General features: G+C 50.3%; 35 protein-coding genes across 35 annotated transcripts; 15 read left to right on the forward strand and 20 right to left on the reverse strand.

The window, feature by feature from the left end:
* Positions 1–45,631: 45,631 nt before the first annotated feature.
* Positions 45,632–46,081, forward strand: CLAFUR5_20172 (uncharacterized protein; the record flags this gene model as incomplete). Its single annotated transcript, XM_059463009.1, has 1 exon — positions 45,632–46,081. The coding sequence occupies one exon, from the start codon at positions 45,632–45,634 to the stop codon at positions 46,079–46,081; it is 450 nt and encodes a 149-aa protein (XP_059318952.1).
* Positions 46,082–47,158: 1,077 nt separating this feature from the next.
* On the forward strand, positions 47,159–48,878 carry CLAFUR5_04001 (uncharacterized protein; the record flags this gene model as incomplete). Its single annotated transcript, XM_047903149.1, has 6 exons — positions 47,159–47,791; positions 47,842–47,859; positions 47,917–48,294; positions 48,342–48,598; positions 48,654–48,804; positions 48,855–48,878. The coding sequence occupies 6 exons, from the start codon at positions 47,159–47,161 to the stop codon at positions 48,876–48,878; spliced, it is 1,461 nt and encodes a 486-aa protein (XP_047761069.1).
* A 642-nt stretch (positions 48,879–49,520) lies between these two features.
* On the reverse strand, positions 49,521–50,610 carry CLAFUR5_04002 (uncharacterized protein; the record flags this gene model as incomplete). Its single annotated transcript, XM_047903150.1, has 2 exons — positions 49,521–50,081; positions 50,107–50,610. The coding sequence occupies 2 exons, from the start codon at positions 50,608–50,610 to the stop codon at positions 49,521–49,523; spliced, it is 1,065 nt and encodes a 354-aa protein (XP_047760183.1).
* Positions 50,611–50,673: 63 nt separating this feature from the next.
* On the reverse strand, positions 50,674–51,180 carry CLAFUR5_04003 (uncharacterized protein; the record flags this gene model as incomplete). Its single annotated transcript, XM_047903151.1, has 1 exon — positions 50,674–51,180. One exon carries the CDS (start codon positions 51,178–51,180, stop codon positions 50,674–50,676), a length of 507 nt encoding a protein of 168 aa, XP_047761067.1.
* A 1,535-nt stretch (positions 51,181–52,715) lies between these two features.
* Positions 52,716–53,480, forward strand: CLAFUR5_04004 (uncharacterized protein; the record flags this gene model as incomplete). Its single annotated transcript, XM_047903152.1, has 1 exon — positions 52,716–53,480. The coding sequence occupies one exon, from the start codon at positions 52,716–52,718 to the stop codon at positions 53,478–53,480; it is 765 nt and encodes a 254-aa protein (XP_047761065.1).
* A 479-nt stretch (positions 53,481–53,959) lies between these two features.
* CLAFUR5_04005 (uncharacterized protein) lies at positions 53,960–54,982 on the forward strand (the record flags this gene model as incomplete). The annotated part of the gene is made up of 1 exon (XM_047903153.1): positions 53,960–54,982. One exon carries the CDS (start codon positions 53,960–53,962, stop codon positions 54,980–54,982), a length of 1,023 nt encoding a protein of 340 aa, XP_047761066.1.
* A 528-nt stretch (positions 54,983–55,510) lies between these two features.
* Positions 55,511–55,994, forward strand: CLAFUR5_04006 (uncharacterized protein; the record flags this gene model as incomplete). The annotated part of the gene is made up of 2 exons (XM_047903154.1): positions 55,511–55,766; positions 55,813–55,994. 2 exons carry the CDS (start codon positions 55,511–55,513, stop codon positions 55,992–55,994), a joined length of 438 nt encoding a protein of 145 aa, XP_047761063.1.
* A 277-nt stretch (positions 55,995–56,271) lies between these two features.
* CLAFUR5_04007 (uncharacterized protein) lies at positions 56,272–58,484 on the reverse strand (the record flags this gene model as incomplete). The annotated part of the gene is made up of 2 exons (XM_047903155.1): positions 56,272–58,236; positions 58,293–58,484. 2 exons carry the CDS (start codon positions 58,482–58,484, stop codon positions 56,272–56,274), a joined length of 2,157 nt encoding a protein of 718 aa, XP_047761064.1.
* A 619-nt stretch (positions 58,485–59,103) lies between these two features.
* On the reverse strand, positions 59,104–61,073 carry CLAFUR5_04008 (putative UTP--glucose-1-phosphate uridylyltransferase; the record flags this gene model as incomplete). Its single annotated transcript, XM_047903156.1, has 3 exons — positions 59,104–60,471; positions 60,526–60,621; positions 60,978–61,073. 3 exons carry the CDS (start codon positions 61,071–61,073, stop codon positions 59,104–59,106), a joined length of 1,560 nt encoding a protein of 519 aa, XP_047760184.1.
* Positions 61,074–62,422: 1,349 nt separating this feature from the next.
* On the reverse strand, positions 62,423–64,080 carry CLAFUR5_04009 (Cholinesterase; the record flags this gene model as incomplete). The annotated part of the gene is made up of 4 exons (XM_047903157.1): positions 62,423–62,796; positions 62,832–63,300; positions 63,340–63,620; positions 63,693–64,080. The coding sequence occupies 4 exons, from the start codon at positions 64,078–64,080 to the stop codon at positions 62,423–62,425; spliced, it is 1,512 nt and encodes a 503-aa protein (XP_047760185.1).
* Positions 64,081–64,390: 310 nt separating this feature from the next.
* Positions 64,391–65,386, reverse strand: CLAFUR5_04010 (uncharacterized protein; the record flags this gene model as incomplete). Its single annotated transcript, XM_047903158.1, has 2 exons — positions 64,391–64,699; positions 64,760–65,386. The coding sequence occupies 2 exons, from the start codon at positions 65,384–65,386 to the stop codon at positions 64,391–64,393; spliced, it is 936 nt and encodes a 311-aa protein (XP_047760916.1).
* Positions 65,387–66,912: 1,526 nt separating this feature from the next.
* On the forward strand, positions 66,913–71,524 carry CLAFUR5_04011 (uncharacterized protein; the record flags this gene model as incomplete). The annotated part of the gene is made up of 3 exons (XM_047903159.1): positions 66,913–67,089; positions 67,183–69,877; positions 69,927–71,524. The coding sequence occupies 3 exons, from the start codon at positions 66,913–66,915 to the stop codon at positions 71,522–71,524; spliced, it is 4,470 nt and encodes a 1,489-aa protein (XP_047760915.1).
* Positions 71,525–72,082: 558 nt separating this feature from the next.
* CLAFUR5_04012 (Heat shock protein sti1) lies at positions 72,083–73,943 on the forward strand (the record flags this gene model as incomplete). Its single annotated transcript, XM_047903160.1, has 2 exons — positions 72,083–72,228; positions 72,293–73,943. 2 exons carry the CDS (start codon positions 72,083–72,085, stop codon positions 73,941–73,943), a joined length of 1,797 nt encoding a protein of 598 aa, XP_047760918.1.
* Positions 73,944–74,880: 937 nt separating this feature from the next.
* Positions 74,881–75,843, reverse strand: CLAFUR5_04013 (uncharacterized protein; the record flags this gene model as incomplete). The annotated part of the gene is made up of 2 exons (XM_047903161.1): positions 74,881–75,776; positions 75,807–75,843. 2 exons carry the CDS (start codon positions 75,841–75,843, stop codon positions 74,881–74,883), a joined length of 933 nt encoding a protein of 310 aa, XP_047760917.1.
* A 1,248-nt stretch (positions 75,844–77,091) lies between these two features.
* On the reverse strand, positions 77,092–77,496 carry CLAFUR5_04014 (uncharacterized protein; the record flags this gene model as incomplete). Its single annotated transcript, XM_047903162.1, has 1 exon — positions 77,092–77,496. The coding sequence occupies one exon, from the start codon at positions 77,494–77,496 to the stop codon at positions 77,092–77,094; it is 405 nt and encodes a 134-aa protein (XP_047760913.1).
* A 2,076-nt stretch (positions 77,497–79,572) lies between these two features.
* CLAFUR5_04015 (uncharacterized protein) lies at positions 79,573–79,905 on the forward strand (the record flags this gene model as incomplete). Its single annotated transcript, XM_047903163.1, has 1 exon — positions 79,573–79,905. One exon carries the CDS (start codon positions 79,573–79,575, stop codon positions 79,903–79,905), a length of 333 nt encoding a protein of 110 aa, XP_047760912.1.
* Positions 79,906–80,029: 124 nt separating this feature from the next.
* Positions 80,030–80,761, reverse strand: CLAFUR5_04016 (uncharacterized protein; the record flags this gene model as incomplete). Its single annotated transcript, XM_047903164.1, has 2 exons — positions 80,030–80,607; positions 80,653–80,761. The coding sequence occupies 2 exons, from the start codon at positions 80,759–80,761 to the stop codon at positions 80,030–80,032; spliced, it is 687 nt and encodes a 228-aa protein (XP_047760910.1).
* Positions 80,762–81,434: 673 nt separating this feature from the next.
* Positions 81,435–81,833, forward strand: CLAFUR5_04017 (uncharacterized protein; the record flags this gene model as incomplete). The annotated part of the gene is made up of 1 exon (XM_047903165.1): positions 81,435–81,833. One exon carries the CDS (start codon positions 81,435–81,437, stop codon positions 81,831–81,833), a length of 399 nt encoding a protein of 132 aa, XP_047760914.1.
* Positions 81,834–83,987: 2,154 nt separating this feature from the next.
* Positions 83,988–84,467, forward strand: CLAFUR5_04018 (uncharacterized protein; the record flags this gene model as incomplete). The annotated part of the gene is made up of 1 exon (XM_047903166.1): positions 83,988–84,467. The coding sequence occupies one exon, from the start codon at positions 83,988–83,990 to the stop codon at positions 84,465–84,467; it is 480 nt and encodes a 159-aa protein (XP_047760919.1).
* Positions 84,468–84,941: 474 nt separating this feature from the next.
* On the forward strand, positions 84,942–85,307 carry CLAFUR5_04019 (uncharacterized protein; the record flags this gene model as incomplete). The annotated part of the gene is made up of 1 exon (XM_047903167.1): positions 84,942–85,307. One exon carries the CDS (start codon positions 84,942–84,944, stop codon positions 85,305–85,307), a length of 366 nt encoding a protein of 121 aa, XP_047760372.1.
* A 373-nt stretch (positions 85,308–85,680) lies between these two features.
* CLAFUR5_04020 (Structure-specific endonuclease subunit slx4) lies at positions 85,681–89,061 on the reverse strand (the record flags this gene model as incomplete). The annotated part of the gene is made up of 1 exon (XM_047903168.1): positions 85,681–89,061. One exon carries the CDS (start codon positions 89,059–89,061, stop codon positions 85,681–85,683), a length of 3,381 nt encoding a protein of 1,126 aa, XP_047760245.1.
* Positions 89,062–90,387: 1,326 nt separating this feature from the next.
* CLAFUR5_04021 (uncharacterized protein) lies at positions 90,388–90,926 on the reverse strand (the record flags this gene model as incomplete). The annotated part of the gene is made up of 2 exons (XM_047903169.1): positions 90,388–90,748; positions 90,805–90,926. The coding sequence occupies 2 exons, from the start codon at positions 90,924–90,926 to the stop codon at positions 90,388–90,390; spliced, it is 483 nt and encodes a 160-aa protein (XP_047760246.1).
* Positions 90,927–91,110: 184 nt separating this feature from the next.
* Positions 91,111–91,364, reverse strand: CLAFUR5_04022 (uncharacterized protein; the record flags this gene model as incomplete). Its single annotated transcript, XM_047903170.1, has 2 exons — positions 91,111–91,175; positions 91,226–91,364. The coding sequence occupies 2 exons, from the start codon at positions 91,362–91,364 to the stop codon at positions 91,111–91,113; spliced, it is 204 nt and encodes a 67-aa protein (XP_047760247.1).
* A 3,574-nt stretch (positions 91,365–94,938) lies between these two features.
* Positions 94,939–96,181, reverse strand: CLAFUR5_04023 (putative pectate lyase A; the record flags this gene model as incomplete). Its single annotated transcript, XM_047903171.1, has 3 exons — positions 94,939–95,081; positions 95,145–95,628; positions 95,690–96,181. The coding sequence occupies 3 exons, from the start codon at positions 96,179–96,181 to the stop codon at positions 94,939–94,941; spliced, it is 1,119 nt and encodes a 372-aa protein (XP_047760248.1).
* A 498-nt stretch (positions 96,182–96,679) lies between these two features.
* Positions 96,680–97,230, reverse strand: CLAFUR5_20173 (uncharacterized protein; the record flags this gene model as incomplete). Its single annotated transcript, XM_059463010.1, has 2 exons — positions 96,680–96,715; positions 96,973–97,230. The coding sequence occupies 2 exons, from the start codon at positions 97,228–97,230 to the stop codon at positions 96,680–96,682; spliced, it is 294 nt and encodes a 97-aa protein (XP_059318953.1).
* A 653-nt stretch (positions 97,231–97,883) lies between these two features.
* Positions 97,884–98,852, reverse strand: CLAFUR5_04024 (uncharacterized protein; the record flags this gene model as incomplete). The annotated part of the gene is made up of 1 exon (XM_047903172.1): positions 97,884–98,852. One exon carries the CDS (start codon positions 98,850–98,852, stop codon positions 97,884–97,886), a length of 969 nt encoding a protein of 322 aa, XP_047760241.1.
* Positions 98,853–100,086: 1,234 nt separating this feature from the next.
* On the reverse strand, positions 100,087–100,734 carry CLAFUR5_04025 (uncharacterized protein; the record flags this gene model as incomplete). Its single annotated transcript, XM_047903173.1, has 1 exon — positions 100,087–100,734. The coding sequence occupies one exon, from the start codon at positions 100,732–100,734 to the stop codon at positions 100,087–100,089; it is 648 nt and encodes a 215-aa protein (XP_047760242.1).
* An 875-nt stretch (positions 100,735–101,609) lies between these two features.
* CLAFUR5_04026 (uncharacterized protein) lies at positions 101,610–102,807 on the forward strand (the record flags this gene model as incomplete). The annotated part of the gene is made up of 2 exons (XM_047903174.1): positions 101,610–101,788; positions 101,841–102,807. The coding sequence occupies 2 exons, from the start codon at positions 101,610–101,612 to the stop codon at positions 102,805–102,807; spliced, it is 1,146 nt and encodes a 381-aa protein (XP_047760243.1).
* Positions 102,808–103,273: 466 nt separating this feature from the next.
* On the forward strand, positions 103,274–104,059 carry CLAFUR5_04027 (uncharacterized protein; the record flags this gene model as incomplete). Its single annotated transcript, XM_047903175.1, has 1 exon — positions 103,274–104,059. One exon carries the CDS (start codon positions 103,274–103,276, stop codon positions 104,057–104,059), a length of 786 nt encoding a protein of 261 aa, XP_047760244.1.
* A 343-nt stretch (positions 104,060–104,402) lies between these two features.
* On the reverse strand, positions 104,403–104,744 carry CLAFUR5_04028 (uncharacterized protein; the record flags this gene model as incomplete). Its single annotated transcript, XM_047903176.1, has 1 exon — positions 104,403–104,744. The coding sequence occupies one exon, from the start codon at positions 104,742–104,744 to the stop codon at positions 104,403–104,405; it is 342 nt and encodes a 113-aa protein (XP_047760239.1).
* Positions 104,745–105,182: 438 nt separating this feature from the next.
* On the reverse strand, positions 105,183–106,093 carry CLAFUR5_04029 (Glutathione S-transferase-like protein ustS; the record flags this gene model as incomplete). Its single annotated transcript, XM_047903177.1, has 4 exons — positions 105,183–105,362; positions 105,423–105,819; positions 105,871–105,955; positions 106,018–106,093. The coding sequence occupies 4 exons, from the start codon at positions 106,091–106,093 to the stop codon at positions 105,183–105,185; spliced, it is 738 nt and encodes a 245-aa protein (XP_047760240.1).
* Positions 106,094–106,487: 394 nt separating this feature from the next.
* On the reverse strand, positions 106,488–108,638 carry CLAFUR5_04030 (mRNA-capping enzyme; the record flags this gene model as incomplete). Its single annotated transcript, XM_047903178.1, has 2 exons — positions 106,488–108,397; positions 108,452–108,638. 2 exons carry the CDS (start codon positions 108,636–108,638, stop codon positions 106,488–106,490), a joined length of 2,097 nt encoding a protein of 698 aa, XP_047760969.1.
* A 443-nt stretch (positions 108,639–109,081) lies between these two features.
* Positions 109,082–109,732, forward strand: CLAFUR5_04031 (40S ribosomal protein S19; the record flags this gene model as incomplete). The annotated part of the gene is made up of 3 exons (XM_047903179.1): positions 109,082–109,175; positions 109,319–109,379; positions 109,435–109,732. The coding sequence occupies 3 exons, from the start codon at positions 109,082–109,084 to the stop codon at positions 109,730–109,732; spliced, it is 453 nt and encodes a 150-aa protein (XP_047760968.1).
* Positions 109,733–110,146: 414 nt separating this feature from the next.
* CLAFUR5_04032 (uncharacterized protein) lies at positions 110,147–110,671 on the forward strand (the record flags this gene model as incomplete). The annotated part of the gene is made up of 1 exon (XM_047903180.1): positions 110,147–110,671. One exon carries the CDS (start codon positions 110,147–110,149, stop codon positions 110,669–110,671), a length of 525 nt encoding a protein of 174 aa, XP_047760967.1.
* Positions 110,672–111,576: 905 nt separating this feature from the next.
* Positions 111,577–111,849, reverse strand: CLAFUR5_04033 (uncharacterized protein; the record flags this gene model as incomplete). Its single annotated transcript, XM_047903181.1, has 1 exon — positions 111,577–111,849. One exon carries the CDS (start codon positions 111,847–111,849, stop codon positions 111,577–111,579), a length of 273 nt encoding a protein of 90 aa, XP_047761211.1.
* Between the last annotated feature and the right edge of the window lie 25,256 nt (positions 111,850–137,105).

Here is a 137,105-nt window from a genome sequence, read left to right on the forward strand (position 1 = left end):
CTAGCGAAAAACAAGGCAATCATAAACAGAACCGTCGCCCTAAGATTCTACGGCGACCGTGAGGCTAGCCCACACCGGAACCAACTAGCGGCGGTCGGGCATAAGCGCCCTAGGGCCGAGAACGATATAAAGGATGCGCAGCCTAGGGCGTACGGGAGGCCACGTGCTCTGCTAGCTGCGGCGAGGGAATCTAACCAGGCCCGGCTCCCCTTTAGTACACAGCCGATAGGCGTAGACCAGGACGCATAGGGCAGTAGGACACAGGACGATACAGAGGAAATGATTGTCGATGCCGATGACTAGCCTCGACACGCTTAACATCATCTAGTATAACGTCAACTATAGCAAGGATATAGTCCAGAACCATTTCCTACACGAGGCGGACCCGCGCGTCCACCACGTCCTTACAATCCAGGAGCCATAGATTAACCCGCACTATAAGAGACCAACGACCTGCAAGTCACTAGGCTACACGACATGCCTACGAGGCGACGGCAGACCCCGCACGTGCTTCTATGTCAGCAAGGACATACTAGAATCCGACTGGGAGGTAGTGTACTACGTAGACGAAGAAGGCGGGGGCGATATTACCTCCCTCCACGTGGGTAGCACCTGGATACACAACCTATACATACAACCGCTAGCCTCGAGGTCTAGCCGCGACCTAGGGGTCTGCAGACACCTAGACAGTGCGCTCAAGAGACAAGGGTGCCACATCGTAGTAGGAGACTTCAACATACACCACCCTTCCTAGGAAAGCCTTATGCAGCCGCACCCTATAGCCGACGAAATACTCGACTTGATGGCGAGCAACGCAATTGCCCTCAATACCCCGAAGGACCTGGGCACCTGGAAGAGAGGGGGACTCCAAGGCACGATCGACCTCTCCTGGATCTCAGATAGCCACTACCACACGGTAACCTACTGTGGGATCGAACATGAACTCGAGGCGTCGTCAGACCACATGCCAGTCAGGACCTCTATTACGACACAGATACAACGCACACTAGCGAGAACCCCTAAGCCAAACTGGGGAAAGGCCCACTGGGCCAACATCTAGGCGTACCTCGATGACTCCAAGAGGCTAGTCCAGATCGCGCAGCAGCAATACAACAGTAAAGACGAGATAGACGAAGCAGTCCAGGGGTTGACAGACGAAATAAGAAAAGCGACCTCACTTCACGTTCCGCTTGCCTAACCAACGACATGGTCCAAACCATACTGGACGCCGGAGTGCACTGCGGTAGTAAGAGAAGCAAGGAGAGCCCGCCGGGTGTGGACGAGCAGCCATAGCGAGGAGGCCTGGAACGTATACAGGGAGGCATGCCAACAGAAGAAAGCTATAATACGGAGGGAGAAAGCAGTCGGCTGGAGGGCCACAGTGGAAGAAATCGCCGGCAAGCCAGAGAGGATGTGGAAGCTAGCGAAATGGGCCCGACAGGACCCTACACAGGGCCCCTCCTTCTCTATCCCAGCGCTACAATCGCCTAGTGGCCCGGTTAGCGACCCCGAGGCCAAGGCGCGTCTACTGGCTAGCAAGTTCTTCCCACCCCCAGTCGAGGCTGATCTAAGCGACATAAACAGCTCTACTCCCCTAGCCCCTAGCATCGCGGTCCAATAGGAGGTGTCCGAGGGAGAAGTTACCGCTGTGCTGAGGAAGTTACCGGCGAAGAAAGCCCCGGGGCCGGATGGGATCCCAAACGAGCTACTAAAGAAGTGTAGAGATCAACTAGCCCCAGCAGTTGTAGCGATCTTTAACGCCTGCCTACAGACCGGATACCACCCGATAGCTTTTAAACAATCGACGACAGTGGTCCTACGCAAGCCGTAGAAGGAAGACTATACGCAGGTGAAGTCGTACCGCCCAATTGCGCTCCTTAACACTCTTGGGAAGGCGCTTGAGAAGCTGGTTGCAACGAGACTCTCCGAGGCGGCAGAGGAACACTCCCTACTCCCGGACACCCAGATGGGTGCGCGCCCACAGCGATCGACGCTATCCGCGATGGAACTTATCACCTCTCAGGTAAAGGCCATCTGGTATAAGAATAGGGACAAGGTGGCTTCCTTACTTAGCCTAGACATATCGGGAGCCTTCGACTACGTGTCATACCCGCGGCTTCTCTACATCCTAAGGTCGAAAGGACTCCCTGAGTGGCTTGTCAACTTCGTACGGTCCTACCTCCAAAACCGCAGTACGTCGATCCTGGTCGGCCAGTACAGAAGCCCATTTCAAGCAGTCTACACTAGAATCCCGCAAGGCTTAACGCTAGCACCTATTCTGTTCCTCTTCTTTATGGCGACGCTGCTCCCAGCCCTAGAATCCCAGAACACCGCTACGAGCGGCTTCGTAGACGACACAAACATCCTAGCGTGGTCTTCCTCGACTAAGGAGAACTGTAGGCTACTAGAAGAGAAGCACAAGATCTGCGAGGACTGGGCTAGGAGGCACGGGGCTCGGTTTGCCCTAGAAAAGTACAATCTGATACACTTTACGCGCCGGCCACGGTTCCACAATATGCAAGCTTCTATCCAGATACAGGGGCATACGACTAACCCGGCAAATCAGCTCAGGATCCTCGGACTATAGGTGGACCCGGCGCTACGGTAGAGGAAGCACGTACAGGCAATATTACGGAAAGCTGAACAGAATATAGCATCATGCCAGAGGCTCACTGCGTCCACATGGGGGGCGGACTTCCGGCAGTCACGACTTCTATATACGGCTATTGTACGGCCAGTCCTTACCTATGGCAGCCAAGTGTGGTCCTTAGGCGAGAGGGCCTGCCTATCGAAGGGACTCGTCGCGCCGCTAGCGAAGATCCAAAACCAATGCCTAAGGAAGGTCACCGGGGCATATAAGTCGACACCAACGAGGATGCTTGAGCACGAGACCGCTATACCGCCGATCGACCTATACATCTAGGGACTACGGACCTCCTACTTAGGCAAGTCGGCACAGTACCCAGTACAGAAGGTCATCGCCAGTGCAGTCGCAAGGGCCCGCGAATCAGTACCAGCGCATAAGGGCATTCGACCCGGAAACGAGCCGAACTACCGGGCAAGGGACGAACAGCTAGCAACACAATGGGAAGGTGAGAAATCGTTTGTAGAGCAACTATAGAAAGAGAGGTGGAACAACCAGGTTGTAGGGCATAGTGGACGCCCTTAGCCAGCGGGACAACCTAAGGAATGGTCAGCTACAAAATCCGCGGTCAAGCACCCCCCGAAGCTCATCCACTACCGCCTTACGAGGGCACAGAGTAGCATAGCAACCCAACTGCGAAGCGAACACATCGGCCTCCAGGGGTACCTATCATGGAGGAAGGTCCCAGGATACACGAATACTAGCTGCCCCTGCGGCTATCGCTCCCAGAACGTACGGCACGCACTCCTCGTCTGTCCGAGGTGGTCGCTAGGAAGGGGGGAGTGGATGGCAAAGGCGAGGAACCGGACGATTGGGGCACTTCTTAACAACGCTGAAGACCTACGGCGCATTACGAACTGGATACTAGAGAAGGGCTGGCTAGAACAGTACCGCCTAGTAGGAGCAGTGCAGGAAGAGAGGACACGACGCAGCGCGACGAGACCGGCTAGGAGCGGGGGCTAACGGGGTAGTGACATGGACTACGTACGTTCAGAGGGAAAGCTAATCTAGACAAGGAGTAGTCGGGGGCGGGAAGGGTTTTCACCTATTCGGGTTTCCCTTTGTACATAACAATAGATATATACCTGCATAGGCCGGATAGGGTCCTAGAACAGGGGAATGACAAATCTATCTATTACTAAACCTTCGTAATGTCCTTAAGGTAATAACGGACCTTATAAAGTAGATAAAGGAGAGCCGTAAGCCAAAGGCCTCCTCTAGTAAGCCTATAAGGGCCTATACGACCTAGGAAGACGTATTAGACTCTAAGATACTATTAGAAGATGATAATGTTGATAAGGTTACCTATTCTACTATAGAAGCTAAAGGTAAGTACCCCTTATCCGAGTAGTTGCTTAACTCTTATACATCATTATATATAACTGACCAAGATTCACTATTTAGGACACTAAAGCCTCTTTAAAAGAGGAAGTAGATCAAGGTTAGGGGTGGCTATCTACAAGCTATATATATAGGAAGTGTAGTAATAGGTAGTCCTTCTAGAAAGCAAATTGTCTTAGAAAATGTCCTATTTGTTCCTAGCCTTAGAGTTAGTCTTGTTTCGTAGAATTAGTTTAGCTAATAGTTTGCTATCTAACTACCTAGTTTCACCCTAAAATCCTTGTCTAGTAAACCCGTTGTCTAGACCAAACTTCGAGGAGGAGTACCGTTTATCTACTCGATCTCGGAAATTCTTAAGCTATAGCATACTAGTATACTCTCTTAAGAACGTGACGGTACCGCTATAGCTAATACTAAGTCCGAAGATTAGTAGGAGCTATAGTATAGAAGATGTATACACCTTAGTAAGGGACTACTAAGAAACCTATATAGAGTTACTAATAAGAAAGATCCTATTCCTATCTCTTCTAAACACCAGAATTATAAGGTCTGCTCCCTTATAAATATAAGGAAGTTCAAAGGACCTACTATAGAGAGAAAAGGGGAGAGGCTGGCCCTTATCTCTATTGATATCTATAGGCCTTTTCAGGGCGTAGTCTCTAGGCTAGGATACAAATATTAGCTTAAGATTATAGACAACTTCTCTAGGAAGAAGTAGATAATCCCTTTAAAGGCTAGGAGCGACGCTCCTATAGCCCTACGGGATTAGAAGGTCTAGGCAGAACGGTAGTCAAGGTGCTTTCTATCTACGATCCGTAGTAATAGATAGATAGATAGATTTGTCATTCCCCTGTTCTAGGACCCTATCCGGCCTATATAGGTATATATCTATTGTTATATATAAAGGGAAACCCGAATAGGTGAAAACCCTTCCCGCCCCCGACTACTCCTTATCTAGTTTAGCTTTCCCTCTAAACGTACGTAGTCTATGTTACTACCCCGTTAGCCCCCGCTCCTAGCCGGTCTCGTCGCGCTACGTCGTATCCTCTCTTCCTATACTGCTCCTACTAGGCGGTACTGTTCTAGCTAGCCCTTCTCTAGTATCTAGTTCGTAATACGCCGTAGGTCCTTAGCGTTGTTAAGAAGTGCCCTAATCGTCCGGTTCCTCGCCTTTACTATCTACTCCCCCCTTCCTAGCGACCACCTCGGATAGACGAGGAGTACGTACCGTACGTTCTAGGAGCGATAGCCGTAGGGGCAGCTAGTATTCGTGTATCCTAGAACCTTCCTCTATAATAGGTACCCCTAGAGGCCGATGTGTTCGCTTCGTAGTTAGGTTGCTATACTACTCTATACCCTCGTAAGGCGGTAGTAGATAAGCTTTGGGGGGTGCTTAACCGCGGATTTTGTAGCTAACTATTCCTTAGGTTGTCCCGCTAGCTAAGGGCGTCTACTATGCCCTACAACCTAGTTGTTCCACCTCTCTTTCTATAGTTGCTCTACAAACGATTTCTTACCTTCCTATTATATTACTAGCTATTCGTCCCTTGCCCGGTAGTTCGGCTCGTTTCCGGGTCGAATGCCCCTATACGCTAGTACTAATTCGCGGGCCCTTACGACTATACTAGCGATGACCTTCTGTACTAGGTACTATACCGACTTGCCTAAGTAGGAGGTCCGTAGTCCCTAGATATATAGGTCGATCGGCGGTATAGCGGTCTCGTGCCTAAGTATCCTCGTTAGTATCGACTTATATACCCCGGTGACCTTCCTTAGGCATTAGTTTTGGATCTTCGCTAGCGGCGCGACGAGTCCCTTCGATAGGTAGGCCCTCTCGCCTAAGGACTACACTTGGCTACTATAGGTAAGGACCGGCCGTACAATAGCCGTATATAGAAGTCGTAACTACCGGAAGTCCGCCCCCTATATAGACGTAGTAAGCCTCTAGTATGATGCTATATTCTGTTTAGCTTTCCGTAATATTACCTATACGTACTTCCTCTACCGTAGCGCCGGGTCTACCTATAGTCCGAGGATCCTAAGCTAATTTGCCGGGTTAGTCGTATGCCCCTATATCTAGATAGAAGCTTGTATATTATAGAACCGTGGCCGGCGCGTAAAGTGTATCAGATTGTACTTTTCTAGGGCAAACCGAGCCCCGTACCTCCTAGCCTAGTCCTCGCAGATCTTTTGCTTCTCTTCTAGTAGCCTATAGTTCTCCTTAGTCGAGGAAGACTACGCTAGGATGTTTGTGTCGTCTACGAAGCCGCTCGTAGCGGTGTTCTAGGATTCTAGGGCTAGGAGTAGCGTCGCTATAAAGAAGAGGAACAGAATAGGTACTAGCGTTAAGCCTTACGGGATTCTAGTATAGACTACTTAAAATAGGCTTCTGTACTAGCCGACTAGGATCGACGTACTACGGTTTTAGAGGTAGGACCGTACGAAGTTAATAAGCTACTTAGGGAGTCCTTTCGACCTTAGGATATAGAGTAGCCGCGGGTATAACACGTAGTCGAAGGCTCCCGATATGTCTAGGCTAAGTAAGGAAGCTACCTTGTCCCTATTCTTATACTAGATAGCCTTTACCTGAGAGGTGATAAGTTCTGTCGCGGATAGCGTCGATCGCTATAGGCGCGTACCTATCTAGGTGTCCGGGAGTAGGGAGTGTTCCTCTACCGCCTCGGAGAGTCTCGTTATAACTAGCTTCTTAAGCGCCTTCCTAAGAGTGTTAAGGAGCGTAATTAGGCGTTACGACTTTACCTACGTATAGTCTTCCTTCTACGGCTTACGTAGGACCACTGTCGTCGATTGTTTAAAAGCTATCGGGTAGTATCCGGTCTATAGGCAGGCGTTAAAGATCGCTATAACTACTAGGGCTAGTTGATCTCTACACTTCTTTAGTAGCTCGTTTAGGATCCTATCCGGCCCCGGGGCTTTCTTCGCTAGCAACTTCCTTAGTATAGCGGCAACTTCTCCCTCGGACACCTCCTATTAGACCGCGATACTAGGGGCTAGGGGAGTAGAGCTATTTATGTCGCTTAGATCAGCCTCGACTAGGGGCGGGAAGAACTTACTAGCTAGTAGACGCGCCTTGGCCTCGGGGTCGCTAACCGGGCTACTAGGCGATTATAGCGCTAGGATAGAGAAGGAGGGGCCCTATATAGGGTCCTGTCGGGCCTATTTCACTAGCTTCTACATCCTCTCTAGCTTGCCGGCGATTTCTTCTACTATAGCCCTCTAGCCGACTACTTTCTCCCTTCGTATTATAGCTTTCTTCTGTTAGTATACCTCCCTATATACGTTCTAGGCCTCCTCGCTATAGCTGCTCGTCTATACCCGGCGGGCTCTCCTTGCTTCTCTTACTACCGTAGTGCACTCCGGCGTCTAGTATAGTTTAGACTATATCGTTAGTTAGGTAAGCGGAACGTAAAGTAAGGTCGCTTTTCTTATTTCGTCTATTAACCCCTAGACTACTTCGTCTATCTCGTCTTTACTGTTGTATTACTACTACGCGATCTAGACTAGCCTCTTAGAGTCATCGAGGTACGCCTAGATGTTGGCCTAGTAGGCCTTTCCCTAGTTTGGCTTAGGGGTTCTCGCTAGTATACGTTATATCTATATCGTAATAGAGGTCCTAACTAGTATATAGTCTAACGACGCCTCGAGTTTATGTTCGATCCTATAGTAGGTTACCGTATAGTAGTAGCTATCTAAGATCTAGGAGAGGTCGATCGTGCCTTAGAGTCCCCCTCTCTTCTAGGTGCCTAGGTCCTTCAGGGTATTAAGGGCAATTACGTTACTCGCTATCAAGTCGAGTACTTCGTCGGCTATAGGGTACGGCTATATAAGGCTTTCCTAGGAAGGGTAGTGTATGTTGAAGTCTCCTACTACGATGTGGCACCCTTGTCTCTTAAGCGTACTGTCTAGGTGTCTATAGACCTCTAGGTCGCGGCTAGACCTCGAGGCTAGCGGTTGTATATATAGGTTATATATCTAGGTGCTACCTACGTAGAGGGAGGTAATATCGCCCCCGCCTTCTTCGTCTACGTAGTACACTACCTCCTAGTCGGATTCTAGTATGTCCTTACTAACATAGAAGCACGTACGGGGTCTACCGTCGCCTCGTAGGCATGTCGTATAGCCTAGTGACTTGTAGGTCGTTAGTCTCTTATAGTACGGGTTAATCTATAGCTCCTAGATTATAAGGACGTAGTGGACGCGCGGGTCCGCCTCGTATAGGAAATAGTTCTAGACTATATCCTTGCTATAGTTAACGTTATACTAGATAATACTAAGCGTGTCGAGGCTAGTTATCGGTATCGACAATTATTTCCTCTATATCGTCCTATGTCCTACTACCCTATACGTCCTAGTCTACGCCTATCGGCTATGTACTAAAGGGGAGCCGGGCCTAGTTAGATTCCCTCGCCGTAGCTAGTAGAGCACGTGGCCTCCCGTACGCCCTAGGTTACGTATCCTTTATATCGTTCTCGGCCCTAGGGCGCTTATACCCGACCGCCGCTAGTTAGTTCCGGTATAGGCTAGCCTCACGGTCGCCGTAGAATCTTAGGGCGACGGTTCTATTTGTAATTGCCTTGTTTTTCGCTAGTTTCCGCTATAGGCATTCCGTACTATACGATAGGTAGTGCCCCGGACAGTTCGCGTACCGTCTCGTAGTCGATATATAGTCCCTAGATATATAGTCTCCTATATAGTTAGAGTAGGCCTACTTGTTTATACACGTGTAGGTTTGGTGTCTATACTGTTGTCAGGGCGAGAGCCTAGCCTATAAGATGTAAGGGTGAAAGCGAGAATGCAGGTGCGAAGTGCAGATGCAAAAGGGCATGGTATGATTGCTACACAAAACAAAAGACGAAGAAAGCAAGAGAGGCCTGGGGAAGGCCAGATATTTATACGCGACCCTCGCGAGTGCGTGTCCCCGCATCAACAGGGCTAACCCGTGCGAAGCCGCGCTCAGTAGCTTTGCTCAAAACCTTATTCCAACCTGCCCTACGATCCGAGTCTTCCACGTGCTTCAAGGTTTGGTAGAGGGGTGAATCTGGAGGGCTGGGTCCCGTAGTGAATGTTGCGGGGCATGTGATTCTTGGCGCTCACACACCAAGCTGGACTGTCACTTCTTGACGACTTCTGAGCGCTCTGAGACTCTTCTGTCCCCACCTTCTGTACACTCTGTGGGGAGACCATGACAGTAGCCCCCCCGAACAAAGCTGAGTTCCTACGAAGCCGTAGTAGTTCCACATATCGAGGATGTCCAGCTTCAGTACCAGGCCTAGGCCTGATGTCATGGTCGATACACCATTGGTAAGCCCCGTCGAAAAGCTCAGATTCGAAGAGCCTGCCGATGTTGACTTCTGGGCCGTCTGCGCGGGCGTGGTATTCTTCGATTGCTTGACGATTGAAGATGATATGTTGGATAGGTTCCCATGAGGTATCCCACTCAGGGCAACCTTGCCATTCGACTTCATACTTGATCGGCGGTAGTCCTTCAACGTCGTTGGGCTCTACGCGGATTCCCCGGATCTTGCGGACGGCATAGTCGTCAGAAGGTAGGTTAACAGGCTCGTCGACTTCTACTTCATCGGGAGGACCTGGCATGTCTTGGTTTTGGTTCGGGAATGGGTCCTCAGCCGACGGCCGAAGGCGTACGGGATGGAAGACGTCGTGGATCTTTATGTTCGCAGGAAGAGCTAGACGGTAGGCGTGTGAACTGATACGCTCGGTGATCTCAAAAGGACCTAGGTTCTTCCAGTTCAGCTTCTTGGAGGGGCGGTCTGTCTTGATGTTCTTGGAGTTGAGGTAGACCATATCGCCTACTTGGTAGTCGGGAGCTGGCTGGCGACGACGATTGGCTTGATCCTCGTAGATTGCTTGTGCGTACACCATCTCGTCGTGAACTTCTTCATGGATCTGTGAGAGCATAGTAGCGAACTCGTCTGCTGCTTGCTCGTTTGCGTCTTCGGTAGGCGGGAGAGGTTCTTCTGGTTCCATGCCTGTACGAGGGTGGTAACCTCTCGTAGTATAGAAGGGAGAGTAGCCAGTAGTCTCCGAGTCCCAGTTACGAGTAGCGAACTCCACCGCAGGGATATGCTGAGGCCAATCCTTCTGGTGGTAGTCGACGAAGCAACGAAGGACCTGCTCGAGGATAGCGTTCGTAATTTCGGTCTGGCCGTCGGTCTGTGGCTGAAAACTGGTCGAGAGGTTATGCTTGATGCCTAGGATAGCACACAGACGCTTCCAGAAGTGCGAGATGAACTGGGTGCCTCTGTCAGAGGTGATGCTATCCGGGAGGCCTTGAAAGCGCCAGACGAATTCGTAGAACAAGCGAGCAGTCTCCTTTGCGGTCATGCTCCAGCACGGGATCATGTACCGGTCCTTGGAGTGACGGTCCACGATCACTAGAAGGGCCTTTGCTTTCACGCCGCTGAAGGTCTTGCCGTGAGGAAGATCGGTGATAAAGTCCATAGTGATGTGCTTCCACGGACGATCAGGAGCCGGGAGAGGGTGCAAGAGACCGTGGGGACGGTGGCGGTTAGCTTTGGCTCTTCGGCAAGCAGCGCAGTTCAGCACGTAGCGGCGGACGTCCTTCCAGGAATGCGGCCACCAGTAATACCTAGCGAGGAGCTTGTGGGTCTTGGCTACGCCTGGGTGACCCCCAGAGGCGGAGTCGTGGATGATTTGAAGAATCTCAGCTCGGATATTAGAGCCTTCGGGCTGCGGTACGTAAAGCTTCTTACGGAAGTAGACGACACCTCCCTGGAGCTCGCACTCGGACAGCGAGAAGCCCGGGAATGTCCTCGCGCCAGATTCAAGGGCCTGAACTAACTCTTGGGCGTCTATGTCGGCATCGTACGCTGTTCGTACTCGTGCCATGATGCCTTCGGGCTGCTCCTCATTATCAAACCCCTCAAAGTCTGATTCGGATGAGCCGTCGGTCGTTACTGAGCCCTCTTCATCGTCGTTCAAGTCCTCAGCGTCCGAGGCGTATTCTTCAGGCTCGGATTCATCGTCACTCTCGTCAAGGTAGGCAGGAGCGAGCACGAGAGTAGCAAAGGAAGCGGCGAGCGTAGGCTGGCCGTTCGATAGGTACTCTCGAAGCTCGGAAGAGAGGTTGTGCTCTTTGATGACTTGTTGCCCTGCGATTTGCCGGCCCCCTCTTCGATCAACTGGAGAGTCACCAGGGCGGCGGGTAAGGGCGTCGGCCATCGAGTTGGCCTTGCCGGGCGTGTACGAGATCACGAAGTTGAACCGGGAGAGGAACTCGCTCCAGCGGGCCTGGCGACGATTGAGCAGCTTGCTCTTCATAAAGTAGACGAGGTTCTTATGGTCGGAGCTTACTTGGACGGGCATAGCAGAGCCTTCGAGCTCGGGGCGCCACTCTTCGAAAGCTTTGACGATGGCGAGAAGCTCCTTGTCGTAGATCTCGTAGTTACACTCCGTGGCGGTCATCTTCTTGGAGAGGAAGGCGACAGGTAACCAGGGGGATTCAGGCGAGCGGCGTTGTAGCAGGACACCGCCCACCACGCCGTCGGATGCGTCGGTCTCTACACGGGTCTCCAGTTCGAAATCGAAGTGCCGTAGAAGCGGGTTCTCAACAAAATTCGCTTTGAGCAAGTCAAAAGCCTCCTGGCATTCGTCGGTCCAGGCGAACTTCTCACCCTTGCGCGTGAGCTTCGTCAAAGGGCGTACCACGCCCGAAAATGCGTGGATGAAGCGGCGGTAGAAGTTGGCAAAGCCTAGGAAACCCTGGACCTCTTTGACGTTCGTAGGAGCATCCCATTCGACGATAGCGTCGATCTTCTCTTGGTCCATCTTGATGCCGTCTGCGGTAATGATTAAACCAAGGAACTTGACTTCGGTCTTCTCAAACTCGCACTTGTCGATGTCGAGCTGCAAGCCGGCGTCTGCGAGCTTCTGAAGGACCTTACAGACGTGCTCGCGGTGCTCCTCCTTGGTCTCGCTGTAGACTAGGATGTCGTCGATGTAGGCAGTGCAGAACTGATCGAGGAACTCCTGAAGGATGTCGTTAATGAAGTTCTGGAAGGTACTAGGCCCGTTACAAACGCCGAAGGGCATAACGAGCGACTCGAACAGCCCGTAGCGAGTACGGAAGGCTGTGAGATACTCGTGTCCTTCTGCCATTCGTAACTTGTTGAACGCAGCGATGACATCGAGCTTGGTGAAGTACTTGGCCTTAGAGAGGCGCTCGAGCGTCTCCTGAATCAACGGTATTGGGTAGCGGTTCTTCTTTGTAACAGCGTTCAAGCCTCGGTAGTCTACGCAGAAGCGTAGACCACCGCCGGGCTTCTTGACGAACATGACGGGACTGCCAGCGCTGGAACGGCTCGCTCGAATGAACCCCTTCTTTAGGTTCTCTTCGAGGTATCTCTTGAGGACGATAAGCTCTTCTCGGGACATGGAATATAACGGTCCGAACGGTGTCTCTGCACCTTCTTCTAGCTCAATCTTGTGGTCGTGAGGGCGATGAGGAGGCAGCTCGTCTGCGGCTTTAGCATCGAATACGTGGAGGATGTGGTGTGCCCAAGGAGGGACCTTCGTAGCAGGGTCGGTAGGTGTACGCTTCTTGTCGAGCTTCTCGAGGGCGATGTCGATATCGCGGAGAGAGGCGGCGAAGACTTGAGCTTTGGGCTGCTTAGCAGCAGTGGTGAAGGCAGCGGCGTTCACCTGGAAGATCTTGGTATACTCAGGACCGCGCTGAGGCGGCGGAGAAGGCGGAGGTGCCGGAGGAACTTCTGGAGGGAAGCTGACAGTAAGGGAAGTCCAGTCGATGATAGGTCGGTGTCGTCTGAACCAGGGGAGGCCGAGGATAAACTTCTGATGCGGTAGGGACGTAAGGAAGCTGGTGATCGACATACGCTTGCCTCCGAGGGTGATTGACGTGTGTACAACATGAGTAATCTTACCAGTGGTAGTCTCCGTGCCGTCAAAGAGTTCAAGGGTGCGAGGGTACTTCAGTTCCTGGGGTTCGAGGTTGAGAGAGGTCGCGAGTTTATAGTCCATAAAAGACTCGCCTAGTGCGCCAGTGTCCATGAGAGTGAGATTGGTAGAAGAGAGTTTCTTTGAGCCGATATTTACATTCGTGACGAACGGTTTGCAAGCGTGGTCCTTGCCCGTCTCGTCGTACAGGTCTAGCTGTGCTGTATTGATCCTCAACTTCTTTCCTCTCTTCACTTTCGGTAAACGTTGTTCTTGGTCTTCATCGCGTCGATGAGGAAGACCTAGGCTTTTTCCTGCTCAGCGGGAGCAGCAGGAGCAGGCTCGATAGCGCCGACAGCGCCGCGAACCGGGTTGCGGGCGTTACGGGCAGCGAGCTGCGGACAGTTGGCTGCGATGTGGCCTGGACCGCCGCAGTAGGTGCAGAGTCCGGCCTGGCGACGGCGAAGCTTCTCTTCGGGAGTGAGCTTACCGTTGACGAGGCCCTGGACTCGAGGGACGGCGGCACCAGCGCTGAGATCCATAGCGTCACCTACAGAGACGGGAGGGAGAGCCGTAGGAGCGGCGGCGCCTAGTGGAGCAGCGAAGTGGCTTCCGGGACCCCGAGGCTGACGACCTTGAGAACGGGAAGCGAGGAGAGAGGCGGTGTGTTTCATGTTGGAGTCGAGGCGCTGGCAGGTCTCGACGAGCTCACGGAAGCTCATAGCACCGACGTCCTTGTCCTCGAGGGCTCGAAGAAGCTCTGCTGACAAACCACGGCGGAGAGTGCTCTTCTTGGTCTCTTCGTTGTAGCCGGTGAACCCGATGACGCGGTTGAAGGCCGCGAGGTACTCGGCGAAGCTCTTGTTCTTCTGGAGGAGGTTGTGGATGGCGTTCTGGGCGGTGGCTCTACGGTCTGGATCACCAAAGGCAGCACGGAGGTCCTGCATCAAGGTGAGGACGTCCGGGCAGCCGATAGTCTGCGTGGCGTTGTCGATGTAGTGTTGTACCTGAGCCGCGGCGTCTCCCCGAAGGAGGGAGAAGACGTACGTGACTTTGTCCTTCTCTTGCGGAAAGTGGTCGGCATTAGCCAACAGCTTGATGGTGAGCTGTGTCTCAAATGCCTCAAACTTGCTCTTGTTGCCGTCGAACTCGTCTGGGTCGTTGACCTTCTTGGAGAAGTGCTGGCGGCGGTTGTCGTCGGCGTGCGGGGCGAGGTTCTGGAAGGTGTTCACAATACCTTGAAGGTATGTTGCTTGGTTGTTTGCTTGCTCGACCTGCTGGGCGGTCTCGCGGAAAGAGGAGACGGTGCGGTTGATGAGAGCGTAGGCGGTGTCGGGGTTGGCGTTTGCCCAGGCACCGAAGGCAGCGGCGTTCGAGAAGGGGATGTCAGTCCACTCACTGAAGTGGAATGGAGTGTCTTGGTTGTCGAGGTTGACACCTCCATCGGTGGCGTGGTCACCCATGAGGATGACTCGAGTGGTTGACGGTTTGTTGGTCTTTTGTGATGTCAGGGCGAGAGCCTGGCCTGTGAGATGCAAGGGTGAAAGCGAGAATGCAGGTGCGAAGTGCAGATGCAAAAGGGTATGGTATGATTGCTACACAAAACAAAAGACGAAGGAAGCAAGAGAGGCCTGGGGAAGGCCAGATATTTATACGCGACCCTCGCGAGTGCGTGTCCCCGCATCAACAGGGCTAACCCGTGCGAAGCCGCGCTCAGCAGCTTTGCTCAAAACCTTATTCCAACCTGCCCTACGTTCCGAGTCTTCCACGTGCTTCAAGGTTTGGTAGAGGGGTGAATCTGGAGGGCTGGGTCCCGTAGTGAATGTTGCGGGGCATGTGATTCTTGGCGTTCACACACCAAGCTGGACTGTCACTTCTTGACGACTTCTGAGCGCTCTGAGACTCTTCTGTCCCCACCTTCTGTACACTCTGTGGGGAGACCATGACAACTGTTAGCATTTGAAGCATTAGAGGACACGAAAGGATGAGGAGTGCTTTTCTACTATCTTAAGGCTATATTACTAGACTAGGCCTTGTTCTATCGCTAGATCCGCCGCTTTCGCGTCTTATAGCTATACTATTAGCGCCGAGGCCTTCTTGCCTTCTGGCCATTTCCTATAGAGCCAAGTCGCCTTCTAGATTAGAGAGTTAAGAGTGACCGGGTTGTCCTCTTAGAGAGCGCGTAGGTGACCCTAGTTAGTTAGGTCAAACTCCTTAGGTATATCGTAGACTAGGATCGTGAATTGTTTCGTTAAGACCTTCGCTAATACCGTAACCTTAGATGCCTACTATAGCTATACCTCTAGGTGCCTCCTAGTAGTAGTAGAGCTAGTATAGATCTATAGAGTGCCGTTAGACTGTTAGTTCACTACGACCACCCCTAGTTAGTTGATTCTTTAGGCGAGCTCCTTATTCGATAGCTTCGTAACTTCGGCCTAGTCTTCCTTTACTACAATGCGGATCGTAACTATATCGTACGTTAGGCGGGGGCCTAGTATCGATGCCGCGACCGATGCCTAGCTATAGGGGTGTTAATTACGGGTGGCCTTACTAATCGCCTAGGACGTCGTCCTTATTTCTTATTGCCCTCGGTAATACGACAGTATAAGCGCCGTGCGTAGCTAAGTGATCATTACCTATAGAGACCGGTAAGGGAGCTAATCGTTAGTTTCTATACTTTTTACGTCCTCTATAAGTTGCTACTAGTTGTCTTAGGGGGGCTTCGCCTATAGGGCCGTAGGCGCCGTTAGTGCCGTAGCCTAGGCTACTATTGCCTAGGAGTTGCCTAATGTAGCTAGGCACCTCCGCGGCGTTTGGAGCTAAAGAAACAGGGTGAGGAGAGCTTTAAGCTATCCAGATTGAATAAGGTAGAACTCCCTTAGTCCTAGGGGCAGTGGCCTACTTTATATATCGTTAGAATAGCCTAAATAAGAGCTTTCGAATGTGTCTTGTTTTAGCGTAGAGATCGATAGCTAGATCCGTAATCTAGGTCCTTATATTATAATAGTAAAGAAGTTCTAGGTCTTTAATATAAAAAGAGTAATTAGTGGAGCTATTAAGAAGTTCAAGGCAATACTAGTTATAAGAGGGTTTTTATAGAAATATAGGGTTGACTTCGAAGAGATCTTTACACCTACTATTAGACATAATACTCTCCGAGTATTTATGGCAGTAGTGTATAAGAGAGATCTCGAGATGCACCTAGTAGATATGAATAATGCTTTTACCTAAAGTAGCCTTCTTAAAGACATCTATATAATCCTACCCCTAGGAGTTGAAGCACCTCTAAACATAGTGTTTAAGGCCCTACGAAGCCTTTATAGGCTTAAGCAAGTAGCTAGAGACTAGAACAAGCTCTATGTTACGAAGCTAGAGAAGATTAGATTTACCTAGTCCTAGGTAGATCTATACCTACTTATCTATACGGATAGAGACCTTATAGTCCTTACCTATATAGATGACATACCTATTATAGCTCCGAAGCTATTAGATGTTCAGTAGTTTAAGGCTAAGCTTAGAAAAGTGTTTAAGATTAAAGATCTTAGTAAACCTACGAAGATCCTTAGAATAAGGATTATAAGAGATAGGTCCTAAGGCACTTTAAAGCTTAATCAAGGACACTATGTCTACGCTAACTTAGCTAAGATGAATATAGCTAGAGAGAAGGCTACGCTAACCTACTTACCTATAGAGAGCTACGAGCATTTAGTACCTACGGTACCTATAGATAAGAGGTGTAACAAACAAGATTACTAGAGCTATAATAGTACCTAGATGTGGCTAATAATAATGACAAGGCCAGACTTACCATCCCCCTTAGAAGAATTAGCTTATTTGTTACTGATCCCTCGTAGTAGTATATAAAGGCTTTAAAGAAGCTCTCCCGATACCTACGGTCCTACCTAGACCTAGGTCTTATATATAGAAAGGGAGGGGGCAATCTCTAGGGATACTCGGACTCTGACTACGCTATAGACAAAGTGGATAGAGTCTCAATTCTAGGATACGTGTAGTTCCTTTATAGATCACCTATGTCCTAGATAAGTAGGAAGCAGAAGTCTATTATAATATTAACAATAGAAGCTAAGTTTATAGCTATAAACGTAGCCGTAAAGCAGTCACAATTTCTTGCTACTGTCCTTAGGGAAATGGGGTGCCTAGAACTAGTAGGAAAGAGCTCTTTCTAGCCGAGTATAAGGGCAAGCAAGGGCACTGTTAATGAGCTAAGGCTAGTCAAGCTTATAGGTAACAACTAAGCCGCTTTAACACTTGTTAAAGATGCCTATATATAAAAAAGGTCAAAGTATATTAATGTAGTATATAACTATGTCAGACATCTCTAGTAGTAGAAGAAGATTATAGTAGACTACTACTATATAAAGAACATAGCTACTAATAGGTTAATAAAGCCCCTTAATAGCTAGTAGTTCCAAAACTTTATAAGGCAGCTCTAGCTTACGTAAAGGGATTGTAGAAGACTATATAGCCTAAGTAGGAGTGTTAAGAACATATAGGCCGTAGGACAAGTATATAGGTATAGGTATGTTATATAACTAGATCACGTAACTAGGGTTTACTAGCCTATAGGCTAGTAAATATCCGGATACCTAGCATCTACCTACACTAACACCGGCGATACTATATATAGATATACGCTATCCTATTAGGCCCTTCTTTGTCTTTTGTGTAATCCGCCGTCTTCTACTACTACGTAACTCGTACCTATTTAATAGGTACTATATAACGGTTTATAGTCGTATTAATATAAAGTAGCTAGGTACGTAGGAAAGAGGAGCGCGAGGTACGCCGAGACTATATATAAGCCGAGGTGCTACGTCAGTACGCGCGGTCACGTGACCTACGTACTAGCTAGACATTTGCTAGGCCTAGGGCCGTGACACTACCCCCCCTTCAAAATCGCGCTCAGTCCCTTAAGCTCGTTATATAGCCGCTATAAACGCGGCGTCATCCTCTATATTATCCTCTATACCGTATTAACGTATATCCGGTACTTATCTACTAACGGTTATCCTTCTTAAAGTAGCCGCCTATAGGCTATTATAAGTACTAGTATTAGGTTCGTAATACGTAACTACCGGAAGAGCTATAGGCACCTACGCAAATAACTTACGTAGCCTACCTATAGTTACTAGGTTAGACGTAACTATTAACGAAGCGTTTACGGCTAAAGCGTTTATTACTTCGCCGATTATAACGTCTTCGGGTATATCCTTATTAGGAATCTACCCTAGTAGCGGCGTGAAGCTAGCTAGCCTGTCCTTCGTAGGATAGTTATAGTAGAAGTCCGCGATAGAGGCGGTAGTAGTATCTATTAACTCCTTAGCGGGCTCCTAGGTAGGCTTACTATAACCGACCTATTATATAAGGTATTTGTTAAACAGGTACGGGTAGATAGTAGCGGAGTAGAGTAAGAGATCAATCTTTAACTGACTAATAGCACGAGCATGTAGCAATATATCAGGAACCAATATGTTGATTGTGTTGGATGTCTATCTAAGCTAAAGGGGAGAGAAGGTATCTCCCTACAAGCTGAGTCATCGTGGATGCCTCAGGCTGCCAGATCACTTCCTGATTGTTGACTCCCTTTAAGATGCTACATCTTAACACTCCCACTCATCTCGTATAGGAGGTTACAGTCTGCTCACTTCCTGTCAATAGTACTTGGACCTTTTTATGACAGGTTCAGCTGGCTTACAAACCTCTGGAAGTGTGGACCAGTCTTTAGTTTTGTAAACCCGTCTGCAACCATCTCAGAGGTTGGGGTGTACTCAACAGCAATAAGCCTCCTCTACCAAAGTTTCCTAACAGCGTTATAGGCAATGTCAATGTGCTTCGACTTGTCATGAACATGTGCATCTTTCACTAGGGTGAGGGCAGCTTGATTGTCACCTCTTAATTGGACTGGTCTCAAATTTGATACAGTCTCCTGGTTTCTAGTGATTCTTGGTTGATGGGAACAGTCTCCCACTAACTCTGGACAATCCATTTCCCTTAGCAGTGAAGCTAGGAATTGGGACTGCTTCGCACATGCATTCATAGCCATGTATTCAGCCTCCATTGTGGATGTTGCTACAGACTTTTGCTTCTTGCTTATCCAAGAAACTGGTGCCCCACAGAGGAAGAAGACATACCCAAGGATTGAGACTCTGTCTGCTTTGTCCATTGCATAATCAGAATCACAGTATCCAATAAGGTGTCCTTTTCCAGACTTTGAGAACTGAAGTCCTAGATCAGGGTATGATCTTAGGTACCTAGTGATCTTCTTCAAAGCCTTCATGTGGTAGGTGGATGGGTCACTCACAAATGAGCTCATCCTTCCTAGGGCAAAAGCAATGTCTGGCCTTGTGATTGTTGCTGGCCACATCCAAGTACCATTAATACTCTGGTACTCTGCCTTGTCACACCTCTCATCTATGTGGCTTGAAGGTTTGAGGGCCTCATAGCTGTCTATGGGTGAGTGTGTAGGTGCTGCCTTCTCATGGTTCATTCCCATCTTGGCTAGGCTGTCCCTAACAAAGTGTCCTTGGTCAAGTTTCAGGATTCCTCTCTTCCTGTCCCTTATGACTCTCATGCTAAGGATCTTTTCAGGTTCACCTAGATCTTTGATCTTGAAGATCTTGCCAAGTTCTCTTTTGAACCAGAGAACATCTGTCAACTTTGGTACAGCAATTGGAATGTCATCCACATGTATAAGGATTATGATCTCCCTCTTCTTATAGATAAGTAGGCATGGATCCACTTCTGACTGTGTGAATCCAATCTCTCTGAGCTTTGACACACAGAGTTGATTCCAATCTCTAGCTGCTTGCTTAAGTCCATACAAGCTTTTGAGGATTTTGAACACCATGTTTGGTGGAAGCTCAACTCCTGGTGGTGGTAACATGAAGATGTCTTCATGGAGGGTGCTTTCTGTGAATGCATTGTTCACATCCACTTGGTGAAGATGAAGATCCTTCTTACACACAATAGCCATAAACACCCTAAGGGTGTCCTGTCTTACTGTAGGTGCAAATGTCTCCATAAAGTCAACACCAAACTTCTATGAGAAGCCCCTTGCAACTAGTCTAGCCTTGAACTTTTCAATAGCTCCACTAATGCTTCTCTTAATATCAAAGACCCATCTTGATGTAACCAGATTTGCTCCTTTTGGTGGAACAGAATTTTCCCAGGTGTTGTTACTCTGTAGAGCATCTAGTTCCTTTTGGATTGCTTCCTTCCAAAGATGTCCCCATTTCTTTTCATTCACAGCATCCTTGTAGGATTTTGGAATTGGGACCTCTTGCTTGTATGCAATGGCTTCTACAGTTGCTGCAAAGGCCATTTCCTCAACTTCTTCCAGGAATTCGCTATCCCATAGTATTGAACTGTCCACTGATTGCATGGCTGCAAAGAAAGCTTGGTGAAAAGCAGCAAGGTTCTCTGAAAGGTCCATTGCTTCTCCCACTTCAGTGGTTAGTTCGGGCTTAGGGACCATGGATCTTGGGGCTTTCTGTTTCATGTCATAGCCCTCAACATCATAGTCAGCCTTTCTCTTTCCAAGGGATGATTTAGGGACCGTCACTTGTGACCTAGTAACGTCTATTTCCTGGGGATCTAGGGAGCTTCTCTCAATTGGCTGATCGATTTTCTGAAATTCCCCTACGTTCTCCGGAGGCTGGGGAAGTTGCACAAACAGCTTTCTCGGCTGAGCGACTTTAGGGCTCTCAATTGGCTGATCTATTTCGGGGGGGCTCTGATGGACGCCTGGATGGTAGGTAGATTGTCCTAAAGATACGTTCTTCCTCGGCCTTCCTAAGGGCTTCCTAGCTGGTGCACTGCTTAGTAGATTCAATGTTGGAACATTGAGACCCATATCACCTCCAGGCTGGTCCTCAAAGAAGTCTGCATGTGTGTGTTGTTTAACAGCTCTCATGTCTGGTTCCCAAAAGAGCCAGGCTTTAGCTGTGTTTTCAACATACCTAATAAACACTGCTTCTTTACCCCTATTCATTAGCTTGTCACTTCTTGCCCATTGAGGTTGGGATCTTGTGTCTATATAGACAACAGCTTTGCATCCCCAAACTTTCAAATGGTTGATGGTCGGTTTGATACCATCAAAAGCCTCATCTGGTGAAACCTTGAACCCATCGTAATCTGGGCCATTTGGCAGTTTGTTCCTCATATAAGTTTGGGCCTCTAGTGCTTCAGGCCAAAATTCAACCGGCATTTTAGCCTCTTCAAGCATTGCCCTTATAGAGTCCTCTGAGGTTTGTATTGACCTCTCAACTGGTCCATTCTGTAGAGAGTTGTATGCCTCAGTCGGCTCGAGCCCAATCCCCAAATCCTTCTCCCACTGCTTCACTAATGCAATAAGTTCTTTTGCATTGTCAAGTCTTACTGCTTTCAGCTGCGCTGATGATTTCCTCTCTGCTTTGATCTTCCAGTTCTGGAGAGCAACTGGAGCATCTTCTCTTTTCCTAAGAGGAAAGGTCCACTTCTTCCTAGAGAAGTTGTCAACAATCTCAAGCCAGTATTTGAATCCTAGTCTTGAGATTGGTAGTGGGCCACATATGTCAATAGATACAAGGGCAAGTCTTTCAGGTCTTCTCTCTGTAACTTTGCCTTTGTACTTCTTCATCTTTGCTATTGAGCATACTCTGCACTGGTGAAAGCCATCCTTAGGGATAGGAATGGGTTCTTTCAAGTCTGTTACCTTGTGAAGATTCTGGAGCAAATTCTTCCCAAAGTGTGCAAATCTTCTATGCCAAAGCTCCCACTGCTTCAGGTCGGTCTCTGATTGAGCAGTCACAAAGGCATTCTCCATTGGTGGTGCACATGATGAGTAATGTGCCCGTTCTTGTAGGAGAGGAGAAATCTCATCAATGAATGGAACCCCCCCCCCAAGGAGCTTTGTCTGGACAACAGTCTCACCAGAGGGGGAAACAAGAGAAAATGATGGAGGTTGCACACCAAACTGCTTGCTAAACTGGTTCCATGAAACCAGGTTCACTCCTAGCTTGGGTACAAGCAGGACATCTTCCAAAACAACTTTTCTGCCAGCTCTCCCACTCATCTCTGCATTCCCAATATGAGTGGCCAATAAAAACCCACCTCCCACTTTGATCCATTTCTTCCTTGTCAAGGGAGTCATAGATCTAAAGAGGCAGCTTTGGTCAGTCATATGGGATGAAGCACAGGAGTCAAGTAACCACTCTGACGAGGGGAACTTGCCTTGGACTTCTGCAGTTGAGTGAGCCACTTCATCATACTCATCATCATCAGACATTGTCTCTGGGGATGAGCTGCATGGTGACTCTTGGGCGGAGAAACCTTTTCCAGTCTTCTTTGCTTTAGAGGTATAAGACTGGGCCTGGTTCTTCTGGAGTGACAGCATGTCAGAGCTGAGTTTCTTCACCATTTTCTTAAGTTCTTCCATAGAGGACTTCTCTCTTGGTGTCCTCCTTGAAGTGGGTGGTGGAGTTCTCTTCTTCTTGACATGTGTTGTATTCTGGGAAGATGGTGGTTGGGAATGAGATCTAAGGACCTTTCTTGCCTCAGGCAAACTAGGGCAGTCCTTGATCAGATGATCCTTCTCACAGAGAAGGCAGGAGAGTGGTCTTGCTAGACCTGAGGGCTTGACCCAGGTGGCTGCCATGCCATACTCAGCCTTAGAGGGATCCAACCTGGCTTCTTGAGCTTCAAGGATCTTTAAGGTCCTTTCATGATCCATCTTTGGCTGAGCCATGATAGTATCCCTGGCTACATGGTAGTCAGGTGGCAGTGAGCTTAAGAGCTGGGTCATCCTCACATCAGCTTTCCTGTAATGCTGACCCTCTGGGTCAACATCAGCAATCCTTTTTCCAAGAGAAACCAGGTGTGTCCATGCAGATCTGATGGTGAACTCTTCACTCATCTCAAAGGTCACAAATTGCTTTGTGAGCTCATGTGCATGGGTTGGTAGCACCTGGCTATACTTGTTCCAGAGATACACCCACTTCTCAGCAGCTCTTCCAGATTCACATGAGCCCTCAAGCTCAAATTCATCTTCTTCTGTGATCCTACTAAGGATACTGAAGTTGCATACTGCATTGTGCCTTGTCCATGTTGGCGTATTGAGGATCTCTTTAGTTGTAGCCTCTTCTTGGAGTTTCAGAGTCTTGCCCTTGATGTTGTCAAAAGACACTTCCATTAGGTCATCAATTGCAAAGAATGCTGATTGGCTCTCCATCTTGTATCTCTGAAGGTTGAACCATCTCTTCCAATTGTCCCTCCCAAGAATTGGGATTTTGCCTCCCTTCTCCTCTGTCTTCTCTTGGTATGGATCTATAATAAATTGGATGTAATGAAACAAGGTGTGTATGTTCCAAAGTGGTGGCTCAGATCCTGCTGAGGCTTCTGGTGTAGAATGGGAAAGTTCGTAGGTGTGGATACCAAGGCCTACTTGGTAAAGTAAAGGAGCGGTGTGAGGTCTCGGGGCTAGGACACAGGTCTGTCTCTCCTAGCAGAGCTTCAAATGACTTACTTGAAGTCCTTCTTGATAGTATCTCGATACAGTTCTGCCTACAGAGTATCTTCAAGGTATTGGCTTTGAGTAAGCCGCACAGAGTCCTTGTCTAGGTTACCTATCACTTAGTATCGAACTAAGCTCCTTGACAGGATAGACGGGGTAGACTTCTGATTCCTAGATGTTTTCTGCTACGATAGCAAGGGATATAAGTAACCTGTACTGATATAGGTTGCTCTTATTCCTGCACAAACCCGGGCTCATAACCTGTTGAACAGGTACGGGTGGATGGTAGCGGAGTGGAGTAAGAGATCAATCTTTAACTGACTAATAGCACGAGCATGTAGCAATATATCAGGAACTAATATGTTGATTATGTTGGATGTCTATCTAAGCTAAAGGGGAGAGAAGGTATCTCCCTACAAGCTAAGTCATCGTGGATGCCTTAGGCTACCAGATCACTTCCTAATTGTTGACTCCCTTTGAGATGCTACATCTTAACAGTATTTATACCTTCGTTCCTTCCTTCTACCGCGTAGCGCTAGGCCTAGCGGCAATGTGCTCTTTACGTTAAGCACTATATCTAGAAGCTAATACGTGTTTCTGTCACCGTTATTATCTTCTACCTCGATCGGGGCCGGAGGTAGCTATACTTGTCCTAGTATTAGTGCGTATATAGGCATTAGTAAGTTAGCGTAAAAGCCGTTATAGAGGTTACTTAGGGATTAAGGGAGGTCTAGACGGTACGTGTCGTGTAGTGGTACCTTAGTAACTACGTATAGTCTAGTATAGCGGTAATTAAGCTTCTTTAATAGGCGCTTAGTACGCTAGTTACGTATACTAAGGTGTACTAGGTCTCCGACTTCGTACCGTAGTATAATCGTTCTATACTTATTAGTATATTTAGCTTACGATACTTATGCTATTACTATAGAGTCTCGTAGCTTATACCTAAGGTCTATTATACGTTATATAGATATATTTATAGACTCTACGTCTAATCGCTATTTACACGGAAGTAGTTATATAGGGAGATTAAGTTTAGTATCTATATAACGTAGGTTCTTACTAATGTTCGCTATAAAAGGACTTACGCTAGTCGTTTTGGAGACGTAGTCGTTTATAGTAAACTCTATAGGTAGGAGCTAATCTAGCTAGTTATCCTAAGCGTAACTAGTGAACGTACGTAGGTACTATTCTATTATCTTATTAGTATTCTCGCTTTAACGATTAGTCTTAGGGTAATAGCCGGTTAAGATCTTACGCTTAATTTGTAGTAACTTGTAGAGGCGTCCCTAGAAGGCTAATACCTATTAAGGACTACGATCCGACGTGATTGTCTTTAGTAGACTATATCGGGAGAAGATATACTCTACGTAGATATATACGATATACTCCGCTATTATTTCTAATACTAGAATGTAATGCTGCTCCTTACCTAAACGGTCTATAACTATAAGTACGTTCTTATAGTACTAACTATCTACCGTGCACTTGGCCCTTAGTAGTTCGATAACGAAGTCTAAGGTAACGTCGTCCTACGTGTCGAATAGGACTAGTAGTAGAGTAAGTAGTCTATATTAAGGTTCGTTAATACTACGGCTATTACGGTATATACGGTATACTCGTACGAAAGATCTAATAAACCGTATTATTCGTAGCTATATATAGTAACGTAACACTAACCGGCTCGTAGTTATCTTACCGGGGTGTCCTATAGTAGGTGTACCGTAGAAGGCCTTAACGACGCGTATACGTATAGTGTTTCTGTTAGGGCGAGAGCCTAGCCTATAAGATATAAGAGTGAAAGCGAGAATATAGGTACGAAGTATAGATATAAAGGGTATAGTATAATTACTACATAAAACGAAAGACGAAGAAAGTAAGAGAGGCCTAGGGAAGGCTAGATATTTATACGCGACCCTTACGAGTACGTGTCCCCGTATTAATAGGGCTAACCTATACGAAGCCGCGCTTAGTAGCTTTGCTTAAAACCTTATTCTAACCTGCCCTACGTTCCGAGTCTTCTACGTGCTTCTTCTAGGGTCTAGCGTAGTCGCGGGTGCTCGCGGGAGTGCCGTAAGTCATATAGTCACGAGCCGAAGTGAATCTATTAAGGTTTAGTAGAGGGGTAAATTTGGAGGGCTAGGTCCCGTAGTAAATGTTACGGGGCATATAATTCTTAGCGCTTACACACTAAGCTAGACTGTCACTTCTTAACGACTTCTAAGCACTCTAAGGCTCTTCTGTCCCTACCTTCTATACACTCTATAGGGAGACTATAATAGTTTCCCTTATCTTCGGTAGGTAGGATAAAGAGACTATAACCGCTATGTCTGTTCTTAATATAGATTATCCTATCGACTAGTATCGCGTGCTTGTCGTCAATCTTGTTCTTTCGTAGTAGTTTAATAGGTTCGCCTACTACTAACTAGGTCGTAGCTTCGATTATATCGTCCTATTTGTATAGCTTACTAATATCGGCTAATAGCGCTTCGTCTATTACTACTCCTTCGACTTCGGATACGCTTAGCCGTAGGATTTAGCTAGCGCTAACAGATAAGAAGTGTTCTAGTTTAAGTAGTATACGATCCTACTATACGTACCGCGGATCTAATTTGTTATATAGAATCGCGTCCTATAGACGTCTAGTAAGGCTGTCTAGTTTGGCTCCTTAAACACCTAGACGATATATAATCTTAAAGAAGAATTATAAGAGGAACTCGGCCTATCTTACTTGTCGTCTATTTAGTTACTTAGAGGTTATAAAGTATTTAAGGTTCTTATAGTCGCTATATACTAGTACTAGGTAGCCGCTTAGATCAGTAAAGTTCTTAAAGTCTAGTTCGTCGATATTACTAGCTATAAGTTCGGGCTTCTACTCTTTAAATACTTTAACGATAGTAAGTAGTTCCTTATTATAAATGTCGTAATTGCACTCCTACGGGCTCATCTTCTTAGATAGGTATACGATTAGCCTTAGGATGTTATCCTTATCGTATTACAATAGGACCGTAGCCGTAACAAAGTCACTCGTATCCGTTTTAAGTACTATTCTACGTCCTAGGACAAATATCGCTAATATAGTGCCTTTAGTATCGGTAAAAGCTTACTTTAGTCCGTCGAATACCTTCTGACATTCCTCTATCTATTACTAAGGGCAGTCCTTCTTAGTTAGCTTTACTATAGGTAATACTATCTTGCTATAGTCCTTAATAAAGCGCCGATAGAACCCGGAGAACCTATTAAACGTAAGGATATCTTTCACGTTTACTAGTGCTCCCTATTACCTTATAGCTTGTACCTTAGCTAGGTCTATTAAGACTCCGTCCTTGCCGATAATAAGGCCTAGGTATTTAGTAGATTAGGTATAAAACTCACATTTAGTGATGTCGAGTTATAGGCCGGCTTTACTACATTTGCGAAGTACCTTCTTAATATCCTCTATATGCTCCTTAAGAGTGTCGCTAAAGATAAGTATATTATCTAGGTATACCGACGCAAAGTCGTTAAGGAACTCTCGTAGTATGTCGTTAATATAAGACTAGAAAGTACTAGGGGTATTACATAACCCGAATAGTATTACTAGGCATTTAAACTGTCTATATCGTATTATAAATACGGTTAGCCATTCGGAGCCCTCTACTATTCTAATACGATTAAAAGCGGTAATAATATCTAGCTTAGTAAAGTACTTCTTACTAGTAATACGATTAAGTATGTCTTATATTAAGGGTATAGGATACCTAGACTTGATCGTACGTTCGTTAACTTGTCTATAGTCAATACAGACTCTTAATCCACCTCCTAGTTTCTTAATAATAAGCACGGGTGATAAAGTATCTACTCTACCTTCGTATCTACGAATGCCCTTCTAGGCTAACTACTCTTAGACCTAGTACGCGATGACTTCGTCCTCCTAGTTTAACATCCGGTAGGGCCTACTAAAAGGCGGTGTAGTTCCTAGCTTCAGCTTGATCTCGTAGTTAATACTAGGCCTATATAGTAGAAGCTCCTTCGTATCTTGTTTAGAGAAGCAATATATAGATTCGTGATATATAGGGAGAAGGTGGTCCTTTAGATCGATAGTCTCCTCCTTCTTACGTATAAATTTGTCTATATCGGCTTGTATATACATCTTATAGGTAGAGAGAGTCGGACTAACGCGTTGCTCTACTAGTACGAACGCCGCTATACGTACATTAAGTCGCTCGATAGTCTTGTTATTAGAAAGCATCCTATAGCCGGTATTAGGCGAGTATGTCGCTATATTACGTATATTACGGGCGCTTATAGCGTAGGTAGTAAGTAGGTCTATAGTACGTATATCGCTAGGTTGCTATAGCTCGTTCCTATTAAAGATAAACATTATATATACCTCTGCTCCTTTCCGCCTTACTATCTTCTTAATTGTCTCCGCGCTAACTTCCTAGATATCGACATCCGGTAGTGTCGGCGTAGCTAGTTTCTTTTCGAATAATAGTTTAGCGGTTCGCGGGCGTTCCTTTATAATTATATTAGAGGTTTTAGTCTAGACAAAATCTTTATCGTTGTCTTCTTCGATAGTAGCTTAATACGCTAGTCGGGTCTTTAGGGTAGGTTCGAAGGTCTACTTAGTAATTACCGGTTCCTACTTGTCGTTAACACTCTATACCTAGACTAGCTCGCTATCCTATAGGTAATACTCCTTATAGTGCTCCGAGTCAAGGGTTATAGTATCTAACGTAAAGTAGATACCTAGCTAGTGTTCATTATACTAGGGCCTGTCTAGTACAATGTTATACTCTAGATATATAACCTAGAAGGTTCTAGTCTCCTTATAACTATTACCGAGTATAAGTTCTAGACTTATATAGTATTCTATTATTTCCGCGGCTGTCGAGCCGTTTACTAACCTAAGGGCTAGTAGGTTATTAAGCTTAATTAAGGGCAGATTATGTTTTTGCGTATAGGAGAAGTCGACATACTTAGAATTAGTACCGTTATTAAGGAAAGTAAATGCATTTTGCCTATTAGCTATCCCTAGTATTACGAGGTATAAGCCGATAATAGGGTTATGTTCTATTTCTACTATTCTAAGAATATATAATGATAGCTTAAGCCCTTCGGTTAGCTTTACTAGTAGTTCCTCTTCGTTATGTCTTATATTCTCCTTTTTATATCTACTAGTTATTACGCTTAAGCAGTAGACTAGGTATTTTCCGCCGGTAGTATAACGGTAGTACCGCTAGCGTTAGTACCTAGACGTACTAGTATCTTGTACTCGAATAGCTCGTAAGTACGCTACTATAGAGAAGGTCTAGAAGCTATCCTTATTATCTATCTTGAGGTTAGTTAGGCGATTACGAGCCCTACTAATTAGGTTACGGTCTCTATATCGCTTAGCGAGTTCCTAGATAAGGTCGTTAATACCCTTATACGTCTTCTTACTACTAGTTAGGCTGCCCGAGATAGTAGGGATCTTTAGTCTAACTAGTTCCTAAGTATCACCTAGTAAGGCTAGTAAGTCGTATACGAACTTAAGTACTACCTTCTTATCGCGAAAGACCGTGTAGTCGATAATGTTGAGAACATACAGGCCGCAGGACAAGCATGTAGGTGTGGGTGTGTCATGTGATAGATCACGTGACTAGGGTTTGCCAGCCCCTATAGGCTGGCAAACATCCGGACACCTAGCATCTACCTACACCAACACCGGCGATACTGTATGTAGATACACGCTATCCCATTGGGTCCTTCTTCGTCTTTTGTGTGATCCGCCGTCTTCCACTGCTGCGCAACTCGTACCTGTTTAACAGGTTATGAGCCCGGGTTAGCAACTCGGTGTTTCACCCTCGACAAAGTCGTATTGGAGTTATTCCTCTTCAGAACAAAAGGAAGGCAGACTGGAGGCCGCACCCGCATTGCACAGGAAGCTACAGCCGCGCTGTAGGTGCATATAAGACGTGAAAGAGCCTAGTGAGGCACTGTCAGACTCCGAGTCAGGGAGCCTGTGCCAATACCTCAGACAAGTGGGCGAGCTTACTGAGAAGAGTCGCTCTCCGGACATCGCGTTCGCATCGACTAACTGTTCATTCTGAGAGAGCCGCAGTGTCTCAGAAACCCCCTCTGCTGAGAGAGTTACGCTACAGTGTCTCAGCACCAACACGATCCTTACCGACCGACTTTCCTCCTCTTCCCGGCGGATAGCCATCCTCTCCGCTATCAACCTCGCGTTCGGTTTATCCCATTTCGATCCGATCGCGTACGACCGAATACATCCTTTTACCTGAGGGCAGCCAACCTGTCCCTCAACTTACAAAAAATGGAGAACGAGACTGGGTTCATAAGAAAGAGAGCAGCACCTCTTCTGACAAGAGAGAACCACGAAACATGGTTCAAGCTGATGAGAATACACCTGGTATCAAAGCAGGTTGACTGGGTCCTCGAAGACATCATCACGGACATTCCCGCTGCAACCCCATCTATAGCGACACCCTCTGCATCATCGGAGTCATCCCTTCCTTTGGATCAAGCGATAAGGAAGGCATCGTACAGACGGCACAATGCAACGGCCCTGTATGAGATGTACATCTGTCTGTCGACAGATGACCAAGAGATGACATACGAGATCCGGCATGCGAAGGAGTTGTGGGAATGGGCTGAAGCTAAATATAAGAGAAGACTTCTCGCTACTGGAAGAAGTTTGCTTCAGCAATACACCAATTTCGTGATGACAGAAGACCAGTCTATAGATGACGCCTGGCAGGAGCTTAGCTCAATTGCAAGGAGGGCTGTTTCAATCTCGCCTCAGTTCCAAGACATCAAGACTGAGGACAGAAAGATCCAGCAACTCTTAGCAGCTCTGCCAGACTCATTTGGCTCAATTCGCGATGCAATTGATGCCCAGGTGAATCTCTCACCACAAGACATTCTTGCAATTCTTAGGGAGAAGCAAGAATCAATGATTCATCAAGGGACAGCCATGTTTGCTAAGAAGGGTTTCCAGGGCAAGCTCACGTGCCATCTCTGCGGTGGTGACCATTTTATGAGCAAGTGCCCACACCTTTCTGCAGCTCAGCAGGCTGTTAGGAACAAGGACAAACTAGCTAGGGTTACCTACCCTGCTAAGAGACAACCGTCACCACCTCGTAGGAGGTCATCATCACCAAACCTTCGTGATGTCCTCAAGGTGATGACGGACCTTGCAAAGCAGATGAAGGAGAGCCGCAAGCCAAAGGCCTCCTCTAGTAAGCCTGCAAGGGCCCATGCGACCCAGGAAGACGCATCAGACCCTGAGATACCATCAGAAGATGATGATGTTGATGAGGTTGCCCATTCCACTGTGGAAGCCAAAGGCAAGTACCCCTCGTCCGAGTGGTTGCTTGACTCTTGTGCATCATCACATATGACTGACCAAGATTCACTATTCAGGACACTGAAGCCTCTTCAAAAGAGGAAGTGGATCAAGGTTGGGGGTGGCTATCTACAAGCTACACATATGGGAAGTGCAGTAATGGGTGGTCCTTCTGGAAAGCAAATTGTCTTAGAAAATGTCCTGTTTGTTCCTGGCCTTGGAGTTAGTCTTGTTTCGTGGAATCAGTTCAGCCAACAGTTTGCTGTCCAACCACCCAGTTTCACCCTAAAATCCTTGTCTGGTAAACCCGTTGTCCAGACCAAACTTCGAGGAGGAGTACCGTTTATCCACTCGATCTCGGAAATTCTTGAGCCACAGCATGCTGGCATACTCTCTCAAGAACGTGACGGTACCGCTATGGCTAACACTGAGTCCGAAGATCAGTGGGAGCTATGGCATAGAAGATGTGCACACCTTGGCAAGGGACTGCTAAGAAACCTGCATAGAGTCACTGACAAGAAAGATCCCATTCCTGTTCCTTCTGAACACCAGAATTGCAAGGTCTGCTCCCTTGCAAACATGAGGAAGTTCAAAGGACCTGCCACAGAGAGGAAAGGGGAGAGGCTGGCCCTCATCTCCATTGACATCTGTGGGCCTTTTCAGGGCGCAGTCTCTAGGCTAGGATACAAATATTGGCTTGAGATTGTAGACAACTTCTCTAGGAAGAAGTGGGTAATCCCTTTGAAGGCCAGGAGCGACGCTCCTGCAGCCCTACGGGATTGGAAGGTCCAGGCAGAACGGCAGTCAAGGTGCTTTCTGTCTGCGATCCGCAGTGATGGTGCAAAGGAAATTCTCGCCTTGCTAAAAGAGTGGGAGAAGGAGTTTGGCACTCAGATGGACACAACTGATGCCTACAACTCTCTTCAAAATGGACCTGTGGAAAGGTCAATTCAAGCCTCTGAGAACACAGTCCGGGCTATGCTTGAAGACTCTGGCATGCCAGTTGAGTTCTGGCCAGAAGCTTTGCAAGCACAGACTGTGATCAGAAACAGACTGCCTAATGGTCCGATCATTGATGGTATTGCTCTTTCACCAGAAGAAGCCTTTACTGGCCAAGTACCGTCAGTCGACCATTTCCGCGTCTGGGGATGCAAAGCTGTGGTCTATGTAGACCCAAGAGCCCAACCTCAAGGCTTGAGGAGAGACAAGTTGATGAACCGAGGAAAAGAAGCCGTGTTTGTGGGCTACTCAGAAAACACCACAAAACAATGGCTGTTCTGGGATCCCGACATGAAAGCAATAAAAGCGCATAGTCACGTCGACTGGTTTGAGAATGAGAAGGGGGGAGATATGGATCTTGGTATCACCTTCACTAACCAGCCGAGTCGAGCGCCACAGCGCAATCCTGTTGGGAGGAAGCCCTTTGGGGCGAAATTTTCCGATAGGGGATTATCAGAGACACCGTTACGAAGGCCAGGAGAAAATATTGAGGCGGTTTCAACACTGTCGAAGGCCGATAACGGTGGATCTATACAGAACCTACCCAAGTCATCAACACCACAGCAACCGCTGTTTGTGCAACTTCCCCCTCCCCCAAAGGACATTGGGGAATACCAGAAGTTTGGAGATCAGGGTACTCCAATGAAAGAAAAAGAAGATGTCGTTCAGTTCGACCCATCCGAACACCCAGCGCCACCTCAGGTTGCAGGCAACAAGAGGTCAAGGGGGGACGGAGATGATAACTCTGAAGAGCATGAGGCTAAACACCATAAGGCTCTTATCGCCCAGATGTTCCATCTAGACCCTACAATGAGCTGGGTAGAGGAGATTCTGAACGACGTGGAAGAACATGCATTTGCTGCTGTTGGGCAGGCCATAGCCTATCAGCAGGAAGTGCCAATCCCAAAGTCCTATAAGGCAGCCGTAGGAGACCCCGAATGGGGACATATGTGGAGAGAGGCAATCGAGAACGAACTTATTGCCTTAGCAAGCAACAACACCTGGGAAGCAGTTGTACCGCCAAAGGGTGCGAATCTAATTACTTCTAGGTGGGTCTTTGATGTGAAAAGAATGATTAGTGGAGCCATTGAGAAGTTCAAGGCAAGACTAGTTGCAAGAGGGTTTTCACAGAAATATGGGGTTGACTTCGAAGAGACCTTTGCACCTACTGTTAGACATGATACTCTCCGAGTATTCATGGCAGTAGTATGTGAGAGAGATCTCGAGATGCACCTAGTGGATGTGAATAATGCTTTTACCCAAAGCAGCCTTCTTGAAGACATCTATATGATCCCACCCCCAGGAGTTGAAGCACCTCCAAACATGGTGTTCAAGGTCCTACGAAGCCTTTATGGGCTTAAGCAAGCAGCTAGAGACTGGAACAAGCTCTGTGTTGCGAAGCTAGAGAAGATTGGATTTACCCAGTCCCAGGTAGATCCATGCCTACTTATCCATACGGATAGAGACCTTATGGTCCTTACCCATGTGGATGACATACCCATTGCAGCTCCGAAGCTGTCAGATGTTCAGTGGTTTAAGGCTGAGCTTGGAAAAGTGTTTAAGATTAAAGATCTTGGTGAACCTACGAAGATCCTTGGAATGAGGATTACAAGAGACAGGTCCCAAGGCACTTTGAAGCTTGATCAAGGACACTATGTCCACGCTAACTTAGCCAAGATGAACATGGCTAGAGAGAAGGCTACGCCAACCCACTCACCTATGGAGAGCTACGAGCATTTAGTGCCTACGGCACCTATGGATGAGAGGTGCAACAAACAGGATTACCAGAGCCACAATGGTACCTGGATGTGGCCAATGACAATGACAAGGCCAGACTTAGCATTCCCCCTTGGAAGAATTAGCTCATTTGTTGCTGATCCCTCGCAGCAGCATATGAAGGCTTTGAAGAAGCTCTCCCGATACCTGCGGTCGTACCCAGACCTAGGTCTTATGTATAGAAAGGGAGGGGGCAATCTCCAGGGATACTCGGACTCTGACTACGCTATGGACAAAGTGGATAGAGTCTCAATTCTGGGATACGTGTGGTTCCTTTGTGGATCACCTGTGTCCTGGATGAGTAGGAAGCAGAAGTCTGTTGCAACATCAACAATGGAAGCTGAGTTCATGGCTATGAACGCAGCCGCAAAGCAGTCACAATTTCTTGCTGCTGTCCTCAGGGAAATGGGGTGCCCAGAACTGGTAGGAAAGAGCTCTTTCCAGCCGAGTGTAAGGGCAAGCAAGGGCACTGTTGACGAGCTAAGGCCAGTCAAGCTCATGGGTGACAACCAAGCCGCTTTGACACTTGTCAAAGATGCCCATGTGCATGAAAGGTCAAAGCATATTGATGTTGCATATAACTATGTCAGACATCTCTGGTGGCAGAAGAAGATTGCAGTGGACTACTGCCATACAAAGGACATGGCTGCTGATGGGTTAACAAAGCCCCTCAATGGCCAGCAGTTCCAAAACTTTGTAAGGCAGCTCCAGCTTGCGTAAAGGGATTGTAGGAGACCATGTGGCCTGAGTGGGAGTGTTGAGAACATACAGGCCGCAGGACAAGCATGTAGGTGTGGGTGTGTCATGTGATAGATCACGTGACTAGGGTTTGCCAGCCCCTATAGGCTGGCAAACATCCGGACACCTAGCATCTACCTACACCAACACCGGCGATACTGTATGTAGATACACGCTATCCCATTGGGTCCTTCTTCGTCTTTTGTGTGATCCGCCGTCTTCCACTGCTGCGCAACTCGTACCTGTTTAACAGATAATAGTCTCTAACTCGGAGAAGAACTTCTCGAGGGAGGGTCTAGATAGCTTACTATTAATAGTACCGACGAACTTCTCTAGCTTATCTACACTACGCTAAGTCTTAAAGGGCTGGCTAAGGTCTAGATCGTACTTAACTAGAGACTCGAAGTCGTAGACTAGCTTCTTCTTCTTAGAAGAGCGGCGATAAGCACGAGTATCGCTATCTAACTCCGAGTCCTTCTCTAACTACTTAGATAATAGATCGGAGTCGTTACTATTATCCTTACGTATAGACTTCTTAGCCTTCTTTCTAGTAGTACGGCGAGCTGCCTTGTCCTCCTCGTCCTTGTTACTAGCTCTATTATTATCCTTATTATTGTCCTTAGATAGGGTTCGGCCGTTCTATAGGGCACGACGCTATAATATAGCGCGAGATAGTAAGGATCGTACTCGAGAGCGGCCTCGGCGGTCTTCGAGTTACTTCTTAAGATTATCTACCTAAGTCTACTACGACTTGTTAAGATGCTTAATGTCGTTCTAGTAGGTTTAAGCTTCTATCTTATACGTATCGAGATCGAATTCGAGGGTCTTAAACTTCGAGTTATTGTTAGATAACTACTAAAGTACCTCCTTAGCTTGCTTCTTTAGGGTGTCGTTCTTCGCGGTAAGTGTACTAATCTCTACGGACATTACTATATTCGATAATACCTTAGGTCGGGCCTTTAGGTTATCGAGTTCCTTAACTAGGGTGTCGTATTCATTACGTATCTATTAGTCGTAACTCTTCTATCTCCTAAGCTCTTACCCTACTTTACCTAACTACTCGTAGAGGATAGTCGCTATCTATATTACGTTCCTATACTCTTACTCGGCGCGTCGTAGGATAAAGTAGATAGCCGCGGCGGTCTCGGGATCTACTAGGAGCTTAACGAGCTAGTCGATATCGAGTTAAAGGAGGTCGTTCGCGGGAATTCGGAGGGTTTTTACGACTTATTATATATCCTCGCCCTTACCTTCCTCGGTCGCGCCGTCGTCGTCGTAGTCGACTACCGCTATAGTAACGCCGTTCTCGTCTTAGATCTCGTCGTTGTTTAGAAGGTCGTATAAGTTGAACTTGCTAGGTAGGTTAGTAACTAGGCGCTATAAGTTCTCGAGTTTCTACTATATAGCGTCGTCGGTAGTCTACTACTACTCTTACGTTTATCCTTAAGTCTATATATTAAATATAGACTCGCGCTATACTATTAGTCGTATAGCTAGTAGCGAGCCTCGCTATCCTTAGGGTCGTACTATATTAGGTGCTACTTAGCCTATAGTAGTCTCTTATACCGAGTCGCGCGTTTTTTTTCGTACGCCGTAATCTCTTATTACGGTTATTATTAATAATCTACGCTCTTATAGATCCCGTCGTAGCTCTTCTACGGATATAGAGACCTAGCTAAGTGTGACGGTTTATAGTCGTGTTGATATAAAGTAGCTAGATACGTAGGAAAGAGGAGCGCGAGGTACGCCGAGGCTATATATAAGCCGAGGTACTACGCTAGTACGCGCGGTCACGTGACCTACGTACTAGCTAGACATTCGCTAGGCCTAGGGCCGTAATATACTACCTCTAGATCCTCTCTATTATTATCCTCTATTATTAGTATAGGCGAACGAGCTAAGGGGCTAGATAGAACTATAGCCCCTCTCGGCCTCTCGGTAATCGAGCCGAATCGTAAAATACGTCTAGTCGCGATTAACCGCCTAAACCGCTTAGCTACTAGAAGAACGGGAGGACTAGCTATATAACCGTAGACCGTAGGCGAGGTTACGTCCGCCTCGCCCTTACCCTTAGAGTCTTCTAGGAGAGGCGTCTATACCGGCATCTCGCGGAGCTACCTAACGTAGTCGGAGGTATCGCTTAGACCCTCCTACGGCTCGTTACGGTCTAGGGTATAGCGCGGTAATATCTACCGAGGGCTACGCCGAGTCCTAGGAGCCGACTTCTTCTTAGCTAAGGCCGCGGGTTTCTTACTAGCTAAAGATACGGGCTTCTTACTAGGAGGCTTCCTAGGTACCTTAGGTATACTAGCGGACTTACTAGGCTAAGTTAGTAATACGAACAAGCCGTCGTCCTCCTTATCTAAGGTGTTCTCCTTCTAGCTAGGTCTATTCGTATTAGTCTCGGCGTTCTCGCGAATAAAGGCGCGGACGTAAGCTAAGTTAGCCTTTAACGCGGCCTTTAGGCGGCTAGCGGCGTCGCGGGTAGTATAAGGCTTACGACTAATCTAGAAGACTAGACTATATATAGCTAGGGTCGGGGCGTTAATCTAAGCTAGATATTAGGGCGAGAGCCTAGCCTATAAGATATAAGAGTGAAAGCGAGAATATAGGTACGAAGTATAGATATAAAGGGTATAGTATGATTGCTATACAAAACGAAAGACGAAGAAAGTAAGAGAGGCCTAGGGAAGGCTAGATATTTATACGCGACCCTCGCGAGTACGTGTCCCCGTATTAATAGGGCTAACCTATACGAAGCCGCGCTTAGTTGCTTTACTCAAAACCTTATTCTAACCTGCCCTACGTTCCGAGTCTTCTACGTGCTTCTTCTAGGGTCTAGCGTAGTCGCGGGTACTCGCGGGAGTGCCGTAAGTTATATAGTTACGAGCCGAAGTAAATCTATTAAGGTTGAGTAGAGTAGGAAATTTAGAGGGCTAGGTCCCGTAGTAAATATTACGGGGTATATAATTCTTACCGCTTATATACTAAGCTAGACTTTTACTTCTTAACGACTTCTAAGCACTCTAAGACTCTTCTGTCCCTACCTTCTATACACTCTATAGGGAGACTATAATAGTAGCCCCCCTAAACAAAGCTAAGTTCCTACGAAGCCGTAGTAGTTCTATATATCGAGGATGTTTAGCTTTAGTACTAGGCCTAGGCCTAATATTATAGTCGATATACTATTAGATAGGTTCCTATAAGGTATCCTACTTAGGGTAACCTTACTATTCGACTTTATACTTAATCGGCGGTAGTCCTTTAACGTCGTTAGGCTCTACGCGGATTCCCCGGATCTTACGGACGGTATAGTCGTTAGAAGGTAGGTTAATAGGCTCGTCGACTTCTACTTTATCGGGAGGACCTAGTATGTCTTAGTTTTAGTTCGGGAATAGGTCCTTAGCCGACGGCCGAAGGCGTACGGGATAGAAGACGTCGTAGATCTTTATGTCCGTAGGAAGAGCTAGACGGTAGGCGTATAAACTAATACGCTCGGTGATCTTAAAAGGACCTAGGTTCTTCTAGTTTAGCTTCTTAGAGAGGCGGTCCGTCTTAATGTTCTTAGAGTTAAGGTAGACTATATCGCCTACTTAGTAGTCGGGAGCTAGCTAGCGACGACGATTAGCTTAATCCTCGTAGATTGCTTATACGTACACTATCTCGTCGTGAACTTCTTTATAGATCTATAAGAGTATAGTAGCAAACTCGTCTACTACTTACTCGTTTACGTCTTCGGTAGGCGGGAGAGGTTCTTCTAGTTCTATACCTATACGAGGGTAGTAACCTCTCGTAGTATAGAAGGGAGAGTAGCTAGTAGTCTCCGAGTCCTAGTTACGAGTAGCGAACTCTACCGTAGGGATATACTAAGGCCAATCCTTCTAGTAGTAGTCGACAAAGTAACGAATGACCTACTCGAGGATAGCGTTCGTAATTTCGGTCTAGCCGTCGGTCTATAGCTAAAAACTAGTCGAGAGGTTATACTTAATGCCTAGGATAGCATATAGACGCTTCTAGAAGTACGAGATGAACTAGGTGCCTCTATTAGAGGTGATGCTATCCGGGAGGCCTTATAAGTACTAGACGAATTCGTAGAACAAGCGAGTAGTCTCCTTTACGGTTATACTCTAGTACGGGATTATATACCGGTCCTTAGAGTAACGGTCTACGATTACTAGAAGGGCCTTTACTTTTACGCCGCTAAAGGTCTTACCGTAAGGAAGATCGGTAATAAAGTCTATAGTAATGTGCTTCTACGGACAATTAGGAGCCGGGAGAGGGTATAAGAGACCGTAGGGACGGTAGCGGTTAGCTTTAGCTCTTCGGTAAGTAGCGTAGTTTAGTACGTAGCGGCGGACGTCCTTCTAGGAATACGGCTACTAGTAATACCTAGCGAGGAGCTTATAGGTCTTAGCTACGCCTAGGTGACCCCTAGAGGCGGAGTCGTAGATAATTTGAAGAATCTTAGCTCGGATATTAGAGCCTTCGGGCTACGGTACGTAAAGCTTCTTACGGAAGTAGACGATACCTTCCTAGAGCTCGTACTCGGATAGCGAGAAGCCCGGGAATGTCCTCGCGCTAGATTTAAGGGCCTAAACTAACTCTTAGGCGTCTATATCGGCATCGTACGCTATTCGTACTCGTGCTATAATGCCTTCGGGCTGCTCCTTATTATTAAACCCCTTAAAGTCTAATTCGGATAAGCCGTCGGTCGTTACTAAGCCCTCTTTATCGTCGTTTAAGTCCTTAGCGTCCGAGGCGTATTCTTTAGGCTCGGATTTATCGTTACTCTCGTTAAGGTAGGTAGGAGCGAGCACGAGAGTAGTAAAGGAAGCGGCGAGCGTAGGCTAGCCGTTCGATAGGTACTCTCGAAGCTCGGAAGAGAGGTTGTACTCTTTAATGACTTGTTGCTCTACGATTTACCGGCCCCCTCTTCGATTAACCGGAGAGTTACTAGGGCGGCGGGTAAGGGCGTAGGCTATCGAGTTAGCCTTACCGGGCGTGTACGAGATTATAAAGTTGAACCGGGAGAGGAACTCGCTCTAGCGGGCCTAGCGACGATTAAGTAGCTTGCTCTTTATAAAGTAGACGAGGTTCTTATAGTCGGAGCTTACTTAGACGGGTATAGTAGAGCCTTCGAGCTCGGGGCGCTACTCTTCGAAAGCTTTAACGATAGCGAGAAGCTCCTTATTATAGATTTCGTAGTTATACTCCGTAGCGGTCATCTTCTTAGAGAGGAAGGCAATAGGTAACTAGGGGGATTTAGGCGAGCGGCGTTATAGTAGGACACCGCCTACTACGCCGTCGGATACGTCGGTCTCTATACGGGTCTCTAGTTCAAAATCGAAGTGCTATAGAAGCGGGTTCTTAACAAACTTCGCTTTAAGTAAGTCAAAAGCCTCCTAGTATTTGTCGGTCTAGGCGAACTTCTTACCCTTACGCGTAAGCTTCGTTAAAGGGCGTACTACGCCCGAAAATGCGTAGATAAAGCGGCGGTAGAAGTTAGTAAAGCCTAGAAAACCCTAGACCTCTTTAACGTTCGTAGGAGTATCCTATTCGACGATAGCGTCGATCTTCTCTTAGTCTATCTTAATGCCGTCTACGGTAATGATTAAACTAAGGAACTTGACTTCGGTCTTCTTAAACTCGTACTTGTCGATGTCGAGCTACAAGCCGGCGTCTACGAGCTTCTAAAGGACCTTATAGACGTACTCGCGGTGCTCCTCCTTAGTCTCGCTATAGACTAGGATGTCGTCGATATAGGTAGTATAGAACTAATCGAGGAACTCCTAAAGGATGTCGTTAATAAAGTTCTAGAAGGTACTAGGCCTATTATAAACGCCGAAGGGTATAACGAGCGACTCGAATAGCCCGTAGCGAGTACGGAAGGCTATAAGATACTCGTATCCTTCTACTACTTATAACTTGTTAAACGTAGCGATGATATTGAGCTTAGTAAAGTACTTGGCCTTAGAGAGGCGCTCGAGCGTCTCCTAAATCAACGGTATTAGGTAGCGGTTCTTCTTTATAACAACGTTTAAGCCTCGGTAGTCTACGTAGAAGCGTAGACTACCGCCGGGCTTCTTAACGAATATAACGGGACTACTAGCGCTAGAACGGCTCGCTTAAATAAACCCCTTCTTTAGGTTCTCTTCGAGGTATCTCTTAAGGACGATAAGCTCTTCTCGGGATATAGAATATAGCGGTCCGAACGGTATCTCTACACCTTCTTCTAGCTTAATCTTATAGTCGTAAGGGCGATAAGGAGGTAGCTCGTCTACGGCTTTAGTATCGAATACGTAGAGGATATAGTATACCTAAGGAGGGACCTTCGTAGTAGGGTCGGTAGGTGTACGCTTCTTATCGAGCTTCTCGAGGGCGATATCGATATTACGGAGAGAGGCGGCGAAGACTTAAGCTTTAGGCTACTTAGTAGTAGTAGTGAAGGTAGCGGCGTTTACCTAGAAGATCTTAGTATACTTAGGACCGCGCTAAGGCGGCGGAGAAGGCGGAGGTACCGGAGGAACTTCTAGAGGGAAGCTAATAGTAAGGGAAGTCTAGTCGATAATAGGTCGGTATCGTCTAAACTAGGGGAGGCCGAGGATAAACTTCTAATACGGTAGGGACGTAAGGAAGCTAGTGATCGACATACGCTTACCTCCGAGGGTGATTAACGTGTATATAATATAAGTAATCTTACTAGTAGTAGTCTCCGTACCGTTAAAGAGTTTAAGGGTACGAGGGTACTTTAGTTCCTAGGGTTCGAGGTTAAGAGAGGTCGCGAGTTTATAGTCTATAAAAGACTCGCCTAGTACGCCAGTGTCTATAAGAGTGAGATTAGAAGAAGAGAGTTTCTTTAAGCCGATATTTATATTCGTGACGAACGGTTTATAAGCGTGGTCCTTGCCCGTCTCGTCGTATAGGTCTAGCTATACTATATTGATCCTTAACTCCTTTCCTCTCTTTACTTTCGGTAAACGTTATTCTTAGTCTTTATCGCGTCGATAAGGAAGACCTAGGCTTTTTCCTACTTAGCGGGAGTAGTAGGAGTAGGCTCGATAGCGCCGATAGCGCCGCGAACCGGGTTACGGGCGTTACGGGTAGCGAGCTACGGACAGTTAGCTACGATATAGCCTAGACCGCCGTAGTAGGTATAGAGTCCGGCCTAGCGACGGCGAAGCTTCTCTTCGGGAGTAAGCTTACCGTTAACGAGGCCCTAGACTCGAGGAACGGCGGTACTAGCGCTAAGATCTATAGCGTTACCTATAGAGACGGGAGGGAGAGCCGTAGGAGCGGCGGCGCCTAGTAGAGTAGCGAAGTAGCTTCCGGGACTACGAGGCTAACGACCTTAAGAGCGGGAAGCGAGGAGAGAGGCGGTATGTTTTATATTAGAGTCGAGGCGCTAGTAGGTCTCGACGAGCTTACGGAAGCTTATAGCACCGACGTCCTTGTCCTCGAGGGCTCGAAGAAGCTCTACTAATAAGCTACGGCGGAGAGTACTCTTCTTAGTCTCTTCGTTATAGCCGGGAAACCCGATGTCGCGGTTAAAGGCCGCGAGGTACTCGGCGAAGCTCTTATTCTTCTAGAGGAGGTTATAGATAGCGTTCTAGGCGGTAGCTCTACGGTCTAGATTACTAAAGGTAGTACGGAGGGCCTATATTAAGGTAAGGACGTCCGGGTAGCCGATAGTCTACGTAGCGTTATCGATATAGTATTATACCTAAGCCGCGGCGTCTCCCCGAAGGAGGGAGAAGACGTACGTAACTATATCCTTCTCTTACGGAAAGTAGTCGGTATTAGCTAATAGCTTGATAGTAAGCTGTGTCTTAAATGCCTTAAACTTGCTCTTATTACCGTTAAACTCGTCTAGGTCGTTAATCTTCTTAGAGAAGTACTAGCGGCGGTTATCGTCGGCGTACGGGGCGAGGTTCTAGAAGGTGTTTATAATACCTTAAAGGTATATTGCTTAGTTGTTTGCTTACTCGACCTACCGGGCGGTCTCGCGGAAAGAGGAGACGGTATAGTTAATAAGAGCGTAGGCGGTATCGGGGTTAGCGTTTACCTAGGTACCGAAGGTAGCGGCGTTCGAGAAGGGGATATTAGCCTACTTACTAAAGTGGAATAGAGTGTCTTAGTTATCGAGGTTAACACCTCTATCGGTAGCGTAGTTACCTATAAGAATGACTCGAGTAGTCAACGGTTTGTTAGTCTTTTATGATATTAGGGCGAGAGCCTAGCCTATAAGATATAAGAGTGAAAGCGAGAATATAGGTACGAAGTATAGATATAAAGGGTATAGTATAATTGCTATACAAAACGAAAGACGAAGAAAGTAAGAGAGGCCTAGGGAAGGCTAGATATTTATACGCGACCCTCGCGAGTACGTGTCCCCGTATTAATAGGGCTAACCTATACGAAGCCGCGCTTAGTTGCTTTACTCAAAACCTTATTCTAACCTGCCCTACGTTCCGAGTCTTCTACGTGCTTCTTCTAGGGTCTAGCGTAGTCGCGGGTACTCGCGGGAGTGCCGTAAGTTATATAGTTACGAGCCGAAGTAAATCTATTAAGGTTGAGTAGAGTAGGAAATTTAGAGGGCTAGGTCCCGTAGTAAATATTACGGGGTATATAATTCTTAGCGCTTATATACTAAGCTAGACTTTTACTTCTTAACGACTTCTAAGCACTCTAAGGCTCTTCTGTCCCTACCTTCTATATACTCTATAGGGAGACTATAATACTAGATTACGATACTTAAACTTAGTATTCTAGAATCAACTAGACTCCGTGACCTAAGTAATATCGTAGGCCTAGGGAAGATTAGAGAAGTTAGCTACCTTACTAGGGGTAACTAGGCGCTTAGATTCCTTTAACCGGGAAGACCGCTTAGTATAGCTAAACTTAGTACGAGACCGGCTACGGTCGTAGGTAGAGTACTTACTAGTCTAGAAACAATTAGTTTAGCCGCCGCGCTCGATAAAGGTAAAGTCGCCTATAGTATTAGGCTTAGGATCCTCCTAGTCGTATTTCTCTAGCTTACTACTCGGTAGGCTAAGTTACTAGTACTTAGTAAAGGTTCCTAACGGACGCTCGGTATCGCCCTTAGAACGGTAGCTTTCTACGTATCGCGTAGATCTAGAGCGGCCGCTATAGTAGCTAAAGACGATCGCCGCTAGCCTAGTTTATACGGTATACGGTCTAAAAGCGATAGGCTACCTTAGAATACCGCCCTTAGGGACCTCTTCGAAGACGTCGAAGTCGGAGTCTAACGCGGCTACTAGCTTTAGAACGCCGCTAAACTAGAAGCGGCTATAGCGCGAAGGGAGTATATCAATTATCTTAAAGAATCTAGATCCTCCGTCGATCCTTAGATACTAGCGCGCGATACGGGCTAATTATAGCGCGATCTAATCGTCTAGTTTAATAACGTTACGAGAGAACTAGACTTTAAACTAGAAGGCGTAGAGCCGAGTCTACTAACCGGCTAACTATCCGGTAGGTATATCCGGAAGGCGCGTCTTAGTATAAACGGGGAGCCGCGGGAAGTTATTAGATACGGCCGAAGTATAGGTAACGGTAAGGGCGTCTATCTAAGTTATTAACTCCTTACCTTAAGGAGAGCGCGGGATAGGAGCTATAGTAAGCTATAAGGAAGAAAGGAGTCTAAAATACGTTAGTATTACTACGTTAACGCCGATACCGCGGCGCGGCTTATATACCTTAATCTAATTAAGAATAAGTTAGCTAAGGCTAAAGAAGGTTAAGGAAGAAGCTACCGAAGGGCGAAGAGGTTATTCAAGACTTAGTAAGCTTAAAGGTTAATATTCGTAGTTAGATTGATTTGGAATAAGAGCGTGCTTTTGTGCTTACGTTCTACGCGAGCTACCTAATACTACGGGCTTCTAACGATATAGGATGGCGCGAATACGCGTAAGAAGCTCGCGGCGAGGTTATCTAACGGGGTTAGTAAGCTCGTAGTGAGCTTAGGTAGTAGAGTTAAGCCGCGCAAGGCAGTTATATATACGGAGTAAAGTGAGCTAAAGGGTCGTAGGCTAGGAAGCTACGACGAAGGAAGCTAAAGCTTTAGGATCTCTTTTATCATCGATTTAAGTATATAGGCGATTAGGCTAGCCGCCTTAGGCTGACATAGGTGTGTTAGGGTCTAGTAGGGGAGGATGTGACGTTCTTATCCGAACACACCGCCGGCTTGGCGCTCAGCTTTGTATTTAGAGTTTTCTCAGGTAGCTTTTCTGTATCTCAGATTCACACTCGCCAAGGTTCTCACAGTCGGATGTAAACATGACATGGAGCCCGATTTCTCGGATGAACTTTAATACAGCTGCGGGCTGCGAGATCTCTCTTGCCGTTTCAGAATCCTTTCTTCTCTTCTTCGCTCTTTCTTAAGTTGTATGTTCGATATGCTCGTCGTGCCATCGATATATCATTATGTCGATGAGATTGACACCCACGTCATTGAACATGGCGACCTTGATCGTACCAGGACATGTCAGGGGACAAGGTTTGGCATGGTTTAATCTCAGCGCGTCTTCCGCACGCGTCTTTCACAACATCACCTCTTCCCAGATGTCCACTAGCCTACTATAATAATGCCGAAACGACTAGCAGTAGACCTACCACAAGACCCATTCACCAACCGCCCGCGCCGTAAGAGGCCGAGGACATTCTGGCTCGGCGCCCAAGCCTGGCGCTTCGATCAGTCCACCTCTCGACCAAGACCGCAGACTACCTTCCTCGATTTACCGCTCGAACTCCGCGACCTCATATACCACGATGCATTGCAAGATCTCGCAGCAACGCTGCTCCATCCATACGATGAGCTCCCGAAGCATGCACGATTCCAGACATACCGGATCTATATGACCTGTGGCGCCAAGTGAGGTCTCACCCACGACTTCGCAAGGCGAAGTTCTGTCTCCGCTGTATCATCGATGATGATGAAGACTACTTCGAAAGGCAGGAAGGTGGTAACCTCATAAGACGTGAAGGCGAGACACTCATACAAATACAAAAGGCCGCGAGAAATTCAAATCACGCCGTGCCAAGTATGTATGTGAATCGGGGTCATGCTTTCTGGACTGCGCTTCGATTGCGTTGCTCCTGTTCAGGTTCGACAGATTGTCGAAAATACACCGAAATAATGTATCCACTCTTCAACCGCCCCTTATGCTCATTGCGCGTCCGCACCTTCCTGTGGAAGTCGATTTTCGAGAACCACCGGCGTCCGGGGCGAGTCAGAGTATATGGTGTTGGATCCCGGGTCCTGGAGGGCGAAATTTGCGACATCAATTGGTCAGAATATGATCTGGACCAAGGGAGGACCATGGTAGCTCTCCATCGCAAGCAAACGAAGCCGCCTGTTGTCGAACAGCTCACGATCCTGCGAGCAGCTGGCGAGCCCGATCACCTGGTTGATGATCTACTCAGCAGTGATCACCCGTCATCTGATAGCTCAGACAGTGATTCCGAAAGCTCTGACAGCGACGATTTAGAAAGCGATGACTCGGATGATAGCTCTTCATCCAGCGAGGACGACTTTGCATCGCTTCGTCAGACGCATGGTAGATGTCTCTGCGGTATGCCGACCTGCTATATCAACAGAAGAAACCGCCGCTTAGGCGATCTTGATACCTCGGAAAGTGATAGCGAATCGTCCAGCGACGACGAGTCCAGCGAAGATTCTGACGACGAGGGCAGCAATGGGTTGAGTGACGATGGTGATCCGAGCAGCGAGACTGATTCGAGCGATGATAGCGATTCAAGTGACGCTTGAGAGACTGTCAAGCGAGACTGACTCAGTGTATAGGAGCAATTGCTGTTGGCAAATTTCATTCACGCCGAGCGCGTTGTCGCCTTGGCTACAAACATCGTTGCCTGAACCTGCCGGCGTGCCAAAGCGATGCGTAAGCTAAGCGATCTACGCGAGGCGCTCGCGCATTGTTGTTTCCTCATCGCGTCTCAAAGTCTGACCTGGCACGCCTGGGTCGCAAAAGCCAGTCGTTGCAGTGGCCTGAACGGCAATCAGCTTTGTCAGCAGACCTAAGAGATGGGCATTCAGCATCAAGAACGACTATACGCCCGTGAAAGTCCTCAATCAGGTTCGCGGTGTGGCACTGGTCCGCAGCTCTTAGGATTTCTTGGTTCCTTGTCGTACGTTTAAGCTTATGCTTAGTCGAACAACATCAAGCAAAGACAGGAGAAGGGCAAGTGGGAGACTATCACGACATACCAGACACTGCCAGCAGCGACTATCTCAGTTTGCACATTCTCTGGCCAGGTCCCTATGCAGCATCCAACCTGCAGCTCATAGCTATCTGACAGCTCCTTGTGCAACCCCAGACGGCGCTGCATACCCTCAATGGCAGTACGTTCCTCTCCAGCAGACCATTTACAGCACGACCGTGCAAAGCACAACATGACTAGCACCCACCGAGTCGAAGATTGCAACGAGACATACATCATGCGCACGTGGCCAATTAAGCGACCTCGCCCAGCAATCCCTCACCTTGGCAGCAAGGATACCACCCCATATTCCCCGCCTTTGGACTCCAGATGTTCGTACATCCCAACCACCAGGCGGCCTGAATGATCTCCACTGTCTCCATGACGCTCAACGCTGGCTTGCGCCTGCCCTATCAAGTCCTCGACGGCAGATCTTGTACTGCAGCCAGATTGCAATGCCAAGATGATCTGGCAAACATTCCACCGAGGCAGAGAGCTGCGTGGCAATCGTGCATGAGCAGGGAGGGCTGTTACAGGAATGTCTCACCTGCCTTCCTTGTGCAGCTTACTTTTCCTTCTCTGAAAGATTTGTGCCTGGCTTTGTCGACTGGTATATCGTTCTCTCACAATGGCAGGTCTCCGAGATGAAAGGGAGGGATATGGCGTGGAACAGCTTGAGAACAGCCGGGACAAGTCGCCCATTGACTCGGAGACCGAGAGCGAGTTCACGCCAGCGGAACAAAAGAAGATCATACACCGCATCGATCGACGTCTGATCATCACGGTTGGGATCATGTACTGCATCTCCCTCATGGACCGCACGAACTTGTCAGCAGCGGCCATTGCGGGCATGAGAGAGGATCTCACCCTGATCGGCTTCCGATACTCCATCATCACCCTCGTCTTCTTCATAACGTACGTACTCTTCCAGCCACCGGCCACAGTAGCGTGCAAGAAGATCGGACCGAGGAACTTCTTGGCCACTATCACGTTCTTGTGGGGATGCGTTATGATTGGCATGGGGTTTGCGAACGAGTGGAGTACGTTGGCTGGATTGAGAGTCATACTGGGAGTCTTCGAGGCTGGGTTCTTTCCGGGGTGTGTTTATCTGTTGTCGACGTGGTATGCGAGGTATGAGATGGGGAAGAGGTATGCGTACTTCTACCTTATTGGCATGTTTGCGAGTGCGTGTTCGGGTATATTGGCTTTTGGGTTGATGCAGATGGGAGGATTGGCGGATTTGGGAGGATGGAGGTGGATTGTGAGTCGTTCTTGGGGCATACATCAGGTCTATCGCTCATGTGTTCGCAGTTCATCATGGAGGGCATCGTGCGTAACTGCATCACTCCGGTTTACGTTGGACAATGACACTGACTTCAATGACAGCTCACCGTCCTCGTCGCCACAGTCGGTTACTTCTTCCTCGTCCCCTTCCCCGACGACCACCCCGAGAAATGCTGGGGCTTCCTCAACGCTCGTGAAGTCGCCTTCGTTATCGCCAGTATCGAAACAGACCGAGCCGACACCAAGCCTGAACCATTCTCTCCCGTGAAGTTCTTGCGGCCTGGTCTGGACCCGAAAGTCTGGGGCTTCGCTTTGATCTTCTGCTGCTTGACAACTGTCACATATGCACTAGCCTACTTTCTACCGATCATTCTGCGGGAAGGAATGGGTTTTAGTGTTGGGGCTGCGCAGTGTTTGGCGGCGCCGCCGTATGCTTTTGCTGGGATTGTTATGTGCATCACGGGCTGGCTCGGAGATAAGGTATGGCTATCCTGGATCGAAGTACTGACCAAGCTGACCTCGTGCAGTATCACATGCGTGGTCCACTGCTGATATTCAACGCCACCCTCTGCATCATCGGCCTCGCTCTCATGGGCTGGGTCGATGCACTAGGCGTGCGTTACTTCGGCGTCTTCCTGACTTGTGCCGGTGCCAATGCCAACATCCCGCAGTGCATGAGTTACCAAGGCAACAATATCCGTGGACAGTGGAAGAGAGCATTCTGCAGCGCTACGCTTGTGGGATTTGGCGGCATTGGAGGTATTGCCGGATCGCTCGTCTTCAGGTATGATCAGAAGTTGCGTCCACCTTGTCAGTTTCATGCTAACCACGAACTACAGAACGCAAGACTCTCCGGAGTACCTGCCAGGACTCTGGGCCTGTATGGCTGCGTCGTTGATTATTATCGCGACGGTGTGCTGCCTTGATACTTACTTTTACTTTTGCAATGCCAAGCAGGCGAGAGGAGAGCTCGCTATCGAGGGCGCGGATGTAAGTACTGTGTTGAGCCCTTGACAGGCCTTTTGCTGACTAGACCTCAGGATGGCTTCCGGTATACGTACTAGACGTAGCATATCTAGCCGCACACAGTACTCACGCCGCAACCCATATGCATGCATATACTGCTTACGGAATAAAGCTTACCCGTTATTACAGCATAATGTGATCACAAGATTGAGAACAGCCATAGACAACATTGCGCGTTCTGCCAGGTCCCATCGTCGACACATTGACAATTGATAAGCTCTGTTACCCAGGGGGTCCCATTGGGTAACGCTATGCTACATTCACGATCAAGCATACTCGTCTCTCATGCGCTCATGTTTTGAATGCCATATCCAGTAACTGACACGCAAAGTCTTCGAACCCCATCCAAGAGTATCCATCGAACCACACCCTCTAATCGAAAGCTTTCCCAAAAAATCCCCCGACGGTTGATCAGAGCTCCGGGCAGTCCAGAGATGAACCAACCCCCCGTCGCTTGATTCGCGGAAGCAAACATTGTCTCAAAACGCCAACCAGTATAGACGCTCCAGTGTAGAGCCAGCATGGGCAACGTACCGTTAGGTCGTTACAAAACTCCGTGAACAAAGGAAATGAGGCGCCAGTGTCGGTAACAGTCGAACAAAGGCGCGCAAGGGGCAATTGTGTAAGATCGAGCAAAGGTGTGTCGTCAAGTTGAGCTGACAACTGGCAAAAGTGCGGGCTCAAGCCTGCTTGCGCAATGTAGTCTCCGTCCCCGAGATGGCCATGTTCTTCATGCCGCCTGTGGCTCCGGTCTGTTCATTGCTACCCGGGTTGGCTGACTCACCGCGGTCGTCTGCGGGCATGTTCGAGCTTGTGTCGATAGCAGATCGCGATGGCGCAGCTGCCGTGACTTTCTTGCCAGCTCGAGCGTCGTCCTTCGGAGCTTCATCTATCGCCTTTCTCTTGCGAGTGCGGAAACCCGTGGTCTTCGGTTCAGATGCGGATGGTATTGCGGGCGAAGCCGATCGTACAGCTCGTCTTGCAGCGGTATCGGACTCATCGTGCAAGACTTCTGTTGGTCCTTGGGTAGTCTTGTACGGCTTCTCGCGCTCGTCTCTTCCTGTAGTAGTGTCGGCCGCCGATGGCGAGCTGCTAAAATGAGCAGTAGTGGCGTCAGATGCACTTTCGGATCCGACCTTGGAGCCTGGAGGAATAGTTGCACCACCAATCGAAGGTGGTGGCACGTTAGCGTATGGATTGAAGAGTTCGAAATAGTCCTCGTCCTCGGTCTCCCAGTCTGACTGGTCATCAGCCAGCCTGTCCCACTCGAAGGAACACAGACTCGCCGTCACCGCCGATGACATCAACCTTCTGCAATCTGGAGACGAAAGGCGCTGCCATAGTAATGTCTCGCCTGCAAACTCTGTCGTTCGGGAGTCTGGCTTTGATGTTGTTATCTTCAGTGTTCGACTCAACCTGACGTTTGCCAGACTTCGCTTTCTGCAAAACTTTCTTGAGTACGGTTGAAGCTCTCTTGGCTACTCTCGAAGCTTTCTTGTCCTTCCTCGAAACCTTGCTGCCCTGCTTCGTAGTGTCGTCGTCACCTTTCGCCGACTTCTGCATGAATCTGTCATTGACATGTTGGATAAAGCGTGGGAAGTCTTCCTCAGCGATGACGGTCGTGGTAAACGGCATGAACGTGTCGTAAGGGATAAACTCTGGCACGACAGAGATCATGGCCTCTTCTGCCACAACGAGGGGCCCAGTCAAGCGATACGGCTTCTTGATTTCCTTCTCTTGCTGATCTGAGTTGCCGTCCGAGTCAACCATGCGGACATAGAGTTCCTGGTCATCTTCGTGACTTCGTCCAGCTCAAACCACCCAGTCCTGCATTTAGGCTTCCAGAATCCTGTCACCCGCAACGGTGGAGTTTCTCATGATAGATGCTGCACTGATTCTCCCATCGCGTAGAGGCTCTTCCACGAGCACGTACACGATCTGACCCTCCTTTGCTTTCAGACTCGCGCGGTTCTTGTTCGATCTGTTACACCAGCCATAAGCTTCCAGCTCCTTCGTCCGCACATGATTCAGGTGCATCATAGTGGGTCTGAGGTACGACAGCAGTCGCTCACACTCGTCGTTGTCGGTGATACTGTTGCTTTTGATGCCGGCCAAGAATTTGGCGACCTGGTACTCGGAGATGTAGAATAGCTGGTCATTGTCGGTGTAAGCTTTGACCAATATCATCATGTGCTCTTTCTCGGCAGCGATCTGTGTAAGACCAGTGTTCTGCCATTTCTCGAGCAATAAGCGGATGTCGTTGTAAATCGCGTAGATTTTGGGATCGGCCTTCTGCACGAAGTCCAGCAACGAGCCGGGAGCAGGGTCTTTGGACGACATGGTATCAGTGGCAGATAACCATCGGAAAGCTAGCGTGACTGTTCTGCAGAGAAGCCAAAGCCGTGGGCTCGGCGCTTGCGACAGTAATGCGAGATTTGTGGTTGCCTCGAGCGAGCGAGGTTGAGGGAGGAAGCTCAGTACTACGCGGTCGACATGTCAGTGTCACACAGCTCAGAAGACAAGCTCTCTGGCTCAGATGAGTCTTACATTTCTGCGCGAGATTGTTCGAGTGTTGTACCGGCTGAAGGCAAGTGAAGCCAGGCGATCGCGAAGAATGTTGAGTGGTATGTGTTGATGATTGAGCTGTTTTTGACACGAGCTTAGGAAGGTTTGCAGGTCGTGTTTGAGAGCTAGCTTGTGCAGTACGCTTGGACCAACGGCGCTGCGGCAGCTTCCGCTCGAGATTTCGTGAGCGGTGAATGTAACTTTCGCAATCACATGAAGCCAAGCTCCACCCCAAGTGACTAAGCACAAACCCCGACAGAATGCGCACAGGACAGTGCTCAATGTCCTTGCCAAGCCCACGACTGGGGCATCGATTTTGTTCCTTGCAGACAAAGCACACTGTGCAGCTTGGGCCAATTGCGGAAAAATGTTCAGACGGACTGGATACGGTCCACACAAAGGATACATGGCTTTTCGTTGAGTGAGGACATGCATTTTGCAGACTTGAGCCATCGGTCAGCAGTATGTTGGGAGCGAGAGCCATTTTCAGAGTCGCTAAACGCGCAGCTGCGCCCCGAACTTCTCAAAAAGGGCTGCGATGCCTACGAGGTCGGACCGGCGCACGTACTAGGCCGGTAAATCGCAGACATTGGCACACCGGTCACATACAACGCGAGAAACCTCGCGGAAGCAGAACGCCGCTATGGGAATCAACCAGTCCCTGCTGAAGCTGCATTCTTGGAGATCATCCCAGAGTATGAGGCAGGAACAGAAAATAGCGATGCCTCAGTCGACTCAAAACATCTCGATGCTGGTATCGATGAGTTTTCAGCGAACATGTTAGACATGATAGTCTTGGAGAGAAGACGCAGAGCGAGAGAATCCGAGATAGAATCTCATCGGGAGCGCTTGAGAGGCACGCAAGATCAGTTGGATCGCTCTCTAGCGAACTTGAGGCATATCTCGCGGCAAAGAGGAGACCGCGCTGGAGTACGAGCCTTTTTTGAGGCGAACAGACAGACACTTGAAGCACAGAAATCAAGGCTGATCGAAGCGGCATACGAGCACGAGACGCAGCTGGCCGCAATGGTTGATGAACAGTTGCAAAGTGAGAAACGACTCTTTCGAGCTACGTCGGGACTCATTCGAAATTCGCAACGTGAAGATGTCGAGGAGGCGGGCACGTCTCGAGCATTTAGACATAAGCTACGAGTCATTGCCGAGTATGCAAGGAGTGTGCGGAAACTCTTGACGCCAGGAAAGAGCCAGAACGATGGGAGAATCGCCGTGAATTTTGATACGACAGGTACCCCAGCTATGAGCTCTTGCTTCTTGGCCGACGTACGGAAGCAGAACATCAGGAAAAAATGATGTCTTTGTACGACGCAGCAGAGCCTCTGTTCATTGAGTCAGGTGACCTCTCGCCTCGAGAGGTGGAAGTGGGCCCAGAAGAGAACGTAAACCCCGACCAAGAGCCTGAAACCCTCGTCGAGCAGTTGACCACTGCGAAGCAGGATTTAAATGCTGCCTTCCTTCACCTCCACTCGCAATTACCTGGAGACTACCATCTCGAAAACGAGCTCTTTCTGATGACATATGAGTGCCCACCGCAAGAAGTGGACAATCCACGCAGCTTGGTCGGCCCTGCCATGACAGAGGTTCACGACGCTGAATATCGCGACAAGGTCATAGCGGCTACACAGCGGATAAGGCTTGTGGAACAGGCTGTCATCGATTTGAGAAACCAGTGTCTCGTCAAGGGGATAGCGGCCCCCAGCGATGATGGTTTATTCGGCGTCAGAGACTCCCCAGATGACGGACAATGTGGCTGTATGGAGCCACTGATCGTCAATATCGATAAGTACAGGGCCGCATCTCAGCGACCTAGGATCTCCCAATGGCTCGAGACTGCAGAAGGTAGACCTTGGGATACTCCAACGGCGCCCAGTGAGACGATACCAGCTTTCGAGCATCCCGAGTTCCGACCCAGTATGTCGTGCATCGAACCGAGCGAGATCCGATATGACCGGGAACTAATATCTCGATGGGAGGCGGAGACCATCGTCACGAGAGGCGAAGCAGATGAGAGTCGGCGAGAGCATTATCGGCGGCTTGGACACAACGTGGCCTGGTAGGAATTGACTCGGATTAACCTGAAAACCACAGAAGTTGTCCAAGACCTGGTGACAAAGTATGTCGCCGCCGCTACCTTGGTCGACTTCACTTCTGTAGCGCCGCTAAAAGAACGTGTATCCTTAAAGCTGGCATACGTCGACGCGTTATACCCTCGACTATAGCGATCGGGCCTCGCTACTCGGCTACATATCAGCGGGTTGAGACAACAGCCTGTGCCTCGATAGGCAGTCGAAGCGCTGGCTCGGTCGTGGCGATTCGCATCGTACACTACTAATGCTGAAGCTACAGTCGTGGAAGCTAGCTTGGGTAGTGAATTTGCTGCCACGAGAACAAGGCCATTGTTCTCGCACAATGGCTTTCACGTTGACTTTTCCAACGAAGCGTTATTCTTTGTCAGTGTCTTCCTTTGTATTATAAGACTCAGCCATGTAGCGGCATTTGTTCTCCACCTTGCACTCACCTCTCACCAACACCAAAAATGGCCTCCCTCACCGCAACGCCCGCCGGCTCGGGCGCCAAAACGAGCTTCCTCAGCAACGGAAACATCATCATCAAAGAGCTCGGAAGTGGTGCGTTCTCCCACGTCTACGCTTTCATCCCAAAGCCCACAGCTGACCAGATCATCAGTGACTACGGAGCCAATTCCCACGATAGACCCGCAACACTTAGCAGACTTCGATCTGCCATCCAAGCCGTGAAGATCATCCACGAAGATTACCTCCGGCAAACCGACATGAACTGCCTCGCCGCTGAAGTTCAGGCCCTCCAGTTCCTCGACAAAGCAAGCCACCCCAACGTAGTCCACTCTTTCGCCTCAGGCACGCATGAAGTTTGGCAAGCGTGGTACACCATGGAGATTCTCAGCGGTGGTGACTTGCAATCGTTCCTTTCGAAGTATACTGGGAAGTCAACACCACTTACGAAGCCACCAGAGTCGTTCGTTTGGCACGTACTCAAGTGCATGGTCGATGCCCTGCTACTACTCCACTTCGGCCGAGCAGGTCCCAATCGCAACAGTAGGGACTGGCCAGGCTTTTACCACAGCGACATCAAGGAGGATAATGTTCTCTTCCGGGTACCAGCCGAAGGAAAAGGCTTCGAAGACTTCCCGGACGCTGTTTTGGCAGATTTCGGAAGTGTGGGTAAGTTAGATCCGAACGCTGACCAAAGAACCAGGGACGCTTTCTTCCAGCGCCAGAAGTTGGATGTACTGCATGTGATTATGAGGATCATAGATCCTTTGGTGAATAGAGCAGGCTGTACCGATTGCCGGCTTGTTGAATTGTTTGATCAAGCTAACAACATCAGGCTGCAGGACGGGCTCGAGAGGAACACACCTGTGAAGAACTGGTTGAGACAGACGTCAGACCTCGCAGGTAAGAAGAGGGAAGAGCTTTACGAGCCGCTTGCAACGGACATTCAGACGTACTTCTCGAAGCCAGCTGTGAGTGATGCTGAGCTTGCAGCTGTGTTCCCAGAGCTCAGTATGCCAGCTGCATAGCTGTGATGCTTGTTTATAGTACTGTACTTCAGGAGCTAGGCTGTGGAGGACTAGACAGACATCAGTATAGTATCCCGATCATAAGCTTTCGAGGCGTATTTTCTTGACAGAATAGCATTCTATGCTTGAAACCGAATCCTCGAACATGTCTCACTTGCACAAAATATGTGAAGTTTCCGGCCCACGAATCACTGATTTGGCGATCGAAGGTAAACATTGCTCCGCTGCCTACAAGAAAGGAGGTTAGCATGTATATCACATACATCTTATCCATAGTGCGACCAATCGTCATCTCATCACCACCTTGTCCCAATGTCAGACTAACCTTGATCCATATTTTGAGAGAGACATGGCGCCCTTCAATATCGGTGAAGCCAGAGTGAAAGTCTCAGACACATCTCCCTTCGCACAACCAAAACCAAAACCAGAGCCCATTCCCACTCAACTCAGCTCTCTTTCAACAAGCACACCTCACCCACCACCACAACTCCCACAAACAGAACCAAGAACACAATCATAATCGCCACGATGTCCACCTCTCCACATCCCGTCAGCGACGAACACAGCCCTCCGGCCACCACACTCGAAACCCTACCCGACTCCCTCTACCCCCACGTAACCTCCAACGACCCAATCCTCTTCCACACCACCCGCCCCTTCGGCAAAAAACGAGTCGTCGCAATCCCGAAAAACGTCCTCACCCACCACGCCCCCAACTGGCCCTCCATCGCAACCCCAATCCCGAACACGGTCGGCGAATACACCATCCACCCCTCCGACGAGGGTATTTATTGCCTGGGTCCGACTTCACCAGCTGCCACATTCGCCAGCGACTTTCGAGGATGTATCGATTCTTCTTCGTGTCTTGGAGTTCGGGCTTCGAATTGGAGCGGCGGAGTTCAAGAATGTCGTGCGCGAGAGGATACGGCGTGTTTTGAAGAGAGGCGCGAGGGATCTTCTTGAGATTGAGAGGGTTCTGCGGTCGAGTGTTGTTGGGAACGCGCGGAGATAGTGTCACTGGGCGGAGGTGGAGGCGGGGAGCATGGAGTATGTGGTATTGGCTCGTTTGTCAGGGCGGAGAGAAGAGGGACTGTTCGCGCTATCAATCATTCATGTACTGTCGTCAAATCATACCTACCCAACCCAAGTCATCCCATCATCGCCCATGTTCCTCATGTACCTCGTAATCCTCATAACCCTTATAAACCCTCATCACCTCATCCCCTCACCCCATCCCATCACCGCCTCCCCAAAGTCTCCTCAAGCACCCGTCTCAGCCCAGCAGGTTTCTAAGGCCACCCAGCCTCATCCGGATACTTCCTCCCACTAACTCCCGTATCCGCAAACCTCGCATGCTTCGGCGGCGGACCAGGTCTACTACCCCTCCTTTCGTCAGGATACTCTTCACGTTCGAAGTCACTCTGACTCATACGCGCACTGCCACGTCTGTGATCTCTCGGGTCTCGATCGCGGAGGTCGCGGTCGCGCGGGTCTCTGTCGCGCGGGTCGCGGTTTCGCGAATCCCTATCGCGAGGGTCCCTGTCGCGAGGATCCCTGTCGCGAGGATCCCTGTCGCGAGGATCTCGTGGAGGTGGAGCGTCGTCGTAGCGGTTGCGAGACTCGGGTCGTGGTGGTGGGCCTCTACTATCCGGGCGGAAGTCGTCGTAGGGTAAAGGGGAGTCGTGTCTTCCTGGAGGGGGCCGGCCTGGGCTATCGTATCTGCGATCTCTGTGGTCTCGAGGGTCGCGTGGCTCTCGCGGTGGCGGTGGGCGGCTACCTGGCTCCGGACTACGGCTTTGGTAACGATCCTGACCTTGCGCACGGCGGACCGAAGGATTGCGCATTGATGGTCCACCTTCATAGCCACCGCCTGGCGGCGCTTGCGAGTAGTGCTGAGCAGGCGGATGTGGTTGCTTTGCGACTTGTGCTGCGAACAGGGGTCCTGCTGAAGGTCCAAATGATGGCCCTAGCGCTGGACCAGTAGGTTGTGGTGGAGGCTGAGATGGTGGAGAGTCGGGCTTCGCATGGGTCGAGTTCCTTCTTCGTGCTGGGTCATCATACCCAGCAAAGTAATCACCATCTAGCTCCTGGCTAGGAGTAGGTTCATGACTCTTGGAATGGCGGAGTGGCATCTCGCGTTCATCGCGAGAGACGGGTCGTGATGTTGAGTGCGAGTGGCCGCGACGGTGCCTGCTCGAATCTGAGCCTTTGCCAGGTGGCGGGCTGTAGATAGGACTGGCTTCGCTCTGGTCCCACTCATCATCAGCTGACGTGCCTGGGGACGTTCGTTCCGGTGGCCGGTCGGCCTGGGAACTGCGTCTTCTGCGCTGACTGCCGTGGCCAGATGGTTCTCGGGGCGGGTGGCGGCTATCGTGAGCACCAGCACCAGCAACTGCAGCCGCCGCCTCATCAGCGTGGTGGTGGTGATAATTGTCTGGATGGCTCTTCCTCCTGACATGCGCACCTTCGCGATCTCTGCTACGACTGCTGCCTCTTCCATCCCACAAGTGAGGACTACCAACATTGCGCGCGATGCGACTGAACGTCGAAGCTGCCTCTTTACCCTTACCCAGTACTGTCGGTCGTGGACTCAGAGCTGGTCGTTTGGAGTGGCTGCGTACTATGCTCGGCCTCCCATCGACATATCTGTACAGCGGATTGCGGAAGTATGCCAATGCTGGTCCTCGTGAATCGACTGATCCTTCTTCGTCGGAGAAAACCTCTCCCTCTCTTCTCGGTGGCTGCTCGCGCGAGTGCAGCCGTCGAACTTCCGGCTCATGCTCGACCTCAATCTGCTTGTGTTTCTCCTCGTCTTCTGCTTCTCTCCTCAATCGCTCGGACACGCCCTCATACCACGCCACCATGTGCTTGTCAGGTTCAAGCGGAAAGCATTGCCGTGGTAAGATCTTGGGGAACGCCTCTCCAGTATCGTGATCCTTGACATCAAAGATCTGAACAGCCTCTCGCAGAAACGCGGCATGCTCTTCTGGTCCCAGCAGCAGCTGAATCGTCTGCCACATGATCCATCCCTCCGTCTTGAGCGCAGGCACAGTCGGATCCGTGAAAGCTGAAGCATGTGTATACGCCGGCGGCTGCAGACTGTGCAGACATCCCAGACTCTTGTAGATGAACGCGATACTCTCATTCGGCGTGCCCAGGAAAAGCTGATCGTAGTTGCCATGGAGGTCGCGATAGAAGCTCGCCAGCTGGCTGGGCGTGAGGTCGGGCTGGTCTGAAGGCTCGTACTTTGCGTTCTGCCGCAAGTCAGTATGCGCTTTCCCCCAACACGACAGTCTCATGTATAACATACCATAGCATCCTTCAGTCCCCTCAACAAGCTCTTCAGCTTATCTGTGCCCGTCTTGTCCGGCTTGAAGAGATATCCCCAGTATTCATACGCCTCCCTCTCCCCGACATCCTTCTCGTGCACATCTGCCCTTCGCGCGTTCTCTGCCGCATCCGCCTGTTCGCGAATATCAGGCGCTGCTGAAGCGCTGGCCATGCTGGCGGCTGGCGTGGGCTGGTCGTTGACTATGCAGACTTTCTCGCCTTATCGCGATTCACCTCAGAGCCTCAGGCAAGTCGTCAAACACGGCTTCAATGATCGGTGTCGCAAGAATCAACAAGTATCGGCGCGACTCGCGTAGTACGGCGCACGTGTAGCGAGAGTGTCGTGTCACGATGTCGCTCGGAATCGTGATGAAGCGGTCATGCTTCTCGAGAGCTGAGATGTCTCCAGATGACGTTTCTACTGCGCCCAAACTCATCTGGTGCTGGTCACTGCTCTGCACGTGTCGTCCGTGTACATGGAAAAGCAGTCTGTTTCACTGCACTTCCTGGCACCTCGAAACTCTGTTTGATAGCACAACAGCTACGTCATCACAGATTGGCCGAGGAGGGAGATAGAGCGAGCATTACATGGTCTATCAACACGATGATATGAAGACAAGAGGTATGACCGTAAAGCTATTAACATCTCATTCGTGATCTAGCTGGGCGAGACCCGTCGCCGCCGAAGTCTGCGCTATGTTACACCTTCTATCTTGCTTGCCGACCCACGATTCTATGCGCCGGTACTGATGTGCAAAGCATAAGGAAGAAATCATCATTCATCGAAACATTTAGTGCTCGAGCAGGCGGAGCGAACCCTGCACCACCACATTCTCGAGGACCGAGCCAGGTGGGATGTCGATGGTCTGACCCTCCGTGGCCACGATGATGACGGTACCCTTGCAGACGACACCACGGCCGAGGTTGACGGCACCAGTGATGGTCAAGTGGTCGAGCTCGAGGATCTTGGGGATCGATGGGATGCGGCTCTGGAAGTTCGACACCTTCTTGAAGTCGTTGCCGAGCTTGATGAGTGGGGATGGGCCGAATCGGTTGGGGTCCATTACGAGCTGGCCGTGCTTGAGCGTGTACAGATCCGACTTGACGAGCATCAGGTCGGAGCAAGTCTTGACTGGCAAGAAACGACGACGTGGCACGTTGACACCATGTGCGTTCTGGAAGTGACGGATGGCGGCACCAACAGCAGTCTCGAGCTGGATAATGCTAACATCGGCCTCGCCCTTCTTGTCGGCTGGAATGCTCTTGCCGTTGGGGATAATCTCCATGCTGAGCTCGTTGCCCTCAACGATGCGCTTGACTGCACGCAGGTTCATCCAGATGTTGTTGGTGTTGAAGTACTTGAACTTCTTGATGCTCTTGAACTCATTGACGTACTGCTTTGGAACCTGGGCGATTTCGAGCAGACGAGCCTGGCCCTCGTAGTCAATGATGGTACCACCCTTGACATCAGCCTTGGTCTTGTCCGTCAACTCCATGATGTACTCTGATCTTGTCTCAACCATATGCTGGAGGATGTTCAGGTCGACAACGGCGCCGAGGTTGTCGGCGTTCGAGAGGAAGAGGATTTCGATACCGCGGTCGAGGAGCTTGTCGAGGATACCGGAGTTGTAGAGGGACTCGAAAACGTCACCGTGGCCTGGTGGGTACCAGTCGGTGATTGGCGAGTCGAATGACTTTGGTGCTGGGAGGAGCGAGTCCTTGAGGATACGTGGGTAGCGGGACTGGTTGAAGGTCATGATGTCGATGTTGTGGCCCTCGTACTTCTTGATGATCGAGGCGGTGTCGGAGTCGGTGTTGAACGAGTTCATGAGCACGAATGGGACGTTAACATCGTATGTGCGGTTGAGGTACTCGATCTGGCGGACGGACAGGTCGAGGAAGGACATGCCGTCACGGACCTCAATGACCGACTTTGGGCCAACACAACCCATGGAGGTACCAAGACCACCATTGAGCTTGAGGACTGCGAGCTTGCTAAGGAATTCGACAGACTCGGAGTTGCTGAGGCTGTTATAGTCAACAACCTGCTCTGGCTTCGGTGGATTGATCTTGTTCCAGTCGACCTCGTTACCCTTGGCCTTGTCGTTCAGGTAGCGGCGGAAGAGAGCGAAGAAGTTGTCCATCTCAGTCTCGAAGCGCTAAAAGGCGGTCAGTACGCATTCTCAGTTACGAGTGGATGGAGAGCTGCTTACCTTCTTCTCCTGGGGGTCCTTGACCGAGTCGCTCAGGTTGTTGAGTGCATTGCGCATCTGCGATGCTGCAACAGATGTGCTGGTGTTCTCGAATGCCTGTTCACCGCCATTGGTAAGTCTCTGGTACGTCTTCTTTGCCACGTTGCTGGTCATGCGGAAGGTGATGATGGTGCTGTAGAATGGAGTATCGAGCAGCTCTCAAGGAGAATACTGTTGCCATTGCCGAGAGAAGTCCACCTCTTGTGCTCAGCGAAGATACAGTGGCGTGAGGTGGTGAAGAATGGCGCCTGCCAGATCTCGATGCCTTCCGATGTGAAAGCAATCAAGAAACGAAGCCTGCAGCGCCATCGTTGAATGCTCACAATGATAGCCTTCCGACACCACTGCCGCTATCTTTACGCTCTTCCAATGCCATCGCCGCCGCCGCCAGACTGTCGGAAATGGGTACTTACCACATGGGACTGAGACTTGCCGTGGTGACGGTCGTCGGCGGAGCCATTGGTTGGCTTCAAGTGCGCAGGGAGCGCGTTCTTAATGGCGGAGGCCATATTGGTCGTTTCGGAGTGGGTGTTGATGGTATGCAGAGGTGCTGAAACGAAGGTCAGTGGGTGTTTGGTGGAGGAGGAGGAAAAGCTCAGGAAACGTGCAACTCACAGCACGAAGTGGGGGCTGTCGTCACTTGGGCGTTGTTTCCCTGGATTAGGTCACACCGTTCCTGCTTGACAGCTTTGGTGGCTTGCTGTATGAGATGTGGTACAGCACGTGCAAGCGAGATGGAGATGGAGAGAGGAAGGTCGTGCGTGGGATTGCACGTTCTGCTGCGGTTTATAAGGTGCACGCAATGCCTCACAACTTTTTGTCTAGTGTGTTCAACTGTTCAACCTGTGTGGAAAGCACGCCTCGATTAGACTTCCTGCCCCACCATCGCAGCAATCCCTGCAGGGCCCGCGCTTAAAACATCGGGTTGGGGAAGACGTCGCCGTCTCGAACACTCTTCGGCCAATGCGCTTGCAGCACATCACAGCTTCTTGCCGTTCTGATGAGCTTGCCCATGCTGTCTCCACGTTCTGAATAACCCTCTCCACTCCGAGGTGTGGTCGTTCAGAGGTCTCTTCACTGTTGTCAAAGTCTGGCCGGAGATGGTGCCGATGTCAATCAATGCTATCGCTCGTTCACGAAGCCAGCGAGGCAGGTGCTGTTCCTGGCTGATCGTGGTCCATGTGCTGCTGCATTCATCTACACCGTATCCACACCGACAATTCATTCATCGCAGCCACAGCAAGCAGATGGTGTTTGACTTCCGGCAGATATGAGCCGCTCGAAATTCAACTTGACAAGTCGCAAAGACACTGCACTGACAGACAGGCCCGACTGTATGGATGTCCCGGCTATTCCTGGCTCTCGCCTTGTGGAATGCTCAACAACACTACTACTTCCCAGCACACCTTCATCCGGCGAGACAACATCAAGGTGTCCACCGCTATCTCACGGCATCTCCAGCTTTTCTGCCGTCTCGGCGCGGTCGTCGCGAAAGCAGGCGAGTGCCGGGCCAGATCTGTTTGAGCCGTCGGCTCTATTCCGAACGCCACCCGCCATGCGTCGGTGAGTGGAAGCAGGCGCGGGGGGGGGGCGACACGTGCAGGCATTGGCAGGATCAAGAGGCCGAGCAGGTTGTACCGACAGAATCTGCTTCATCCTCACCACTACCGTAATGTCCAACAAGGGACTCAGGAGTTATGAGACAGCAGAAGAGCTGACGTGGACAGTTGTAACGACAGCAACAGCCACAGCCGACGAGATGATCGATCAACGGCTACTAGGCTCATCTCATGATGCCGTGAAGACTGCACGACCAAGGATACAGTCATTCGACTGGAATCACAAGCCCAGCAGCAGTCTATTCACCCTGATCCAGCCAGCGCCTATAAACGCCTTCCCACAGAAGATCATGTCCACTGTCTCCCTTCGCGGCAGAGGCAATTCTATCGAGCTCTCGTTTCCGTTCTGAACCCGGCAAGGAGTTGACATCGACCACATTGAGGCCGCTCTTACTGACAGACATGGCCTCGCTGTCCTGCACAGCACTCCAAGGCTCTTGACCCGTCACGCAGTATCCGATGATCTTGCTCCTACACTCCTCCACGACACTATCATAATCCTCACTCAGCCGCTCGTCGTACGCTCCGAGAAGCGCCACAATATCCCAGGTGTGCGTCGAAAAAATTTGCCGGGTTCCAGCATCCCTGGGAACGGATTCGGTAAGTCGAATAGCTGCAGGTATGTTCTGATGCCTCTCTTCACAGAACCCTCCGCCACTGCTTCAGCCGCGCGGATGAAACTCATGTCACTTTCGAACTGGCATATCTCGGTCAAGGTATCATCGTCCGAAATGCGGTCGTTGATGCCATACAACTCGCACAGTTCCACGGCCAGGCCCTGACCAAGCACATCCACAGCAATGGCTTTGAAACTCCTGGCATGGTCTTTCCGCTTCGGGTTGTTCTTCGTGATGATCCAGCTGATACTTCCATCATAGCCTGCAGCACTGACAATCTGGCTCTCAAGCCACTTCACAGTAGTCTGCGGTCCTGAGGCACTAAGCTCCATGGTCGGTCTATCATATGGCAGGATCTCACTCGAGGTACAAGGCGCGCCGACGAAGTTGAGATCCCGGATCTTGTCCCCTGGGGTGTCGATCATGGTTTTTGCGATATCCTCACTACTCCGGCTCCCATTCGTCGCAATCCCAAGTTTCATCGCTTGGTGGCGGAAGTTCTCCTCATGCTCGGCTGGGGTCTTAGCTGGCATCGTGACAGGCGTACCGGCTAAGGCAATACTCCGATTATACAGCGGCGCAGCAATACCACTGATGTTATGCAGCGACAAAGACTCGCCACCAGCAGACTGCCCCATGGCTGTGACATTGTCCGAATCACCACCGAAGCCAGAAATATGCTCCCTGACCCACTCGAACGCACGAATCTGATCATGAAGACCATTATTCGCAGGCACCAAATCCGGAGCCTCTGAAGAATGAAAGAACCCCGAAGCCCCAAGCCGATAGTTCACAGACACGAAGACCAATGGCTTGGACTCTGCGATTGTTTGTGAGAGCATATTGTTAGGACTGTATTATGGTCTCTCCCCCGAGCCCAGGAAGAAAGCACCGCCGTGCAAAAAGATCAGGACTGGGAGTTTCGCCTGCTCATCTTCTGTCAGATTTATCGTTGGGACCGTGATTGTTAGCCGCAGACAGTCTTCGCTTTGATCCTGCTCCCCGTCGATGATGTCTTTGGTGGGTAGCTGGTTTGAGTCGACGTCCTTTTGGGTGGAGTTGAGGGGTTGGATACTGCATGGTCTGATTTTGGTTGCGTCGTAGATCCTACTGCTGTCGTCGCTTCCTGGGTAGCGGTTTAGGGGCTGGGAACGGGCGAAGCGCTGGGGTATGAGGGCGTATGGGAGGGAGTGGAACTCGGTCAGGTGCTGTGTGACTTGGATGCCGCGGATTCTGCCTAGATTGGGGTGGGTTAGAATGGGGGTGTGATCTGAAGGCATTGCGTGGTAGTCTGGCTAGGTGCATGTAAGGAGTCCAGATACCAGGAGATCGACTCCTTCCACCTCGAACTCGACGAAGACATCTTGTCTTCTACATGTACAGTATCAGGTGATGGTCATCATGCGCAAAATGTATTACGTCATGAACCTGTTCTCGTTCGATTCGTGTCCTCTGTCCTCTGATGGTTCTCTATTCGGGATGGGAGGGATGTATCGTAGAAGCCTGAATAGCCAGATTCAAGCCTCTCAAAGACAGACGTCTTTGCCCTTCATCCGAGCCCCATCACCACCCGATCACCCCGCAACCTCATCACCCACTATACGGCTTCACAATCCTCAACCTCCCCTCCCCATTCCCTCCCTCAGCCGCCGTCACGACCTCCGGCGCATCCCCACTCGCCGTACTCACCACCCTCGTCGCCCGCTTCGACTTCGCCACCGGCACATCCCTTGCAACCTCCACGATCGGCGCCTCAGCCCACGCAATCGCCCTCGGCTTCTCGATTTTCAGGTGTACTCGCGTCCCTGGGACGACATTGTCGAGAAGTTTCTTGCGGAGCTGGGAGATGGTGAAGTCGGCGAGGGTTTCGAGCGTTTCGAAGGAGGTTTGGGAAATTATCTCGGATGTGTTAGTAGGGTGGGAGAAGGATTGGGGTGGAGGGGATGGGAGGTTACTTACCTGAACAAGCATCTCTTCGAGGTTGAAGAGAGAGACTGTTTGCGTTGAATCGGTCGTTTCCGCTTCAGGCCGGAGGTGCAGGGAGATTGTGGTTATTAGAGGTTGCTTTTGGCTTCGTTCGTAGCTGTTGACGCCGATGAGGGTCATGATCTTGACGGCTTCGATTGAGAAGATCCTCTCAACAGCTAGAGTCTTGCCACTCTCGTCGTAGCGCGTGATGTTCGTCAAACGAATTCCCTCGCCATCCATACTGGCTTTCGGCAGGACGACCTCAACTATCGATCTCGCTACAATAAACTTCCCTTCAGACTTGCGCGCCATTTCTGCGATGGCGTTCTCGACGTTGTGGGAGAGGTCGCCGGGATTTTGGCTTGGGATACATGAGGAGCGGACCTTTTTGGCGAGGGTGCCGTAGTGGATTGTGCTGTCGTCGAGTTTGTCTGCGCCGGCTGCGGAGTGGAAGCCGTGGTGGAGGTTGAGGGTGATGTTGACCAGGGCGGGCTGTTCTTTCGGTTTGCCCCAGACGTCCGGGGCGATGATGCCGTGGGGGAGTTGAAGGGATTTGATGGAGATTGTGTCGCCCGTTGGTGTCCACGGGGTGGTGGTGGGTGTGTTAGCCGTGGTCATCTTGATGTTCTTCTGGGTCCGGTTGCTTCCTGTGGAGTTTGGAGCTGTCCGCGTGAGGTGTTGATGTTGCGGGCATTTTGTGGTGATGACTGGGATGAAACGGAGAGTGCTTCAGGATGTGTCGGAGCTTTGATCCCAGGAGTTTTCTTCGCAGAATTTCGGCCTTACCTCAACCCTGAGGACAACTTCATGAACCGCATGCAACTTCTGAGCCACGGAGTCAGCTTCCATGATGTCTCTCTCATAGCACCAGAATGACATGGGAGATATGCTGTGCGGGTTTGGGGGCTTTCGAATCATGGTGGATCGGTCTTTGACCAGAAACCGTTGTGCGGACCTCGGACGTCAACCCTTCTCAAGATCCGCAAGCCTCATCTGTGCAGATCACTGCAGCCATCAAGAACAGACACACCAACGTGTGTAATGGCAACACTTTTGGTAATATCTCGTCACGCTTGATCCACCGATGGCCTGGAACGAATGACAGAACAAGGTGGAGAGTGTAGAGACGACATCATGATATAGCATGATACGCTTTCCTAAGCCTACCAAGCAATACCATGAGCTCGAAGTCATGCGCTTGAGGTGGAGCTTCGCAGGAGCCGTCACATATCTCCTATGTCGAAGCAGCATCGCGAGCGCACGACATGGCCAGACAGAACAAAGGCGCATGTGGAAGTCACTCTCCTTGATCTGGCGGCGGCTGGCGGGGTTGTGGTACCCATTGGCGGTCTGAACGAGCAACGCGTCCCGTCAGTATGCAAGATGGCGTGGACAGCGCTTTGACACGCTTTGACACAATCTTGCAGATAGTTGCTAGCTGTGGGACCTGGTCCAAGGTTGAGGCCATGCGCCACTGCCATGCTGTGTTAACGAGAAACTTGAATGGCGGAGGCCGACTTGGTCCAGAACGCTGCCGTCCAAATCATGGAAGCGACGTAAGCGAGGCGCTACGAAAAGCTACTTAGATGGACATTGGGCACAAGACGACGACGACGATTCGTGAAGATGATGTAGCGATATGGGAGAGACAGTGAGCTTGGTGGCATGCGATGTGCTTCGCAATTGACATGTATTGCGGCTGTAGCAGCAAGAAGATATCTTCACAGATCGATCTTGAAACAGTTCTATCACGAGAGCGCCAATGCCGTCGATTCGCGCTAGACTAGTTTCGATAGCGTATCGAGCTCGCGCCCGCCGCGACGTGGTTGCAAGCACATCTGCGCACCACAGCCACGACGCACTCGATTGCTCCAAGGAACAACCACATGCCGTGAACACGTAGCCAACACACTCCTTTACACCACTCTTTCCACTTCCCCTCATCCACCATCCACCAGACCAGCATTCCTCCGCTTCCACTTGCGACCCGCAGCAACAACTACCGCATCGCGAAACCCGGTTTAAGCTCATCATCCCAGCTGCTTGGGAGTTGGGACTCTCCTTAAACGAGCTCGACCGTGCTGGTCTGAGGCTGCAACACAATACATTAGCAGCATTGTCACGCCGACAGGCTTCGATTCGATATGGCGAGCGCACAAGAACTCAAGGCGCAAGGCGCTGTGGAGGCTGCCCAGGAAGGTGCTGTCAGTCCCGAGCAGGCAGGGAAGGCTATCATGAACCAAGCTCGCGAGGGTGGAGCTGCTGCTTTCGAGTTCGATGCTGATATGAGCCCGGAGGAGAAGGCAGCAGCAGCAAGAGAGGTAGGCTTCCAGTACTTGCATATGTGTGAAAGAACGAGTCCAGGCAGCTCCGGAAACACAACACGTTTCACACAAGCTGACGCCTTTGTGTAGCGTGCTGGACCACGATTGCATAGAAAGCACAAGACCGCAGCCTTAGCCACCGATGCCGACGACGGCGAAGACGCCGGCTACGATCTCCCCCCTCCCACGACCGCAGGTGCCATAACCGAGCCCTTACCAGAGGACGAGGGCGACGGACAGCTCGCTAAGGACGCAGATGTCTACTCGAAGACGGGATGGGCGCCTCGATTCGGCAATCCTGCAGACAAGGAGCCAGATGAGGGGACAATGCTGGACCACGAAGACTTCCTCGCTGCTAGACTCGACGACAAGTTCTTTGGCGACTGGTATCACAATGCGGCAGTCATCGTGTTTGCGTGCCTTTCGTCGTGGGTGATAGCCCTGCTGGGCGGAGGTTTAGCCTGGGTGTTCATTGTTATGGCAGCTTGTGGCACATATTACCGCACATCGCTACGAAGAGTGCGACGGAACTTCCGCACAGACATCAAGAGGCAAGTCGAGAAGGAACAGCTGGATGTCAACGCGGAATCGCTGGGCTGGATCAACAACTTTATGGACAAGTTCTGGCCGATCTATGCGCCAGTGCTTTGTGCCTCGATCATCAGCTCGGTTGACCAAGTCCTGAGCACTTCCACTCCAGCTTTCTTGGACAGCATGAGGATGAAGACGTTCACACTTGGTACCAAGCCACCGCGGATGGAGCACGTAAAGACATACCCACGAGAGGAGGACGAGGTTGTTCTCATGGACTGGAAGTTCAGCTTCACACCGAACGATACCGTGGATCTCACAGAACGCCAGAAGAAGAACAAGATCAATCCGAAGGTCGTTCTGGAAGTTCGTGTTGGAAAGGCAATGATCTCGAAGGGCCTGGACGTTATTGTCGAGGACATGGCGTGCACTGGCATTATGCGCGTCAAGCTGAAGCTGCAGCTGCCTTTCCCTCACATCGATCGAGTCGAGATCTCCTTCGTGGAGGCGCCACACATCGACTATGTCTGCAAGCCACTTGGAGGTGACATGTTGGGCTTCGATATCAACTTCATTCCTGGCCTCGAGAGCTTCATTCAGTCACAAGTCCACGCCAACCTGGGACCGATGATGTACCAGCCAAACTTCTTCCCAGTCGAGATTGCGAAGATGCTCGCAGGTACTCCTGTCGACCAAGCCATCGGTGTTTTGCAGGTCCACTTCCACGGTGCGCAAGGTCTCAAGAACCCTGACAAGTTCTCTGGCACGCCCGATCCATACGCCACCGTGTCTATCAACCACCGCGATGTTCTGGGCAAGACCAAGACTGTGCACGAGAATGCCAACCCAAGATGGACTGAGACTGTCAGTGTTATCTTGACAAGCTTGCGCGATCCTCTTACGATCAACCTCTTCGACTACAACGAGTACCGCAAAGACAAAGAGCTTGGAACAGCCACATTTGAGCTCGAGCAGCTTGAGAAAGAGACTGAATGGGAGAATCAACAGTTGGAGGTCATCGCGAACGGCAGACCGCGTGGTACGGTGCAGTGCGACATTCGTTTCTTCCCTGTCCTCGAAGGACGCAAGATGGACGATGGCACTGAGGTCGTGCCGGACAGCCAGACTGGTATCGCCAAATTCACAGTCGAGCAAGCCAAAGATCTGGATGGTACAAAGTCTCTCATCGGCCAGCTCAACCCATATGCTGTCCTTCTACTCAACGGGAAGGAGGTGCAGATCTCGAAGAAGCTCAAGAGGACGAACAACCCGATCTGGTCGGATGCCACCAAAGAACTGCTGATCTCGGACCGTAAGAAGGCCAAGCTGGGACTTGTCATCAAGGACGATCGCGATCTTGCAGCAGATCCCATCATTGCGAGTTATCAAATCAAGCTGGATGACCTCATGAACTTGTCGCATAGGGGCCAGGAATGGTACAATCTGGCAGGTGCAAAGAGTGGACGTGCGAAGATGTCGCTGCAGTGGAAGCCTGTCGCGCTGAAGGGCTTTGCAGGCGGCAATGGCTACATTGATCCTATCGGTGTCATGCGTTTCCACTTCCGCAACGCCAAAGACCTGAAGAACCTCGACACAGTCGGCAAGTCGGATCCTTATGCACGCGTACTGTTGTCCGGGATCCAGAAAGGCAGGACTGTTACCTGGAAGAACAACCTCAACCCTGACTTTGACGAGGTCCTCTACGTGCCTGTGCACTCAACTCGCGAGATGCTGACTGTCGAAGTCATGGACGAGGAGAACGTCGGCAAGGACAGGTCTATGGGTGCGATCGAGATTCCAGCCGCAGAGTACATCCACCAGGACGAGAACGGAGAGTACATGATCCATGACTCCAAGAACGATGTCATTTCGGCTCAGCTACGCATTGGCCGTGGCCAGCCTAAGGGTACGCTTAACTTCACAGTCGCCTTCTACCCGACTCTTCACGTCGTCGATCCCGAGGAGGAGAAAGAGAGGGAAGAAGCAGAAGAAGCCGAGGCCGAGAAGACTCAGACCAGCAGCGAAGCTGGCTCTCGCAAGAGCATCGAGGTGAACGGCACGTCCACTCCACGTGCTCGCAGCAACACAGCAGGCACCATCGGAAGCCTTCGAAATACCACATCTACCAAGGCTGAGGAGGCTGAGATGCGAAAGGTGCTGGAGCAAAATGAGGGCGAGCAGACTGAAGCCGAAGAGGTGCAGGCCAAGGAACCTCCAAAAGTCAAGATTGGCGTGGAGGACCTGACAAACTATGGTATGTGCGCTCTGTTGAGAATTTCGAGACCTGTGCTGACAACCCGAAGAATCCGGCTTGATAGTATTCACGATTCATGAGAGCGAGCTTGCTCACTCAGGCAGCCACCTGGAGGTTCTCATGGACGACATGAAGTTCGCTGCATACACAAGTGCCAAGACTCGTTCAAAAAATCATACCTTCAATGAGACTGGAGACGCCATGGTTCGAGAGCTGGATCTCTCGCGCATCACACTCCGCCTCGTATCCGAGACCGACAAGAAGGGCACTGACGACGACGATATCAAAGCTAAGCTTACCGGTCCGACACTCGACACGCTCAAGAGATGCTTGTACACGCCGCAGGTGGTTTCCATGAAGGATGAGCACGGCCACCAGAGCACCGTCAAGGTGTCGATGCGTTTCCTTCCAGTCAAGATGCAACTCGACCCCAGTGAATCGTTCAACAACCAGGGCAACCTCAGGGTTGAAGTTTTGGATGCAGCTGATCTTCCGTCTGCCGACCGCAACGGCTTCTCGGATCCATTCTGTCGTTTCACCCTTGATGGCAAGGAGGTGCATAAGACTGATGTGCAGAAGAAGACGCTGCACCCAGCATGGAACGAGTACTTCGAATGCCCTGTCCGAAGTCGTACTGCCGCCAAATTCGACGTCAATGTGTACGATTGGGACTTTGGCAGCAAAGCAGACTTCCTTGGCGCTGCTTCCATCCCGCTGGACGTGCTCGAGCCATTCCAGGCTCAGGAAGTGGTTCTCAATCTTGATGGCAAGAGCGGCTCCATCAGACTGAAGATGCTGTTCAAGCCGGACTACATTACGAGATCACGACAAGGATCCTCGACCTTTTCCGGCACTTTCGCAGCGCCTGGAAAGGTAATCGGCGCTCCAGTGAAGGGTGTAGGCAAGGTGGGAAGTGCCGTGGGAGGTGGCATATTCCGAGGCGCAACATTCGTTGGCCGTGGCTTCAAGCGTAGGACGACTAGTGGCCAGCAGGTCCCGGATGACGCCCAAGCGGAGCTTCGCGCGACCAGTATGGAGACGCCTGACGGTAGGCCTGTGACTGCCACCAACGGGTCGGTAAATGGCCATGGACCATCCATTGATGGATATGCTGGCAGTCTCCAGCCACCCACGCCAAAGACGCCGCATCAGCGCAACACCAGCTTCGGTCAGTACTCGACAAGCCCCGCCGCACAAGGCGAGCCGGGCACCGCGAGCATCACAATTGTCAGTGCCACAGGCTTTGAGCCAGATACGAAGCTCGAGGTGCACATTCACCAAGACACCGGCAAGGGCCACAAGGAGATTGCGAAGACGAAAGCCGTCAAGGCACCCGAAGGAGCAGCAACATATCCGGAAGGAGCGAAGAAGATCCAGTGCAGCGCAGCGACACAGTTCAAGGTCATTGTCAAGAACGACAAGACCTTCCGTGATGAAGAGCTCGGCGAGGCCGCTTTCTTCGTCAATGACCAGGCTTCAGGTGGCGAGCAGCACGTGCAAGTTGGCTCTGGTATTGTCGTTCTCCGAACATCATTCATCCCTGCGGAAGCCGGCAGTATGCTCTCGCCGGATTCGCCTGCTGGTAGTCACAAGCACCTCGGCCGCTTTAGGTCGAGGAGGGAGCGCAGCGTGACACCTTCGGGCTAGGCGCCTGATGGTCAGCCAGAGCGCAGGAATTCCCTGGCCGTAAAGGCGACGAAGACTCTCAGACGTTTCAAGCGGCGTGGCAGCAAGGCCAGCTCGCTTTATGATGATGACGCGGTGAGCTTGTCTGGCTGGAGTCGTGCGAATACTGAGGTGGAGAGTGTTGCAGAGAGTACAGAGTCGAGCCCTACGATCACGGAGGATGGACCTCGTGGGGAGCGGAATTGAGTGGGAGGGCTTGTTTGGAGTGGTTATGTGTGTGTTTTGTGAACCTAGAGATACCTATTATGCGAGTGTTGCAGCTTCTTGCACTTGTATTGTTGAAGAATTGTCGTATCGGAGCATCGACAATGTATCGTGCGTACAGGTCACATTTCATCAAACACGAGAGATGCCTCAGGCCACAATGCATGAAACGTCCCGCGCGCTAAGCTGATCCCTGCAACTTCACGAGAAGCTTCGATGAGCGTTTAGATACTATCGCCCTTCTTTCGCCCTTCACACCTACACAATCCTCATACATTGAACCACGACACAGCTGCTTCCTACGACGACTGTTATATGAGCGATTCGAAACGACAAAGGACAAACGAGTGGCCAGACAAAATGAGCGCAGACGAGCTAAAGGCCGAGGGCAACAAGCTGTTTGCTGCGAAGGACTTTGAGGGTGCGGTTGAGAAGTTTTCACAGGCGATTGAGGCTGATCCGTACGTTATATTATATAAAAGTTGGTATATGCTTGATTGTGTGTACTGATACACTTACTTTTAGATCCAACCACGTCCTCTACTCGAACCGATCCGGCGCATACGCTTCACTCAAGCAGTATCAGCAAGCACTCGAAGATGCTACCAAGACGACGGAGCTCAAGGGTGACTGGTCAAAAGGATGGGGACGCAAAGGTGCAGCACTACACGGAACAGGTGATTTGATGGGCGCAGTACAAGCGTTCGATGAGGCATTGAAGCTTGACCCAAACAATGCTCAGGCCAAGTCTGGTCGTGCGGCTGCTGAGCGAGCAATCGAGTCAGAGGCCAAGGCAGATGGTATTGACCCGAGCGGAGGTCTGGGCAACATGTTCAACGACCCGAAGCTGTTCGAGAAGCTGGCTGCCAACCCAAAGACGAGCGGACTGCTGGGCGATTCGGCGTTCATGCAGAAGCTGAACAACATGAAGAACAACCCACAAGGCATGCAGCAGGAGATGTTCTCAGACCCACGATTCTTGCAGGTCATGAGCGTGCTGCTGGGCATCGATATGAGCTTCAACCCAACCGACAATGCGGACGGTGCTGCGAAGAAGTTCCAGGAAGAGCACGATGCTGGTGAGGATGTGCCAATGCCAGACGCGAGACCTCAGTCGCAAGCGCCAAAGAAAGAGCCTGAGCCTGAGCCCGAGCCAGAGGACGAGGAGGCCAAGGAGAAGAAGCAGAAGAAGGCTGAGGCCGATAAGGAGAAGGCATTGGGCACGGAGAACTACAAGAAGAAGAACTTCGACGAGGCCATTGCACACTACACCAAGGCATCAGAGCTCTACCCGGACGACATCACATACCTCACCAACCTCGGTGCTGCACAATTCGAGAAGGGCGACTACGACGCTGCTATCGAAGCCTGCAACAAGGCCATCGAGCACGGCAGAGAGATCCTCGCCGACTTCAAGCTCATCGCCAAGGCTTTTGGTCGCATTGGAAGCTCGTACGAGAAGAAGGGCGACCTGGCTAACGCCGTCGAGTACTACTCCCGCTCTCTTACTGAGCACCGCACACCCGACATTCTCGCCAAGCTCCGCGCCGCCGAGAAGACCAAGATCCTCAACGAGAAGAACGCATACATCGACCCGCAAAAGGCAGAAGAGGCCCGCGAGCTCGGCAACCAGAAGTTCAAGGACCAGGACTGGCCCGCGGCAGTCGAAGCCTACACCGAGATGACCAAGCGTGCACCGGAAGACCCACGCGGCTACTCTAACCGCGCCGCCTGCCTGATCAAACTCCTCACCTTCCCCTCCGCCGTCTCAGACTGCGACGAAGCCATCAAGCGCGACCCCAAGTTCATCCGTGCATACCTCCGTAAAGCACAAGCTCTCTTCGCCATGAAGGAGTTCAACAAGTGTCTCGACGTCTGCGCTGAGGCATTGAAGCACGATACTGATGGCAAGAACGCCCGCGAGATCGACCAGCAGAGCCAGAAGGCGTTGTCGGCGCAATTCTCGAGCCGCGAGGGCGAGACGGAAGAGCAGGCACAGGAGCGTATCCAGAGAGACCCGGATATCATGGCGATTCTGCAGGATCCAGTTATGCAGAGTATTCTGCAGCAGGCGAAGGGTGATCCGGCGGCGTTGCATGATCATATGAAGAATCCGGATATTCAGATGAAGGTGCAGAAGTTGATTGCTGCTGGTGTCATTCGGTTGGGGAGGTAGATGAGAGGTGGGAGGAGATGGAGAGAGATGAGGGAAGGGATGAAGATGACAAAGGAAAAAGAAGCGGGACAAGATTGATATGATGAAGGATGAGGATATGTGCAATCGACATTGCATAGCGTCTATGGCGTACCTTATAGGGAAGGTAGCTGAGGGTATGGTGTAATGTACAAAAGTCTCACGAAGTCGCCTTTCCTGGCACGACTATCACTCTTTTGGCAAGCGAACATGGCGCTCTGGTTTGTCAGCTATTGTGCATTCTGGCAGAGCGAGCGGAGCGTCAAGGTGCTGACAGGATTCTACGTCGGGATGCGGAAAAAAACAACAACGGGAATTGGATCAAAAGAAACACTTTGACTTTGAAACGAGCTCCCTCCCATGGCGTCGCTCGTATTGTCATGCCGTGTCACGGGATATGTATCTACTCACATCGGACCGCGAACCCGGTGGTGGCCACGATGTTTGTTGCCATAATATTGCGCCTAGCTCCTCGACCCCACGCACCGGCCTGATATGGAGAATCTGTGGCCCACACACCGCTGAGTTCTCGATCGCAGCACTGGCAGCTTGAATGGCGACGAAACTCCCAGCGATGTCGAAATGGGACAAGAGCAGGCCAAAGAGGCTCTTCCTAGGGCCTTGTGGATTTTGCGAGACTGGAGTAATGGAAGGGATGAGGGAGGGGGTTTTTTTGGATGATGTCGACCTGTTACTGTCATCGGCGCGATGGACTGATGGCCAGTAACCTTTTTCCTCTGGCCAGAAATGGCACGAGGCCAGCAAGTCTCGGTCGCCTTGACACCGTGCGCGAATTATATCAAGATATGCAATGCGCCTTGATGCTGCCGGAGTCCTGGCGTTATCTGCCACAGGAGCCGAGACTCTCTTCCTTCACCAATGACCAAGAAGGTCCGAGTTGAGTTTGTATTTGAAGCCCTCACTCCTCTGGCAGCAACAGCTCATCTTTCCAGTCCATCACGCACGAGCGGACCTTGCCATCTCTCATCCGACGGGGCAGCTTCTTGTACTCGTCCTGGAGGACCTTCATGGAAGCCAGAGCTGTCTCTCTGTCGGTGTTGAAGACTTTGTCGAGTTGAGGGAGTGCGTTCAACTTGATCAGTGTAAGGTGTTTGAGCACCATGATTTTCCGCACGAACTCTGCGACTTGCCCACGGCTGTTCGGGATCTGCAGCGTCATCTTGCTCGTATCCACCCAGCGGATGATGCCTCTGCGCACCTCGTTCTCGTAGCGAGGATTCTCCCATCTGGACGCCAAGTGTAGCACGTCGATAAGGCTTGTCGGGTTGACCACGTCAGGGAATTTCTCCTCCACGCTGCTGAGCTTATGAATGTCCATCCAGGAAAGGAACATCACAACAGAGTTACGTTGTGATCCCGGCAGTTGGATCTCGAAGGATGCGGTGTCGTTCGTCTTATGTATCTCCCTCCTGGCCCATGGCGAGAGGAACATCAAGCGCCCTTTGGAGACGGGCAGCGGACTGCACTTGCAGCCCTTCCGACCGCAAGATGGGCTGAAGGTGAACCAGATGACTTTGAAGCTTGCTGTTGGTCCAATCTTCTGCGTGACGGCCTCGGTCTCGGACGAGCTACTTTGTGTCTCGCCTGAGCTGCACGGTTGAAGGACTGCGGATAGTGTCGTTGCTTGGGCCAATGTGGCAGCAACAGGAGGTACCATGCGAGATACAGATCCTGTGCGTTGACCTGCTAGAGAGTCTTGGGGATGGGTCTGGCTCATGTCGACAGAGGCTCGCTGTCGCTTGGGATTGATCGCTTCATCGCTGGACGGGCTGTGTTCGCGCTTGATGAACGGTACTGGAAGACGTTTAGTACGCTACTACATACGCAACGATCGCAGCCGGGTGTACGGACCTTCCGCCATCTTCGTTCTTCCCCTTGCTGGATGAGTTGTTGAGCTCGTGGGAGGCGGTTCAGCAGGGAGCGCAGGACGATGTTAACGTTATGAAGGTAGAAGGACGAGAAGAGCAGACATCGCCCCGCCAACTGTTGCAAACGCTGCAAGCAGGTTTGGACGGATCCAGCAATAAGGTCGATCCGAGACCTGCGACGGTCTAGAGTGTGAACGCCGATGCAAGCTTGTGCACATAGCCGGAATGAACCGCTGCCATGGAGGCCGTTCTCCTCATGGATGGTTGAGCCTCTCGAGTGGACTTGAAGAAGAGAGGTATAAGCTGCTTGATGCGTTTCGCCACGTTCAGCAAGAAGAAACGAAGTGGTGAAGTTGGAATATCGATCGCGTGCTGGATGTTACACAGCACCAATCTCCATCTGGCTGGTACGAGCGGGTAGGTGCATCAGATCCACACCTCAATTGCACCTCAGTGTGTAGCGGTTGGGTGGCCAGCCAGGGCTTGCCATTTTGATCGGTCTCGCGTCTTTGAGTATACCCGGTACTCGAATGTAAAGCGTCAATCAAGACTTTCTGAGAGCCATGGTCTCTTGGTGCACAAGCAGCTGTGCTGAGAGGTCATTAATGTCAACGATTGCAGCAGTCGTCGATGGAGGGCATGGTACCGGAAGTCAGACGGCCTTCCCAGGCCTGACTGCTCCCGTGATTGCCGCCTCAGCGCCAACACTCCTCCGGCTTTTCGCGTGGACGTTCAGCCTCATCAGGCGTGGGTCGCGTCCATTCTCTCGACTTTTCTGGCGGCTTCTGGAAGTTCACATTGAGCATCATGGAGCAACCATTGGATCTGGATCACAACCTCTTGCGTAAGGTTCTTGGTGTGCGGGATACACGAAATCTGGCTCAAATGGATCAGAGATAATCGGTGCCTAGTTGATGTCCAAGGCAGCTTTTGGTCTCTCCTGAACTCTGTAACGGTCCTTCTGCACCCACTTCGCTGTCCACGGAGACATAAACAGTTCGAAACCACAGGACACGATTCACGCAACTTGACGAGACTTTTCAGACGGCTGTCGAGGTCATCTGGGTGTCTCAGAAAGCAAACGACAGCGTTAGAAGAATCCTTCTTCATTTGAAACGATTGTCTACAGCATGGCGTAGTACACAACAAAGTCGCTCTCGATCTCACACGATACACGGCACACGGCACAGAGCTGGCAGTACTTTCGCGAACATCAACAACGGCTACCATCAATACTCGGTCTATCCGTTATCTAATGGAGCCTCGTCCGTTTCTTCGCAAGAAGATTCAGATGACATTTTGTACTTTACTGCTTTCTTGGTGACCCTCTTCCGCCGCTTTGCGGCGAGTAGCGTATTAGCATCATCCGGACTGCTGCGCTTGTTGCCGAGAGAGGCTGCAGATGAAGAGGACGGACTCTCTGGCAAGGGTGACGCCTGAACCTTTGGGGTCTGCGGATCGTCATTCGTTGCGGCGGCCTTGATCTTGCTCTTGATCTTGTTCCATTGATCCTGCGCTGACTTTGGAGTGGAGTATCCACCAAGCTTGGCGAGTTTTGAGAAGTCGATGATCGGGTCGGTCTTGGTGCATTGCCAGACTTGCGCCATAAGACGCATCTGCCTCTCGTTGAGAGTCGATGCCGGCATGTTTCAGCGCGAATCTCCGTGGCAGCGTTATCAAGCGATCTACGCACGTTGTGAGCTTCCATGTGGTTCGGCACTTTTGCAAGTCGTACTTACTGGGCAACGGAAGTTGTCACCTGGGCAGACCAAGGAGCCTTGAGCGGCGCTCCCTATCTGTTTGTTGCTCCATTGGTTCCGAACGAAGTCATATATGCATTGCTCTCCGCATCGTGCTCAGGCTCAGGACAATTTCGTGCTGGGGAGCTTGCAATATACTTCGTCAATGCCAGGGGTCTGCTTCCCGACGCGGAGACCGCAATCATGCAGGCACTTTACACGTCTCGGTTGGGGTCTGCAGAAGAGCGAACCTGGTCCCTGTATCCGCCTGTTCAAACGCAATTCATCAACCTGGTGATGATGAACAGAGCCGTGTGGAGTACTGCGTGGCATGACCGCAGTGCACTTCCTTGCACGAAGCGGTGCTTGGACGCCTGAACAGTGAGCACGACAAGAAGGACTTCTGCATCCCCGTAGCCCGTGCAGCGTCTACAGCCTGATGATGATGTGGAGTTACGCGTTTCTGAAGAGATGACAAGGATCGACCGGCGCCAAGCCGTGGTTTTCGAACAATCCACATGCTGTCCCGCGCATGATCGATCGAAGTCACAACGTCATGACCGCGCACTGTATATTCATCAACTGGGCCAAAAGCTGGCGGCCAGCGAATGCTCTGTTAAGTGGAAGAGTGGAATGCCAGACAACGAAAGGGCCATTGATGGTTACCAAAATTGCATTTCCCACGCTTTTACTGATAGAATTTGGGCAATCGAGATGATAGATCCGCCATTCCCAGTGCCAGACATCCCCCGCTATCTACCGCGCTGGCCTTCAGCTACAACAAACTCTGTACCGAGATGCTTCTCCATGGGAATGTACAGCGAAGCCGCCCATACCATCAAGATCCCAAGCTTCCAGCCACCGAGCTCGAGTCGTCGTCGTCGTCTCCAGAGAGCGCTCCCGAAAGAGTCTCGTAGGACGTGGCCGTAGCTGAGGCTCTCTTTGGCCTTTTGGAAGGTGTGCGGTCCACGTCAGCCGGGCTGCTACGTTTCTTGCTGGACGATCCTGAGCTTGAAGCAAATGGACTCTCTGGCGACGACCTGGTGTCCAGATGAGCGCCTGGTCCTGTTCTCGAATCGTTCCCCTTCGTGGTAGCCTTCAGTTTGGCCCGAACTTGGCTCCAACGTGCGGAAGCGACTTTTGCAGATCCATACCCGGCCATCTTCGCAAGTTGGGCATAATCTACGGCTGCTTCGGTCTTAAGGCACTGCCAGGCTTGTGCAACGAGGCGCATCTCGCTCGCTGAGAGCGTGGTGGCTGGCATACTCGGCAATCTGAAGTTGGCAGCCGTGATAGCCGACGGATAGTATGCTGTGACTGAGCATCAGCTTCAACGCAGGAGCTAGGTCTCAGAGGCACAAATACTCAGGAAGATGCGAGGACGGGGTCTGCTCTGGCAACTGTGATCAGAAACGAAGCAACGGACGACGATGGCTTTTTCTCAGGTACCCTCAATCGGTGTTGTGTCCAGCACGCTGGCACTCACACTGATATACAAGTGGATCACTTGATTGTGGTGTACCTGGGACTGCACTGGTACAGGGAAGCTCAAGGCAGACTTTGAAATCCTTGCGGACACTGCATTGTAAGTTCCGTTCACCAATGTGCCGGGATGGAGCTTCGGACAGGGCTCCCAGCTCCCATGTCAGTATCCGACAACACGTCTCTTCGCGTCCCAGGCAACAAGAGTCTCTCGTTCTGCGCGCGCAGCCAGATTGCAACACAGAAATTCTAAATTCTGTTCAAAGCGATACTTCGAACTGGAGCCTTCAGCATGATCGCGTCGCTAATCCTTGCAGGCTAGGCGGTCATGATCTGACTTTGTAGTCAGATCGATGTGTCTCCTGGACAACGACAGATACCGACATCTGGCTGGGTTCCTCTTACCCTCGTTCCCTCGCTTCATTGTCGACTCTCCATCCTCCAATCTGGCAACCACAACCCGAACAATCTACGATCACTAAAGACCATACCCCATCAACGATGCCAAAATACAGCTACCAAGCCGCGAAGTCGGTCATCACCGAAGCAGACAAGAACAGAATCATCTGTATCTACCTCAGTTGCGACACGTCCGCTATCGACTGGAAGAAAGCTGCCAAAGACTATGGCTCTGCCAGCACCGAAAGCTTTCGTAAGCTCAACCGGATGCTGCTGAAGAAGATCGAAGCAGCCAGCGGCAATACTCGCAATACCAATGCGAGCATCGCCAACAATGCCAAAGTCATGAAACCCAAGCCGAAGCCTACTCGCAAGAAGCGAAAGATGGACAGCGACTCTGACAGCGACGACAGCGGGTTCAAGTTCAAGCGATGAGGACGCAAGATCGAGCGGAAGGATGAGAATGCGGAAGGCAACGGTGCTCTTGTGGACGACATGCAAGCGATGAATACAAAGGACGACATTGATACAGAAGCTATGTAATCATCAAAGGTAGAGCTCACTCTGCTTCTTCGACGATATCACATTCATCTTCCGTCGTATCGTCGTTGATCAATATCGGCTTTCTCTCAGCTTTGGCTCGCCTGGGTCGCTGACTGCGCGCAGGAATTGAAACATTGTTGGATCTCATTTCGCCAGGTACAACGAATTCGTCATCTTCATTCTTCACGGAGGATGGCTCCGCAGGTGAGGCGTCGTCCTCAGCATCGCCCCCATCGGACATCGAATCCTCCTCATCGCTCAAGTTCGCTCGCCTGCGCTTGGAGGATGTGTTCGCCTTGAAAGTCTTCGACCTTAGACGCTTCTTGGTCGGACTTGGTGAGTCTTGATCTGTGATCTCACCCTTCATGAGGCTTCCTCTCTCATCGTCATCGTGGTCAGCAGATCCAGGCGGAGTCAGTGGCGCAGAAATGAATTTCTGTTTCTTGTTCTTCGGCGTCTTGACGCCCTTGGGCTCTTTCTTGACGCCACTCGTGGCTCCAGATGTCTTGCCCCCACTAATGTCAAGAGTCTTCTTGAGCTTGCCGATGTGCTTCACGATGGCTCTCTGCGTTGGCTGCTCAACATCGTCTCTGCCTGGACCCGATCAGTACCGTGTTGGAGATCTGGAATAGCGCTTACCGAACAAGTCTTGCCACTTCGCCACGACAACAGCTGTATGGAGCTTCACGGCAGCAAGGACGGCGACCAGAAGTCGCTGGTCCATGAACGCAGTCCATGAGACGGGCATGATTTTGGAGATCTCAAGTGTTGTGTCGTTCTGAAGATGTCCAATTCTGTTCCGCTCACCAACCAGGCTTTATATGCATGAGAGCGTGGACACTTTCTTTCGAGGTGGCTTATTCTCTAGAAAGCGTCGATCGTGTCGTTACGCATTTATGCTCCTCGACAAATCATCGATCATTTGCTACGGAACTTCCCGAAGTATCTTGGTTGCCCCCCACAGGCATGCTGTGGGACTGAATTGAAGAGCGAGCCATATCGCTGAACGACTCCGTAGAAGGAAGTAAGCTAGGGAAAAGAGTATGGACATCTTAGGCAGGAGTAAACGCGGCAATAAAGCTAGATACCCAACCCTTGGAGTAACAAGTTGGTATGTTGTTGCAGGACAGAGGATGACAGACCATTACAATATTGTGAGATCTGTTGTCTTTGACCACGACAAGGATTGGGATGCAGTCTTCCTGGTAGTCTAATGACATGCTGGAATGAAAATCCTCGATCTTGACTCCATGGCCCAGTCTGCACAGCAAGCATGACGACGAGTGAGTGGAGTGCTTAGATGTCGTGGCACCCGTGAAAGCTTTAAAGCCGACAGTCTTCGTCTAGCAGACCGAGATGTTCAGTTCATATCAATCTAGCAATCTCTCCGCAGATAATCTGGAAGTGCTTCAATCAAAATAATGCCCTACTACAAGTTTCAAGTCGCCAAGAACGTCCTGACCGACGCCGACAAAGACCGCATTTTGTGCATATACCTGAGCAGTGATCCCTCAGCCATCAATCGGTCCAAAGCCACAAGAGACTTCGGGGCGCCGTCTGTTGAGGCATTTCGCAAAGCTATCTCCCGAATGCTGAAGCGACTGGATGATGCAGGTGGTAAAGACGGGGCCATGGGCAAGCCAATGCCTAAGCCCAAGAATTCGAAGAAGCGACGGAAGTCCCAGCCTGAAGACGACTCCGATGAGGTAGAGTACACTCCGACCAAGCGTGGCAGGAAAGCAGCAATCAAGATCGAGGACCAGAAGTATGACAGTGCTGGCGAGGAGGATCACATCAACTGTGAATGTGATAGCCTGTGAAATCGAATGACAAGTTTAGCCTAGGCCGTTGAAAGTTTCCGTATTGATCTTGTGGGACGACCATCTGCGCGGTGGGTACTAAGTTGTTGGTGAAAGCACTTTGGGTAATGGGAGTCTGAGGTTTGAACATTGATCTGTGTGCTTCATGTCCTGTATGGAAGGTCATGGTTGGGCAGACATTGCTAGGGCGCTTCATGGCAGCTTCCATTGTGACAGATGTCTGTAGAGTCGGATGAAGGTCTGCTGATAGGATGCCCATCGAAGTAGAGATCCCTCCATTCACGCCTGGACTAGTATAATACTGATGAGGTGATTCTACCAGAGTTTCGGGCACGTTTGCTGGAGTACGCGGCGACGCCGACTTGGAAATGCTTGTTGATATTGCCACCGGACTGTGATCGGGCAAGTCGCCAGCAACAATGAGAGTGGCTTTTCTCTGCCGCTTGTGTGGGCGACGTTGATCATCTCGTCGGCCAAAGCCTCTACATCACCGAATCGTGACACGACAGTCGTATAAAAGCGATCTCCACCTTGTTGATCTGTTGTAGGTCTGATCAACAAGCAGTATCGTACACGAGGAGCCTGTGGCATACGTACGGGAACGCCTTTCTCTGCCAACCATGCCGCCACTGCTGCCAAAAGCATTCTCGACTCCGTGGCATCAGTGCTTAGGCTTTCGTAAGCGGTCGCTCTCATCCTCCGATGCCAGGCGTTCTCGCCTTTGGCCATGGACGAACTATCGGTGGAGGCCGAGTGCAGAGTCGTAACAGACGGAGTAGAGTAACGATGGCTAGAGTGACACGACAGCGTATGCTTTGGACATGACCTGTCACATGGTCCTGCTCGATGCTGGATGTGACATTCATGGTCATTCTCTGTCACTTCGCGTCCAACAATTACGTCGAAGTATGTCGTCTTAAGGCGGCGATTCGGATGTAGCCCCGGAAGCATACTTGCCAACAAGGTAGCTTTCTTTATGCATAACCTTTAGTAGGCGGAACGCCGGCTACTATGCCTAAGAGCTATCTTGTCACTACATTGCCATCGCATAGGTCAAGAGGAATACAGACTCGACTCTCGGGGCCAAGCTTACAGGGACGAGGCTGGTTTGAAGCTCAGGGCAAGCTTTTTGTCGTTCCCTGACAGCGGCGCAGAGCGCATCAAGCACATGCATGAACGCAATCCTTGGCAAAAGTGCGACCACATGCACCATTGCAGTCATTCCCACCCAGGGCTCTGAAAGAGCGAGAAGCAAGATTATGGGAAGTCTCAGAAAGTACGCTGGGCGGCTCTGATGTTCATCGACGTCCAAATGCTGACGTCTGCGTGTTGACGCCGATCTGTCGAAAAGTCCTTGCCATAGCAGACAGCATGCATTGCTGCTGGAGGGTGGTCATTGATGATGATAGGCTCTCCCATGTCCTTCGTACCATTCCGACTCACAATGCTGCATGGCTTCTTCATGTTATGCCACTTCTTGCATGTCCACAACCATCTGGGTGATCAATCGAGACTCGATGCTTCGATGAAGCTCCAGAAAAGCACAAGAGAGTTCACATGAGCTGAAGCGGTGAAAGATCAGTTTGTATCGGCCAAGCTGAAGAGAATCATCCTTTCCGTCGAGGTCCATGATGGTGCTGTCCTTGTGTCTGTCTTGACTTTATTGTTTTAGCCATGTTGCAGACTTTCAGCATGTCCAGGGGTCGTTGTGCAGACACAGACTTCCCATTGCTGGTCATCGCGTCTCATGCACCATGAGGTTGCCGTGTCATGCCGTCCTGCATCTTTCCAGTATGGTTTCTCAACGTATCTCAAGCAAAAGTGGGGAGCCCGGATCGTCGCCAACCTTGTGGCTGGAAGGTGCTCACTGAGCGAGGCCATTCGAGAGTCACGGTAAAGTATAAGATGCGACTCACGCGCCTGCAGAGATACGATCTCAACGCAGAGCTGTACATTGACATGCCACCGCCGCTCGAGTCGTATGTGTCGCTGTATGTCTTCTCATTGTAACCATTACCGCATGTTACCTTGAGTCTGACTTTGAGCACACCAGTGAACACAGATTAGACACTGCCACCCCGAGCAGGCAGCTGGAGAACGAGCTGGATCAAGCCGTCGAGAACTCCAGTGAAAGTTCTGACGACAACGACGACCATGAGTCTCATAGACCGCCAAAGGGAAGTCATGGCCCACGCTTGGCACTGCTTTGATGCAGAACCCAAAGTCAACTGCGAAAAGCTCGCGGCTTTGGCAGGCTTTGCAAACGCAGCATCCGCGAATGCCTTCTGGCACAAGATCAAGGCGAAATTGGTCTCGACACCAAATTCCGCTGGCACTATCAGCAAGCCCAGCGGTATTGCCAGCAAGCAGCGTGGGCGCTTGAAAGGATCGAAGTGCATCTCGAAGAAGCCACCAAAGCTGAAAAGCAGCGCATCCGGCAAGAAACTGGAGATGAGCACAGGAGGGGCTCTATTGCCAATGCAGCGGATTCCGCTCGAGAGTGGTTCACTGAATGATAGGAGCGGTCACTTCAATCATCGAAGCTCGCCTCAAGACACGGCAGCGATCACCGGTGTGATCCTGCCAGACGGTCTCGAGGAAGCGTCGCTGACTCTGAACGGTGAAGAAGGATGATCGTTGGCTGGCATGGTCGAGTGACCGGGTTTTGAAAGACTGTGAGCGGATAGTTTTTGACGTTGTTTCGATGTTGAAAAGTTTCTCTCGTAGCCTCGTTCATCTCGCTGCATGATGCTGACCATATTGATACTTTATGTTGTTCCCCATGAGCTCGTCAATGCCCAACAGTCCATCATGCTCGGTTGCATTGCATCGGTGATCTGATGTCGTGTCCTGGCTCCTCGATCTTGGCCCATTGTGACCGCAACTTTCCATTGCTAAGGTAGTGGCCAAACCCTCGTGCGGGTGTCATTGTGTGCTTGCACGAGGGCCCGCATATCACATCGGCCACAGACCTTAACTTGAAGGACCGTCCGTTCGTAGCATCTTCATGATCCCACAGTGCTTAGGATCATCGACTCTTGTGACTCATCATCGCCGACCATAGGATTAATTCTCGTGCATCAGATCCGAGACCAGAACACATCCACTATGCACATCGTAACAATCAACGACTTCACCGAGAGCGAAAAGCGCCTCTTGATCTTCGCATGGCTCTGCTTCGACACCGATCCCAAACCTGACCTTCACAAACTCGCCGGCCTCGCCGGCATGACCAATACCGGATCAGCAAGTAATGCCTGGCGTAAGATCCGACGCAAGTTGAAAGGAGAGATCGACGTTTCGCCAAGATCCAAGTCCAGAAAGAGGGCTGCCTCAGAGACTGATGGAAGCCCACCGAAGAAGGCGAAGCCAAGTCCAGGCAAGTCGAAAGGCGCGAAGAAGGGAAAGGCGGAGATAGAGAAGGACGTCGTTGAGGGAGACGTATTAGATGGGATCGGTCATTATGAGGAGTAGCGATGTGGGAATGAGGTTGTTGGTGATGGTGGTAAGCTCCCCACTTGTGTGGCTGGGATGACAACCTAGCTGAGATTCGCCAAAGTTTGTCCTTCGCCAGGTCGAGGTTGTGCTCTTGTGAGATCAGTCAAGGTGAAATAAGTCAAACATTGGTCCTTCCCGTGGCAACATTCTGTCCGTCTCTTTTCGTCGTGAACTACAGCCTCACATAGCCGAGTCGGCCTGGTACGAAGCGTGCAACCCAGCTATCAATGTCGGCCGCCTTGTGCACATTCTGTGTACTGAGCTGTGCATTGGTTCCGGCCCGGGACCCGAGATACGCAACATGTTCATTATCCTGGTCTTCGTGACCGTCATACATCATATCACAACCTCAATACCTCGTCCTTACTCCACCACGAAGCCCTTCCTTCCAGAGGCAGCAAACACTCTTCTCCTCGCACCACTTCTGCACCATCCACGGCTTCAATTCCTCCTTCACTGTCTCATACTCAGGCTCATCAGGCACTAAGGGCGCATCCTTCTTCTTCCTTCCCTTTGTCTTAGTCTTCGGCTTCAGACGCTGTAGCTCGATCCTCAGACCTTGCTCGTTCAACCAAGCAGTGAAGTCCTCAAGCACGATCGGGTCGTAAAGCAAAATCTTCTCATGCCAACTTGAGTTGGTGAGGCTGTTGCTTGGTGGCGCAGACTTGACGGTGTTCGTGATCTGCGGGAAAAGTGAAGGTTGGATGGCAATCACAAAGTAATGGTCACCGGGCTTAAGCGTGAGAAGCGCGGTGCGCGGCATTGTCGACTTCGATGGTGACGCCACAGTGTCAAGCTCAAGTGTTCGCGCTTCCGGCGGAGATGACGCAGCACGTCTTCGCGGCGGTGATGGTGTTGTTGGTGAGTCTGAATCGGAGATCTCATCGATGTTTTCGAAACCGGACGATCTTGATTGCACTGGCTGGGAGGCGGAAGTGCCGACGGCTTTCTTCGGCTTCGGCGAAGTGAGTGAGTCTGTTTTCCGTGGTCTGCCACGCTTTCTGGGCGAGACTGCAGACGTATCGTCAGTTGTGATGCTCTTCTTAGGTCGCCCACGCTTCGGCGGGCTCGATACTGCTGGTGTAGCAAGGAATCGCTGCAATGCCGGTGCTCGACCTTTCCCTGGTGAAGTTAGAGGAAGTGGACTGATATTAGCATCGAGGGCTTGCAGTGCTGTCCGTTGACGTATAGGTGAAGTTGCTGAGCGCCTAAGCTGAGGTATCGTTCTGATATTTCGTTTCGACGGCGAATGAATGCCCACAGCTGCGGGTAAAGGAGGCATGTCTGGCTGCTCTTCTGGTGGACTATCGCTTGGTAAGATAGCCCAAATTTCTTCAGATCGGGGCTCGTTGGCGTCGAGTATCGCGTTCTGCACAGCCATCGAATCTGCTGAAGGTGGAGCCATGACTTCAGGCATATCTGGCGCGATGGGCAACATTGCGTTGGTATTCTCAGCGATGGGCGAAGTATGACAAAGATCAACGATGTCTTGCTCGAGAACGCTTTCATGCGCGATTGGAGCAGGCTCTTTCATCGTGGGCGCTTCAGCCGGAGACGTAATGCCTCCGAGGTCTTGCGAAAACCGTGGCACATGTACTATACGCTGAGGCGAGGTGTCCTCCATGAGATTTGATGGCGCAGCTGGGTTAACTGCTGAATCCGGAGGCTTCTGAACATCACGAGTTTCCCTGGCTTGCACAATCCTAATAGTAGCCGAGTCAAGTCGCATCACATCCCCATCCGTGTCTCGCGCGGCTGTACACCAGAGGTCTTTGTTCGCTTGAATGATCGATAGACTGGTGACGCTATCAGGACCATTGAGCACTCTTGCACGACTTTTTGGACCGTCAATCTGCGAAGGAGGAACCACTTCTGACTCCCGGACAGCAATTTGCATATCCCGGATAAAGGTAGGCGAGTCATCCACACCGAGTTGGCTGGATGTTCCAAACAGAAAGTCTTGGCTTCTTTCTTGAGCTCGTGCTTCACCTGGTGTATGAAGGTTTGCCAGATGGTCATCCTCAACAATCCTGACTTTCTTCGCTTTCTTGGGCTTCGTCTTCAGCGCAGAAGTCGGCTTCGAGCCATTGCCATCAACCTTCTTCGTGCGAGGCTTGCGAGGCTTTTTTGGCTTTACAATCGTGTCATCGGCATTACTGTCGGCCACTAGTACAGTGTCTGCTTTCTGTGCAGTAAAGAACTCAGAGACCGTGGGCTGTGCTGAGGCCTCTTCTTCTTCTGGGGCTCGATAAGCCTTCGTTGCTAGATCGGTGATAGTCTGCGGTTTCTTCTTCGGTGCTTTGGCTTTCTTTGGTTTCTCTGCCTTCTCTGCTGGTGCTGGTCTAGGTGATGCTCTCCGCCGAGCTGGAGCCTTGGTGGCCTCGTCTGCAAGATCGATTCGCCGTCTTTTGGTCAACGCCTCACCTGAGGCTGAACGTTGCCCTGCTGTGGGTGGGACGTAGGCACTACCACTTGCGTAGCCAAAGCCGCTGACAATGTCTGCTAGCGATTTCGTTGTCGTCTCCGCATCACCAGAATCGATAGCAGGGGCAGTCTCATGATCGTCGAGTATCTTGATCACAGTCTTCTTCGTGGGGGTCCAACTGAGCCTCCTTCGAGGAGCAGCTTGCGGCAAGGTAGGTGATTTGGACGTACTGTCCCGGGCAAAGCCTTGTCTTCCGACAGTATCGGAAGCTTGAACCTCGTCTAGATCTTCAGTCGCTGCTCGTGCCGGCAGCTCTTCTTCGTCCTGTTTGGGTGCCTCGTCAAAGTACGTCGACCTCTCAGAAGTCACCTTGGTGGTGTCGATATTGTTCAAAGGCGCATCGCCCGCTGGCATTGAAGCAGACTTCGATGTCGTCTTCCTCATCCTCTTGACCTTTGGAGGCGGCGAAGGTATCTCTATCCTCGAGTATGTGTTCGCCTGAGTCGCAGCAAGGTCATCCGAGTTCAAGACCGTGGACTCAGACTTCTTCAGCGGCTGTCGTGACTTCTTCTTGGTGCCTTCACCTGGCTCGGCATTCTTTGCTGTCCGCTTTCGAGGCTTCTTTGCTTGTCCATCTGCTGTCGCATCATCGACTTTCGCCCTACTCTTTCGTGGCTTCTTCACTGGCTCAGAAGGTAGTGTTGGGGCATGAAGAGTCGTGTGTTCTTCTGGTCGGAAGTCATACTCGGACAATGACCTGCTCGGGACTCGTGCGGGTTGTGGATCCTGTAGCTGCACTGGCTCGGCATTGAATCTCTGAGTGGGCGCGGGACTGGCTGATATGCTCTTCCTTCGTTCATTGCCATCCTGGTACGCATATGCGCTCAGCGGGCTCTGCGCTGTGATGCTGGGCTCTCTGGAGGGGGCTCTTTCCTCCGTCCGCTTTCGCCTGGGCAGTCTGCCTGCATTGTTGCTCGCGGTATCGACGTCTGTTGCCGCCTTCAATATTGCAGTGTCCTCATCTTGCTGTCGTGCTGTCCCTGCCTCTGCTTCCGACTTCTGTGCCTTCCATAGACTCGCAGCACTCGCGAAATCGGCCTTTGCGCCCTGTGGTAGTTCTTGTACACGTATTCCCGATATGAGGCCTGCATTGGCGGGTCTTGGGAGTTTGCCTATACTCAGCAGGCCTGGAGAGGAGTCGGTGGCAACAGACGAGGACTTTCTGTGGTGCTGTGGCGTTATCGGAGGCAATTCGGAGACAGTGGGTGATGGAGAGTCGAGTACGATTGGGCTGCGCGCGGCCATTGAGGAGACGGCATATCTCTGCAGCAAGAGAGGTCGAAAGAGCGAAAGCGCCAGTGCAATGCGTGGTGTGTTTGGTGATGTCGAGTTGTGACGCGCCGTGGCGCGAAGTCGCGAATGTCGTCTGTCCAGACTCGGCTTAGCGCCGGGGCTGTCTCGGCAAGACCGGGCGCTGTCCGCTTTCACATGTGAAAACGGACGAATTTACCCACTCAGCAAAATTGGCGGTGCTTCCTGTCATCTCGCGCTGCACATCAGCGATGGTAAAGTATGCCACAGCTCGGTCACTCAGCTGAGCATCGAAGTCTTCGAGCTTCAAAGCGTCGCGCAATCTGGTGACTTCTACACCAAGTATTCCCTCATACTGCCTTGATCTGGAGACGAGGTGGTTAGCAGGGATCATTACACGATGCAGTACCGAGAAGTACCTCATATACAGCACTTCCGCTGCCTGCTGCAATCGCCTAGCGCTGGGAGCATCCCTATCTGGACGCCCCGAAGGACTGAGGCCTTCGAAGTAGCCTCCATACGCCTCGTAGGCATCACATTCCAGAACAAAGTAGAGAGGTACGCCTCTGCAAGGCGCCTCAGGATCATAGAGTGGTCGCAGGCGTTGCTCGACCCATGCACGCAGAAGAGGAGGAAGCGCAGGACCAAGGCGGAGCAGCCGTGTCCATGTCAACGATATGTTGACGAGAAGGTTGCGATACACGACGCATGTGTCGTGTATATAGACATTTTGAATCGCGGCGAATTGATCATCGCGCGGGATGAAGAGGACGACGTCGCTACTGGAGGCCATTGTGGTGATGTTGGGGTCGCTTGGTGGTGTTGAGGGGCGTGACAGTGAAACGAATTGCGGAAGTGTTGAGCAATAAATACTATGCTGTTAGGCAGCCAGGTGAGTTTGTGTACCTACATGATCGTATGACTCCAAGCGATGTGAACTTCACCTACCAGGGCGGTGATACCACAGTGATCAATGCGTGAAGCATCACTCCGCACGAGCGTTGAGTCTCTGAGATATCGATGCTCCATTGGGGTTCTCAAGACGTATCGTTTCTACTGAAGCGAAGCGTTGTGTAGTGCCTTAGCTTTGCAAGTACTGGTATTCGAAACAACTATCTGTGCCCTCAATCGTTCGTACATGCCCTCCGGGTAATCCGAGTACACTCCCAAGCTCCCGCCTCTCCTCTGATATCGCATTGAAGCGGGCGGCGATGTAGTTTACCACCATCGCCGCCCGCCTGGGTGAGAGTTTTTGATGCCCGCTCCTGCTCCGCTGGCGGGATCCAGGTGTCGAGGTCTTATGCGATGAAAGGATGATAGCTAGGAAGTTGGTAAGTGGACGGAGATGATGAGGAGGAGGCGAGGATGCTTTACCTTAGACTCGGAGAGTGTTCTTCCAGTCGACTGGCACGCGACCCAGGGAGGTGGCGAAGCCGAAGGCGTTGAAGTTGACCTCAAGGACGGCGAGATCGCTGCGCTTGCAGGCACCGCAGCTGTCGCAACGGTCTTGGTGACACCGCCGGCAGTGGCTTGGATGGTCTTGCCGCAGAGAGGGTTGTCGTTCGGAGTCTGGAGGGCGAACAGGTCGTTGTATGAGATGGCGACTTCACCAGGAGCGATGGCCCAGCCGCAGGCACCGATACCGCCGGCGTGGCAGGTCAGCTCGCCATGCTCAGTGGCACTGTTGCATGACACGTCAGTAACATAATGGGAGTGAAATGGGGTAAGGTAACGTACCGCTTGGTGACAGCGGCACTGGCGATGATGGTAGAGACCTTCATGTTTGCTTGTTGGTGGTTGTTGGTGAGTGTGTGAAGTGGTTGGATGGTTGGTGAGTGGGGACTGCTCATTTGTGCCATTGGGTCGAGGGTGTCAGGCCTAAGCCAGGCTTCCCAAAGCGAAGCATACGGAGACACGCCGAGTACGCTGGAATTGTCTGCGGATGAGTGGTCAGGTTCGGAGCTCTTCACAGTTGTTGGTATCTGGTTTGACATTCGTACCGAACAACCCATCGCCTCGCCAACGACGGCGGTGAAGTGGCTTTTACCGTCGTTGGCGAGAGGTCATGTTGGTCTCGAATCCGCTGATGGTGGTCTTGGTTGGAGAAGCTGCATGAGAAGTCAGTACAAGCCGGCCCGAAGGAGATGGTAGGACTCACTGCTGCCGGAAACTGGGTTGAGCATTTTGCTCGGCCACGCCGCCGCCGCCAGCCAGTGTTGGCGGTCATGTACGGCGGCAGCGGCGTGACTGTGAGCTGAATGACTTTCGGAGACACGCCGAGTACGAGCGTACAGCATGACTGTGGTGCTGATGTGTGATTGATGAATGAGGGTGGGGTGGTGCTGGGTGAAAGTGGAGGAAGAAGAGGACAAAGCGGGAACGAAAGGACAAACGACTGAGGTCAAGTGAGCAGGCAGCAACCAGCTTGGACGCGGATCCCTGCATCAATACCGCGATTGCTACATGGCAGGCACGCGCTAGCTTGCATCGTTGGATTGGTGCAGCTCTAGGCTGTTGACACTGCCGTTGCAGGTTCATGCTGACCAGATGTAATGGGTATGGGAGTGCGCTTGCTCATTGACGATGTCATGTGCCATCTTGTGACTGTTGGAGTTTGATTGAGCATGCATCGACGGGAGCGTGCCTCCCTCAGTCGCTTGCAGCTCGCGCCTCTCCAGCCACTTGCCCGACCCAGGCTCGGCAGCCATTGCTTCGCCGACAACCTCTACCATTTGAGAGCAGATGCTCCTTACATAGAAAGTTTATATGCATACTCAGAACAGTCCAGCAACTGCCTTGTGGGCATAGCGATTACGTGCCTCCTTCCATCTCGGACCTTTCCATCTGGACGGCCAAAACACCCCTGCAGGATCGTTCAAAGCTCACTCAGTGCCGCAACCACTTGCTTACAGTTACTCTAGGGGCTCACATACAGCGGCTGCGATGTTAGGTATATAGATTTACAAGTTTATGCATCTTTCACGGAGACACGCCGAGTACGATTGTCTCGGGTTCGACCCCTGGCATAGGAAACGCCTCTGTCTCCCATTTTCTGCTCTTTGCTTCATATCATAAGATGATCCAGCAGGTGCATTTGTTGTATTTTGATATGGGAACATCAATCAAGTTATCGTTGCGCTGCGCAGAATGAGGGCTCGATGATCATCTCACGATGTTTGATATTGCTACGATAAGCTACATTCCGTTGCAACTGCGCTTGAATATCTGAGTGTCACTTTGCAGTCAGTTGTGACCATGCCTGAACTCGCGGACAAGATCTCGTCGCATCACAGAAGGAACAGATGTGTTCTTCATGTGAATGCCAAGGAGATTTGCGAGCAAACCAGGCTGTCGTTTTTAGTCCGCAATGGAGTCGCAGACACTGTTCACAATTGAAAATCTGTACGTATCATACCAGAATGCCTCCTTTTGCTCTCCAAGTCATGCTTTACCACATCCTCTTTCGTCCCTGCTTTTGATCGCTGTCCCAGATCCAGGTTGCAGCTTGGTCGGCCAGGTGCTTGCTGCAACTCGAGCTACGACCGCTCGGCTGGCCTTCGATACGAGTAGAGAAACTCGGTGGTCTCGGCCTGATTGGCAGTGCATGATAGTGTCGGTTTGGCCACAAGACAAAGTTCGTCTGTGGTTCAGCAGGAAGCATCCTGAAGTCAAGCTCCATCGTCTGATTCTTGGCAATATTGGGGACTTTGGCTCGGTGGTACTGTTGAGAAGTCACAGCGCGGTGACTTTGCAGTGTCCAACTCTCATCTCTCACAGAATCGACCACGCCTTCACCGTAGGTTCCCCCCCCCCCCCCCGCGATGTTACGCTGGTCCCTCGATGTGGGATCCTTCCCGTCCTCCGTTTTGATCGGCTCCGTGAGATGTTCGTCATCGAATTGCTGTATGATAACGACTGGCCGTCCATGTGCTCGTCTGCTGAGCTAAGTAGCAATGCCCGTTCGCCGTCACGAAAGCATTCTATGCTCTGGCAGATCTCTTGCTCCCCTGCAGGTATTGAGTTTCTCGACGGGTATGCCTGTCCTATGGCAACAGGAACTCCATGATACGCTGCTCTTCTCCCCGGGATTCGATACCTCTACTCCAGGTAACAACGCGGTGTGGGTATAGAACGCCCTTATCTGATTCGGTGGCCACCTGCTACAGATGGACGCGAAGCGGCTGTTCTGGCCTTCGAAGGCTTCGAGGGTCGCTGCTTTCCGAGAATATCGTTTGTTCAGTCTATGTAGCTGTGACCTTGGTGTGAATCGCTGCTGGAGCCGGAATCGAAACATTCGGCCCATCATCGTTGACGGAAATGGCGGTCGGCTGGCTTGTGGTTGTATACGGACACGCGAGTTGACATCTACCTAGTCAATGCAATTGACTCATTCTCGTCGAGAGCGGTATGCGAGCTGAGGTTTCTTGCCCAGGTTGGACGAGGTGCAGGTCAGCTTGACGGGGTCGGCAGCCCTCTGCTCTTCTTTTCCCGCGCCCGGTGAGATGTGAGTACTGAAAGAGCTGTAGTCGGTGTGTTTATCCGGTGCAGTAGCCGTCTCGTGTAGGTGAAGGTGGCATCAAAGCGCAGATCGAAAGCATGGGGCCTGCCTTGATGGGCTTGAAGCCGTACTTTGGGCTTGATCATCATTGCGGTCGTCAGTGTCTGAGGGTCAGAATAGACGGAGCTAGTCGTGGTTTCGGCGAATGAGTGTGAGTGATGTTTATTGTTGGTGAAAGCAATTGGAAGTTGGAGAACATGCAGAAGAAGCGGCTGAACAAAGTTCAGCAAAGAGCCACGCGCCTGGCTGGCACCGAATTCCCCGGGCCAACAATAAGTCTCCGCATAGTAGCTTTTACTAGCCTTCTTGAAGCCTCCTGATAGCCTTGCTTTTGCACTCTCTTCAATGTATTGATGTGGACCTTGGTAGATCGGCGATCGAAATCTGGTATCACAGCTGTAAGGGCGAGCCACGGCTATCTACGCTGGCCAACCACGATGGAAGCATCGTGAGCGACACATGCTACTCTCACGCTCTTCTCAAATACCAGCCAGGTCGATGGAGGCGCGCGTGCTCCAGGCTCGCAGGCATCTTCGAGAACAGAGGGGGTATGCCACTGTAGCAGGACCCTACACCAATATGACACGCTGGAAGCGCCTGAGAGAGACCGTTCGACGGATACTGACAATGACAGTGCCTCAGCAATCTGCTCGAGTAACTATCCGCAGCGAGCAAACAGGTCAGCTGTCATGCTAGTTTGTCAGGACTTCTCTGCCTCCATGGAAGAACCTATGGCCGTATCAGATGGCACTTCAAGGTGGCAGCGATCAGATTCTGATCGAGGGCTACGATACGCTATACCTGCAGATACATTTCAGCGGAGCATCAAGAGCACAAGAGCAGGAAGAGCAGAGATGTTTGAAGCTGTGACAAAGAATCGGACCACAGTTGTGGCTCTGGTAGGAGGAGAAGATGGGCACAAAAGGAGGCAAAGAACGTCGGTTGCATTCGACGAGGAAGAGCCGGAACATATACGAGACGGCTGTTGCAAAACTTACAATGGAACAAAACTCCATGTTTATCGATGCTAGATTGCTAGGATGGCATATCAGACCAGGAAAAGCACAGACTTGGAGGTAGGACGCAAGCAAGATCAGCGATGAGAGCTTGGAGACCTCGATGCAGTGGAAAGAGCCAGGACAATGACACCAACTGTGTGCTGATAGGCGTGAGCATACACTTCGTGTGGTTGTGCTCAATATGTACACCTGCATCGAAGTAACATTTTGGAGCGAAGGGCATCAACACCTGCAAGTGGCGTCGATCAGAAGGTCCATATCAGTGAACCTCTGCTTCGAAAACCAATGCCGGCTTTACACTTTCACCTTGCCCAATCCAACGTTCTTGCGTACCACTGACTCGAGCAACTTCAGCGGCGTCAACTTGTACTTATACCCAGCCTTCGTGAAGTCGCCAACTTGCGTAATGTTAACGATAGCATCACCAAAATCATTCTCTACAACAGCATCACCGGTCAGCAATCTCCTCACCCATCCCGATGAGCAGCACTTCAACTTACTAGCCCCCAGATTCGCAAACCCATCCAACTCCTCATCACCACAAACACAAGTATTCGGGCTATCCTCCGGCACCACCAATCCATACGTCGTCAGTGCCGTCCTGGTATCACCCATGAACTTGTTCGCCTCTACCAACACTTGATTATCCGATCTCGAGTGGATGGCTTGGTAGAGGAAGTCTTCGTAGAGGTTGTTGTAGATGTGTTGATGGCCGAAGCGGCCTGCTGGGCCGCGCGTACCGATGTTCTGCCAGAAGTTGTGGTGGTAGGTTATGTGCAGGTGGCCTTCGTCGACTTCGCGGAGGACGTCGGAGTTGCCGACTAGGGAGGATTTCCAGTGGTCTGTGAGGGTCGGGAGGTTAGTGAGGGAACGGAAGGAGGTGAGGGGAAGGGATTGGAGGGCGGAGAAGGAGGACTTGCCGTGGAAGTAGTTGTAGGAGACTGTCATCCAGTCTGAGGCGCGGACTATGTCGAGTTGACCGTCCTGGAAGGTGAAATGTCAGCGATGTGCCTGAGAACTCAGGTCGGGGAGATCGAAAGCTCACGTAGAAATCAGGACCAAGCTCAAGACTAATCTCACTCTCAAACTCGCAATGATCAACCCAAACCCTCGTCGAATTCTGCACCGTCATGCCATCTCCACCCTCAACAAAGCGAACGGAAATGTTTCGAACAATGACATTCGCTGCATTGTAGATGTTGATACCTTCGCCGATGATGTTGGCTCCCTTCCCCTTGCCGAGGAGGCTGGTGTTTGAGCCGACTACCAGACGCGATGAAGGACGGAATTCGCCATCGAGGTAGATGATCTTGGGGCTGTCCCCAGCTACGGCAGCTACGAGCTCTTCGACGGTCTTGACGGTGATGGCTTTGCCGCCTTTGCCCCCTGTGGTGGGGCCTAGTGGGTTGTCGAGTGCATATCCTTCAAGACCAGAAGCATGGCTTGGTTTCCAGGAGTCGATCCAGTCGTGCCAGGTTGGTGCTGCGAAGACTGCAGTGCTGAAGCTCAAGGCTGCTACAAGGACACTGGATCTCATCTTGACGGATTGCAATCGATCTTCGTTACTTCACCTACCTACACGACCAAGCTCTTCTTATATTCCCCATCGCCAAGCCATCAGTGACCCCGATGTTCATCACTCTGCATACCACAACCCCGTTCACTATTGTTCCGCCAATCTTTCGCATCGCCAAGCCCTCCCCCAACTCGTTCGCAGATGCAATGCCATGCTGCATCGCTCGAAAAGGCTCCGAGATGAACTCCAGATTTCTCCGCTTCGAAAGGCGGCGAAGCAATATATAAGGCTTGGCTGTTCCTGCAGGTGGTGTGGAGTGCATGAGGGGAACGTGCGGAAGCGATATGCAGGTCGATGGAAGGGTTTCCTTGATCACTGGACGACGCTGTGGGGCAACTTCACTTGTAATGATGCTGTGTTGAAGGGCTACATTGTTGGTCGATTACTTGGATGATGAGGGTGAGAGGTATCGATGCTGACGAGCCGCGCTGGCGCGCAGGTGAAGCCCCAGCAGTCCGATCAGTCGAAGCTGACGATGACCGTCGAAGGTAAGACCTGGTAGCATAATCAGTTCAATGTCAATGAAGTGGAAGGATAACTACCGCCTTAAGCTGTGCTCTCTTAGCTTCACCGCCATCGATTCTTCCCTCGAATCGACGCACAGCTACTAGTCCCTCGCACTACATAGAAGTGCCAGCACAATCGCGAGGGTGATTTGGTCTCGCGGTTGACTCCGCGGGCGTATTTCTTCCTCCTCGCCAGGACCTCCTTTCCCTCCTAACGAGTCAGAAAGGGCGCAGCCACCCACCCACCTGCCGCACCCCCCGAGCCATCAGCTCCGCCGCAATGCTGTCCAGCAGCACGTCGAGCCGCGCGCGCTCGTTAGCCTCCAGGTTCTCGTGGAACCAGTCGACGAGCAGACGCTCGTACTCGTTGCCGCGTGGGCCTTGCTGGGCCCGGTTGATGTAGACCAGCACGGCGGTGCTGGAGAGGTCGTGGTGCTGGCGGTGGAGGGTGTAGAGGCGCGCGATGGCGCTGCTCAGGACTTCTGTCACGGCTTGGTCTGCCATTGTTGGTGGATGTGGGTGGTTGTGGTTGTGGTGGTGGTGGTTGTGGTTGTGGTGGTGGTGGTGGTGGTGGTGGTGGTGGTGTTGTGGATGGTAGTGGTGTGCGCGTTGTGTTGTCGTGTTGTCGTGCTGTTGAGTCAGGCTATTCTGCTGAAGAATTTGCTTTAATACTACGGTGCGCGTGAGGGTGCTAGGATCTGAAACGCCAAAGCACGCCTTTCTTCACTTGAACGTAGGATAGCCAATGGATGCTCCGTTTTGGAGGCAGTGATCATGGTCTGTGCAGCGGAAGCCGTTGGACGACAAACGCTGCAACGCTCGAATCGCTTTGGTGGCTCTCACATTGCTGCATGGGCTTCAGGTGCCATGCACGCCCTGATGCTATTGTATTCAGCAGCTTTACCTTGCGCTTCACCTTGCGGTACATCAGCTGTCGCACGATCTGTGCATAGCGGATGTCCTTCGGAGACGCTGAGCTGCAGCTATCGCGTTGAGTTGTGACCTTTTATGGAAGAGAGTCGGGTGTAGGCAGAGCAAAAGACAAGGAGCTATGTCAAAGCATACTTACATATTGCCATCCTTGGTACCTACCTCCGACCTTCCCACGATCCTACAGCCATGGTGGCCTCTCTTCAAGTTCGTCTCACGGCATATGATTAGCCTTCCTCCTCCTCGATGGCGGGAGATGGGGCCCAAGCTTTGTCCTTGTACTCTCTGATGATACCAGCAATGTGGGATCGAAAGCGTCGATGACAACCGCGTAAATGGCGCCAGTCTGGCACGTACCCGATTTCCATCCACTCACAGATCATGCCGCTCAGAGTGTGACTAGCAGCGTCAACAGTGTTGATGTTGAAAACCCTCTGGACGACCGCGTACATGTGCGAGACGAGCTGGACCCAAAGATAGCCATGCCCTGTTGAGCCGATGCCCCTGGCATGTATGATTCTGCAACTCGCGATCTTGCACTTGGACCCGTCGCACGCCCAGATGTCTGGAAAGCCGTGTGCCAGTTCGTGTAGTATTGTCATGATCACGGAGTCTCTTGTGCTGGTTCGTTCGCTATAGCGAGCTTTAGGATCGACTCTGATAGAAATCCAATTCCTGGAACCACTGTCCGGGGAGCATGTCATACCATAGCGGCGCTCGTCCTTGTACAAGTCGTCTTGCCAGTCGAAGTTGCATCGACTCAATCGTCCCAAAAAGAACACTTCGCCAAGTAGTCGAAGTCCTTCTTGCATGTAAGGCAGCTGCTGGTGGCGCTGGTGCCACTGAGGTAGCCACTCGTGCCAATGCTTCAGGGCCGCCAGCTGCTTCTTGTTCCAGCGCAGCTTGCCCTTGCGAAAAGACGAGATAGCCTTCCGCACAGGGTCCGTTGCGACATGCCCTCGTCTTTCGAAGCGGAGCTTGGAGCTAGATCGCAAGTTCCGGAGGGTAGTCGTGGCGTGAAGTCGTTGCCCAAGGGTATAGCTCGATCGAGTCTTTAGGGTGGTGATGATGGCAGATCTGGATCTGTGCCTGCCATACTGTTCGGTGGCTTTGCTGCGGGCTATGGTTTCCCGAAGCGTTGGCTTAGATGATGTTGATGTGCGTCTTACTGCCGTGGCGCCGTGGTATGAGCCCATATTGTGGGTATTGTAATCTTTTGCACAGCGATGAAGGGCGCGCGCGATAAACATATAGACCATCTTCGACAACGGGCCCACTGGATGCACATACCTGTGACTCACCTGAACCTGTCTCGTACCGTGGCTGAGTTCCATAACGATCAGTCGAGGGTGTCTTGCAACATGTCTGAGACGTCCAGTCTCAAAGCTCATATATCCTGCCTTGGCTTGATGATGAGCCAGTGCGCCAGTACATGTGCCGCACATGGGTATAGCCAGAGGCGAGACGTTTGTCCAAGTTTCCAATAGCATGCTTCCAATCAGGTCCAACATCACAAGCATACTCCCTAGGCATATCTGCCACCACAGTCTGGAGACTTGTAAATCGTTCGCTTCGCACTAGGTCCCGGAGATTTCTGTTCGTTGCAGCACATATTTTCCCAGGATTGTCCTTATTGCACCCGGGAATCGTCAGCTTCCTCAAGTTGGAGGGAAGCAGATCAATGAGGTGTCTTCCATCCGTTCTCGCGTCCATCACGATATCAACGCCAAGCAGCTCCCACATCGTAATCGTGAGCACGCGCAGGTTTGAAAGTTCTTGCAGGCTGCCAAGTCCTTCAACGGGCATGGGCGGATCCTCATCCCACTCCGTCGATGAATACTTGTCGTCTTCAGACATACGCCAGTATGGCCATGAAGTTGCTGACCAGTCAAGCCAGGCCACTGCGAGGTCTGTGAGGCTCCGTCCGCGATCCCGGAGGGCGTGACCGATCTCTGTCATGGATATTGTAGTGTACGGCTGTTCTGGCGAGACAATGCTGAGGCTTGTCAATCTGGGACAGCAATTGAAGATGGTATGGATGCCCAGCCTGTCGACTGGGCATCTTGTGAGCTGCAAGGCTGTGATTGAACCGAGCTGTGAGGTCGGCTGGCCAAAACGAGAACCTCTGACATTGTAAGCATGGAGAGACAGGCGTTCCATCGAAAAGCCCTGCCAATGCCGGGCGATTTGACCAAGGGGTGGTCCAGGAGAATGCAGAGTTGGGTGGGCGAGAGACAAATGCTTCAGCATAGAGCAGGGTCCTCTTGTACGTCGAGATGCACAATGTGTTGCCCCGTGTCGCTAGGTACCCAGTTGGGATCGATCTCAGGGAAGTCATCGATACTCAGATTGGATATCTTCGGGCATGCCAGTATCATAGCCAGCACGACGGTCAGCGATCCCCAGGGATTCCGCTGCTTTCTCAAGAAGTTATGGGCTCCGAGGATGAAGGATGGTCTTGGCAATGCTCTTATAGTCGTCCGCTGTCCAGGCGTCGCGGAAGTGCCCATAATGTCCTCGCTTCAAAGCCACCTCTTGACGTGCCTCTGCGCCCCGCCTGCGAATGATGTTCAAATCTTCAAGCTCCGGCCATGGCCGGGGGTCTACATCTTCGTTTGTGCCTTGCCCAAGCTCTTGCAGATCCTCGTTGCGTGGTTCATGAAGCAGGCTTCGACGAATGCTGTACCAGTCCCGCCAGCGCAGATCATGGCCAAAGATGTCTTGTCCCAGGAGCACACGCCGAACGAATTTTGTGCGGTGTGGACGAGCAGCGAGCGCCGCTAGGAACAGATCTGGATCGACAAGATCCTGACCGGGATCCGTTCTGTACAGAATTGATTCTGCAACGCTGTTGAAAGATTTCGAGACAACGGATAGTCTGCATAGGGTCTTGAAGTTCGAGCTCAGGGCCCGCCGCTGCTCGGGCGTGTAGCCGAGTCGGTTTGGAAGGCCATGGGTACGGTCGAAGTCGTCCTCTCGGTTGAGGTCGACGATAGGCAGCGGGAGCTGGAGGTGTCCGAAGATTGTAGCAAGGAGTTCGTCCGGCAGATCATATGTCGTCTGAGCCATGTTGCCCATCGAAGTTGAGGATGATGATGTCGGACGCGACGCGACGGTCGGCGGCACGTCCAGCCGAGATCTGGCGATGCTTGGAAATGTTGTCCTCTTGTTCCCGACACACTTGCAGCGCAACTCAGTTCATGATGATACAGTGTGAAGTAGTGCTTGCAGAGCAGAGATGAACGCAGTTTTCCCTGGCATGCCAGTGGCGGTGCCTTGATGTGTCCTTGGTACATGCAGCACAGCATTTGTCGATGCTTGTCGATCTCATCGAACGCGGAGACGTGAATGTCGACAGGTTCTGCCGGTTCTCGCTCTCTCGCTCCCTCTGCTCTATCAGCGACATCATCTCTGCGTCGTTCGTTGGTCCCATCATCGTCGTTTGATGGTGTCGATATGAGATGCCACCAGCCTTGCACGTTCGCACCTGTCCTTCAGATTCTGTGATGCCTCTCTGTGGCCAAGATGAAGGCCGGATCACGAGCATACTGCAAACATCGCCCGCGAGGATTAGACTTGCGTCGAGGTTGCAGAAAAGCCCATACAAAAGACTACTTCGACAGAAACTGTGCCGACGCTCTGCACAATCGCAATGGCTGGCCTGCAGATGTATCGACGATGATCGTGTAGACGCGCAGAGCAGTGGACCCAAAATCTAGCAAGTCCTTCGAGAATGAGAGTAGTGGCGAGGACACGGGCAAGAATTTCGCTTAGTGAAGAGGTAGGTATCCGACGGTCTTGAATCGATGGCAGATCCGGGAGTGATGAGCTGAATTTGCAGAACGCGTGCTTTGCTTTGACACCTACTGACAACACCACACACAACAACACTGCACGCTGCCATCATTTGCTCGCTCTTACTACGACAATCGCCTTCACGACTCATCGCCACCATGAACTATCAGGTCCCCGAAGACATCGTTGCTCTCGTCCTGGAGGAGTTCAAGCTACCAACAGCAGAAGAGATCGCCGAACGCCGTCAATGGAGCGAAGAGTCGGCCGACCAGCACACTGTCGAGGTCAAGGCGCTGTTAAAGACTCTAGCGAGCTCGGCACTGGTCTCGAAGGCGCTGTAGGTCGTGCATCCATTTGACCTGTCGAGTATCACTGACTCCTTCATCCAGCAACCGTATCGTCGAACCACTTCTATACAGCCAATCTCCAGGCCAGAGCCTTGCCGATCCTCGCCAATTCGCTACAGCTCTTATCTCCCGACCAGGCCGCGCCGAAGGAGTAGCACATCTCGTGATAGAGACACATCAACGCCTACTGCCGACTTGGGCACAAAAGTCGAGTCGCCACCGACGATCAGGTCACCACCGACGACCACCTATCGCACCAGCGAGGTCAACAAACGATCTATACACCGCAAAGCTGCCACAACTCATCGATATCGTACGGCAAGCACTGCCGATACATGGAAAAACTCCCTCTCGGGCCTTCAATGGCCCCATCTGCAGAATCATCACCACCCACCTCCACCCAGATCGGTGCCCCGAGGACGCACTTCTCTCTCTCCTTTTCATCATGTGCTGGAACATCAAGACGCTGGACATCTACTGCGGCGAAGACTTCCACCAGAGCCTGCTGTGCGATACCATGCTCGTTGCACCACTTTACCACGAGGCATATCACTCTCTTACAAGCATACACATCCGAGCAGAAGAAATGGGCAGACATCACGAGTCGCACAAAGTCGTCCCAATCCTAGCTATGCACAAGACACTGGCTCTACCAAACGTTACTCACCTCACGGCAACTCGCGTTGGAGCGCGCGGTCATCCCATGGCGTTTCCACCTACCATTCCCAACACGACAAGGCCAAATGACGTTCCAGTAGCACAGTGGCGAAAGCCCTGTGAAAAGCTACACAACATCACGCATGTTCACTTCCGCGCGTGCTGCGAGTTTGACATCGTTGCTATGTTCTCGTTGCTGGATGCATGCTCGGGGCTGGAGAGGTTGGAAATTACACCGCGGCTCGACATTGACTACAGTGATGATCCGATTTGGCAGATGGTGTTGGAGCATGTGAGTGGGAGGCTCCAGTACTGTGGACATAATCGCGGCATGGTATCTGTGGAGGAGTAGAGCCAGTCCTTGCATATGCAAATCTGGGGGTGAATTGATTAACATAGCGTGAAGCATAGGAATAGAATGCATCAAATCGCCGCGAAGCGCTTCTGCCATTATTTCAACTAACAGGCTCTGCCACTGAGTGACCTACTATTCTGTTCAACTTTCCATTGAGACTACGGTATTATGCCCGCGCCACAGTCCGGACTTGCATCTCGAAAGCTGGAAGAAACCCTAATTGAGCCTCCCTAAAGTCTCATGCAGGCCGAAACTCAATCCCATACCATGATCCATCCACATTACAACAGCTACTATGCCTGCAAAAATCCGAACCCAATTCTCAGCACGGCGCACACCCGCATCCCACCGGCCATGCGTCCTTCAACGCAAGCGTTACCCTGAATCGCAACGTGCATCAACGGCCTCAACCATCCAGCGCACACCGTCATCCGAAACAATGACCCAAAAGCTCATTTGAGCCATGGCATCGCCCTCAATGCTTCACCGAGCCTCCTCACGCCTCTCCCTCCGCCGAAAATCCACATCCAGCAGCGCCAGCACCGCAACACCTCCTGTCCCATCCGTGCCGCAACCTTACAGCTCAACAACGACCAACTCATCCCGCACCTCCCAAATCCCACGCCAGAACAAGCCCGGCCGTGTCCTCGACGCTCCAATCTACCACTACCACAAAACCATGACACCCTCAATAGACGACCTCTACGACCAACTCGCAACCACAGCCAAAGGCTTCATAGAATCCACCAACGCCGCCACCCCTCGCGATAACAACCCCGACTACGATCTTATCCGCAGCTACGCAGCGCCCCACTTCCGCATCGAATGGGCGCCCAAACTCTTCGCTCGCTCCTCCCCCGTGCTACGCGAAGCCAAAGATATCGACGGCTTCCTATCCCACATCAAGACCATGTCCGCCAACCTCTCCACCTGGGCGATCCTCATCCAGGACTTGTTCGTCGATACGAGACGGAGGAGTGTAGTGGCCAGGGCGGATTTCTGGATGCTCCCGAATGGAGGGGAAAAGGTGTGTAATGATATTGTCTTCTTTATGAAGATGGACCAGAGCGGGGAGAAGATTGTTGATTGTACGGAGTATGTGGATCCGGAGGCTAGTAAGGTTATTCGGGATAGGATTGCGGCGAGTAGGTGGGAGGGAGGTGGTGGGGTTGGGAGTGGGAAGGTGCCGCCTGCCGTTAATGGGGCGAGGGGTGATGAGGGGGATCGTATTGAGGTTGCGAGGAAGTGAGGGATCGATAGATCGGATGACAGACGTCGCCTGAATAGTGCGATGGAGCAGCTTCGTGTTTGGGTAAAAATATTGTCTGGCTAGCCGTTTTGAAGACGAGGTGTAGATGAGATCTTGTTGGTTTAGCCATTGCAATGAAAACATCCTGGTCGCTTGACACGTCGAATGAAGTCGTAGAGCCATTTCCAAGTTATCCAAGTGCTGTTCCAATAGTTTCCAAGCTCAAGTTGTGACAGGTGGGTGCCTCCTCCCGATTTTGACCGTACCTCTCCATACCATCCATTGCATAGCAACGCAGCCCCGAGCCGGCTCACATCTCGGTCATGACGACGTCCTATGACTTTCACTCACTCGACTCCTTATCTTTCGCATCCACCCCTATCACCTCCCCCCTCCTCTTCCTCTCCAAGAACCCCTCATACCCAACCCTCCTCTCATCAATCCCATCCGCCAACCCAGGATCGATCCACCCTCTAACCGGATTCCCAATCGCGCCCTGCCTCGCGTCCCAGCTTCTATCCCGCTGTGCCCAACGCTGCACCGTCTTCGCCGGTAGTTCAGACACTGTGCCGAGGAAGGAGGGGAACTGGTCGTAGACGATGTAGCGGATGTAGCGGCGGCAGGTTGTGACGATGGTTACAGGGTCGCGAGGGTCGGAGTTACCGCTGGGATTGGGGGAGGACATGGTGTGGGAGGGACGCTGTGCGGTTTACATTGGGGTGATGAGAGGAAAGAGTGTGTTGGAGGAAGAGCGATGGGTGAGGGTCGGCGGTTGAATGTTCTTCCCCTGCCTGCAAGGTACAAATCATGACCTCGCGACTTCTCGTGTGTAAGGACGTCCACCATAACAGCATACTCTTCCTTTCAATATCGTTCATCGAGACCACAGAGTCGTGATAGGGACATCCATATCTATGACCCGTTGGTTGGTGGCTTTCAAGCCTCTCGGCAAGTCATCTGCCAATCAACACAATCATCTCCACAGCTCGACTGCATCAAAACGGTCTCGCTACTTAGCGACGCATCAGCGTGCTCAAGCAAAGCCCTTTGCCTCAATAGTACATCGAAGCGCTCGACGACAATCAACCTTGTTACCAGCCCCAGCCACACACCATCTCGAACTTCAATCATCCCTCTGGATCCACTGCTTACTAGCCTCATAAAGATTCCCCAACTCCGGCTCACACATGCTCAGAAATTTCTCGTACTTCTCCTTTGGGAACTGACTGAACATATGGATCCCTGCGACGAGCATGAAATCGCCATAACTGGGCTCGCTGCCGAGGATGAAGGGGCCTTCGTCCTGAGACGAAGGATGTTAGTATCGATAGTGTGAGCATTGACGTTAGGGAAGTCGACCTACCCTCTTATACTTCTTCAACACCTCCCGAATCCCCTCGAACCCAGGCCTTGCCTTCTCCCACGCTTGATCTCCACCGTTCGTTCGCTCGAGTTCATCGAGTGATGCGCCAAGTTTGCGCTCGCGATCAGCGTAGAACCACTCTCGATCACACTCTAGAATGACACTCCTCGCAATCTCGGGCATCGCCACACTTGGCACAAGGGGCATGATTGCCTGTCCAAACGCCGGCATCAGCTCCTCGTGGATCTTCAGATCAAGATGCAGTGGTGGGGAGGGATGGAGTTTCTCGAGGGCTGGGGCGATGTTGGCGGAGTCCATGAGGTAGGTACCGTCGGGGAATTTGATAAGAGGAACGCTGTATTCTGTCCAGGCTTTCTCGCCGTTGGGGGATACGCCGCTGGGAGGGGGTGTTAGAGGGACTGAAAGATGGGGAAGGAGGGGATCTTACGTTGCAGCGACAGTGTCTCGAACTTCTGGAAAAGGGACCCATTGCGTCTTGTAAGAAATGTTCTTGTAATTCAGGACGAGGCGAGCTATGGACTTGTGTAAGCACTGCTGTTGAGGCAATGCTTCAGGCGAGCATCGTGTGACTTACTCTTCCAAACATTTGCAGACCAAGACCGACAGCGTCCTTTGCTAGGCAGGTCGTAGAGGATAAGTTCGTTGGACATAGTGATCGATCTTTGCTGGGGCCAAGATGTTGATGCGGAATTCGTTGCGACAATGAAGTCTCAAGTTTCGTCTGTGAATTTGTCAGTCTGCGGGTAGCACAGGCAATCCTCATATGTAGCCAAGCTTAGCACTTTGGAATCATCGAAGCTTCGCCCTTAGTTCCACCGCAATGGACAGTAAGTCGTGCCGAACGATGGATGCCTACCCGAGCTGCATCAGAGAGCTCCACAGCTCGAGCAATCTGACGTTGTGTGAAGCTCATGTGGAGAAGAGGATTCCGCCTATGGTTCCCCCGAGCCTTCCCGTTATGGGTCAATGATAGGGCTCCTGCAGCTCACACAACATGCCAATGTCCAAATCAACGGCCGTGTCGTTGTACCGTCATGTCTCTATTCATCCTACAATAGTACCGCGCCGCTCAATACGCGCTTCATATCTCGCGTAAAGGGTATTGATAAACCAATCGTGCTTAATTCCAGGCGCTCTCTTCTCCGCGAATTCCTTGAGTGCTGCTTCCAGCTTCCAGCCCACGCGCTCGACCAGGTAGCAGCAAATAAAGTAACCAGTTCGATTAAAACCGTAGTGGCAGTGTACTCCAACAGTCGGCTGGGTGTCAGACCCAGCTCCAGCAATTTTGGGCGATGCGCGTAAACTGTCGACAAGCCCGACGAACTGCTCCACCTCGTCTTCAGTCGGCGGCTCCTTCGATACTGTTGGGAATTTGTGGTACTCCACTCCATTGTCTTCCAGACCCTTCTTGTCGTAGACAGGCGTGTCGTGGCTGATGTCGATTACCATAGCCACACCATCCGGGCGAATCCTGTAGCTGTACTTCTTGACAAACTCGCGTGGGTTGTGAGCCTCGTCGATTTCTCGCATCGTCTTCATGGCACGAAAGACACCGCCGATGGGTTCTGAGCAGTTCTGGACTTTCTGCCATTTGGCCAAGTTCTTGACGTCCCATTTGTCGGTAGACATGAGGTGTCGCAGTTGCCAGGACGGAGCGAGGCGTTCGTCGACGTACTTAGCCAAGAACCCCTCTATAAGGGACGCAAGGATCCGAACATCCTTTGATGCGTATAGCAAACCATGGGAAGATTGCGGAAAGACGGTCGTCTTAAGCGCAAACGCGTGCTTTGATTCTGTCTGTGCTTCCTCAATGGTGTGGCTCTCTGTTGTCAGATACGGTTGCTCATGCTTGTTACTGCTGAGTCTTCTGGCAGCAAGATCGACATCGCCCGCTACGGCAGGTATGATCGAAGTCTGCTTTGGTTGCTGTGATTCTTGTAAGTCTCCGAGCTGATCGGGAGCAACCTCTTCGATGTCGGCACTGTCTTCCACCGCTTTATCTCCTGGCAGATGAGCATCCTTCATGGGGTCTTCGTTCTCAGTATCGGCATAGTCTTGTTGGCCACCAGCACTGTCTTGTCTCTTCGTCTCTTCCGTCAGCCAGTCTGTGATGAGCTCCACGTTCTCCGGCGGCGCGAGTGCATCTTTCTTCGCAGCCACCAGGAACAAAGGTACCTTCATGCCACTCCAGACCCTCTTACCAAGTAACGACTCTTCTCCTTTCTCTGCAGTCTTCTTCTCCTGCAAATAGATTCCGAGTAATACTTTCTGGAACACCGCTGAGCTGGACTGTTCGTTGAATCGCAACTGAAGTCGCTTGGTTTCAGAGTCAGCATGCTCGCCAACAACTCGCAAAACACTCCTACTATCAACGCCACCTCGGCGGTCGTGTAGTCGAACGAGGTCGAAGAGTGGCGACCAGATCCAGTTTAAATACTGGATGTTCTGAAGTTCGTGCTTAGTGATGGTGGACGAACGTGGACAAAGTGCTATCATGCCGAGAACATGCTCGGAGCACAAATGTGCAAGTGGTGATGTATTTGAAGCGAGAAGTGCAGAGATTGAACAACCCATGCTGTGCCCAACGAGTACGACCTTCTGATTACAATCCTTGTTACGGAAACGATCGATGGCTGCGAACAGAAGCTCTGCGAGAGCAGTGGTAGTGTATGCTTCATTCTCCTTCGGCAAGAACTCCGACCGACCGCATCCAGGCAGGTCGATTGCCAGACATGGTGCGATGTTGACGAGTGATGTTAAGAGTGGTGCGAATTGAGCAGCTGAACCCCCAAGCCCATGCATGAAGACTAGTAGTGGAAGATCAGCTGGCAGGTTCGCTTTCTTTTGATGTTCATGGTAGAATGTGCGTATCTTCGGGTAAACATGACCAGATGGTGTCTGGTACTGCTCGAAGCGTGTGCCCTTGACCAGCAGGCCCGGGTCGGTGGTAGTCGCTTCGTCGAGTGTTAGCTCGTTGGCATCGTTAGTATACATTGACCGATACATACCGTCTTTCTTCTTGCTGACGCCACGTGAGGTTCTCTTATACACGAACCAAGCGAGTGGTGCCAAGCCGAGTAACCATGTAAGTGTTGCTGGCAGGATCCACGACCTCGGTACTGGTGTCTGCAGCAGGCGTTGCAGTCGTACAGGAAGCCTCTCAAGTGGCAGCTTGGCGTAGAGGTGTTCAGCCATGCGGAGCCAGTTGTTGGGTGATGTCAAGCGATCCTATCGGTCGACGAGTCCAGCAAACGACGGCATGATGCTCAACGCGCTGGGTGATACGGTGCTGCGGGGAGTAGCGAGATTGTCTGGAGTGTCAATTGGCAGCTTGGAACATCTGTCGTGCAAGGATCGGTGGGTGACGCGCTGTCTTGCTACACGAAGGCGAACGAAGGTGAATGTTGCTGTCCAGAAACTTGATAAAGAAGGCGCGACCACGCTCAAACGCCGAAGATACTCCGATCATGTGACGCCGTGCCAAGATTTTGCCGGCGGACCTTCCCGGCGGAACCTCACAATTCTCACTGTGCGATCAAATTGATCCCGGTTGTTCGTCACACCGCGCAAAGGCTCCATCGTCAACACCACCACCTCCACCTCACCCACTCCTACCACCACCCGCCAATACCGCCATCATGCCTGGTGTCTCCGTCCGCGATGTCCCAGCCGACAAGTTCATCGACGCCTACGCCGCCTTCTTGAAGCGTCAGGGAAAGCTCCCAATCCCAGGTCCGTGAGCACCATACCAGGAAGAAAGATGGAGGAAAGACATACACATACACAATATGAAATGCACAATGGCATTGAGAAACTTGAATCTCGTGTGGAACGAGGGACTATGAAGTGTCAATTGCTGACACGATGGTCTACAGGTTGGTCCGACACTGTCAAGCTCTCCCACGCCAAGGAGCTGCCACCACAGAGCCAGGACTGGTAAGAACATACACATTCGCTTGCGCATGTCACATCACTCGCTCATATGCGTCAGGTTCTACGTCCGCGCCGCCTCTGTCGCCCGCCACATCTACGTCCGCAAGACCGTCGGTGTCGGCCGTCTGCGCAAGGCCCACGGTGGCACCAAGAACCGTGGCTCGCGCCCATCTCACCACGTCGACGCATCCGGCGCCGTTGACCGCAAGGTCTGCCAGGCCCTCGAGAAGATCGGTGTCCTTGAGACCGACGAGGAGAAGGGTGGCCGTCGCATCACTCAGTCCGGCCAGCGTGATTTGGACCGTATTGCCCAGACCACCCTCGAGCAGGAGGAAGAGGACGAGGATGACGAGTAAATGCTCACCCCCATCGTAGCGCACGAGGAGTGACGATACTCGGGAGCATGTATCATTTGGCAAGGCGTTCGGTTGGTCAGAAAAGCATCGATGAGGCTGCTGGCTGGAGCAACGAATGAATACCAGTTGATACCCATTTCGCAAAAGTTGTGCTGTTCTGTTTTGCACTCTCTTCCTTCTTTCGACCCTATAGCCCACACATCGGCCCTTTATAGTACACTTTCCCTCTCCCCGAACACAACCCATCTCCAACCCATGTTCTCCCTTCCATTTTCAGCAACACACTTTATACCTCCCTACCAGGCTCCCTGTCTTCGCATCTGCATGCCAGGCACCCGCATTCTCCTTCAGCTGACTAGCAGGTCCAGACTCAAGACATCAGGTCACCACACAGTCGTTACAGCCATCATCAACATGTTCGAATTCGAGCACGCCGGCGAAGTCATTGACACCATGCTCAACCTCATGCTCATCAACCACGAACGAGACCGCGCAGCCCTGCTCCGCGAGAAGAATGCCCTACGAACACATGAAGAAGACTTACTCGACAGAGAGCGGAGAAGACACAAGTATGAGCGAGCCAAACTGCAAAAGGAAAGAGCCAGGAGTCTCAGCCGCGAACACCGATCCAAATCTACAGCACTGCAAAAGGAAAGAGCCATGAGTCTCAACCACGAACACCGATCCAAATCTACAGCACAGCAAAATCCCACTCGCCGAGCAGCAAGCCAACCACGAGTCCCAACGACCATGCCACTAAATGCTCCCAAAGGTCCACTCCCATCCATACCCAGGCACCAACAACCCAATCATCAGACTACCCACCGCCCCACCCCCAGAACAGAAGAACTCATAACCCTCTCCCAACCCCGCGATGAGCGCTTCATCCAACAAACCCCCGCTGGCGGCACTGCGAAGACGAAAAAGTCCAAACGATAATCATAGCCCGCGACGACCCAAACCTCGCCCGTCTCTACCACGCCGCGCCAGAAAAGAAACGGCACGCCGCTATCGTTGCGTCCCGGCCCGGGTCAGACGTACATCCCGCGCTGAGGAATTTGCCGCCGACGCCGCCTGCTAGCCCGGCTAAGACGAAGAAGAGTGCGGATTGGGTTCCGCCTGTGAGGACGAGTTCGAGGCGGCCAGATAGGGGTGAAGGATGAGGAGGGGGTGGCGTTTCCGGCTGTGATGGGGACAGGGGTGGGGAGGGCGCAGGTTGAGATTGTGAGGAGGAAGCAGGAGCCGGTTAGGAAGCCATCCTTGGTTGGGGAGAGGGTTGATGAGGCTATGCAGAGTTCGAGGGGGGGGGGCTATGAAGGGTAGTGTTGGGGGTAGGTGTTGAAGCAAATCGCTTTGGCGGGAGGTCCGATGCTGAATGCTGATGACGTGGTTCGACAAGCACACTCTGAGGAGCCTGATGAGCACGAGGAGGATTCGTGGAAGAAGATGTTGGAGGAGTGGTGATTGTGATGATGTTGGGATCTGTTGGGTAGGGTGCGGATGAGCGGGTGTACCTTTGCTGTCTGGTTTGGTGTGGTATGAATCGTTGGGCGTTGAGCGTTGAAGCGCCAGGTTCCCAGAATGAAGGAAGAGTATGTTTCCGGGTTGGAGGCAAAAGCGATACCGTGTTCTTCAAATCTGTCGACTTTCCTGCAAAGCATCATCCACGATCCAAAGGACTGGGTGGCTCGAGTGAAGAGGTCGATCGACGTATTGAACTCCATGACCAAGATCTCACAACCTACACTTTCGCCGTCCGTAAAAGGTCCCCAGACGTCTCTCCCTGAAGGCAACACCGCCCTCTCCACCACTCCTCCCATCCCAACTCCCAACTTCTTCACCCTTCAAATCTCAATCTCAACCTCCGTCGTAGCCGGCCGACTCTGACAAATAAACACACCCTGCGGCCTATCCCCCTCCGGCCCATAAACCTGTCCCTTCACAATCTTACTCTCACACGTCCCACAAATAGCACTCCTGCAGCCGAACTTCGGCTTCAGGCCAGCTCTCTCGGCGAGTTGGAGGATTGTAAGATCTTCGGCCGCGGTCCATGTTGCGGTGATTTGGGATTTGGTGAAGGTGACTTGGGCAGTGCCGGTGTCTTCTATGTCGACCATGATGGATAGGAGGGGAGGCGGAGATGTGGGGGATGGAAGGGGGGAGAGGTGGTGAGGTGGTGGAGAGGTGAGGAGTGGAGGTTACGAAGACGTTCTCGGGTGAAAGATGACCCGAGGCAGTGGTTTGGCCTATCACACGCTGTACTGTGATCAAGTTGTTTGGCACTGGGTGCGTTTGTGAGGAGTTAGTTAGTGTTCAATAAGATTCGATGGCATCAACAGATACCGCGAGGAGTGACTGCAGCTACGAAGCTAGGCCTCAACGACGGGTATACCTGCGAGTTCACCATTGACCGAGATGAGCTGAGGAAGCCAGATTGATGTGTATCAACCACTGTGCCTTGGATCACAAATGGAGAGTATCGTGTGTTACTACATCTAGTACCTCCAGTCGCACCAGTGCTGCCATCGACTTCCTTGCCAGTTGCCGTCGCCGTGGTAGTTGCAGCTTTCGCGCCAGGAACCTATGTTGGCGTCAGCGTTCACTTCGGTCGAAGGCGATTAAGGTGAGGAGACGAAGTCTGGTCTCATGCGACAGCAGGCACGGGAGACGCGAAGCCTTTCGTTCGTGGCAGAGAGGACTCGTCGCTCGGTCGAGCACTCAATATTCCCAGAATCAGTGACAAATCCAATCATCGCTGCGACTCAAGACTCTACCTCCATTTTCATCCCCGTACGGACAGCAAAGCGCGCCGGGCTTCGCCCGGCCCGCAAAGCTATCCGCTTTTAGCGCGTTCCAAGGGAAGTTTAGCGTCACTTAATTAGACAGGGTCGTTTCAGCCAATAAGAGCACGTAGATTTGTTTACTATCTACGGGTCTAATAGCTAAACGCGGCTCTTTACTAATACGGTACTTATAAAAGATACTATAACTATTATAATACTAACGTGCTTCACTACCGAGCGGGCTATACTACCGAGCGGGCCACTTTTACTAAGAACTATACTACTTCTATAGATATAGCTATATAACCACTATTATAGCGTATATTGTTAAACAGGTACGGGTGGATGGCAGCGGAGTCGAGTAAGAGATCAATCTTCAACTGACTAATAGCACGAGCATGCAGCAATATACCAGGAACCAATATGTTGATTGTGTTGGATGTCTATCTAAGCTAAAGGGGAGAGAAGGTATCTCCCTACAAGCTGAGTCATCGTGGATGCCTCAGGCTGCCAGATCACTTCCTGATTGTTGACTCCCTTTGAGATGCTACATCTTAACACTCCCACTCATCTCGTATGGGAGGTTACAGTCTGCTCACCTCCTGTCAATAGTACTTGGACCTTTTTATGACAGGTTCAGCTGGCTTACAAACCTCTGGAAGTGTGGACCAGTCTTTGGTTTTGTAAACCCGTCTGCAACCATCTCAGAGGTTGGGGTGTACTCAACAGCAATAAGCCTCCTCCACCAAAGTTTCCTAACAGCGTTATAGGCAATGTCAATGTGCTTCGACTTGTCATGAACATGTGCATCTTTCACTAGGGTGAGGGCAGCTTGATTGTCACCTCTTAATTGGACTGGTCTCAAATTTGATACAGTCTCCTGGTTTCCAGTGATTCTTGGTTGATAGGAACAGTCTCCCACTAACTCTGGACAATCAATTTCCCTTAGCAGTGAAGCTAGGAATTGGGACTGCTTCGCACATGCATTCATAGCCATGTATTCAGCCTCCATTGTGGATGTTGCTACAGACTTTTGCTTCTTGCTCATCCAAGAAACTGGTGCCCCACAGAGGAAGAAGACATACCCAAGGATTGAGACTCTGTCTGCTTTGTCCATTGCATAATCAGAATCACAGTATCCAATAAGGTGTCCTTTTCCAGACTTTGAGAACTGAAGTCCTAGATCAGGGTATGATCTTAGGTACCTAGTGATCTTCTTCAAAGCCTTCATGTGGTAGGTGGATGGGTCACTCACAAATGAGCTCATCCTTCGTAGGGCAAAAGCAATGTCTGGCCTTGTGATTGTTGCTGGCCACATCCAAGTACCATTAATACTCTGGTACTCTGCCTTGTCACACCTCTCATCCATGTGGCTTGAAGGTTTGAGGGCCTCATAGCTGTCCATAGGTGAGTGTGTAGGTGCTGCCTTCTCATAGTTCATTCCCATCTTGGCTAGGCTGTCCCTAACAAAGTGTCCTTGGTCAAGTTTCAGGATTCCTCTCTTCCTGTCCCTTGTGACTCTCATGCCAAGGATCTTTTCAGGTTCACCTAGATCTTTGATCTTAAAGATCTTGCCAAGTTCTCTTTTGAACCAGAGAACATCTGTCAACTTTGGTGCAGCAATTGGAATGTCATCCACATGTATAAGGATTATGATCTCCCTCTTCTTATGGATAAGTAGGCATGGATCCACTTCTGACTGTGTGAATCCAATCTCTCTGAGCTTTGACACACAGAGTTGATTCCAATCTCTAGCTGCTTGCTTAAGTCCATACAAGCTTTTGAGGATTTTGAACACCATGTTTGGTGGAAGCTCAACTCCTGGTGGTGGTAACATGAAGATGTCTTCATGGAGGGTGCTTTCTGTGAATGCATTGTTCACATCCACTTGGTGAAGATGAAGATCCTTCTTACACACAATAGCCATAAACACCCTAAGGGTGTCCTGTCTTACTGTAGGTGCAAATGTCTCCATAAAGTCAACACCAAACTTCTGTGAGAAGCCCCTTGCAACTAGTCTAGCCTTGAACTTTTCAATAGCTCCACTAATGCTTCTCTTAATATCAAAGACCCATCTTGATGTAACCAGATTTGCTCCTTTTGGTGGAACAGAATTTTCCTAGGTGTTGTTACTCTGTAGAGCATCTAGTTCCTTTTGGATTGCTTCCTTCCAAAGATGTCCCCATTTCTTGTCATTCACAGCATCCTTGTAGGATTTTGGAATTGGGACCTCTTGCTTGTATGCAATGGCTTCTACAGTTGCTACAAAGGCCATTTCCTCAACTTCTTCTAGGAATTCGCTATCCCATGGTATTGAACTGTCCACTGATTGCATGGCTGCAAAGAAAGCTTGGTGAAAAGCAGCAAGGTTCTCTGAGAGGTCCATTGCTTCTCCCACTTCAGTGGTTAGTTCGGGCTTAGGGACCATGGATCTTGGGGCTTTCTGTTTCATGTCATAGCCCTCAACATCATAGTCAGCCTTTCTCTTTCCAAGGGATGATTTAGGGACCGTCACTTGTGACCTAGTAACGTCTATTTCCTGGGGATCTAGGGAGCTTCTCTCAATTGGCTGATCGATTTTCTGAAATTCCCCTACGTTCTCCGGAGGCTGGGGAAGTTGCACAAACAGCTTTCTCGGCTGAGCGACTTTAGGGCTCTCAATTGGCTGATCTATTTCGGGGGGGCTCTGATGGACGCCTGAATGGTAGGTAGATTGTCCTAAGGATACGTTCTTCCTCGGCCTTCCTAAGGGCTTCCTAGCTAGTGCACTGCTTGGTAGATTCAATGTTGGAACATTGAGACCCATATCACCTCCAGGCTGGTCCTCAAAGAAGTCTGCATGTGTGTGTTGTTTAACAGCTCTCATGTCTGGTTCCCAAAAGAGCCAGGCTTTAGCTGTGTTTTCAACATACCCAATAAACACTGCTTCTTTACCCCTATTCATTAGCTTGTCACTTCTTACCCATTGAGGTTGGGATCTTGTGTCCATATAGACAACAGCTTTGCATCCCCAAACTTTCAAATGGTTGATGGTCGGTTTGATACCATCAAAAGCCTCATCTGGTGAAACCTTGAACCCATCGTAATCTGGGCCATTTGGCAGTTTGTTCCTCATATAAGTTTGGGCCTCTAGTGCTTTAGGCCAAAATTCAACCGGCATTTTAGCCTCTTCAAGCATTGCCCTTATAGAGTCCTCTGAGGTTTGTATTGACCTCTCAACTGGTCCATTCTGTAGAGAGTTGTATGCCTCAGTCGGCTCGAGCCCAATCCCCAAATCCTTCTCCCACTGCTTCACTAATGCAATAAGTTCTTTTGCATTGTCAAGTCTTACTGCTTTCAGCTGCGCTGATGATTTCCTCTCTGCTTTGATCTTCCAGTTCTGGAGAGCAACTGGAGCATCTTCTCTTTTCCTAAGAGGAAAGGTCCACTTCTTCCTAGAGAAGTTGTCAACAATCTCAAGCCAGTATTTGAATCCTAGTCTTGAGATTGGTAGTGGGCCACATATGTCAATAGATACAAGGGCAAGTCTTTCAGGTCTTCTCTCTGTAACTTTGCCTTTGTACTTCTTCATCTTTGCTATTGAGCATACTCTGCACTGGTGAAAGCCATCCTTAGGGATAGGAATGGGTTCTTTCAAGTCTGTTACCTTGTGAAGATTCTGGAGCAAATTCTTCCCAAAGTGTGCAAATCTTCTATGCCAAAGCTCCCACTGCTTCAGGTCGGTCTCTGATTGAGCAGTCACAAAGGCATTCTCCATTGGTGGTGCACATGATGAGTAATGTGCCCGTTCTTGTAGGAGAGGAGAAATCTCATCAATGAATAGAACCCCCCCCAAGGAGCTTTGTCTGGACAACAGTCTCACCAGAGGGGGAAACAAGAGAAAATGATGGAGGTTGCACACCAAACTGCTTGCTAAACTGGTTCCATGAAACCAGGTTCACTCCTAGCTTGGGTACAAGCAGGACATCTTCCAAAACAACTTTTCTGCCAGCTCTCCCACTCATCTCTGCATTCCCAATACGAGTGGCCAATAAAAACCCACCTCCCACTTTGATCCATTTCTTCCTTGTCAAGGGAGTCATAGATCTAAAGAGGCAGCTTTGGTCAGTCATATGGGATGAAGCACAGGAGTCAAGTAACCACTCTGACGAGGGGAACTTGCCTTGGACTTCTGCAGTTGAGTGAGCCACTTCATCATACTCATCATCATCAGACATTGTCTCTAGGGATGAGCTGCATGGTGACTCTTGGGCGGAGAAACCTTTTCCAGTCTTCTTTGCTTTAGAGGTATAAGACTGGGCCTGGTTCTTCTGGAGTGACAGCATGTCAGAGCTGAGTTTCTTCACCATTTTCTTAAGTTCTTCTATAGAGGACTTCTCTCTTGGTGTCCTCCTTGAAGTGGGTGGTGGAGTTCTCTTCTTCTTAACATGTGTTGTATTCTGGGAAGATGGTGGTTGGGAATGAGATCTAAGGACCTTTCTTGCCTCAGGCAAACTAGGGCAGTCCTTGATCAGATGATCCTTCTCACAGAGAAGGCAGGAGAGTGGTCTTGCTAGACCTGAGGGCTTGACCCAGGTGGCTGCCATGCCATACTCAGCCTTAGAGGGATCCAACCTGGCTTCTTGAGCTTCAAGGATCTTTAAGGTCCTTTCATGATCCATCTTTGGCTGAGCCATGATAGTATCCCTGGCTACATAGTAGTCAGGTGGCAGTGAGCTTAAGAGCTGGGTCATCCTCACATCAGCTTTCCTGTAATGCTGACCCTCTGGGTCAACATCAGCAATCCTTTTTCCAAGAGAAACCAGGTGTGTCCATGCAGATCTGATGGTGAACTCTTCACTCATCTCAAAGGTCACAAATTGCTTTGTGAGCTCATGTGCATGGGTTGGTAGCACCTGGCTATACTTGTTCCAGAGATACACCCACTTCTCAGCAGCTCTTCCAGATTCACATGAGCCCTCAAGCTCAAATTCATCTTCTTCTGTGATCCTACTAAGGATACTGAAGTTGCATACTGCATTGTGTCTTGTCCATGTTGGCGTATTGAGGATCTCTTTGGTTGTAGCCTCTTCTTGGAGTTTCAGAGTCTTGCCCTTGATGTTGTCAAAAGACACTTCCATTAGGTCATCAATTGCAAAGAATGCTGATTGGCTCTCCATCTTGTATCTCTGAAGGTTGAACCATCTCTTCCAATTGTCCCTCCCAAGAATTGGGATTTTGCCTCCCTTCTCCTCTATCTTCTCTTAGTATGAATCCATAATAAATTGGATGTAATGAAACAAGGTGTGTATGTTCCAAGGTGGTGGCTCAGATCCTGCTGAGGCTTCTAGTGTAGAATGGGAAAGTTCGTAGGTGTGGATACCAAGGCCTGCTTGGTAAAGTAAAGAAGGAGCGGTGTGAGGTCTCGGGCTAGGACACAGGTCTGTCTCTCCTAGCAGAGCCTCAAATGACTTACTTGAAGTCCTTCTTGATAGTATCTCGATGCAGTTCTGCCTACAGAGTATCTTCAAGGTATTGGCTTTAAGTAAGCCGCACAGAGTCCTTGTCTAGGTTACCTATCACTTAGTATCGAACTAAGCTCCTTAATAGGATAGACGGGGTAGACTTCTGATTCCCAGATGTTTTCTGCTACGATAGCAAGGGATACAAGTAACCTGTACTGATATAGGTTGCTCTTATTCCTACACAAACCCGGGCTTATAACCTGTTAAACAGGTACGGGTGGATAGCAGCGGAGTCGAGTAAGAGATCAATCTTCAACTGACTAATAGCACGAGCATGCAGCAATATATCAGGAACCAATATGTTGATTGTGTTAGATGTCTATCTAAGCTAAAGGGGAGAGAAGGGATCTCCCTACAAGCTGAGTCATCGTGGATGCCTCAGGCTGCCAGATCACTTCCTAATTGTTGACTCCCTTTGAGATGCTACATCTTAACACTCCCACTCATCTCGTATGGGAGGTTACAGTCTGCTCACCTCCTGTCAATAGTACTTGGACCTTTTTATGACAGGTTCAGCTGGCTTACAAACCTCTGGAAGTGTGGACCAGTCTTTGGTTTTGTAAACCCGTCTGCAACCATCTCAGAGGTTGGGGTGTACTCAACAGCAATAAGCCTCCTCCACCAAAGTTTCCTAACAGCGTTATAGGCAATGTCAATGTGCTTCGACTTGTCATGAACATGTGCATCTTTCACTAGGGTGAGGGCAGCTTGATTGTCACCTCTTAATTGGACTGGTCTCAAATTTGATACAGTCTCCTGGTTTCCAGTGATTCTTGGTTGATAGGAACAGTCTCCCACTAACTCTGGACAATCAATTTCCCTTAGCAGTGAAGCTAGGAATTGGGACTGCTTCGCACATGCATTCATAGCCATGTATTCAGCCTCCATTGTGGATGTTGCTACAGACTTTTGCTTCTTGCTCATCCAAGAAACTGGTGCCCCACAGAGGAAGAAGACATACCCAAGGATTGAGACTCTGTCTGCTTTGTCCATTGCATAATCAGAATCACAGTATCCAATAAGGTGTCCTTTTCCAGACTTTGAGAACTGAAGTCCTAGATCAGGGTATGATCTTAGGTACCTAGTGATCTTCTTCAAAGCCTTCATGTGGTAGGTGGATGGGTCACTCACAAATGAGCTCATCCTTCGTAGGGCAAAAGCAATGTCTGGCCTTGTGATTGTTGCTGGCCACATCCAAGTACCATTAATACTCTGGTACTCTGCCTTGTCACACCTCTCATCCATGTGGCTTGAAGGTTTGAGGGCCTCATAGCTGTCCATAGGTGAGTGTGTAGGTGCTGCCTTCTCATAGTTCATTCCCATCTTGGCTAGGCTGTCCCTAACAAAGTGTCCTTGGTCAAGTTTCAGGATTCCTCTCTTCCTGTCCCTTGTGACTCTCATGCCAAGGATCTTTTCAGGTTCACCTAGATCTTTGATCTTAAAGATCTTGCCAAGTTCTCTTTTGAACCAGAGAACATCTGTCAACTTTGGTGCAGCAATTGGAATGTCATCCACATGTATAAGGATTATGATCTCCCTCTTCTTATGGATAAGTAGGCATGGATCCACTTCTGACTGTGTGAATCCAATCTCTCTGAGCTTTGACACACAGAGTTGATTCCAATCTCTAGCTGCTTGCTTAAGTCCATACAAGCTTTTGAGGATTTTGAACACCATGTTTGGTGGAAGCTCAACTCCTGGTGGTGGTAACATGAAGATGTCTTCATGGAGGGTGCTTTCTGTGAATGCATTGTTCACATCCACTTGGTGAAGATGAAGATCCTTCTTACACACAATAGCCATAAACACCCTAAGGGTGTCCTGTCTTACTGTAGGTGCAAATGTCTCCATAAAGTCAACACCAAACTTCTGTGAGAAGCCCCTTGCAACTAGTCTAGCCTTGAACTTTTCAATAGCTCCACTAATGCTTCTCTTAATATCAAAGACCCATCTTGATGTAACCAGATTTGCTCCTTTTGGTGGAACAGAATTTTCCTAGGTGTTGTTACTCTGTAGAGCATCTAGTTCCTTTTGGATTGCTTCCTTCCAAAGATGTCCCCATTTCTTGTCATTCACAGCATCCTTGTAGGATTTTGGAATTGGGACCTCTTGCTTGTATGCAATGGCTTCTACAGTTGCTACAAAGGCCATTTCCTCAACTTCTTCTAGGAATTCGCTATCCCATGGTATTGAACTGTCCACTGATTGCATGGCTGCAAAGAAAGCTTGGTGAAAAGCAGCAAGGTTCTCTGAGAGGTCCATTGCTTCTCCCACTTCAGTGGTTAGTTCGGGCTTAGGGACCATGGATCTTGGGGCTTTCTGTTTCATGTCATAGCCCTCAACATCATAGTCAGCCTTTCTCTTTCCAAGGGATGATTTAGGGACCGTCACTTGTGACCTAGTAACGTCTATTTCCTGGGGATCTAGGGAGCTTCTCTCAATTGGCTGATCGATTTTCTGAAATTCCCCTACGTTCTCCGGAGGCTGGGGAAGTTGCACAAACAGCTTTCTCGGCTGAGCGACTTTAGGGCTCTCAATTGGCTGATCTATTTCGGGGGGGCTCTGATGGACGCCTGAATGGTAGGTAGATTGTCCTAAGGATACGTTCTTCCTCGGCCTTCCTAAGGGCTTCCTAGCTAGTGCACTGCTTGGTAGATTCAATGTTGGAACATTGAGACCCATATCACCTCCAGGCTGGTCCTCAAAGAAGTCTGCATGTGTGTGTTGTTTAACAGCTCTCATGTCTGGTTCCCAAAAGAGCCAGGCTTTAGCTGTGTTTTCAACATACCCAATAAACACTGCTTCTTTACCCCTATTCATTAGCTTGTCACTTCTTACCCATTGAGGTTGGGATCTTGTGTCCATATAGACAACAGCTTTGCATCCCCAAACTTTCAAATGGTTGATGGTCGGTTTGATACCATCAAAAGCCTCATCTGGTGAAACCTTGAACCCATCGTAATCTGGGCCATTTGGCAGTTTGTTCCTCATATAAGTTTGGGCCTCTAGTGCTTTAGGCCAAAATTCAACCGGCATTTTAGCCTCTTCAAGCATTGCCCTTATAGAGTCCTCTGAGGTTTGTATTGACCTCTCAACTGGTCCATTCTGTAGAGAGTTGTATGCCTCAGTCGGCTCGAGCCCAATCCCCAAATCCTTCTCCCACTGCTTCACTAATGCAATAAGTTCTTTTGCATTGTCAAGTCTTACTGCTTTCAGCTGCGCTGATGATTTCCTCTCTGCTTTGATCTTCCAGTTCTGGAGAGCAACTGGAGCATCTTCTCTTTTCCTAAGAGGAAAGGTCCACTTCTTCCTAGAGAAGTTGTCAACAATCTCAAGCCAGTATTTGAATCCTAGTCTTGAGATTGGTAGTGGGCCACATATGTCAATAGATACAAGGGCAAGTCTTTCAGGTCTTCTCTCTGTAACTTTGCCTTTGTACTTCTTCATCTTTGCTATTGAGCATACTCTGCACTGGTGAAAGCCATCCTTAGGGATAGGAATGGGTTCTTTCAAGTCTGTTACCTTGTGAAGATTCTGGAGCAAATTCTTCCCAAAGTGTGCAAATCTTCTATGCCAAAGCTCCCACTGCTTCAGGTCGGTCTCTGATTGAGCAGTCACAAAGGCATTCTCCATTGGTGGTGCACATGATGAGTAATGTGCCCGTTCTTGTAGGAGAGGAGAAATCTCATCAATGAATAGAACCCCCCCCAAGGAGCTTTGTCTGGACAACAGTCTCACCAGAGGGGGAAACAAGAGAAAATGATGGAGGTTGCACACCAAACTGCTTGCTAAACTGGTTCCATGAAACCAGGTTCACTCCTAGCTTGGGTACAAGCAGGACATCTTCCAAAACAACTTTTCTGCCAGCTCTCCCACTCATCTCTGCATTCCCAATACGAGTGGCCAATAAAAACCCACCTCCCACTTTGATCCATTTCTTCCTTGTCAAGGGAGTCATAGATCTAAAGAGGCAGCTTTGGTCAGTCATATGGGATGAAGCACAGGAGTCAAGTAACCACTCTGACGAGGGGAACTTGCCTTGGACTTCTGCAGTTGAGTGAGCCACTTCATCATACTCATCATCATCAGACATTGTCTCTAGGGATGAGCTGCATGGTGACTCTTGGGCGGAGAAACCTTTTCCAGTCTTCTTTGCTTTAGAGGTATAAGACTGGGCCTGGTTCTTCTGGAGTGACAGCATGTCAGAGCTGAGTTTCTTCACCATTTTCTTAAGTTCTTCTATAGAGGACTTCTCTCTTGGTGTCCTCCTTGAAGTGGGTGGTGGAGTTCTCTTCTTCTTAACATGTGTTGTATTCTGGGAAGATGGTGGTTGGGAATGAGATCTAAGGACCTTTCTTGCCTCAGGCAAACTAGGGCAGTCCTTGATCAGATGATCCTTCTCACAGAGAAGGCAGGAGAGTGGTCTTGCTAGACCTGAGGGCTTGACCCAGGTGGCTGCCATGCCATACTCAGCCTTAGAGGGATCCAACCTGGCTTCTTGAGCTTCAAGGATCTTTAAGGTCCTTTCATGATCCATCTTTGGCTGAGCCATGATAGTATCCCTGGCTACATAGTAGTCAGGTGGCAGTGAGCTTAAGAGCTGGGTCATCCTCACATCAGCTTTCCTGTAATGCTGACCCTCTGGGTCAACATCAGCAATCCTTTTTCCAAGAGAAACCAGGTGTGTCCATGCAGATCTGATGGTGAACTCTTCACTCATCTCAAAGGTCACAAATTGCTTTGTGAGCTCATGTGCATGGGTTGGTAGCACCTGGCTATACTTGTTCCAGAGATACACCCACTTCTCAGCAGCTCTTCCAGATTCACATGAGCCCTCAAGCTCAAATTCATCTTCTTCTGTGATCCTACTAAGGATACTGAAGTTGCATACTGCATTGTGTCTTGTCCATGTTGGCGTATTGAGGATCTCTTTGGTTGTAGCCTCTTCTTGGAGTTTCAGAGTCTTGCCCTTGATGTTGTCAAAAGACACTTCCATTAGGTCATCAATTGCAAAGAATGCTGATTGGCTCTCCATCTTGTATCTCTGAAGGTTGAACCATCTCTTCCAATTGTCCCTCCCAAGAATTGGGATTTTGCCTCCCTTCTCCTCTATCTTCTCTTAGTATGAATCCATAATAAATTGGATGTAATGAAACAAGGTGTGTATGTTCCAAGGTGGTGGCTCAGATCCTGCTGAGGCTTCTAGTGTAGAATGGGAAAGTTCGTAGGTGTGGATACCAAGGCCTGCTTGGTAAAGTAAAGAAGGAGCGGTGTGAGGTCTCGGGCTAGGACACAGGTCTGTCTCTCCTAGCAGAGCCTCAAATGACTTACTTGAAGTCCTTCTTGATAGTATCTCGATGCAGTTCTGCCTACAGAGTATCTTCAAGGTATTGGCTTTAAGTAAGCCGCACAGAGTCCTTGTCTAGGTTACCTATCACTTAGTATCGAACTAAGCTCCTTAATAGGATAGACGGGGTAGACTTCTGATTCCCAGATGTTTTCTGCTACGATAGCAAGGGATACAAGTAACCTGTACTGATATAGGTTGCTCTTATTCCTACACAAACCCGGGCTTATAACCTGTTAAACAGGTACGGGTGGATAGCAGCGGAGTCGAGTAAGAGATCAATCTTCAACTGACTAATAGCACGAGCATGCAGCAATATATCAGGAACCAATATGTTGATTGTGTTAGATGTCTATCTAAGCTAAAGGGGAGAGAAGGGATCTCCCTACAAGCTGAGTCATCGTGGATGCCTCAGGCTGCCAGATCACTTCCTAATTGTTGACTCCCTTTGAGATGCTACATCTTAATATATATTATCTTTAAACGAGGCCAAACTGACCTTAGCTATCTAGGCTACGAAACGCGACGCGATAATTACGAATCGACTTACTATAAAGCTATACGACGCGTCTCGAACTATACTAGGGTATCGATCGAATAGACGACCTCCTCGGGGTAACTACGAGCCTAATTCGAAGAAGCTTATAGAGCTAGAAGAGAGGGCGATACTTAAGTATATACTCGAGCTAGATCTTAGAGGTTTCCCGCTATTAAAGGCTAGTATACGAGTAATAGCCAATTTATTACTATAAGAGAAGGGTCTTAAGCCCGCTAGTCTTAATTAGACAGATAGGTTTATTAGGCGGTATCGTGAGCTAAAGGTTCGTATAATACGTAGATACGATTGTTAGCGAGCCCTAATAGAAGATCTAGACGTTATCGAGAGGTAGTTCTTACTTATACGTAATATAAAGGAGAAGTATAGTATTCTTAACTAGGACACCTATAACTTCGACGAGACAGGGTTTATAATAGGTGTCATTACGTTTTAGAGCGTCGTTACGGGTTTAGAAAGGCGTAGTAGAAAGAGGAAGGTCGTTTAATAGGGTAATAGAGAATAGGTAATAGTAATTAAGACTATCTATATAGACGGAATAGCGCTCCGACCCTACGTTATCCTTCTAGGTAAATAGCACATTAGTACCTAGTACTAAGACGGCAACTTGGGTCTAGACTAGACAATCGGGCTAATAGAGAACGGCTAGACTAATAATAAGTTCGGTATACGGTAGCTAGAGCATTTCTAGAAGTATACTATAGCTCGTACGACTAGGGTATAGAGACTACTTATTATCGATAGCTACGAGAGCTATAACTCGAAGGCATTCTAGAATCTGTATAAGGAATATAAGATCTTGGCCCTATATATACTATCGTACGCCTCGTACTTACTCTAGCTATTAGATATAGGTTGCTGTTTGTCTCTAAATAAGGTATATATTAAATAGATACGAGTTATATAGTAGTAGAAGACGGCGGATTATACGAAAGACGAAGAAGGACCTAATAGGGTAGCGTATATCTATATATAGTATCGCCGGTATTAGTATAGGTTAATACTAGATGTCTAGATATTTACTAGCCTATAGGCTAGTAAACCCTAGTCACGTGATCTAGTCACATGACACACCTATACCCACATACTTGTCCTACGGCCTATATGTTCTTAATAGTATACGGTACTTAGCTCTTAGGCTTAGTACGCTAGCGTATTACTTATATCGATAAACTAGAGTTCCTACGCGCCTTCCGGGTAGCCTATAACGCTATATTTAGATAGGAGAACATCCTATCGAGCTTTAGAGGCGCTAGTTTAGTTCTATTCAATCTATAGGTAGTGATAGATAAGCTTAATATTAAGCTACGTACGCTAACCCCTCTAGCTCCGGACTCTACCCCTTAGGAGTCGAAGACACTACGAACTATAAAAGAATTCGACTCTTAATCGATACTAGTAACGAACAAAATACGTGCCCGGGTAGGTTTGTTGTTAGACTCGTTATAGGAAGGGGTATATTAGCTTATAAAAGGGAGTAGAGAGGTAGCGTATTAGATAGCTCTTATACGAAGCGAGATTAGTAAGCTACGTAAGTCTAATAAGGCCCTTATATAGCGAAAAGCACGAAAGCGTAAGTATATTTAGTCTAGAGGGTCTCTAACCTTCGACAAGGCGTCGTAATTAATACCTCTAGAGGATACTAGGAGGTAGGAAGTGAGTAGAGGGTCGCTAGATAGTGTTTAGCTAGTACTAAGGCTACGACGCTATAAGCGATATAGCGAGTCGGGGCATAACGTACGTACCTATTAAGTAGACTTACTAGATAGTAAAGAATCTAAAGAGGAATTGTCCTCCTAGTAACGATTCTATAGGATGTCGTCGTGTTAAGATACCGTCGTAATTAAAGTAGAAGTAGTATAGTTCTTATTAAGATGTAGCATCTTAAAGGGAGTTAACAATCAGGAAGTGATCTAGTAGCCTAAGGCATCTACGATAACTTAGCTTATAGGGAGATACCTTCTCTCCCCTTTAGCTTAGATAGACATCTAATACAATCAACACATTAGTTCCTAATATATTGCTATATACTCGTGCTATTAGTTAGTTGATGTCAGGGCGAGAGCCTGGCCTGTGAGATGCAAGGGTGAAAGCGAGAATGCAGGTGCGAAGTGCAGATGCAAAAGGGTATGGTATGATTGCTACACAAAACAAAAGACGAAGAAAGCAAGAGAGGCCTGGGGAAGGCCAGATATTTATACGCGACCCTCGCGAGTGCGTGTCCCCGCATCAACAGGGCTAACCCGTGCGAAGCCGCGCTCAGCAGCTTTGCTCAAAACCTTATTCCAACCTGCCCTACGTTCCGAGTCTTCCACGTGCTTCTTCCAGGGTCCAGCGCAGTCGCGGGTGCTCGCGGGAGTGCCGTGAGTCACACAGTCACGAGCCGAAGTGAATCTGTCAAGGTTTGGTAGAGGGGTGAATTTGGAGGGCTGGGTCCCGTAGCGAATGTTGCGGGGCATGTGATTCTTGGCGCTCACACACCAAGCTGGACTGTCACTTCTTGACGACTTCTGAGCACTCTGAGGCTCTTCTGTCCCCACCTTCTGTACACTCTGTGGGGAGACCATGACAGTAGCCCCCCCGAACAAAGCTGAGTTCCTACGAAGCCGTAGTAGTTCCACATATCGAGGATGTTCAGCTTCAGTACCAGGCCTAGGCCTGATGTCATGGTCGATACACCATTGGTAAGCCCCGTCGAAAAGCTCAGATTCGAAGAGCCTGCCGATGTTGACTTCTGGGCCGTCTGCGCGGGCGTGGTATTCTTCGATTGCTTGACGATTGAAGATGATATGTTGGATAGGTTCCCATGAGGTATCCCACTCAGGGCAACCTTGCCATTCGACTTCATACTTGATCGGCGGTAGTCCTTCAACGTCGTTGGGCTCTACGCGGATTCCCCGGATCTTGCGGACGGCATAGTCGTCAGAAGGTAGGTTAACAGGCTCGTCGACTTCTACTTCATCGGGAGGACCTGGCATGTCTTGGTTTTGGTTCGGGAATGGGTCCTCAGCCGACGGCCGAAGGCGTACGGGATGGAAGACGTCGTGGATCTTTATGTTCGCAGGAAGAGCTAGACGGTAGGCGTGTGAACTGATACGCTCGGTGATCTCAAAAGGACCTAGGTTCTTCCAGTTCAGCTTCTTGGAGGGGCGGTCTGTCTTGATGTTCTTGGAGTTGAGGTAGACCATATCGCCTACTTGGTAGTCGGGAGCTGGCTGGCGACGACGATTGGCTTGATCCTCGTAGATTGCTTGTGCGTACACCATCTCGTCGTGAACTTCTTCATGGATCTGTGAGAGCATAGTAGCGAACTCGTCTGCTGCTTGCTCGTTTGCGTCTTCGGTAGGCGGGAGAGGTTCTTCTGGTTCCATGCCTGTACGAGGGTGGTAACCTCTCGTAGTATAGAAGGGAGTGTAGCCAGTAGTCTCCGAGTCCCAGTTACGAGTAGCGAACTCCACCGCAGGGATATGCTGAGGCCAATCCTTCTGGTGGTAGTCGACGAAGCAACGAAGGACCTGCTCGAGGATAGCGTTCGTAATTTCGGTCTGGCCGTCGGTTTGTGGCTGAAAACTGGTCGAGAGGTTATGCTTGATGCCTAGGATAGCACACAGACGCTTCCAGAAGTGCGAGATGAACTGGGTGCCTCTGTCAGAGGTGATGCTATCCGGGAGGCCTTGAAAGCGCCAGACGAATTCGTAGAACAAGCGAGCAGTCTCCTTTGCGGTCATGCTCCAGCACGGGATCATGTACCGGTCCTTGGAGTGACGGTCCACGATCACTAGAAGGGCCTTTGCTTTCACGCCGCTGAAGGTCTTGCCGTGAGGAAGATCGGTGATAAAGTCCATAGTGATGTGCTTCCACGGACGATCAGGAGCCGGGAGAGGGTGCAAGAGACCGTGGGGACGGTGGCGGTTAGCTTTGGCTCTTCGGCAAGCAGCGCAGTTCAGCACGTAGCGGCGGACGTCCTTCCAGGAATGCGGCCACCAGTAATACCTAGCGAGGAGCTTGTGGGTCTTGGCTACGCCTGGGTGACCCCCAGAGGCGGAGTCGTGGATGATTTGAAGAATCTCAGCTCGGATATTAGAGCCTTCGGGCTGCGGTACGTAAAGCTTCTTACGGAAGTAGACGACACCTTCCTGGAGCTCGCACTCGGACAGCGAGAAGCCCGGGAATGTCCTCGCGCCAGATTCAAGGGCCTGAACTAACTCTTGGGCGTCTATGTCGGCATCGTACGCTGTTCGTACTCGTGCCATGATGCCTTCGGGCTGCTCCTCATTATCAAACCCCTCAAAGTCTGATTCGGATGAGCCGTCGGTCGTTACTGAGCCCTCTTCATCGTCGTTCAAGTCCTCAGCGTCCGAGGCGTATTCTTCAGGCTCGGATTCATCGTCACTCTCGTCAAGGTAGGCAGGAGCGAGCACGAGAGTAGCAAAGGAAGCGGCGAGCGTAGGCTGGCCATTCGATAGGTACTCTCGAAGCTCGGAAGAGAGGTTGTGCTCTTTGATGACTTGTTGCCCTGCGATTTGCCGGCCCCCTCTTCGATCAACTGGAGAGTCACCAGGGCGGCGGGTAAGGGCGTCGGCCATCGAGTTGGCCTTGCCGGGCGTGTACGAGATCACGAAGTTGAACCGGGAGAGGAACTCGCTCCAGCGGGCCTGGCGACGATTGAGCAGCTTGCTCTTCATAAAGTAGACGAGGTTCTTATGGTCGGAGCTTACTTGGACGGGCATAGCAGAGCCTTCGAGCTCGGGGCGCCACTCTTCGAAAGCTTTGACGATGGCGAGAAGCTCCTTGTCGTAGATCTCGTAGTTACACTCCGTGGCGGTCATCTTCTTGGAGAGGAAGGCGACAGGTAACCAGGGGGATTCAGGCGAGCGGCGTTGTAGCAGGACACCGCCCACCACGCCGTCGGATGCGTCGGTCTCTACACGGGTCTCCAGTTCGAAATCGAAGTGCCGTAGAAGCGGGTTCTCAACAAACTTCGCTTTGAGCAAGTCAAAAGCCTCCTGGCATTCGTCGGTCCAGGCGAACTTCTCACCCTTGCGCGTGAGCTTCGTCAAAGGGCGTACCACGCCCGAAAATGCGTGGATGAAGCGGCGGTAGAAGTTGGCAAAGCCTAGGAAACCCTGGACCTCTTTGACGTTCGTAGGAGCATCCTATTCGACGATAGCGTCGATCTTCTCTTGGTCCATCTTGATGCCGTCTGCGGTAATGATCAAACCAAGGAACTTGACTTCGGTCTTCTCAAACTCGCACTTGTCGATGTCGAGCTGCAAGCCGGCGTCTGCGAGCTTCTAAAGGACCTTACAGACGTGCTCGCGGTGCTCCTCCTTAGTCTCGCTGTAGACTAGGATGTCGTCGATGTAGGCAGTGCAGAACTGATCGAGAAACTCCTGAAGGATGTCGTTAATGAAGTTCTGGAAGGTACTAGGCCCGTTACAAACGCCGAAGGGCATAACGAGCGACTCGAACAGCCCGTAGCGAGTACGGAAGGCTGTGAGATACTCGTGTCCTTCTGCCATTCGTAACTTGTTGAACGCAGCGATGACATCGAGCTTGGTGAAGTACTTGGCCTTAGAGAGGCGCTCGAGCGTCTCCTGAATCAACGGTATTGGGTAGCGGTTCTTCTTTGTAACAGCGTTCAAGCCTCGGTAGTCTACGCAGAAGCGTAGACTACCGCCGGGCTTCTTAACGAATATGACGGGACTGCCAGCGCTGGAACGGCTCGCTCGAATGAACCCCTTCTTTAGGTTCTCTTCGAGGTATCTCTTGAGGACGATAAGCTCTTCTCGGGACATGGAATATAACGGTCCGAACGGTGTCTCTGCACCTTCTTCTAGCTCAATCTTGTGGTCGTGAGGGCGATGAGGAGGCAGCTCGTCTGCGGCTTTAGCATCGAATACGTGGAGGATGTGGTGTGCCCAAGGAGGGACCTTCGTAGCAGGGTCGGTAGGTGTACGCTTCTTGTCGAGCTTCTCGAGGGCGATGTCGATATCGCGGAGAGAGGCGGCGAAGACTTGAGCTTTGGGCTGCTTAGCAGCAGTGGTGAAGGCAGCGGCGTTCACCTGGAAGATCTTGGTATACTCAGGACCGCGCTGAGGCGGCGGAGAAGGCGGAGGTGCCGGAGGAACTTCTGGAGGGAAGCTGACAGTAAGGGAAGTCCAGTCGATGATAGGTCGGTGTCGTCTGAACCAGGGGAGGCCGAGGATAAACTTCTGATGCGGTAGGGACGTAAGGAAGCTGGTGATCGACATACGCTTGCCTCCGAGGGTGATTGACGTGTGTACAACATGAGTAATCTTACCAGTGGTAGTCTCCGTGCCGTTAAAGAGTTCAAGGGTGCGAGGGTACTTCAGTTCCTGGGGTTCGAGGTTGAGAGAGGTCGCGAGTTTATAGTCCATAAAAGACTCGCCTAGTGCGCCAGTGTCCATGAGAGTGAGATTGGAAGAAGAGAGTTTCTTTGAGCCGATATTTACATTCGTGACGAACGGTTTGCAAGCGTGGTCCTTGCCCGTCTCGTCGTACAGGTCTAGCTGTGCTGTATTGATCCTCAACTTCTTTCCTCTCTTCACTTTCGGTAAACGTTGTTCTTGGTCTTCATCGCGTCGATGAGGAAGACCTAGGCTTTTTCCTGCTCAGCGGGAGCAGCAGGAGCAGGCTCGATAGCGCCGACAGCGCCGCGAACCGGGTTGCGGGCGTTACGAGCAGCGAGCTGCGGACAGTTGGCTGCGATGTGGCCTGGACCGCCGCAGTAGGTGCAGAGTCCGGCCTGGCGACGGCGAAGCTTCTCTTCGGGAGTGAGCTTACCGTTGACGAGGCCCTGGACTCGAGGGACGGCGGCACCAGCGCTGAGATCCATAGCGTCACCTACAGAGACGGGAGGGAGAGCCGTAGGAGCGGCGGCGCCTAGTGGAGCAGCGAAGTGGCTTCCGGGACCACGAGGCTGACGACCTTGAGAACGGGAAGCGAGGAGAGAGGCGGTGTGTTTCATGTTGGAGTCGAGGCGCTGGCAGGTCTCGACGAGCTCACGGAAGCTCATAGCACCGACGTCCTTGTCCTCGAGGGCTCGAAGAAGCTCTGCTGACAAACCACGGCGGAGAGTGCTCTTCTTGGTCTCTTCGTTGTAGCCGGTGAACCCGATGTCGCGGTTGAAGGCCGCGAGGTACTCGGCGAAGTTCTTGTTCTTCTGGAGGAGGTTGTGGATGGCGTTCTGGGCGGTGGCTCTACGGTCTGGATCACCAAAGGCAGCACGGAGGTCCTGCATCAAGGTGAGGACGTCCGGGCAGCCGATAGTCTGCGTGGCGTTGTCGATGTAGTGTTGTACCTGAGCCGCGGCGTCTCCCCGAAGGAGGGAGAAGACGTACGTGACTTTGTCCTTCTCTTGCGGAAAGTGGTCGGCATTAGCCAACAGCTTGATGGTGAGCTGTGTCTCAAATGCCTCAAACTTGCTCTTGTTGCCGTCGAACTCGTCTGGGTCGTTGACCTTCTTGGAGAAGTGCTGGCGGCGGTTGTCGTCGGCGTGCGGGGCGAGGTTCTGGAAGGTGTTCACAATACCTTGAAGGTATGTTGCTTGGTTGTTTGCTTGCTCGACCTGCTGGGCGGTCTCGCGGAAAGAGGAGACGGTGCGGTTGATGAGAGCGTAGGCGGTGTCGGGGTTGGCGTTTGCCCAGGCACCGAAGGCAGCGGCGTTCGAGAAGGGGATGTCAGTCCACTCACTGAAGTGGAATGGAGTGTCTTGGTTGTCGAGGTTGACACCTCTATCGGTGGCGTGGTCACCCATGAGGATGACTCGAGTGGTTGACGGTTTGTTGGTCTTTTGTGATGTCAGGGCGAGAGCCTGGCCTGTGAGATGCAAGGGTGAAAGCGAGAATGCAGGTGCGAAGTGCAGATGCAAAAGGGTATGGTATGATTGCTACACAAAACAAAAGACGAAGAAAGCAAGAGAGGCCTGGGGAAGGCCAGATATTTATACGCGACCCTCGCGAGTGCGTGTCCCCGCATCAACAGGGCTAACCCGTGCGAAGCCGCGCTCAGCAGCTTTGCTCAAAACCTTATTCCAACCTGCCCTACGTTCCGAGTCTTCCACGTGCTTCTTCCAGGGTCCAGCGCAGTCGCGGGTGCTCGCGGGAGTGCCGTGAGTCACACAGTCACGAGCCGAAGTGAATCTGTCAAGGTTTGGTAGAGGGGTGAATTTGGAGGGCTGGGTCCCGTAGCGAATGTTGCGGGGCATGTGATTCTTGGCGCTCACACACCAAGCTGGACTGTCACTTCTTGACGACTTCTGAGCACTCTGAGGCTCTTCTGTCCCCACCTTCTGTACACTCTGTGGGGAGACCATGACAGTTGAAGATTGATCTCTTACTCTACTCCGCTACTATCTACCCGTACCTATGTAACAGGTTATAAGCCCGGGTTTGTGTAGGAATAAGAGCAACCTATATTAGTATAGGTTACTTATATCCCTTGCTATCGTAGTAGAAAAAATCTGGGAATTAGAAGTCTACCCCGTCTATCCTATTAAGGAGCTTAGTTCGATACTAAGTAATAGGTAACCTAGACAAGGACTCTATACGGCTTACTTAAAGCCAATACCTTAAAGATACTCTATAGGCAGAACTGCATCGAGATACTATTAAGAAGGACTTTAAGTAAGTCATTTGAAGCTCTGCTAGGAGAGACAGACCTTTGTTCTAGCCCCGAGACCTTACACCGCTGCTTCTTTACTTTAATCTATACCTACGAACTTTCCTATTCTATACTAGAAGCCTTAGTAGGATCTGAGCCACTACTTTAGAACATACATACCTTGTTTCATTATATCTAATTTATTATAGATTTATACTAAGAGAAGATAGAGGAGAAGGGAGGCAAAATCCCAATTCTTAGGAGGGACAATTAGAAGAGATAGTTCAACCTTTAGAGATATAAGATAGAGAGCTAATCAGCATTCTTTACAATTGATGACCTAATAGAAGTGTCTTTTAACAACATCAAGGACAAGACTCTGAAACTCTAAGAAGAGGCTACAACTAAAGAGATCCTTAATACGCTAATATAGACAAGACATAATATAGTATATAACTTCAGTATCCTTAGTAGGATTATAGAAGAAGATGAATTTGAGCTTAAGGGCTTATATAAATCTAGAAGAGCTACTAAGAAGTGGGTATATCTCTAGAACAAGTGAAGCCAGGTGCTACTAACCTATATATATAAGCTCACAAAGCAATTTGTGACCTTTGAGATGAGTAAAGAGTTCACTATTAGATCTGTATAGACACACCTAGTTTCTCTTAGAAAAAGGATTGCTAATGTTGACCTAGAGGGTCAGTATTATAGGAAAGCTAATGTAAGGATGACCTAGCTCTTAAGCTTACTACTACCTAACTACTATGTAGCTAGGGATACTATTATAGCTTAGCTAAAGATAGATTATAAAAGGACCTTAAAGATCCTTAAAGCTTAAGAAGCTAGGTTAGATCCCTCTAAGACTAAGTATAGTATAGTAGCCACCTAGGTCAAGCCCTTAGGTCTAGTAAGACTACTCTCCTACCTTCTCTATAAGAAGGATTATCTGATCAAGGACTGCCCTAGTCTGCCTAAGGCAAGAAAGGTCCTTAGATCTCATTCCTAACTACTATCTTCCTAGAATATAATATATGTTAAGAAGAAGAGAACTCTACTACCTACTTTAAGGAGGACACTAAGAGAGAAGTCCTCTATAAAAGAACTTAAGAAAATGGTCAAGAAACTCAGCTCTAATATGCTATCACTCTAGAAGAACTAGGCCTAGTCTTATACCTCTAAAGTAAAGAAGACTAGAAAAGGGTTTTCCGCCTAAGAGTCACGTGACTTATGTAGCTCATCCCTAGAGACAATGTCTAATAATGATAAGTATAATGAAGTGGCTTACTTAACTACAGAAGTCTAAGGCAAGTTCCCCTCGTTAGAGTAGTTACTTAACTCCTATACTTCATCCTATATAACTAACTAAAGCTGCCTCTTTAGATCTATAACTCCCTTAATAAGGAAGAAATGGATCAAAGTAGGAGGTGGGTTTTTTCTAGCTACTTATATTAGGAATGTAGAGATGAGTAGGAGAGCTAGTAGAAAAGTTGTTTTAGAAGATGTCCTACTTATACCTAAGCTTAGAGTAAACCTGGTTTTATAGAACTAGTTTAGTAAGCAGTTTAGTGTTCAACCTCTATTATTTTCTCTTGTTTCCCCCTCTAGTAAGACTATTATCTAGACAAAGGTCCTTAGGGGGGTTCTATTTGTTAATGAGATTTCTCCTCTCCTATAAGAACGGGCACATTACTTATTATATGCACCACTAATAGAGAATGCCTTTGTGACTACTAATTAGAGACCGACCTAAAGCAGTAGGAGCTTTAGTATAGAAGATTTGTACACTTTAGGAAGAATTTGCTCTAGAATCTTTATAAGGTAATAGACTTAAAAGAACCTATTCCTATCCCTAAGGATAGCTTTTACTAGTACAGAGTATGTTTAATAGTAAAGATGAAGAAGTATAAAGGCAAAGTTATAGAGAGAAGACCTAAAAGACTTGCCCTTATATCTATTGACATATATAGCCTACTACTAATCTTAAGACTAGGATTTAAATACTAGCTTAAGATTGTTAATAACTTCTCTAGGAAGAAGTAGACCTTTCCTCTTAGGAAAAGAGAAGATGCTCTAGTTGCTCTCTAGAACTAGAAGATCAAAGTAGAGAGGAAATCATTAGCGCAGCTGAAAGCAGTAAGACTTGACAATGTAAAAGAACTTATTGCATTAGTGAAGCAGTGGGAGAAGGATTTGGGGATTGGGCTCGAGCCGACTGAGGCATACAACTCTCTACAGAATGGACCAGTTGAGAGGTCAATATAAACCTCAGAGGACTCTATAAGGGCAATGCTTGAAGAGGCTAAAATGCCGGTTGAATTTTGGCCTAAAGTACTAGAGGCCTCAACTTATATAAGGAACAAACTACTAAATAGCCTAGATTACGATAGGTTCAAGGTTTTACTAGATAAGGCTTTTGATAGTATCAAACCGACCATTAACTATTTGAAAGTTTGGGGATACAAAGCTGTTGTCTATATAGACACAATATCCTAACCTTAATAGGCAAGAAGTAACAAGCTAATAAATAGGGGTAAAGAAGTAGTGTTTATTAGGTATATTAAAAACATAGCTAAAGCCTAGCTCTTTTAGGAACCAGACATAAGAGCTGTTAAACAACACATATATAAAGACTTGTTTAAGGACCAGCCTAGAGGTAATATAGGTCTTAATGTTCTAACATTAAATCTACTAAGCAGTGTACTAGCTAGGAAGCCCTTAGGAAGGCCGAGGAAGAACGTATCCTTAGGACAATCTACCTACAATTCAGGCGTCTATTAAAGCACCCCCGAGATAGATCAGCTAATTAAGAGCCCTAAAGTCGCTTAGCCGAGAAAGCTATTTATACAACTTCCCTAACCTCCGGAGAACGTAGGGGAATTTCAGAAAATCGATCAGCTAATTAAGAGAAGCTCCCTAGGTCCCTAGGAAATAGACGTTACTAGGTTATAAGTAACAGTCCCTAAATTATCCATTAGAAAGAGAAAGGCTGACTATAATGTTGAGGGCTATAACATGAAACAGAAAGCCCTAAAATCTATAGTCCCTAAGCCCGAACTAACTACTAAAGTAGGAGAAGCAATAGACCTCTTAAAGAACCTTGCTACTTTTCACTAAGCTTTCTTTATAGCTATATAATCAGTGGACAGTTCAATACTATAGGATAGCGAATTCCTAGAAGAAGTTAAGGAAATGGCCTTTGTAGTAACTATAGAAGCCATTGTATATAAGCAAGAGGTCCTAATTCCAAAATCCTATAAGGATGCTATAAATGACAAGAAATGGGGACATCTTTAGAAGGAAGCAATCCAAAAGGAAGTAGATGCTCTATAGAGTAATAACACCTAGGAAAATTCTGTTCTACTAAAAGGAGCAAATCTAGTTATATTAAGATAGGTCTTTGATATTAAGAGAAGCATTAGTAGAGCTATTGAAAAGTTCAAGGCTAGACTAGTTATAAGGGGCTTCTTATAGAAGTTTAGTGTTGACTTTATAGAGACATTTGCACCTATAGTAAGACAGGACACCCTTAGTGTAAGGGCGCGCGTACCATAGGGTCCGAATGAGATAGTTGTTGTTCTACGAAGCTACGAAAGAGGAGCGCGAGGCGCGGCGAAGTTATAAAGTAAAGCCAAGCCGCGCTAACCCGATGCAGAAGGTCCGCGGTTCAGCCGGGCCGACGCAGCTACAGTGAGGGGTCGCGGGCTGCCCGTGACAGTACCCCCCCTCCCAAAACACGCCTCAGTCCTCTGAGCGTTATTCACCTTGTGAGGCCACTTGCCTGTCGAGCTCCATAATCGCGCGAACGCCGAATCATCCTCTAGTGCCCTGTCGTCATCCGATAACATCGCATTCGCTCTATCAAGACTATCCTCGACCGGCTTCCTTGTATTTCTTCCCCAGCTCTTGCAACTTAGCTGGGTCGCAATCCTTCTTGCTCTTGAGATCTGCTGCCATTTTCTGTGTGACAAGCTCTTCACTTCGCAGCATCTTGTAGATGCGGTCGTATTCGGTGTACAGCGTGGTGTACTGGGTGTTCTGGAGGTCGTTGGCTCGCTCCATTACATCGAGTTGTCTGCCCTTAGTAATTGCCGTGTTGACTGCTTGTAGCACGAAGTCGTGGGTGGTCTTCGGGTGTTGGGATGCAAGGGTCGTGAGGTTGTCTGGGGTGACATTCTGGTATTCGGATGCGAGAATGTGTTCTGCCTCGTCGAGTGATAGATACACCTCGTCTGGGTCGCCGCCTGGGTTCTCTTCGAGCTTGAACTCGAACAGTTCTGTAAAGTCAATCTCACCACCTTCTTCTCGCTCGAAGGCCTTCTGGTAAGCTTTATCAATCTCTTGTTGTAGCGCGACACCGGTGTCTACTGTGACCCGCCGGTTGTCGTCCTGTGTCTGACTCTGAGGAAAAGAGGAGAGGTCGGGGAAAAGAGATGTGCGCTGCTTGCTTTTGCCCTTAGGCTTAGGTGGCGGTCGCATGCCGCCGTTCGCTGTTTGTGAAGTCATGTTGTCTGGGTTCGGGGGAGGCGTGACGGTGCCTGTATCCTGACTGTCTACG

The sequence above is a fragment of the Fulvia fulva genome, chromosome 4 (genome assembly GCF_020509005.1).
Source record: "Fulvia fulva chromosome 4, complete sequence".
Classification (NCBI taxonomy): Eukaryota; Fungi; Ascomycota; class Dothideomycetes; order Mycosphaerellales; family Mycosphaerellaceae; genus Fulvia; species Fulvia fulva.